Below are 121,896 nucleotides of genomic sequence, written 5' to 3'. Positions count from 1 at the left end.
TTGTTGTTGGAGTTCTGTTGTTGTTTTACTGTAGCAATAACTAGTATCAAACAGCAGCCTTGTGGTCAGGAAAATAACCAAGGGGAAAGGCTGAGCAAACAGACCCCCTGTTTTAAGTAAATGCTGATGTGTTCAGTACTCACAATCTACAAAGTAACACAGAAAATGTGTTGCTGGGCCCCATCAGATGTTCTCCTGGCTTGTAAAAGTTCCACTTTTTATGTAAAAAATTACATTCTGAAGGATTAGGCAAGCAAGGGAAAGTGTATGACTTGTGTGTTTTCCCCCTTCTCTTGCATAGGAGCTGCCAAAGTCTGATTTAAACATTGATGCATGAGTTTATAAGAAACCATGAGTTCATTCCTGGGGAATCTAATGGCATGAAGGACCAGACTGAACCAGCTCAAACGTGATTTCCATGATGCCCTGTTAACAATGGGCCAGACCCAGAGCTCCCTGCAGGTTTTCTGTTTGCTCCAGTGCATCATCCCTTAGATGTATCTCTAAGGGGGTCCGAAGAGATGCTTAATTTCTTATTAGTGAGAGAAATGTAAAAGCTGATTATTGTATTATTATTATGGAAACATGAGCAAGTCTTGTTGGGCAGATGCTCAAGTCTCACATTCTCTCAGGGCACACTATTTGGGAAAGTTCTAGCCTGAAAAACGTCTCTGTGGGTTTTGCGCACACCAGCAGGCTGATGTAAAGCTCTCACCTACGTGCTTATCTTGACCTGCATCCTGACCATGTAGAAGGGACAGCAGCTCTATCTCCACTAGGATTTCTACCTGCTTTGAAAGACACTTCTTTGAACAAGAAAGTAATGTCAATGAAAGACAGCCCCCCATGCAAGCAGCGTTACCTAAACAGAAAAGGCGGCAAAAGAGCAGGAAGGAGACTAATTGTGAGGGCAGGGAGGAGCTGTGTCTGAGGTTCCTCCAAAGGAATAGTGGTGACAGGGCTGGGAAAGCTGCCTTCTGTTCATTACCATGGTCATGACAGCACTGTGCTTCAGCTGTGTTAGGCCAGATGTCTGCTCAGTTCAAGTGTGTTTGGTGGAATTTCAGTTTTTTCATGAAGGCTCTTTGGTTTTGTATGAAAGGTGCCTCAGAAAACTGCCCTTGCATCCTACATCGTACTGTGTGTGAGAAGGGAAATGTTTACCTGAATCCCTGCTATGGGACTCTTCACCTGTCTCTGAGACAGCTATCTTAGTGAAAGTTGCAAACACCCCTGTGCTCATTTTGCTTCTGTTCTTGCCTTTAGTTTACTAAACAACAGTAAAGACAAAATGTTTTTTTGCCTTCTTGTTCTTGCCTTTAGTTTACTAAACAACAGTAAAGACAAAATGGTTTTATGCTCCTTCCTGTCTGGGAATGGGACAAAATGGCAAGTGCTCTTGAAACAGCTCCACTTCCAAAGTCTGCACTTCCCTAAAGACAAAGCATGAAATCCTTGAACACTGAAGTGAAATTAGAACTTTCGCCTGACTTCAGTGGAGCCAGAGCTCTGCTGCTGAGGACTTGAACTTCTGTTCTGCCTCCAAAGGAGGGTATTTAAGCTGCTGTGATCACTTGATTTAGATGAATATTCTTAATAGCCACTAACTGATTTGTTTCCTGGAAGGTACAACAGATACAAGTTGTTCAGCATGAAAAGGGAAACCAGGCATGTTTATTTTAGATGCTGCCTTGTCTACGTGTAGTTGACTCTGCTGTTGGGCAGTGATGTCATTCACAGAGCAAGTGCTTGGTGAAGGATCTGCTGTTAAAGCAGGCTGTGTGATGGGAGTGGTCATTTCTTACAAACAGCATTTTAAAATGACATCAATCAAGGCTGAGAAATGTTAAGCTTCTGTCTGCCTACAGGCAGAGCAGGCAGGGAACTTGCTTTCCCGAGCTGGAAAACCTGTTTTATGGGGCTTATCCTTTTTGGTTGTTCTTCCCTGTTCCAACTGGTGCTTTGTTGCTGTCTGTGTTGTCTAAGGAACAGTCTTTCTGACTGTATTGACTCTAGTAACTCCCCTGCAAGCAGGTCAAAGCCTTTAGGCCACTGCAGAGAGTGAACAGCTGTACAGCAAGCTAAAGGTATTGCCTGTACACCCACGAAAAGTTGGAGTTACAGGATAATTCCCAAGTGAGCCATTCAGCATTGGGTAGTGCAGCTTTCCAGAAATGCCCAAAAAGCGATTTGACCTTCAGCTAGCAGGAGTTTCTCTCTGTTGGAACTGACGATTTCATCCTTCTGCAGGCCCACAGGACTGTATCGTTTCAGAGCCAGACTGGCAAAGCACGTGGTTCTCCCTGCCTTTGTCTAATACTCACCTTACTTTGTGTATAAGTGAGGGGATTGGTGCACCTGCTTCAGGGAAACCCTCAGAAATGTGTAGCTAAGCCAGATTACAGTGCCATGCAGCAGTAGGGAATATGTGACTGCTAAATTTACCCACCATGTCACTTGCTGGGTATTTTTGCATCACCTTGGAAATACCCTTGGTGCCTGGAGCTTGTCACTAACAACTAAGGCCTTACCCTCGCGATCTGATTAGAAAAGGCAGATTGTTCCCAGTTACATTTTTAAAACCACTCAGAGCTGGTGTTGAGTTTTAGGATATTTTCTTTGTTATAAAATAGGGACTGTTAGTTTCGGGGTTTTTTGTTTTTTTTTTTTACTTTACTGAGAATTTCTATCCTTTGAGACTACAGACTTGGTAGTACTGTCTCCAAAATCCCCTCTGACAGAACAAATCCCTCCCAGCAAACCTTTTCACCTTGCCTGCCTTGTGACTGAGACCTAGTTCAAAAACAGGGAGAAGGGCACTACTGAAAACAAAATGCAGCAGCTGATCCTGGCTCCAAACACCCTGGGTGCTTGAACTGCCTGTTGGCAGCAGGACATCAGATGCTACTGGACGTCAGCTGCCTCTCCTCTTAAGAAATGTTTTGGCCATTTTTCTTTCTGTTTAGATACAGCCTGAATTGGTGTGCTAGCCCATTAACTCTTCACATGCTGCCTTCGCTCCAGAAAAAACGCTATGTTTCTAGAGAGCTAGAGGAGCGTGTTCTGTGGTATTGTGTGAAACCCAGCATGACCCGGATCCTGGGATCCTCGCTGGTTATGGGAGGGCATTTGCATAGGAACAGCTGCTGTGAGGGCAACATCCTGACTTTTTTCTATTTTATGAACCAAACCCCAGACACCAGCATGCCACTCTGAGGGATGCTCTCCACAGACCAGGGCATTTGGTAATAAGAAATGTGTGTTATGTGCGTTACATTGTCTCTTCCCAGAGCCCTCCTTTGTGCTTGCTAAAACTGATGTTTGGATCAGGTCAGCCGCACCCCAGTGGCTTTTGTGCCAAGAGCACCACTAGGACATGTAAACTGTTGCGGGTGTGCAGCAGGCAGACCCTGTGCAGCCTCCAAAGCCTGGCACTCTGCCCCTCCGGGCAGGTGGGCAGCACAGTCCTCAGCCTTCATTCTCTGCTTCTGGAGCACCTGTGCCAGCCTGGCTGCTGCTAACAAGCCCTGATTGCCACCACCTGGGTGGCCCTGAGAGCACTCCAGAAGTTTCTCTGTGGTTGAACTGGATGCTGGCGGAGCATGTGGTGGCTGTGGGCTCGGGGATGGCTAGAGGTAGGACTGGAGGAGTGAGGGGGGAGAGTTGGCTGTGCGGTGGAGGTGTACTGGGGGGAGGAAGGAGCCCTCTGGCTGGAGCGGGGAGGGCAGGGCAGCTGCAGCGTGGCTAGGGGCTCCAAAGGCACAGAAAGGAGCTCTGCTGATTGACGCAGGCCACTGCCTGACAGGATTGAGGGCTGGTGCGTTGGCAGGGCAATGAGAGCTGCACCTCTGGGTGCAGGGAATCTTGTTTATTCTGGGTCTGTGTAGAGCACGTGCTGTGTGAGATGCGGCTGTGCTTGGTAACGGGATAGTGGCTCTGCAGCACCGGTGACGCCTTATAACCACAACCTGTGATGCTGCTGCTGCTGCTGTGTTTCTGTATCCTGTTTGTAACGTGTCTTCGTTGGGCACTGTACAAACTGCAGAGTCCCTGCCCTGCGTGGCTTCTAGTCTTTCCTGGGAGGTGATTCTTGGAAACCTACAGTCAGATACCAATAGCCACTGCTCTCTGGTCAGGGAAAATAGCATGCCCTGTTTATGTAGATTACTTGATTTCAGGGGTGAGGGTTGCTGCGGAAAAGTAGCCACTAAGTGTGGGTCTTTTTGGTTACCAGGTGAACTGAGTGTTTCCAGTTGTTGCTTTATAATGGAATGTCTCTGAGTTGCTCAGTGACTACAGGAGGTCTCCTGGCCTGTAAAGTAGGTTTCCCCCATCCCCCAGTGACCCAGCTAGGAACAATGGAGGCCACACAGTACAAACAGTGCTGTAATAAAGCTGCCAGAAGCTGACGTTGCTTTCCCCTCTGAGTTTTTCCAGGCTTATTTTTAGGCAGTTTACAATTAACTCTTTTGGGGGGGGGGGGGGGGGAAGATTCCCATTGTGGCTTCTAAGAACTGTTGATATAAAAATCAGCCCTTTTAAAGACTGGTATTGTGAGATGCATACCCCAGGGAAAGATGAAAATCTGGATGTGTCATGCCAGGGCTCTAGGCAACATGTTCAAAATAAAGCAAAAATGCATGGGTATTTCTTGCACTTTGTACTTTTTACTCAGGCTCCAGTTCTGAGTCAAAGGTAATACATGTATGGGCTACTTAGGAAGTCTTGTTTTTTTGCTGTTGCTGTGTTTGTTTATCTTGATCAAATCATGTCATCTGAGGAGGGTCAGAAGGGAGTCACCAGGGCTTCTTGGAGCTCAGGAAATGCTTGCTCAGGGAGCAGACTGTCTTTGTAGGCTCTTTGAAGTAGGTTGTGTGAGCTTTCCTGATGGTGACTTTAGAAAGCCTTCCCCAAAATTCCTGTTGTCATTGTTACTGCTGAAATAGAGTGAATGGCACTCAAAGTGTTTGCTTTCCAAGTCCAACTTGCTCTATGGAGTATTAAATGCACCAGTTAATTGTCATTTGTCAATACTTAGGCTAAATCATTCTGGGGAACTGAGAAACATCTGATCTTTTTAGACTGGCAGTACTGAATCAGAGCTCTGGCCTCTCTTCAAATATGTGATTACTTTAAATAAACATTAATAAAACAAAGTGAAGTGCTTGGGGCCACAAGAGTGTCTTTGGAGCTAGAGGTTAAGGGCCTGGGTTAAACTAGAAAGGTAAAGGTTAAAGCCATGTGGTTCGAGGAGGAGGTCAGGGTCTTGCTTATTTAATTGGAGTTTGGCATCAGGTTTAGAGTAGGATGTGCAGAGTGTGCCTTCCTTGAGCCTGCCGCCTGTGCTCAGTGGGAACCACTTGCTGCTGGGCACAAGGCTGTCTGGTGTGTGCCTCAGTGACTCAGACTCTAGGCAGCTGCTGCCGGACCAGCGCTCCTAGTATAGAGCTGTTGATTTTTTGGGGGTTTTGTGTGTGCATGCTTTTGTTGTTTGTTTTTTGGGAGTTTAGGTTTGGGGTTGTTTTGGTTTGGGGTTTTTTTGGGGTTTTTTTGTTTGTTTGGGCTTGGTTTTTTTGTTGTTGTTGCTTTTAACCTTACTGCATCCAGAGGAGTTGGTGGATTCCTTGGCAGGGGAAATTTGGCAGCTATTTTTATTTCCATCAGCAGCTCTGCAAACTCTCGCTGGCTCGCCACTGCTCCAGCCATCTTCCTGGGGAAGAGCTTGCTCACTGCACGAAAAGGGTTAAAGCACTTCAGAACCTTCCTTGGCTTTCTGTGCTAAATTGTCTTAAACTTTTGACAAGTAGGATGGCCTAGACAGATGTGTTGACATGGCAACCGCTCCAAGGAGATGCTTGTCAAGAAAGGAGAGTAGCTGGCCTCCAGTCATGACAAGGTACTGTAAGCAGGAAGCTGCAGCCACTGCCCTGGCTGTGCCTCCAGATCTTGCTGTCAGTGCCCTGATTAGTGTGAATAATTTATCTGTCTCTCTAACAGCCTTTAATGCAGCTGCAGTGATGTGAGCAGTGGTAACAGGACTCAACCACAGATTTGCTGCATTAATAATAATGTCCTCCTGCTTTTGCTAATAGCAAATATATCCAGGGAAGGTGGGTAAAGCCAAGTTTTCTGCATGCTGGTTCCAGTTGTTGTTCCCCTCTTCACCTCAGACAGACTGATACGCTTGGAGCTTACAGTCCGCAAGGCTGGGAACCTGGGGTGCGAGTGCATGTCTGAACTCCGACAGGCTGGGCCACTGGCTTTAGCTCCTTTTCTGCCTGCTCTGAAGGCAGCAGACCCAGCTTGCTGGAGAAACAGTGTGGCCTAGTGGCTAGGGGGCTGGGCTGGGTTTTGAGAGATGGCGTGCCCTCACTTTCCACCTTTGGCACTGTTTTTCTGAGTGGAGGTACGGAGGGATTCTGCCTTTACAGGTATTTAAAGAGGTACTCGACTGCAGTATCTGCTGTTACGGTACCTACTGCTTTCTGGGTACTGTTGGCTGAGACACTGACAGTATTTGCTGGCCAGCACTGCTGTACAGTTCCTCATGCAGACCAGACTCAGTGGGCTGGCTTGTTGAAGGAGAGGACCCCAGGTCTCGCAGAGCCTTAAAAAGGAGCTGTGCTGCCTTTGTGGACATGTAAGCCCCCGGTTCCCCAGACCAGCAGCAAAGTGGCCTCTCCAAGTGACTAAGATGTAAGCTGTTATTGGCAAACAGAACAGCCTGTCCTGGAATAGGGAAAAGTTGCTTTTTCCTCTCTTCTGAGAGGTTTTGCCATTTGGCATCCATGTATCACAGTACCCGGCTCTTGGTACGTGAACCAAGCAATGGTTCTGCGTACTGTGGTCTCGAAGGAAGAGATAACCCTGTGCCCTGAGAAGCTCACTGTATTTATTTTTTTCGGGGGGGGGGGGGGGGGGGGGGGGCAGGGGGGGAGGTGGTGGTCCTGAAGAATATTTCCTTGATCTGATGTAGCATTTTCCATGCAAGTAGACACCTGGGCTTCCCAGGCTGCTTTGCAGCACAGTGTGCTCAGCAGGCTCTGTGGAAAGGGTAATGCATACCCGGGTGATTTCAGTACATGGTATCATTTACCCTATTGACGTCAGCAGCTGCACCCTCTCAGCTTCTCTCCGCTATAGCAGTCTGCAGGAGACAAGCTGCAAAGAGCTTATGAACTCCCTAAATGCACCTAACCTTTCCAGAACTCAGCATATAATTCTCAGCTAAGTAAATGTCCATTTGTGAGTATTTTGGGAACAAACCTCCTAGTAGCTTTCTGTGTGCAACTCATTTTGCTCCTATTCTGCAAACCAACACCACATGGATTCTTATCAAAACACTGTAGCCTTTATTTGCTGATAAGTCAGTTCAGCAGGGACTGCTACATAAAACCACATTATGGCATTTTCCTGGCAGAAAATTACCGCATTTAAGTACCTTTTTGAGCAAAGAGATCTCTTCTCAAACCACCATATTTAAACTCTTTCCTAACACTGAGTGATAGCTCTATGGGAAATGGAGCCTTCCCATTAGGGATATTGTACTGAATCCCTGCTGGAAAGCCCTGGAAAGTGGAGGGAGAGAACTTCAGAAGTAAACTGGAAGGATAAGATCTAGCGTATGAGTCTCCTTTCCCTGAATAGCCTTTTATTGGTATCAGTGCTTGTAGAGGAACAAAGGGAAATCAGTGTGTCTCACAGCATAATTCCATTTTCTTTTTAGCAACAGACTGGACTTGGACAGAGTGTTTTGGGCATCCTGGTATTATCACGCGGCGCTGCTGTTGTGTGCTTCGGTCTCGGCTTTGATTAAAAAGCATGGCTCCAGCAGTTTGGGTTAGAAAAAGCTGCTTCGATGTGAGCTGAGTGTAGCTGGAGCAGAGCAGCCCACCTGGATTTGCAGACAGCTTTTGAAACAAGCCACTGTGAGCCATACGCTGAACTGCCCCTCTCATCTCTGTAGCTTCGTGAGGCTTGGGTGGGAGGTGACGAAGGTTCCTGTTGCATACTGCTGCAGTCTTTGGCTGGTGGAGAGGGAAGATCCCACACATAAGGCTATATTGTTTAGAAACAGTTGCGGATAATAATGTTGTGGCAATATAGCAAACCACAGTGTGAAGTCTTATAGGAGGGGAAGGTGATTTTATTTTAAAAGGAGCCTGACTGAATTGTTTACACCCTTGTACCCGCATGCTCGTAAGCATGTTGCCATGATGCGTATATATATCCGCGTGGTCTGTCTGGGATTCCCTGCAAGGATGCTGAGGACGGGGATGCTGCCTTAGGCCACCCTACTTGCGCCTCTGTAGTTATTCTTAGATCGGTGGTGATGTGTGGGTTTAGCATATTCCTTGTGACCCCTTTAGGTGCTGGCAAGGTTCAGTTTCTCAATCTTTACTCCCCTCCTGGCCCCTGCCCTTTATTCTGTGAGCCTCCAGGATTAACTTCTCATCCTATGTACTATTTGTTGGTTTTCTAACATCATACGCAGTTTTGCTGTTCGATGTCAGCTTGTGAATAATAAACTATTGGCCCTGAATGGTATTCTCTGTTGCTGAAACTGTAGGTTTGAATTTTCATTAGGGGCCTTTCCTTTTACATTAGAGGATACTGTAAGCTAGACATGTCTCTTCCCTGGTTTCAGTTTCCGTTGTCTTGGGATTTTACACTCAGATTAACCTAAAATTTCTTAGTCTGTCTGGATGTCTATGCTCTGTTATAATTACTCTTTGTTCTGCTAATTTTCAACCACTGAGAATCAGAATAACCTGTCCAAATCAGGTTAATATCGTGTTTAGTCCACACAGAGTAATATTCCATTAGACTTGGAAACCTTAGTCAATGGCACAGTGTTATTCTCTGTATTTTGAGGTGTAAGCAATAGACAGATGCTTTGCAATCACCTCCTATAATCCTTAAAGCAGTGAAGGCAAAAACATTCATTATTTTGCAATTCCCATTAACAGTAAGAGGCATGTACATCCCCACTGAGAGAGCAAGCTTCCCTTCATTGGTGAAGCTTTCAAATGGGATTTCCTCCCCACCCCCCATATTTTTACCTCCTTGCTGATTGTCCTGCTCCAGTTTCTTTCTTGTGTCTTCCTTCACCTGTGGCATTTGTTTATAAGGAGGGTCATTTGTATTAAATGCCAGAGGCTGGTCTGTTTCTTTACAAAAGGGCCTTCCCATTTAGCCTGTGGATTGGGGGGTTTGGGGTGTCAGTTTCAAACACGCTCCAGAGTCTCCTACTTCTCACGTATGAACGCTGGAAGGCTCTGTAACCCCTCTGAACAAGGAATTGCTACCAGACAATGTTCATTGCACTGGGCTGCTTTTGTCCACTTACATATAAAATGTACTCATAAGTGTGCACGCAGTCTGACAGCCTGCTGGGGTGGCACAGGGAGGCGACTTGACTTTGTCTTGCCTCTTTTTCTGCACATTTCAATTTTGGATCCAGTCTCTTGGCACCTGTTTCTACCTATGCTATTCCACACTACTACTTGTCTTTTTCTAGTTATCATGTAAAATGTTATGACTTCAGTTTATCAACTCCTCCTTTTCCTATCTGCCTTAGTCTTGTTTCTGTTCTGCCAAAATAACAGCCATTACTAGTTGTTCCATGTGCCCTAGACTGCTTTAGCAGCTAAATCTGCCTTATTTCTCTATTCATTTTCCTGATTCTTATTCCTTTGAGATTTTGTGTACAAATCACAGTTGATTCCCTGTGAGATTCACCCAATTAGAATTTCATCATATTTAAAATGAGCTTTCTGCCATCTGACCTCCACTCCAAGCATGCAATATAATATTCCCATCAGAAAATAATCTGAATCGGCAGAAATTGCAATGCTTTTGTTGTCTCAACTTGCAATTCTCTACGCTCGATTGACCTGCTTGGCAATGTTCCTTGTATTTTGTCCTCATCAGGGTGAGGGCTACAGAATGTATGCGCCATTTTCCAGTTTTGCAACTTGAATGTCCGGTAGTGGAGGAAGGGGTGAACTAATTTCTGCTATAATTTTATATTCAGTCTTAAATCTTCTTCAATTTCATGTGTAGGGTGTTCTTATAAATGATTAAATAGTCATGCTCTACTCCCTCATTAGAAAATACAAATTAAGTGATTAAGTTCTAAATATACTTGCAAGTCTCATCTTACATTGTATTCCCTGCTTCAGTATTTGTGAAGTCTGATTGTCATCAGTCTGTTGCTGTTGTGCCTTTTTGTTTTAACTCTCTGCTTCTGAGAATATTCTCCTCTGTGTCATGACCCTTTTAGGAGGGCATCCCATCGAAGACACCAAGAGGATGCCCTTTCTCTCCAGTTACTTTATTTAAAGTAAAGATTTTACACTTTTGTGTCTGCGTAGAACAGTATTTACTAGACTACGCCTCATTGTCAGACAGGTTTGCACGTCTGAAACTGCTTCAGCAATAAGTCCTTCTCTTGGATCAGCTCCTTCAGAAACATCTTCTAAGATCCTTTAAACAGTTGACCCACTCTGCCCGTCTTGGCGATAAATTATCTGAATCCTTGCTTATTTTTGTGTGTGGGACGTAAACTTGTTTGAGCCTTTTCCAATCTACTAGATAACTGCCAAAATGCAGCCCTCTCTGCCTTTCAGGATGTGCACATCTGACTTGACTGCCAACTCTTTATTTAAGCAGTTCCAGTTTAAGTAGATCCAGGTGCTATTTGATGTGGTGATTAATTGCAAAATACATCCACAATATTTTTTTTTGTATGTAATGCAGCCCTCTATCCATCAGCTCCATTCACATTAGGAAATAACAGTCATTAGGAAAAGACCGGTGGGTTGGTTTGTTTTTCTTATATCTCCTAAACCAGCCATAGCATAAAGCCTAGCATACGTGTTTCCCTTTTGTGTTGTCTAGCAATTAAGTCTATCCACATTCCACCTGCACCTTGTGTTCTTTTTCAGGTGATGTGGAAAATAGTGTTGCAACAATGTGAGCTCTTACAAGAGGGGAAAATGTCATTTAAATTCAAAATGAACTTGATCTTGCTTGCACTCTCGTGCCCACGTGCTCACAAGCACCAATGTGTGTGTATCCATGTGATCTGGTCAGGATTCTTTGCAATGATGGAGATGGAAGACAGGGGTGATGCATATGGTATCCTCCTTATGTCTCCTGGGTTCTTAGATTGGCAGTGAGATGCTGGTTTTGGAAATACCTTTTGACCCCTTAGGAGCTCACAGGGATCAGTCTCTCAATCTGCTTCGCTCCTCTACTCCTCACTTATCCTGTGAGCTGTGAGGATTAACTTGCCGTGTGCTGGGATCCGAATGTCCTGTTAGTCTAGATGCCATCTACAGCTTCTATTGTCAAAGCCCTTCTCCCACGCTTTGTTCCTTTCAGTGCTTTCACACCTGGATGGTCCCATTCATTCTCCATTCCCTTCAGCCTTCATGTTTATATCACGTTTCTCTAGACAGCAGGCAGCAGGAGGGGAACAGTCCCCTCATCTCCAGGAGGCTGAGTTGAGAAGGGGCAAAGAAGAACTGAACCTAAAACGCATGCGGTCCAGTGAAAATGGGAGAGTTCATCAGGAGATAAAACCTCCAGAGTCTCTGTCGTGGCCTGAGACAGTGCTTTGCCTCGCTTGTGTACTGCTCTTCAACTTCAAGCTCTGTTCTGTTGATTGCATTTGCCACCTCACAAGGGCTAGGTGAAGGTATGCTCAGCGGTAGGCATGAAATAAACTGGTCCTTGTTTGTGCTGCAGGGTGTTGGGGCTGTCAAGAACAGGTGCTGGCGAAGCGTTTGTTATTCTGGTGCTTGCTTTTATGGGCCTGATGTTTTGCTGTGGGAGAAAGTCTGCCTCTTGGGAGGAGCTGTAGGAAGGAAACTAGATTGTATTTGCAGGCAAACAGTCCTGCCCTGGCTGTCACTGTAAAGCAGATGACTCCTGTCAGTGCTGTGTTTGGCTCCAGCCATCACAATTCCCTGACATGTATGTAGCTGGTGGAGGGCTTGACACAAACTGGGAAGAAGCATGGCTGTAATGTGGATTATTCCTCTGGGCTGCCCAGGACTGGGCAATGCTGTTTATCTGAGAACTCTGCTGTGAGCTTTGCAGCTTGCCTATGATGTTTCAGATAATCCTGAGTTAGTACCTCAGCAAGCAGAGCTGGGGAGGGAGACTTCATCTTCAGCCGACAAACCTGGTCTTACCTTGTTTCAGGAAACTGGCCAACTCTGTCTTGCAGCTGGGTAGGTGCATCCTTGCAGTGCCCAAGTCAGTATAGCTCCAGGTAAATGCATGCAGCCTTGTTGCTGTTTGGTGCTCTTCACCTGTCCAAGTATCTGCCTGTACTAGGAGGAACAGTGTCTAGATTTGGCTGAAGCCTTGTAAGACTAAAGCTTACAGCTGTTGGCTGTATCGCTGTTGGAGCTTTTCTGGCCATATGTCTGCATTCTGGTCTGCAGAAGTCCTTCCTGCTCTGTACGTGCAGAGCATCAGGTTTTTGCAGTGCATGTGTGGGTGGGGGTTTGTGTCTTTTTGAGCTATCACTGAGACTATCTGGGGCTATCTACTCCTGCAGCCCTCTCCTAGACACTCATCCTTTCCCTCTTTCTAATGCAGCAGTTCATGGGCTTTCTCTCCACTCTTCCTTCAACTAACACACCCCCCCACTCCCCCCCCAACCCCTTTGCTTTGCTGTATACCAAAAGGACTTGGGGATGAAGCTTTTCAAGGCTTATCCCAAATGTGTTTAGGATTCTGGTGCAAGGTGAACAGAGGCCAAAGCTCATGACCATAGAGACGTTATGCACTGAATTCAGACACAGTTTTAAAGCTACACTGAAACTGTAAAAGCCTAATCAGCAGAAGAGATGTGCATGCATTCTGCTTTCACCTCATGCATAAACCGTGCTGATAGTTGGCTGCTACCTCGTGTATTGTGTTCCTGTGACAGCCTCGGTGCTGATCCATCTGCCAGGGACTTAAATGAGCACTGTCAGCCAGATAACGCTGAAAAGGAAAGCTCTGCTGGCCTCAGGCCCAGCAGAGAAATGCTGTGCTCTGCAACTCTGCAAGGGATTTAAAGGCTCTGACCTAGTCTGTAAGTCAGAACTTACTCCAGTGAGGGGGAGGGCTTTCTCCTGGCTCCACTGGGATAAGGAGGGCTTAGCCTTTGCATTTTGTGGGGGGACGGGAGCGTCATGTCTTCCAGACAGCTTATAAGGTTAGTTGAGGTAACCCCTTAAGGCGTGACCTTCTCTGGTTTTGCTTTGACTGCTAGCAGTGATAGACTATATCTGTATTGGAAAGTGCATCTGCATTCTTTTTTCCTGTCCTGTATGTAGCCCGTTTGTGCTGCTGTTGGGGAAGGAGTGAGTAAGAGTCCCTGTCCCTGCGCAGCTAGAGTCATCCTGTGTTCTCTGCTTAAGTGGGGCATGCAGGCAGACAACGGCACTTCACCCTTATTGCTTGGATCATTGCCCAGGACTGTATGAGGAGTTTTAGGAGTCAGCGGAGAAGCGGGGTATGTGGGAAAGCAGCCATGAGACCTATGTCGAATGTGTCGAGCTTGGCGTAGAGTTAAGGCACAGCATTAGTGGTATTCTGTCCGGGTGCATAGTCTGAAGGCTTCTTGGCACTTCTGATTCATGAGAATGTGGAAGATGGTCAGTTGGTTAGTACTGTTACAAACCAAGCTGTTAATTCTGTTGCAAAGTGTTTTGTGTCCCGGTGCGTCATACTGACTGCTCTGCTGCGGCTGTTCATGGCCAGTTGCACAAATGCAATAGGGACGGCAGTTTCAGATAGGTGAATCTGCTGGGTACTAAGCTAATTTTTGCTTGACATCTCTGAGCATCACACTTTTCTTCCTATTGGAAGGGTTTCCTCAATAAATCCTGAGGGTCACAAGTGTTGCTAGCGCTGTTGAGATTTCCCCTCCCTGCCCCATGTACACACGCATCATGACCTTTTGTGTCATGTAACTGTTGTTGCAGTCCTATGGAAGAACTGTAACATTTTCCCTATGTTAGTTATCTTCTGGTCTCTGATGCTTCCTCTGTGAAGAGCATGATATTTTGCTTTTCCACAGAGCCTCTTCTGGATTTGCCCATTCTCTCTGTGAATGTAAACTTTCTGCCTAAATTGCCAGAGAACAGGTATGGTTCACTTTCAGTTTTCATTCTCAACAGGACAGTGGTATAGTGCTTCAAGCAACAGGGTGAGATGAATTTTTCACTGCTGTTGCTAATAGTTCTAGAGTAAAGAAGCCTTTCCTAAGAGTAAAGTCCTAGATGGTCTTAGCCAAAGTAAGCCTATTACACCCCAGATCAGAATAAAAGGTTTTAAGGAAAGTAGTTAACAGGATGCAATTTATGAGTATCTATGTCGTCTTGTATTCTTGAGAATGGGACTTTTCTTCTCAGGAGGTCTCTTACAGGCCAATTCAAACTTGCTGTCTGAGCAGAGGAGGAGGCGAGCAGAAAACATGGGTAATCCTGTTACTGATTCCACAGAAAAAAATTTTTCCCCAACTTTGCCTACTGTTCCTTGATGTCATCTTAAGTCATTTTGAATGAGTCTTCTATTAAGGAAAGTACTGTAACAATCTTGTGGCATTCATTTTTCCAGTCTCCACAACAGACTGCAGCGTCCCATGCACTGCCTTGATTCTTTGGTCTGCCTTAAACTCTGTGTGTATGTATGTGGATTGCAGAAATACAGCCTCTTGGCAACTGGTAGCATAACTAGCTCAGTAGAACCTAGTTGTAACTTGCTGTTGCATGAGTAGTTTTCCAAAATTCTCTTTATTTAGGAGAGTCAGTAAAATCCCCATGTGATACTGACACCTATGGAAATACAACCATTGCAAGTGATGCTGCATGGTATAGCCATAGCTATAGCATCAGATTGTCCTTATCCAATTGCCTTTTTTATGAAAAAATAAATCAATGGAAAGTAAGTTTAAAAAAAAAAAAAATCTGCTCTCAGTTCCCTAATAACTGCTCCTATGCTATCCAGAATGGCTGTAACAGGGACCTATCTTCCCCCCCCCCCCGCCCCAACCTTTTTCTCAACAGAGAAAAGAGATTTAAGTTAAAGAGTTTAGGCCAGTGTTTTTATTTGGGTCTGTTTCTTTTAGTGAGAAATGGAGGAGCTTTGTTTTTTCCCAGCAAAGAGTTGATCTAATCTTTTGAGGTTACAGGATCATGAAATCATTTTGGTTGGAAAAGGCCTTTTAGATCATTGAGTCCAACCATTAACTTAGCACTGCCAACCCCCCCCATGGAGGTTCCCCTATCCTGTCCTAAACTGCTTTGCATTGCAGAGCTGCTAAAACAAATATTGTAGAGGATGTACAGAGAAGGAATGTTTTTACAGGTAAATGTAGAAAATAGAAAAGCAGGTAAGGAGATCTTTCTTGTGGACACAATCTTTCTTTTTAATTGCACTCGATGTAACAGGAAACAGACAAAAAAAAATCTAAGCTCAAGAAATTGCACAGTAACTTTGGAGTCTTGAGGAAACTGTTCTACTATGATGTCTAAAAGAAAAATCTTGATTCTTTCTGTGAGGTAATAATTCTGATCCTAAGCAGCTCCTTCTGCAAGTGCTTTTTCTGGTCGAACCCAGTCTGGTACTTCTCAGTGGAGCATGGGATGACATGGTGGGATGCTGTGATGATGGTACTAGGGACCCAGTCCCCCCATCCCCTTCACACAGTACTCCTAGGGTTTAGCATTATATGGCCAGCATTAAACTGCTTTTGGATAGTGTATACTGATTAATGTTGAGAAATGTCAAAACTAATACTGTATATAGTGTGTATATGTAGTATAGAATAACCTTCCTCTTTGAAAGTCAAGGTGATACACCACTGACCGGTAATCTTGCCTGTGTTGGAGGCGTGCCCCTGAAGTGTTTGACATTCCATGGCATAGCAGGCAGTAAAGAAATGCAGCTTTTTTTGTTGAAGTTATTAAAATGCTTTGTCCATTCATATTTGCCTTCAAAAGTCAGTGGTATCTACCCCAAGTACATCAAAATGATAGGAACCAAACTTCAGTCTAGAAAACTCAGCCTTTGCAGCAGACATTCCTTTTCTTGTCATTTGTAGTTTGGTACCTCAGAGAGAAAATGACCTCAATATAATACATAAAGAGGCTGCTAAGAACACAAGAGTGGCAGGGGCTGCTCTAGCTCACTAGATATTTAAAAATGAAATGCACGTATTCTTTATTTTGTATTAATACACTGTAATTGCTTTACAGAGTCCAGCATATCAGTTGCATGTAAATACTACAGATGAATTTGCTAAACTGGAGCTCACAAAACTAGTGCATTTATCCCAAAGCAGAGACTAAACCCTCTAACTCATTAAAAAAATACATTAAAGAACGTACCACACACACATATTGCACTTTTCTCCATATGAAATTTTTACCCCATATACATCACACCAAAGTCTCTTCAAAGGAGTCTGTAATACAAGATAATAAAGCTAATAATTACTCTAACAGTAGTGTACACAGTTCTCTAATGTTAGACATAACAGATTTGAACAAAAAAGCCACTTCAAAGTAGTACGAAGTGGTGCCCAATGGATACTCTGCCCTATTAGAAGGCACTAGAAGCCTTTTATTCTAATTGGCTTAAAGGAAATTACATGAAAAGTTAAATATGCTTTTGGTTGAGGGGAAGTGTCAGTCTAAACTACATTAAAAAACACTGTAGCTTCCCCTTTACCAGCACTGCAAAGCTCAAATGAGCTTAGACTAGTTGGCACATCCTGATAAATGAATCGCAAAACTCAAAACCAGTATTATTTTTATCTTTGAGTCCTGAAGTGTACAGTATCCTGGAGTTGGATGGGGAAGGAAGTGGTTATAGCAGTAACCCAGCTTCTGGAGCAGAACTGAGCCTGTCTCCATAGGTCCATAGGTGGTGTGCGCCCTGTTAGCAATTTTCACCACGTAGTTCCTTGAGTGCCTGGTCAGATATTAAAATTCCAGAAAGTGTTTATTATGCTGTGGGGTAGGGAAGAAGGAATGAAAGGCCAGGACTCTTTGTTGCCCCTCTCTCTCTTCTTTTTTATTTTTTTTTTTTTTCAGTAGTGAAATGCCTGGTCTGCTATACCGCAGTACTTGTCAAGCCATTTCCCTTCCCTTTGCTAGTCACTTAAGGTGTTTCTGTGTTCCATAGCTATTTACTGTGTCAGATGAGTTTCCTTTTGAAGGAAAAGGACACAATAAAAACCTTTTTTATACCAGCTATTTAAAGTAGAGCTTTCTAGCCCTCTCTATCTTGCATCACATAAGTAGTGTATGGATGTGATCCCTGTTCTTTAAACTCCCTTTTGCTGATGCCTTGAGAATCACTGTGATATCAGAGGTAGAAGCTGAGCACTAATGAATTGAGTCCAGCTGCACAACTGGACTGATATCAGAGCAGGCTACATAGCAACAGGAGTTGCCTCTCTAATCGTAGTATACAAGAAACAAGGTGCCTTCTCTCAGTTATTAAACCCTTTCCTCCTTCACACAGCCTACAACGCAGTGACTAAAGTCTTACTATTCCATATGTAAATGCGGTCTTATTGCTGTAAATGCTGGCTGATTATCCACCTTTCTAGTGAAGGAAAAAAGAGCAGCTTTGAGAACTCCTTTTTCTAGCTTGGTTGGATCTGTGATGTGACAAACACAGATGAACCAACATACCAGAAGTATGTTGTTCGTTTCATCCTTCTATTACATCTTCAACTCATTCCATTTTTAAGTGACCACATGCCCTGAATAATACCCAAACTTTGAGTTTGGTGACTACACCCTCATTATTTGTAGTATCAAAGACCTTAGCTCACCAAACTTTTCGGCAAACAGTGGTGTGTTCTACATATGCAATCAGCACAGTTTCTCTGCCATTCTTTGTGCTTTAATGAATCTGCAATTGTGCTTAATCTTTGCTCAGAAAAGGGCCGAACGGTCTAGCTGTGAACCTCATTTGTCTATCATCCCGTAATGTCTCACAATACTTAAAGGCTAGAGACAAAACCCAAACTAAAGATCTAAACTTTCTGCAGATTCCTAAACAATTTTCCTATGACTTGCATTTCATGACTGGAAAGTTTTGGAGATAAAACTGCTTGTTGAGTTTAGTATTTCTTGAAACAGTTGATACATCAACAGTTTGTGATGCTAAATATTGCTGTAATACTTTCAATGTTATATATACATGAGCAATCAAAACACTAAGAAAGTTAAACATTATGTTCCACATGGTGGAACGTGTGCTCTGAAGGGACTTTGGCTACAGCAAGGATATAAATGGGGTATTGTCTACTTTCTTCAGAAAAAAGCATATAGGCTGATAAAGAACTGAAAAAGGCACAGCACTATCACTTCACAGGGGTTTTTTTAAGCTCATTGTTTTTATCCTTAACTTCTAAAACCCTAAATAATTGTCCAAATATACAAAGCTCAATAAACCACCAGCAACACATACTGCAAATTTAAAACACAGTTTGTTTGCTTGTTTTTAAAATGCAACAGAACGACAGATGGATCCTTTCCAGTGATTGGAACTTCTCCAAGACAGAGCCCTCCACAAAGGCCTGCCTGCAAAAAGGGTTGATTTCAAAAGCCATCCAGGTAGCTGCTTTTTTTTTTTTTTTTTTAAAATGCCATTGGCTGCAGCTCTTGGTTGTGTGTGTTTCCCCCCCCCCCCCCGCCCCTGGTACTTCTTACCTTCTCTCTCTCTGTTAGCTTATCTTTTAGTATCTCATCCCCACCCAGAGGCCTCTACAAATAACTGTGGTGCCCTGTGTCAGTGTCAGATATCTTTTGACAAAGTCAAGGTGTCACTTAGCAGAGATCCAGAAGGTTCCCTTAGTGGGCAATTAAGAGTTCCTTGGGAAGCTTGGGAAATACAGTTTACTTGCTAGCAGGAGGAAGTGGAGGCTGCCTGAGATGTCTGGTGATCTTGGAGACTTACCATGGAGTAGTTCCAGATCAGTAGCTTAACCAGCAATGGGATTCCAAAGTGCAACTTTCCTTTAATTCCACCTCACACTACTGTTGTAAGAGTATTACAGTTGCCATCAGTGCAGACCCAAATCTACCCTGAATTTCAATGAAAACTATTGCTTTTATTGCCAAGAAGTACAATACAATGTGCACTCATTCTCGTTTCTCCAAGTGAATGTTAGATGAATGCTGACAAATTCCTCAATTTTTTTAGAAGGGGTTATTTCCTTCCTCTAAAATTCACTTTTTTTGCCTTCTTCTATGCAAACTAGTTCTTTGTGGGATGAAACTGCACTATCTTTCTCTAGCCCCTGCCACCAGCAAGACACTTCTTGCCACCTCCTGCTTTTTTTTTTCCAGTCAGGTGGATTTTTAGCTCCCCTGTTAATTCAAGGATTGAAAAATTGCTGTGAACTTTGGGGTAGGAACAAAAAACAAAAATTCACATGCTTCTCCGCTTGTCCTGTCTTCCACTCCCATGTTAGTCACCCCATGATATTAATTCACCAGGACATAGCCACTGTGCTGGGGATCTACAGTCTCCATCATTTCACAATCAAAGAGTCCAGGCAATTCTGAGAGGGTTAATGCGTCATAGTTTGACTGGGACTCGTGAGACGCTGAGCTGCTCTGGCTGTCAGGCAATGCTACACTGCTCTGTTGTGCTGGGTCCATGGAATACTGGCATTGGTCTGGGTAGTCTGGCTCAGAAGAGGTGACAACAGGCAATTCACAAGTCTGATATGAATATTGTAGGGACTGTGGCGGCTGCTGCACCTGAACTGGTGATGACAACCGTGATGAGCTGGTGATCTGGGAGGGCGGCAGTGGATCCAGCTGTACCTTCTGGTATTGACTGAGAAAGGGGTCGTATTGCATTTGTTCTGAGGAAGGCTCCATCACAGGGCTCAGAGGCTGCTGCAAGCTGAACTGGGTTGGTTGCTGCTGCTGCTGTTGCTCCTCCTGGCATGAAATTGGCAGTTGACTTGACCTTGGGTATGAGCTCTCAGCTATTTGCATCTGGTTAAAATAGGCCTGCAGCTGGGACTGCTTCTGGAGAAAGAGTCGCTTCTGATGCAGCCTGAATCAAGGACATAAACAGCAATTATTTTTGCCTTTTGAAGTGTTAAGGTGCTAGCATGAATCCTGCATGCAAGTCACTCCCAACAGTTCCAGCAGGGAGTGAAGCACAGAATTGGAAAATTCCTGGGCAATTTCATTTATTAAATTTTACAGCAGACGGGAATCTTCACCTTCCAGCAAATGTGCATAGGGTAGCTTTCTCCTATGCTTCTATACATCCATTACTACCCTGGAATGTGAGTTTGTAAACCTCCTTTTGACAACCTTTTTAATCACCTGGTGATTTCTTCTTCCTCTGCAGTTAAGTTAACCCTATGCATTGTTTAATTTTGTTTGTTAAGAATCAGATGCATTGTATTTATGTTTTAAGCCTGCTATTCACTGCTCTGTGGAACTTAGGAGCTGAAGACTTGCATATCACTGGCTACTAATCCTAGGAGTGGTTTGGGTTGCAAGCCCATTTACTTCCAACCCCCCTGCCATGGGCAGGAGACACCCTGCACTAGCCCAGGTTGCCCAAAGCCCCATCCAGCCTGGCCTGGAACACTGCCAGGGATGGAAATGAACAAAGTCCCCCCAACCCCCCTATTCTTTTTCTCTGAACTTTCATAAAACTCCATGTTTTTGACTCTTTACAAACAGTAAGAATGTACAACACAATGCAAGGTTATAGCTACCTTTGACAAATTCCTGTGATACGACAAAGTGAAGGTCTCCTGCCAGCCAATTCCCAAAGCATGCAGAAATAGGAAACCTACTACTGACACAAGCCAACAGCGTTCAGAAAATAAATCTATTGCTTCTCAGCATATTTCTCTATGCAGACCTCCTATTCTTAAAGAAGTACACCAACCTGCTCTCAATACTGTTAGCTAAGTTCTTGATTAGGATTAATCAACTCTACAGTTGTCAGGAGTGGCCATAAGCTAAAAAGCAATCACAGATTGCATGCTTTCTTGAAATCTGGTAGTATTTTTATACCTCTGTTCCTCAGGTTTTTTTGTTCTAGACAGCATGTAGCTAGGTTGTTATTTTTCCTTTCTCCTTCTGTGATTCTTTTGAAAACTCAGGGATAGTAACTGTTTAGTATCTATCTTGCTTACTTGTTCGACAATTACCAAATGATGAGCTCGTAAAGAGCTTACAGCCCTTTAACTTGGCAATTAGAATCTTGTCTGCTATAATATGTACAGTTATAAGGGGTCACTTCAAATCTATTCAGTCTTTTCTGTAGCTTTTTCAGAGCAGTGTCACTTCTAAACTGATCCAATATGACAAGAAAAAGTTGATTTACTTTACTGTGGAATTATTGGGTCATGGGAATGAGACAGGAAATACCTAAATGACCGCATGGCTTCCCAGCAGGCAGAAATACACAATTCACTTTCTGACTTATGATAAATACTGCAATATGTAGGTTATAAACAGTGGGTGGTTGGGAGGATGAGGGTGAAATTAAGTACAACAATGTAAGTAGTAGGGGAGCTTCCTCCTATGCTTCTATATGCCCATTAGTACTATATGAAGCATACAGATATTTGCAGTTTATCTGCACCTAGTAGTGTTAGCTGACAAAGAGCTCACAGCACAGAAATTTGTAAACATGTGGCAGGACTGTTGTCCCCCTTTTAAAAGAAGGGCTGTGTCCTTACAAATTTTAAAGTGAAGCTTTCCTTCTTCAAAGAATTTCTAAGTGGACAAGGATTGTTCCAGTTCTTTTATTACTCTTGAGAGTAAGAATGAGTAACTTACCTGCATGAAAGCTTCTTACCTGTGTTCCTGTAACTGCTGTTCCAGACTCCGGGGCAATTCTTTGCCGTATAGCTGGCAAGTATTCTGAGTCTTTGATAGTAGACTGGGTTTCTGCAAGAGAAAGTGCTGTTTTAAATTGCATTTGATTTAATGCATTTGTCCAGAAAGCAAGTGAAAGAAGATCGTCTGCCCTTGTGACAGTGTAACTGCCCAGCTCCATTTTCAGAAGCTGTCAATAGAGCTCATCTCTAAAACCACAGCCCCTACTGCTTATTGCTTTCTAACCCTTAGACAAAGAATATCTTTGCATGATAGATTGTAGCATAAAAATCCACAGAAAGGTTTCTTCCCAAGTGAAAGAGAAGCTGCAAGCTGGAAAAAAAGTTTTTTTTATAAACTAAAGCTATATGAAAATTGGTTTTTTTAAAAAAAAAAAAAGGTGGGGGGGAACAGTAAGCCCCAGAGGGTCAGAAGTGGCTCCTCAGATGCTGATGCATATCCTTTACAGAGTGCAATGCAGATAACAGGTATTAACTAGCAGTTACTTTAAATTGCTTTAATAACTCTATACAGTAACTGAGTAGAAAAACAGCAGTAATATAGTTTACTTTTTGCATAATTAGGGTCAGTATCTGACAAAAGAAAAATACAGCATAATTTTGAATTCAGCTGTTCTCTGCTAATTTAGCCTTTGATTTAGCCTAGTAAAAGGCTAGTCTGCTGTGTAGTAACAGCAGCTGGTTTAATTCAGTGGAGGGGAGGTATGGTACCTGGAGCCTGTGTTGTAAGTATTGTGTTTCTAAGCTCTGCCGTCTGGATAACAATGGGGGATGTGCACCATTAGGGAAAGCAGATGCAGCTTCCTGCTGCTGCTGAGATGCTTCCTCCTGCAGAGAGAAGAGGAACAAGTTTCATCCCCAGAAAAGGCTTTTCTGCCTCAACCTTTTCTTTAAAGATTTCCCCTGACAGAGGTTTCACAGTTGCTATATGGACTGGTCTCTGGTGTCACTCACCACTTTCACTGCATGGTGAGGAGCCTAAATTACAAAGCTTTGAACTATCTGTGCTGCAAAATGGCAAGGGCTTACATCTGTAACTAAAATGATATTCTATATAAGGTACTTTCTGTCTTGCCCCCTTAAATAGTAAACATACAGGGTTAGAAAACCATCCAAACTCTAAATGTGCTTTCATGCAGCTCTCACTTCACAGCTTCAAAACGGACGGTGAAAAGCTTTCAATAGCAGTGGAGAGGATATGCACGGAGTAAGCTGACATGGGAGGGGAGTGAATTGTTGTCATGAGAATAGCAGGAGCACTGCAGCATGTTTACGTGAAGCGAGAGATCCTTGTGAAAACGTTATAACACAGTGGTTGTCAAAGTGAACTTTTCCAGCAGTCAAAGTAACAGCTGGAGCTTTAAGAATCGCAGGCTTCATTGGGAACATTAGGTGCTTACAGTGCCTGTGTACTTCTCACCCATTTTATTTCTGGGGTTTAACGGAAACTTATTATTCCTGCTTGCTGTGACCTGTTCCATTTGAAACAAGTAACTAGGGGGCTGGTAGAAGCTATTTAGCATTTCACTAAGCAAATGAGGCTAACTTATCACTCTGCTTTTGCACTTGTTACAATTATACCAGACCAACTCCAACAGGGAAAGATGTTATTGGGCTTTGTTAAATCTGAAACATCCTTCAGATTAAAAGCAATAAAAAACCCATCAGATTTGGAAAGCTAACAGGGCCATCTCCCTGACACCGTGAGGATGGTAAAGGCTAACCTGCAAATACCCATTCTCTATTCTGCAGAAGACAGAAAGGAGAAGATGGAACTTGATCTCCAGAACATCTTAGCCTCTCCTTATCTGTCCCAAAGCATTAACACGTGGAAAGATAGAGCTTGATTTCTGGTTTAAGTACCTCTGGAGGACTATTAATGAGGTCCTGAAACTGGGTGGCAGTTGATGTCAGAGAGGGTTCTTCTTCTGATCCCATCTGTTCATACAGCAACTGAACTTTGTTCAGTTCCAGGATTCCTTTGGTTCGTGCCAGATTCTGGAGGTGCTGTCTAAATGCTACAATTCCTGGAGAAGAGTTGAGCAAAACCCTTGTCAGAAAATCAGTTAATTCATATCTGGTTAGCACAGCAAACGTGAGAAGCTGAGTAACAACCCAGTCACAAGGTGACCTGGTGCTTCTGTGTATGGAGTACATCTATTACTGTGTCTAGGTATACTGTGTTGTAACAATGGTTGTAATTACCTTGTGTGAGGGATGTGTCAGAAGCTCTGCGCCCCTCTCGGAAACTGACAGGAGAGCGGTTGTGGGTTTCTCGCTTTTGGGAGGCGAGTGCTTGCATGGCTGGATTAGCAGGTCTCAGACCTATGAAAGGTGTTGTCATTCTGGGTGCTTGTTGGTTAGTTAGCACCATTTCTTTCAAGGAAGGGGTGTCTTCCAGGAATTTAATATCTCTCTGAATGGATCCCATGCCGTACTCTGAATCGATACTGCCCAGAGATGCGTTTTCATCCAATGAGTAGACTTTCCCTGTGATAAAACCCAAAAGCCAGAATAAAAGGAAAGTGCCACAGTAATTTAGCAAAGCAAAGGAAGTGCTGCAAGCTCAAGTTATTCCAGCTAACAGTGACTGTCTCGGAGGAAATGAAACAAAAAAAAAATCAAGTTTCATAAAGTAACTGTAATTTAACACTTGTAGTACATGAATGGGGATTTGCTACCGGTTTTTACGTTATTGCAGTGATAAGACACTATGCAGATGATGTTCACTGGCTTAGACAGCATTCAGTGTTTGTTGGGTTTTTTTCTGTAGATAATCCTGACAAGACGGTAGCCTGAGGTGAAAGGTTTGGTCAACTTGCTGGTTTTAGAATACCTGAGAATCCAGAGGTCTTTTTTTCCCTGCTGTCCTCCTCTGCCAGCACATCTTTAGGGGATGAATGAGTTGGGGACATCTAGGTATGTGAAAAAGAACAAGCCAACTTGCCAGACTTTACCAGCGGCTATTGGCATTGTACATGACTGTAGCCACCTGTATATTTGCTGCTTTGGTTTTATACTGTCTGTACAGCAGGTTTTGGGGTGTTTTGTTGTGGCTTTTTTTTTCCCCCTTTGGCCTTCATAGCAAATGCTAAGTAACAAAATCAAGAAACTGTCTTGCGCTCGTTGCTCATAAAACGTAGTCTTTTTTATCCTGGGCTTATTGGATTGAGTGCTAAGAGCAGGAAATGAGCTTTGAGATGTCCGTGCTAACTTCTGTACCTGTGCCTGGCATCATCACCAGCTGATTGGTAACTTCTGCCAGAGTGTGACGTCGCTTCCCACAGCGAGCTGCTTGGAGGGCTGCAAATGCCTGTGCAGGGTCATCTTCTGACTCCCCTTCTGTCTCTATTCCTTCATCAATTGAAGTTTCCATCATGCTAGTAGGTAGTGATTGGCATCCTTTCCTAATCACCACAGGAGGTACAGGATCTAGCAGGCAGCCATTTATCTAAATGGCAGAAGGAGAAGATGGACAGCTTTCAGTTATGTGCACAGAGCATCACCCCAAAGCGCAAGAAATCTCTGCCTATCGTGTAGGCTGAAGGCAGCCTGTATATTTAAAATGCATGAACTTCCCTATAATCTACTGAGGTAAGAAAGACTTGTAAGGAATTGTACGTGACAAATCCCTCAAGGTAGGATCACCACTGACATGCTCTTAGTGCTCAGCTCCCTAAATCTAAATACTCTTTATTTCCACAGTATTATGTTCTCCAGGGCTGCTTTCTTTTTTTAAGGAGTTATTAAAAACCTTTGCCAGCTTAGTCACAAATATAAAATATTTATGGAATGTACAGTATCATTGTTTCTCCTTACTATACCTACCGTGCTCATTTATCGTGTTCAGGTAAGCACTATGAAAAAACGGTCTTGTATTTAATTCTGCAGCATTCTTGCAGAGATGTGGTCAGAATAATACAATAAATGCACCCTTTCCAGCAAAAGTCCATTTGATTCATGGTGCTCCTCTGCAAACAAAGATTGCCTACAGAGGCTGTGGAATCCCCCTCCTAGAGTTCACTCAACTTGATAAAGCCCTGAGCAACCTCATCTAGCTTTGAAATTAGACCTTCTTTTAGCAGGAGGTTGGACTAAAGGGCCTTTAGAGGTTCCTTTCCAACCTAAAATACTCCTAGGATTTTAATTCTGTTTTTATTCTCCAATTCAACAGAATCCTTCTGTACCCCAACTAATTTCCGTATGCAACTACTTGGGTTTTGAGGACAATAGCCTGCATGTCATGCAGTTTTGGGGTGGATATTCTGTTCTGTAATACCGTAGAAGCTCTAATTAGTGTCCTGTCGCACAAGTCACTCCTATTGTTCTGGTAGGATGAGGTTGGATAAAATATGGATGAAACAACACATTCATTTAGCATAAAACCTGGCACTGCTACAGGTGATTTCATGTAAAACTGTCAATGAACCATTCCTGAATTTTCTTCAAAGGTCTTTGGTATTTTGAAAACAAGTGTGTTTGGAAAAGAAGCTTCGCTGCATTAACAGTAGCTGTTAACAAATGGTCTTGCAAGCAGACTGTATGGTAGTACTCTAGGAAAATATTTAAAGCAATATCAAGAAAAATCTGTAAATATTTTGAGCATCGGAAAAATGATGATGCTTGCACATGAAAATTCTGGATCTGCTCCTTCTATTTTAATGGATTGTATCTGTAAGCTTAATTTCTTACACACCTTACTTTCCATTTGTGACTTTCCCATTCAAATGCCTTCTACTGATCTGGTAGCAAAGGCACTGGAAAGACTACTTAGTGAACTGCTGGAAAAGAAAAAGAGATCCAATACCATGTGGGCAGTTGGCTCTCTGCAGTTTACCATGGCACACAGATCAGAGCTTGGAAGTTTTTAGCAGGCATGTTCTATAATATTTAAGACACTGAATATTCCCAAGTCAATTGTGATTTGACATCTTACTGCAGTCACCATTTGTTGATCTACTCTGGCCAAACTGCATCTATAAAAGCAAAGGGGGATGCAAAATAAATGTTAATTTCCAAATGCCTTTGAATTGCTTTTTGCTTTCCAGCTGTAAGAGACCACACAAGGAGTTACTTAAAAAAACAGTGATGAGAACTAGGGCCATACTCTTAGCGTTGGTAACTAACCAGTAAGTGAACAATAAAAACATAAAAATGGCAAGCATGAAATCAAACCCCTAGCTGGCACCAGGCAAAATACAATATGCTGAAGTTAAAGTTATGATGTGATGTGATATGAGAGAGAAAAACAAGTTTCATGAGAATAATAATATACTTCATAAATGTAATTCTTTTAAGCTATTTTGCCTTCCTCACAAAAACTCTAACTGCTACCTCCTGTGTATTTCACTTATACTTTGCTACCCTGCAGAGTATTGACACAGACCTCAAAGCTGCATGGCAAAATGGCTCAGACTGTAGCTCCCTTCAGAGAGTTAAGCTGTAACCATACGTTTGTAAGGCTGTGGAGCTGTCCCATCCGATTAGTTGAGTTCAGTTAAGTCTGTTAACTGTGGAGGTGTGGAGAGCCTACAAAAAAGTCCTCCAGTCTGATTACAGGAAACAAAACCCATTAGCTGGAGCTGCATTTTTACATGGTCTCCAGTGAAGATTTTACAGGCATTCCTAGTTACGGAAATGGCGTAGTTGAGAACTGCTACAACCTATTTGAGATGCTGCAGTTTTAATAGGTTTTTGACAGTCAGAAGGTCCTCCTGGCTAGCTACCATGCAAAGAAAAATTAACAAAAATGTTACTCTCTTGGCTGGCTTCTTATGAAATTGGCAGAGATACGGAATTTAAGTGCATGGTATTTTAATTGCTTTAGCTGGCAATGGAAGCTTATGCTTAAGGTTCTGTTATACCTTCCTGTTCTCATTTGTCTGAGTTTTTGGACAAGTAGCTAGGTAGGTTACTCTAGCTATTCAGCAGTGAACCCTTTGTGTTAGAAGCTACATATGAGGAGTCTTCAGGGCTCTTAAAAATATATTTGAGAAGAAGAAAAAACCCCCACATTTGTAGGTTGATTTTTCTTTTACCAATGACAGTGTGGTAAGATTGGAATGCAAGCAAAGAACACAAGAGGCAGATTAGTGATCAAAAAAGACACAGCTGTTGAAAATTATATGTTGAAAAAGAGAGAAGTAGAAAAAAGAATCTGGAATAAGTAGAACTGTGATGCTCAGAGGAAATTTAAATTTAGGGAAACAGGCACAATGTGTTTTTGTCCAGATAGTACAAGAAATGCACAAATCGAGCGTTTAGGTACTAAAGGTCTTTGCATTTGACTTGCTGTCTATCCTGAGATGTTACCCAGGAATGAGAATTTGCCAGAGACCAGACTTTTGGGAACAGCCTATGCTTATGAGTAAGTGCTTGGAAGCAGGTTGAGAACATTTGAGTCTTTGAGGAAAAGGCTACTGAAAGCAGGGAGAAGCAGCAGGGTTCTCCAGCTCAGCTACTTGCAAGTGTCAAGACACAGGAGGTGTACTAAGGTCAATGAAGTGACATTAGTTTGGATTAGCAAATGCTCTGGCCCTGACTCCACAGTGCTTTGTGCTAGGATGATGAATTCTACCCTATCAGAAGGAACTGATCTTCAGTTAACTATTGAAGAGCTACAGCTACTACCACTATCAGTGTTCTTACTAGGCACTAATTAAAAAGGCAACAATCTTTTGTAGCCTTAATGATTTTTTGACACAACACTAGGGTGATTTTAAGCCGTACCTTTGGTGTCTCAACTCTTTCTTCCTCCATAAATGCTGTCTCTCCCTGGCAGCTGGATGGAGGGAATGAAAAGGCGTCTGCTCCTGAAGCTGAGGGAAGACCCGGAGACTGCAACAACCTTGCATTTTGTGAATGCAAGGTAACTGAGGGTACCGCAGCTTGTGTCTAAAAAAGATTGTAAGAACTCCAAAACCAGAATAATTTTAAGAAGAAAACAAAGTCACAAATTAAAAATAAACAACACCTAGCCCATTTCCAAAGCAGGAGAAGTATGATATTTCCTCATTCTTGATGAATTACATTCTTAGTCTTTAGACTTTAAAAAAAGCACCACCAAACCCCAAATGTCATTAAGCTAGCTACTTATTGAAGCTGAGCACTTACTAGCAGTAAAGACAGTGTTTGGTACCCTTTGGTACCCTCCAACTTCTGAGATGCTAGAATTCCTTTTTATATTCAGTACAAACCCGCTTAATATTACCATGAGACACAGGGCTAGTTTCAATTACTTTTCTAGCATGCACTGATTGCTGCAGGAAAAAGCATGAGAAAGAATAGAGCAACCTGGACCTGAAAGAAGATATTTTAACAGAGGGAGCACTGTTGAAGGGTGAGGTGTGCCTCAGGGAAGGCAAGCATGGCACAATTAGGAAAACAGTGGTTTTTACTGTTTCTTAACGTTCATTTCCTGAAGTGCAGTATCTACACAACTTGCCTGTCCAAAAGGAAACAAACAGTCTTATACAGGAGCCTGTGGTGCCACCATGTGTGAAAACAAATTATCTCATTACTCAGGGTAACTGCAAGATGGCTTGCAGTCCTGAGGAAAAAGTGGTAATATGGCTATAAAGTACAGGAATTTAGTACAGTAAGGAACTACCTTCTAGGAGTTTTTTCTTCCTACTTGTTAGTCTGCCAAAACCTGCTTTTAATACATCTTATAAGTAATAATCTGCTTTTGAATACTGTGTCTTTCTATCATTAGAACTACTATCTAAGAAAATAGCTGGTTTTAATTTTTGTCAGCCATATTGTTCCTGGACCTATATTTTCATAGCTGAAGTGATTTGGCTTTCATTTCAACAGAATCCAAAACCAAACAGTGTCTTGCTGCCTCAAGCAAAAAAAGGAGCAGCACGGTTGTGGTATCTCCTGGACGTGGACTCTGGGCACTTGTTCTATACAGCAGCAATACAGTACCTAGGAGGCTGTGAACTTGAGAGTGTATTTACTTGAGACCACAATAAATCTGAGTCATCTTAGGCCAAGTCTTTCACGTTTGCAGTTATGTATTAATAGAAATCAAAAGCTGTACAACATCTGTTTACCTTAATAAAACAACATGTAAAAAAACCCCAAAACCAACCTGAGAATTATTGGAATAAGACAAGGTAAACTGTACGTGACCTTTCTTTCTGAACAAAATTACTAGGGAAGAAGCAGACTGAATAGCCTTAGAGCCTGTGCTGAATCAGTCAGTATAATTAGAGAGAATACTAAGTGGACAGCCTTCTGCAATGGAAGGGCTGGCACCAGATGTAAGAAGCACCCAGAATTGCTCTTGATAAAATACACGTGACATCCTTAAGACTTAAGTCAATTAGTCATCACATTGGCTCTACGGACATAGAGGTTTTGCAGCCATGCTGCGAAATCTCCCATGAAATTGTACTCTTGCTGGGTCAAGAGGAAAAAGTGGTGCAAATCTTAAAAGAAATGACATTATTTAGGAACAAATCTCTGAATCTTGAGCCATTAAGAGTCTCATGACAGTGATATTTTTATTGGGTACTTAAGATATCACAGTGAATTGGCATCTTAACCTGTTAGGTTGATCTTACTATTTTCTTTTGGGTACCTCTCTACTATTCTCTGCCATACTTCATTTCATGGGAGACAGAAAGTGTATCTTAGAGAACAGCAGGGAAAAAAGTAATTTTATTTTCAACAGGTCCCTTTAGAGTAACTATGTTTATGACACTAAGTACAGCCTGCATGCTTTTAGCCCCCATGCTAGCACAGCTCTCCATAAATTCAACAGCTTGTTTGTCAATCACATTAAAGATACTCCAAGTGTTGCACAGTCTCCAGAAACAGTATTTTCCTAACATTTTAACCCAGGACTTCCTAGCAAAAGGTTTGAAAGTCTCAAAAATGGAAGTGTTCCAATTAGAAGCACAAGCACAGTGCTTCCCTTTAACTGGGAAATAAACTGGGAGTTAAGGGTAAACCACACAGATACCTATTAAAGCCAAAACCATTGTTTGCATTTTGGCCTTCAGAATGCAGTCAACTTCCCTTTCTCATTTAAAACATTTTTCTTTTTGGGAGGTGGGGAGGAGGCAGCAGGAGCAGTTGTAGGAGGTATGCCAGACAACTAATTTGTCATCATACAGTTCTGACAGGAGGCAAATCCAAAAAAGTCTTTCCAAAATGATGCTGCAAGTCTACATACTATAGAAATCAGAAAATAGCAATGGATTCTAAATGAATCTATGTAGAAACACCATTTTTAAAGAGAAGAATGTCTTGCACAGACTTAAGCCCACCTCTGCTAGGAATGAGACCTTACCTTGGCTACTGTCTGCTCAGCGATGGTGCTTGGCCGACGCTGGCGAGCATCAAGTCTCTGTTCCACGGGGAAGCTACTCCGATGTGACTTGAGTCTTTCCACTAACAAGTAATAGATAGCAGCAAAGTGGTTATAACTCTTGTTCTGCAGAGACTGAAAAAGAGAAGCACAAAAGTGTGGGTGCAGCCAAATATGCATTATCTTTTATGTTCTAAGAGACCAAGAAGAAGAAAGTATTGCCATCTAGGGTAAGAAAAAAAAAAACTGGAGAAGGCTGAATATATTGGCCATTGCAAGTCACTACAAACAATGGGGAACTGAGCCTCTGCAAAGTAGAGAAACTAGCCTCTTTTAGCAGAAAGTCCTCAAACTGCCAACCTCCACAATGGCTTAAAGTTATCAACCATCCTAAAGGAAATGATTGTGTTAACTCCACAGGGACTCTTGGCATTTATGTTTGCTAAAAAGCATGATTTGGGATTGGACAGAGACATTCAACTGCTTACTGCTTTTATGCTCCTTTTTGGATTTCATTTTCAACCCTCTTAGAAGTTCACAATGAATTTACTTTCAATTCTGATTTCCCCTCCTCTCTCTGCATTTGAGAAGTAATGATTTATCCAACTCCGCCCAGGAAATCTAACAGTGTGGAACCGAATATGGCTCCTTTATTTTACTTCTGTGCATAAGAGTTGGCTTAGCTAAGAAACAAATCTCTAGAAATAACCCATTTTAAGCAGCAGCAAGTATCACCATTGTAACAGGCAGCCCTAGTGGGCTACCATTTTTTACACAGTGCATGCTATATTTCTATGCATCCTCTAGCTTAAAGCAACTGCAGCATCAAATGTTTTGAAATGTGTCCTTGTTTAAAGTAAATAGTTAATACACTGAAAGAACAGTACCTAGTCCTGGAATACGTGACCAGAACATGTTATTCTTTTCCATGGGTTCTCATTTGGATTCCGGACAGAGGAGTATCCTTTCTCTCACAGTGCTGCCTTTTCATTCACAAGTTTTCCTCTACGGGCAAAGGATGCCTTGGACTGGAATAGCTGGGTGTTGCCAGCCAGCAGAAGGCACACAGGTGAAGTTGTCCGTGGGCCTACTGCACGATGTTTTGCCTGCAGTTTGCATAACACAGACACCTTATCTCTGCTAGGGATGATCTCTAGGAAACTTTCTGAAGGGATGTCTCTCCTCTTCCTGATCAGTCTGCTGGCACAGACTGAGAACATTGGAAGGACCCGGACGCAGCAACACAGCATGTTTAAAATGTTTGCCCTTGCTAGGGTCTGACCAGGTAAAATATACCATCAGTTTTTTTTGTTCCCCCCCCAACTGTTGAAATAAAGAATGTTGCAAGCAACTCAGGTAGTAAGTTCTAGTCATAAAAACAAAACAGGAGACCTTTCCCCTAGGGACAAATATCCGTATGAGTCTATTTTACCTCAATAGTTTTCTGTTGGTCTATTCCAAGGCTGTGCATTAGCCGTAAGACCTGTTCATTATACTCTCCAATGGAAGGCTCATTCTCCTCTCCTGGTGGATAAAGAATAGGTCTCTGTACAGGAACTTCTATAAGCATCCACTTATGCTCCTTAATCTGAGCAATAGTTAACCGTTTGGATGGGTCTAGGACCAACATTCTTCTAATCAGATGTTCACACTCTGTTGGGAAAAAAAAAAATTACCAACCTGCTAAGTGGTACTTGCATATATTCACCCGAGACATACCAATACAGAGCATGACAACAGGAAACTGCCTTACTACTACCTAACTTCTGTGCTAAATACACTTCCTGAAGGCTAAAACAATCTCTCAAAACAAGATTAAATGTCACATTAAGGAGGACAAAACACCAACGTCTTTAAACGCATGGTATGGCTATCAGTGCCATTCCTTCTACACAGCTCCCACATGAGGGTAATAGCAATATTTAATACCTCTTTGAAGCTGCTTGCGCTAACATTAACTGATAAAGCTTTAAACAACCTCTGTGAAGTGTGGTGGGGAGGAATTAGTATCCTTCTCCAGCACAGTTTGAAATCACTTGTCCAGGATCATAGAACAAGGGATTGGCAAAACTAGGGTTAATGTCTGGATTTTTTTTTTTTTTAAACTTATTTTTACCCTAGAGGTCACAAAAAAGAAAGGTAAAAATAACGTATCTGTGACTGTGAATAGTAGCCAGTGGGTCTGCAGGTTTATCCGTTTTAATTCCAGGACCAAAGCACAATCGGTAGCTTTAGGTGTCAGAATAATTCTGAACACATCAAACCATTGCTGCTTTCTGACTACTACATACTGGACAGCATTAAAACCATCACCTTTTTTCAGATCTTGGTTTTTGGAAGATGAAAGCACAAGAGATAAATGTGCAGTTTGTATGTGATAGGAAGTCAATGCAAGTTCCTTTAAGTAAGCTTATCAATCTGACATGTATTTCTAGCTGACCATGATATGGCTACAGTACAGTTATTACAAGTCAGTCCATTTAGGTAGCTATGACAAACAACAGAGAGATTTCTGGCTATTTATTCCTATTTCTCTCTTTTGTTTTCACAGTTTTGCTAAGAGGCACACCCTTCCCCACTCCCTGCATCACCATGTGATCAGCAAGGGGACCAGCAAATAGCCTGTGAAAACAGCTGATCTGCACTGCAGTTACAGCAATGCTTGCACCTCACACAGAGGTACCTGGATCTAGGTCACGTACCTATGTCAGCAAAGTCACAGAAAACAATACAATTCAGTGTCGGCAGCAAAACGTGCCTAGGAAGCTGAGGGGTTGCTGTGGTGCCATAATGGCATTGCTAAAAGCAACCAAGTGTGCTATAGCTACACTGTGGCGGCTATTTTCAGAGGCGGTGTGCAGGAGTACATGCCACCAGAAAGAAAAAGGGGAAGACCAGAATGTTTTACACCACAGAACCCTTAACGGCAGGGCTGAAAACCCTTTTTTTTAAACTCCCTTTAAAAAGAAGCACAGAAGGGAGTATATCGAAAGAGGATTTGATTCAGGAAGGTTGTTTTGAAGTAATCTGGTTTAGAGACCCTTTAATATAGGGAAGCTGAAGCACACCATCAAGCCCTGCGTAAAAATGGCCCCATTTCTTGTTTGAACAGGCATGAGGGACAGTGAAACCCAACAGATGGGGCAATTAAGTGAGGGAGAGGTCTCATAGTTGCATGTGGGAGTGCCAGATACATGACAATTGAGAACCTGGCATAGGAACTGGTTGTGTACTTTTTTACTTTTGTTTAGCAGATGCTGTCAAAACCAGGAAACACCCAATCCACATCTTAGGTTTGACAGCAATATTGCTCTCAGCATATTTTCTTTCCACATTAAAATGTATATGGCCTTGCAGGATGAAAGCTAATTGCTACACAAATGTGCCTCTCCCCCTGCATCCCCATATTTCTGTTCACAGTAGCACGAGAGATCCTTCAGCTTCCATTTCGACTCTCTCCCTGCCCATGGGCACAGCCACACTGCAATCTCCATGCATTGCGCAGGGAAAAATGGGTTAGTTTGCTAGCAGCAGCCTAACTGCAAAGGCATACAGCTCACCTAGGCTTATTTGTGTTTCTTTGCAAAAAGAATAGTCTGCCATACCATAATCTAGTGTGCAGATGCACTACCCTTTGCTGTATTTGCGGCAGAGATTATTCTAGAATTTACTCAAGGTTTACCACACCAAGAGCGTAAGAGGACACGTTGTTACCTTCTGACATAAAATAAGGGATCCTGAACCTTCCTTCAAGAACTCGCTGCCTCAGTATGGGGAGAGTTGGTCCATCAAAAGGTAATGCTCCACAGACCAAAACATAAAGAACTACACCCATGCTCTGTAAGAAAGAGAATATTAATTTCATTTTTCAAGCTACAAGCAAAGTCTCTGAGGTTGGCTAGCCAAATCCTGTCACAGAAAAAAAATAAAATTATGTTCTGCAGAAACAGGAAATTTATACAAAAAGGAGTTAGATTTCTGAAGATCCCTAAACATTAAGAACACTCAGCTAACCCAAAATAGCTAGGCTTGCAGTACCTTGTGCTGATAAGCAGGTAAGCTGAAGTGTAATGGGTTAGAGACTCTGTCTGCTAGCAGGAAGCTCCACGCAGATGACTGAATGATACCTGAAAAGTGAGCCCCAACTTCAGGTGAGAATTAGAGATACTTTTTATTAATCTCAATGTTGTTCAAACAAAAACAAACCTCAAACAGCTGCCATTCAAAATAAGAAACTGTAACCTTTTACATTTACCAATTTGCAAAAGCCTGGGTAAGAGGCACACTGGTAACTTCATGAACAGTCAGCTTCAGGGGAACACTAACCAGTAATTCTGCACTGCTGTGCGCAGTGCTGAGCATGAGAGATTATTTAAACACGAGCAAAAGGAGACAATCTGGGAAAGAGCTCTCCTCCAACTGCCAGACTCCTTTTTGAAAGTATGCAAGTTAATTGCCACTGCAAGCGAAAATAGTCTTGCAGTATAGGCCAAAAAAATACAGTGCCATGCCAGATGAAATAACCACACCAGACCCTCGTGCCAATCAGATGGCATAGATAGCCACAGCACTGGATTTCTCAAGGGGAAAAAGCAGGCATTCAACATTCACCTTAAAACTTTGTAAGTACACAGAGATTTTAAAATTAAATATATATATTTAAAAGTCACTTCCTTCCTTGACCTGCCAAAAACTGAGCTGTGGATTGTTGCATTCCTCCTGCAAGCTTAGCACTTTCAGGAGACCTATTCTGTGACTGGGTGTTGCAAAGAGATACAGAATCCTTAACTCATCTCAGAAGATAAGTGAAGATGCTGATTTTATCTTAAATATAAACACACGTGCATTTCTCTTTGTGAGCAAGCAGATTCTGTTAACAATTTAGGATCTTATATATTTAAAGAATATTTACCAAAGTTCAGAGATTCACTCCTGACATTCAAACAGTGCCTGTGCTACTTGAAACAGTAAGTTTAGCTGAGGTCTGCTGGATGTTTATTAGTTACTAAGGATTCAGAAAGGCTGTAGCCTTTTTTTAAAAAAATCTAATGAGCTACGTATATATGTGTACATATATAAATACATGCATACACACAAATATGTTTTCAAAAATCACAGGTTTTATTTGTTGAAGCAATTAGATTAAATTAGATTAGCAGCTGAAAGGTAACTTTCCATGAACTGCCCTGTTTGTGTAACAGGCTCTGACCAAAATGTCAGTGCCCGTGTTGTTACGCTATGTGCAATATTATCACTGCAAACCTGATGCCAGAGCAGAGACTGCCAAATTGTACTGCCCCTGGTTGCTTTAGGATGTGAATCCATCATTATGAGTACCAGAATACTAAAATTAAAAAACAAACAAGAAACCTCAGACAAAACCAAATTAAGAATGAAAAGCAGTCTCTTACAACGTGTGAGGGGCGCACAAACTTTTTCAGTTCATTTTAGTCCCTTTTCCATTGCATAAGAATGTGGGTTGCACTCTCTATCCTCTTCCGCAAGAGTAGTATGCGTGGAGACAGACTGATACAAAAACATGCAGCTGCCTGCAGTAGAAATGTTTGTGGCACAAACGTGCTTGTTTCCAGCTCAACGAGCAAAGCAGTCATCATCTCTCCTGTGTTTCTGTGGCTCAGAATCCCTTTAACCGCATCAAGAACTTACAGCCTTACAAGTTCAATTCCCACTTAATACTGAAGATACTAAATGCACTGAAAAAAGCAGAGTTCATGCATTCAGTCAGGAGAGTTTTTGGAGGAGCTACAGTTTTTCCTCTAGTGGGCTAACATACACCTACAGCATACATTTAATAGCTATCTGGATAGGTAACTTCAATGTTAACAGGCATTTTATGACACTCAAGAAAAAAAGCTGAAGAGGAACAGCTTGTATACAGCTTAAGAAAAATCAAAGAGGATTCCTTTGTTCCAGCTTCCTAAAAGTTTACTTGAATCTAGTTTGAAAAAGAATAGTGATACCCAGATATCCAGCTGGGGTCCCTCGTATTGCTGTCCTTCAAAGACTTCTGGGGCTGCATATGGTGGGCTTCCACACCATGTCGTCAGAGGCTCACCACTCTTATAGAAATTTCCAAATCCAAAATCTGTTGAGAAATTAAGGGGAAAGTCACTCCAAACTCCAGTTGCATGACAAAGAATAATTATATGCATGGACTAGGCCTGAAAGCTCACCTTCATTCATGAAAGGCTCTATAACAAATCCTTTTATCAGTACTCCCACTGAAAATATTTATTGGGATGCTGAATGTCCTATACTGCTATTTTCATGACAGCTATGTAATTATTAAAACACTGCAAAACTTCACAACCTGTAGGAGTTTTAAGTAAACTTCTACTAGTTTTCAAAATTCAAGTTTATAAACAGCTATCACTAAAATTCAACAAACTGACATTCATGCATACATATGAGCTTATTTACTTGCCAAGAGTCATCTGAGATTCAGTACTGGATCTGAGATTTCCCAATTTTTCTTTAGGTGCTCTCTAGCCTTGAATACACAACAAACTTTGACAACAAAAGCATCAACTTCGGAGATGGGAGGAAGGAACTCTGCCAAAAGCAACAAGCATGGGAAAACACAAAGCCTTTGCCTAAGAGGAAAACTCTGCTACTGGGATTGTCTAAAGCCCTTTCAGTCAACAACTGAATTTTACCATTCCACAACTAAGCAGTTATTTTAAATGTCTTTTTTTTTTTTTAATGGCTTAATATGGGAGCAGATGTGGGTCCCATGGGACTTCAGTATTAGTCACGATTCGTAATAATTCAATACTGAAAAGCAAAATGACAACCACAATTGCATAGAGACAAGAAGTCAGGTAGAGTCTGATGCAACTTCTTTTTAGCTTCCCCTGTTGCTGCTCTCCCAGGTTGTTTTTTGGGTGTTTTGTTTTGTTTTTCCTAGAACAATACAGCAAACAACATTAATATTGAGGAAGCTGACTTGATGACTGAACTGAAACTGATTATTTTCAAAAATGTAGAATTTCAGGTGGCTGCTACCACTCCCTGGTGCTCTGATCTGTAGCAATTTTGCCTTCCACTCCACTCTTAACCAGTGTCTTCAGAGCTCTTCACAGCCCAGATCCTCCAGTTCCTCTTATACCCTGCCATCACTCTTGCTCCCTTTGCTTAGTTCATACATCATTTGCTTTAGTATTCTTTACTCTTCCTGCCAGAATCCTAGTAGTACCTCCTACATCCACTGCAGATACCCACTCAGAATACACTCCGTCCATGATACTCCTCAGTATTAATACACAAGGCTTATATTCATCAGGCTTTTAATAACAGCTGTTGCAGCACAGTGTTTGGATACGACTGTTCACACCATGAATCAAAATACTCGCTCCACTGAAGTCTAATGGAGTTTTCTCATGGAATTCAATGAAGCCAACGTTTCTCCCTGTTGCTCCCAATATTACCATTCTGTACTTCTTAGTCGTCTACTCCACTTGCGTTGCAGGCCACCCCTTACATTCTCTGTGACAACAAATGCTGTTAATACTAAAGCAAAGAAGGAGAAGTTCTCAAGGAGACAAAGCTGACAACAGGGACAAATATTCTTTGGATTTAAGGCTTTCAGGCAAACTGGCTTCAATTCACTAACTGGTCAGCTATATCTCCAAAGGGAATACAGAATGGAGCATTGGCAAGTGACATGCAAAGACTGTCAAGCACAGCAACATTGTTTATGTTCGTCACTGGTCCACTCCTGTGTGAACAATGATTTAACTGTTCTCTGCCACTTTTTCCACACTGGAGCAAACTATGCAGTAGAAGGTTACAGAAGGTGTTTCTTAAGGTGATAATGCTTTTACCGTTGTAGCTAACCAGGCTCCTGCAGAGTAATACTGCGTGCCGGTGTGACTGGAGGAATCCTGTGAAAGTCAACAGTGTTGATAAACAGTAATCAGGCTGTTGATTTAGTACTATCGAGCGCTGAATACCTCAGAGGTATGTTAATACAATATGGCACTGGTCAGCAGATAGCAAAACTGATAAACACTGTGGTTAGCAGACACAGTACAGGCACTGCTGGTACCACTTCATTTACTTCTGTTTGTATAGGTTGTGTTACTCAGAGGCAAGAGCTTGGCTCTTTCGTCATCATGAGCTACAAAACCACAAGAGAACCCTCAGAATCAAAGCAATACAAAGATATTAAACAAAAACTTACCAGGCTTAGATAAATTTAACCTGGAGTTGTTTTAGAGAAGCGATATAGAAATTGAACCAGACTACTTACACTGAGCTTAACAGTAAAGGTATTTGGTTGCTTTCCTAATAGAAGGACACAAGAGCTCCAGCAATTCTTTTAATAGAACTCTTCCTGCAACACACATATAAAATGAACATAGGCAGAAGCAGCAGTTTCAGGAACACCAGAACTGAAGAGGCTTTTAGAGCATTTTTTTTCTTCTGTCTTCCAAGATTTTCCTTAGTGTGTAATAAGGTATAGAATCAAAGAATAGTTTGGGTTGGAAGAGACCTTTAAAGGTCATCTAGTCTCACCCCTCCTGCAGTGAGCAAGGACGTCTTCAGCTAGATCAGGTTGCTCAGAGCCCCATCCAACCTGACCTTGAATGTTTCCAGGGATGGGGCATCTACCACCTCTATGGGCAACCTGTGCCAGTGTTTTAACACCTTCATTGTAAAAAAAAAAAAAAAAAATCTTTATAGCTAGTCTAAATCTACCCTCTTTTAGTTTAAAACCATTACCCCTTGTCCTGTCGCAACAGGCTCTGCTAAAAAGTTTCTCCCCATCTTTCTTAAAAGCCCCCTTTAAGTATTGAAAGGCCACAATAAGGTCTCCGCAGAGCCTTCTCTTCCCTGGCTGAACAACCTCAACTCTCTCAGCCTGTCCTCATCGGAGAAGTGTTCCATCCCTCTGATCATTTTTGTGGCTCCTTCTGCAACTGTTGCCACAGGTAAGACATACCACCCACTGCTTTAACACCTATATGTGAACCTGCAGGAACGTTTTTGTCTTTTGAGGTTCCTGCTCGCTGTCAAATTTGGTTATAGGCAAGCAAGAGGTTCAAAAGTTATATGGGAAACATACACAAACAGCATGATCTCACGGGCCTTTTGGCTGTTTTCATTAATTCTTTTAACTACAAGGTCACTAAAGATTTCAGCAAGAAATCTAGAAGACTTAGAAAGAGATTCCATGTTTTTGTATACAACTGGTTAATTCTTACTAAGACTACCTCTTTATTACCTTCCTCACCTCTGCTTCCTTACTGCATCGCACTGCTGACTCTCCATTGTGTTAAACAGTACCATTAACATAAGCAGATATTTTTAGCTGCCTTTAATGAAATGCACTGATTAGGAATAATAGAGAATCAAGACTATGCAACCATCCAGCTCTCAGTATGGAACTCTATACAGTGGGTAACATGCACTGTAAGGTAATAAAAACCATCACTATTCCATTTAGCAGTAATATTACTGGAGGCATTCATAATGTAAACTGGCCTTTTTCACCTATCTTGTGTTGGTGATCCATTTGATTCAGCTAAGCAACTGGTAACTGTAGATCAGCCACAATTATACACACACAATCAATGTCATCCTGTCCTCATTTTATCTTTCCTTTTTCTGAAGCTCACTTGTGGTAATCTTGAAGGAACAGCTAGATAAAGCAATATAAATGTCTAACCTCGCTTAAACCAGTTCTCAGTGGAGTTCTTCCACAAAAACCCACATCTTTAAAAATATTTTGCAACATACGTAAAGCAGCTCTTTGTATTTAGGAATTTCAATGTATTGATTATGGAATTTGTCTCTCATCAGGGGGTTTTGGGTGTGAAACAGCACCACCAGTTTTACAGGTGAGGACACCAGAACAGAGAAGTTAATAGACTAGCCCAAATTCAAGTAACAAATCGGTGACTGACCCAGGCCAGGGCCAAGCGTAACTGAAATGCCTGGTCATTCTCTAAACAGCAAATAGAAACCAGTCACTCTCTGCCGAAAACTTTTGCCTCAACATTTCCACAGCCTGATCAATGTACATCATGTGCTCTGGGCACATCTCAGTCCGTGACCCAAATACACAGGGTATAAGGGGAAGCGCTATGTCTCATTTCCTTATGTAAACATTGGCCTTGCGTGTTTTTCCCTCAGCTCTAACTATACAGTCCAATACTCTGCACTTGATTCATCACTAAACAACTGATCAGAAATGGCCTTTTATTTTAAATAAACTAATAATTCTGTGAAATCTTATTACAGAGATTTCTGAATTTGCTATCATAAGAGATCCAAGTCTAAAAATAAGCAGGATACTCCTATCAGGCTAGTCCATGATTGGATGATAAAGATACTGGCTTAATTATCATCAACAAGGTCATGTTGAAAACATAGGAAAATGGGCTGCATCTACTTTGAACTACCTGACCACACACCTGAAACTTCTAGGTCTAACCAAAAGGTGCCAAAAGACTGCTCTTTAATTGTCTAGACCCTTTAAAGAAACTAGGCCAGGGGCTGAGCCCATTACAGGCAATTCCATACTGGGCCATCAAAAACTTTTCCCAAGTTGCACTAACCCTGCAATTATCCACCCAGGAAAACCTCTAATTTGGATCTGCAGGTACTCTGAAAACTCAGTCTTGCTTCACAGACAGATGGGCAGGTAACTGCTCTGGCTTCTTGTACACTCCAGTAAAGTCCAGTAATTCTGCTGCAATGACAAGAGGTAAACCTCTCTGGTGCCAACAGCACTCAAGCCATTCTTGCAATTCCTTTTGCAGAAAAAGGCATCCAATTAATACCTGTCCTGGAAGTGATCCCAAAGTGCCTCGGTGCAGCTACATAGGACATATTCCCAGAGACAGCTGACAATTGCATGAATGCTAACTGCACCCTTTGCTGCAGGAACCCCTGTGTGCAGATAAAGCCTAATCATGGCAGTAATTTTGGGACACCCATTTCCAATATGCAGCAGAGAGAGTACGGAATAGAATATTCCTGCTCTTTTGCAGAAAGTTCAAAACACCTGTGGGATGGGATTTGCAAGGTTATTATAAAGGGCTACCAATAATAGCAACATATTAAAGTCAATAGAAACTTGGCATGCCAATTCCTCTACAACAAAAATTCTGCAAAGATTCAGGTCCTTAACGCTCCATGAACAAGACCTGCTTACGGTAATTCAATCCATGGAGCTCTTCAGTGTCACCCACAGTTGTAGGATTAATCCTTTTCACTTCTCATCTCAAACTAACCATACCCATTATTTGCATTCACACAAAGCAGGAATAGATAAATCTCTTATATCCTTGCAGTTTTACGTTTTTTTTCTTCCTCCACAAAATGCTTTTGTTCCGAACAAGTAGACGTCTGTTCTAGGAAAGCTGATTTGGTTATTAGATGCCTTGTCATCCTCCCTTCAAGACTAGAACTACAGGACTTATCTGATATTGAATCTACTAAAGTGATCCTAGTGACAAATAAGGAGCTGCAGCCCATGGTTTCAGTTTGGAAGAAACAATTCATGAGAATCCGCTGAAGAAAGATTATGATCAGAGCCTTTGGACTTAAGCAAACTGCTGGGTAAAGGGGGTCTAGGGCATAAATAACTTCAAAACAATTATATGTCATGATTTATCTTAACATATTGGATTTAGAATAATTTTATGGGGAGCATAGTAGTATTTGGTGGATTGATTACTTTAAAAATCTGACTAGAAATTTGAGGACTTTTAAAAAAGATAAACTCTATTTCAAATAAAATCATAGACTGGTTTTGGTTGGAAGGGACCTCAAAGCCCATCTAGTTCCAACCCCCCTGCCATGGGCAGGGACACCCTCCACCAGCCCAGGTTGCCCAAAGCCCCATCCAGCCTGGCCTTGAACACTGCCAGGGAGCCAGGGGCAGCCACAGCTTCTCTGGGCAACCTGTGCCAGGGCCTCAGCACCCTCACAGGGAAGAATTTCTTCCTCAGATCTAATCTAAATCTCCCCTCCTTCAGCTTAAGGCCATCGACCCTCATCCTATCACTCCCTGCCCTTGTAAACAGTCTCTCTCCAGCTTTCTTGCAGGCCCCTTTAGGAACTGGAAGGCTGCTATGAGGTCTCCCCGGAGCCTTCTCTTCTCCAGGCTGACCCACCTCAGCTCTCTCAGCCTGTCTTCATAGCAGAGGTGCTCCAGCCCTCGGATTGTCTTTGTGGCCTCCTCTGGAATTGCTCCAACAGGTCCATGTCTTTCTTGTACTGGGGACCCCAGTGCTGGACGCAGTACTGCAGGTGGGGTCTCACAAGAATGGAGTAGAGGGGGAGAATCACCTCCCTTGACCTGCTGGTCACACTTCTTTTGATGTGGCCAAGGATACAGTTGGCTTTCTGGGCTGCAAGTGCCCACTGCCGGCTCATGTTGAGCTTCTCATCCTCCAACACCCCCAAGTCCTTCTCCTCAGGGCTGCTCTCAATCCATTCTCCGCCCAGCCTGTAGCTGTGCTTGGCGTTGCCCTGACCGATGTGCAGGACCTTGCACTTGGCCTTGTTAAACTTCATGAGGTAGGTTCGCATGGGCCCACCTCTCAAGCCCGTCACGGTCCCTCTGGATGGCCTCCTGTCCCTCAGGCATGCTGACCGCACCACACAGCTTGGTGTCATCGGCTAACTTGCCGAGGGTGCACTCGATCCCACTGTCCACGTCACCAATGAAGATGTTAAACCAGACTCAGTACTGACCCCTGAGGAACGCCACTCGTCACTGGTCTCCACTTGGACATCGAGCTGTTGTCCGCAACTCTTTGAGTGGGACCATCCAGCCAATTCCTCATCCACCAAGTGGTCCATCCGACAAATCCACGTCTCTCCAATTTAGAGACAAGGACGTTGTGCGGGACAGTGTCAAATGCTTTACACAAGTCCAGGTAGATGACGTCAGTTGCTCTTCCCTTATCAAATACGAACAATTGAGTTTGCTGGAAACAGTGATTGATTAAATCAGCTCTACAATCACTCTAGCTCCTTAGAGATTTATATATCTGTGTGCTGACTGCTAATGATAAGCTGTTATTTTTGTAATGACACATGATACTCTTATCCCTCATCTATTTTTGCATTGTAAGACTGAAAACAAAGACAAATATTTAAGCTTCATTCTACCCTTTTAACCCAATGTCCCTAAATTAATATTGTATTCCAGATAATTAACATACTTTGTTACAAGAAAACATCTTACACTACTGTAAATATCTGGTACAGGTAGAACCCTCAAGAGGTTAAATCTCCAACATCAGTCCAAGGTCACTGTATTAGCTCAAAGTCAGAAAAATCAGATACCCAGTCTCACAGCAATGAACTTTTCGGACTTGTCCATAATCAAAGAGCCTCACTGCCTATCAGTAAGAAGGCTACAATGCCAGAAAGACTATTTGAAGGTCAGACCACATGAGAGATCCGTAACAGTGTCATGCTCTGCAAGCACACAGAACAGCCGACAGTTGCATCAACAGTTACGCAATGGCATCCTGGCATGTCACCATACTCTGGAGGTACAAACGGCCAAGGTCAGTTCAGATTCCAAGTCTACATAGGAAACAGTGAGTATAACATTCGTGCTGTCCTTCCTTTTATGTCCTTCTTCAATTCTGAAGCAACTGCAACTTCAGCTGTAGTAGCACATGGGGAAACAACAAAATCTTCTACCAAAAAATCCCCCAATTGCTGTACGTCACCTGCCTTTTTCCTATCACAGCTAGATTTTTGTCATGAATTTTTTTTTTCTCTTTTCTTCACACATAACTGGCTTGGCAACCTTGACAATACTTGAGGAGACATGAAACAATTTCTTCTCAGAAGCATTTTGCCATCTGTGTAGGTGTCATTAAATCTGATATCTCCCTTCACCTAGCTTGAATTTGTCAGATTTTCAACATCCTCTTAGTACTGCAGATAAATATCAATCTTTATGTCTGAATTGCAGCTCCTACTCAGGTGCCACCCTCATAAATCTTTGTATCAGATTCCCAAGTATATATATGTATATACAAGTATGTATATTTGTAAGCACAGCTACAGAAAGCATGACCCGCTTGGAAATACACAAGATTTCCATTCCTAAGAAAGTGAAACTCTTTGCCTATCCAGACTGGATTTAAATTAGCTATTTGGTGAATGTGAACACATGGAAGCCACTTCAAAAAGAAACATGGACAAATTGAACAGCAAAAGACAGAACAGAGTCTGATCAATATATGACTGATTAATATAAGAGAAGCTTCAGGTTTACATTACAATTAGGATTTTTGGGTTTTTTACTATTATCTTTACATGATTAATTTTATAACACATAATAGTTTTATTTATGCTTACCAAAAGTAGCTCAAGAGCAAGAACACCTAGAACTGAATGGCACGATCCTTGCAAGGCTGTTACCTTTGCTCCCTATCCGAGCAATAGAATTACAGAATTTACGCTGTCAAGGTAGTGCTTGACTGGGTGGAACAGCAGCAATTGTCTTGCATCTGATGGTCTTGTCACAGCATAGATGATTACATTTTATTAGGCAAATCCATGAATGAAAGGTCTATAAACTGATACTAGAAGGAGTAGCCAAGGATGCACTCTGTATAAGGACTAATATAGCAATACTGGCTGCTAGGGTTTGGGGGTAGGCATGAGCACAAGGGGAACAGACCTCAGAAAATGGCCAGCATGGTATACTCTCCCTGTCACTGCTAGATGGATCTGACCTGGTACGAAATTCTGTGTGCCTTGTCTAGGAGTATGTGTCTTATAAACCTGGAAAATGATTCCTTCGTTCTGTCTTTGATCCACAGTTCTAAAACTTCAATTTCTTCCCTTTTTCGTCGGCAAGGAACAATAGTATCCTTCAGTTACGAATTTCTGCTAAAAAATAGCATGCATTGACAATATGAAGCACAGTAAGAGCCAGATACCTACTAATTCATACTGGACTTTTTCATGGAACATAGTACTTAAAAACAGCATTGCATATTTCAGCAATCTCCTCTTATCTTTAGAAATCCAAATATATTCTACTGTTGGACAAAATAATTACCTGTGCAGGGAGATCAGCATTATTTGTTAGGGTACATAAATTATTAAGATCACTTCTTTTTGTTTCCATTATGCTTTCTGCACTTATGTCTTTAAATGATGTTAAAACATTTCTTAAGAACTCAAGAATTAATAGCATCCTTGAAAACCATTTCAAAGAAAAAGTTCAGGATTTAGATAGGATACTGGATACTTGGTCCATTTGGCTTCTATTTTTAATTATCACACTGTCAGTTTAGATGTCCCACTTTTTGGAGTTAGAATAGCCAGGATTCAATTATACACAAAACAATCACTAGTCTTTCATTGTCTCTCTTCCCCCCTCCACCTTGTTTCTACTTCACAATTGCTAATCTACCATAATCATTCTGGATCAAAGGTAATTGTTTTTAACCTAAGAACATTGTTAAGATCTCTCATTCCAGAGAAAGGGATTTTAAGAACATTACTGATATTTAAGGGAAAAATGTGCCAACCGTCAAAAAAACATATGCCAGCCATAGAATTCTAAAAGGACTGAAATTGGACTCATTACCAGAGGACTGAGATTATATAAAGGAGTGATCTTTATCTTCTTAACATTTGCCTGAATCTGCACATTAAAAAAATACAATCATTTGCAGCATTGTGTTAAGTTGAATAAACTCTGTGTTTGTGCAATCTGCAAATACTGGCTCTCAATTTGGTTTCGCAATCTCATTACCCCCTTTAGAATAATCTTGAATTTAGAAGGTATAATTTTTTCAACATACATCATCTGTTTTCCTGTTAAAAATGGAAACAGACTAAGATTTCAGACCCATTTGCAATTTGAGAAATGGAAGCTCCCTGCCAGAGCCACTGTAACTTCTGCTGTGCATCTAGCAATGAGGTAGTCTCTAATTTGTACCTCTGAAAATCCTTTAGAAGAGATACTAGCTTCAAAGCGATAATTAATCCATTCTTCTAAAATTGCCAACAGAATTTAATCTGCCTGACTTCATAGAGCCACGTGCATCTTTTGTTATAACAGTAATACGAGCAAAGGAGATAATCGGGAGAGAGGTACTGATAACAGAAAGGTATGAGTGTGTTAGAAACAAACCTGACCCACTTCATGAACTGAATGCTGATCAGCCAGTTCTGACGTCAATGCATATTTTACTGTCCACCAGCAAGACAAACCAGCACTACGACCTCCTTCAAAATAACAGTCTCTCCTACCTGATCTGGTTCAAACACAGTAGCTTTACCGTCAAGATGACATGATTTCTGCACACATCTATAAGGCATCTTAATCTGGCAGTTTTGTGGGGCTGGAAGTATTCAGAGAGAAGCTCACTATTCCGTCCTCAATTCAAAGCTCTATTTGATTTTCACAAATGCACAGATGTTTCACTGTACAGACAACAAGCAAGTTTTATTTGATGAGAGCACAGCGTATCAGTGATCAGTAACTGAAATCCAGTTCCTGTGATCCCTTCAAAAGCCAGCAAAACATAAAGGGTACATGAACAATCCAGCTATCTACAGGCAATAAATTGAGAACAACAAAGGTGGTTATCCTTGCTAGCGCTAAAAACAAATTTTATGTCAAACCTGATGGAGACTGCCTGGTATGGCATTCTTCAGCTGCAACCTTCTCAGTGGACACTTTATCTGACTAATACCTTCTTTTATCTTACTTATGCTAAAATTTAAGTTTGAGGCTTTTGCTCCCAACTACCTAGTATCCTCTAGAAAATAATAGTCTATCAAAGCTCTCACCTCAAGATCTTTATGCATCCTGTTTCTTGTCCAGTTACTCAGACTGAAAAGAAAGATCCTTTGAATTCTATCTATCTCTTCCTTTTAGAGCTCTCCTTTTTTAGTCCTCTCCTATGAGGACAGGCTGAGAGAGTTGGGGCTGTTCAGCCTGGAGAAAAGGCAGCTCCAGGGAGATCTAATTGCGGCCTTCCAGTACCTGAAGGGGCCTACAGGGAAGATGGTGAGGGACTGTTTATCAGGGAGTGGAGTGACAGGACAAGGGGAATGGGTTTAAGCTGAAGGAGGGTCGATTTAGATTAGATGTTAGAAAGAAATTCTTCCCTGTGAGGGTGGTGAGGCACTGGAACAGGTTGCCCAGAGAGGCTGTGGAGGCCCCATCCCTGGAAGTGGTTAAGACCAGGTTGGATGGGGCTTTGGGCAACCTGGGCTGGTGGAGGGTGTCCCTGCCCATGGCAGGGGGGTTGGAACTAGATGATCTTTAAGGTCCCTTCCAACCCAAACCAGTCTATGATTCTATGATATTAACACAAAACTACTACATTTCAGTCCAGCCTCCTTGTTTAAACACAAAAGGTCTCAGTCTTATCAGCTCACAGTTCTAGCAACACTGATTTTTGAATCTTAGTTTATTCTCCTGGTAGCTGAAATACAGAGGTAACTTTATGGACATTTCTGTACTTGACTAAAAAATGTATTCTTAAGGAGTAAAAGCTTCAATAAAAATCTCAGAAGCATCAGAATGAATCGAGAGGTCCACTGGAAGTTAGGAAGAACCTGGAATGGCCATGACTATATATGTGGATTTCATAGCTGCTTGGAGTGATCAGCAAGGGACAGCCCTGTGCATAGTGCTGGGGCCCAATGCAAACACTGCCACTGCAGAGCTTTATCAAAATAATTCATCAGTTACTGTGTTGCTTTTCAATCGCTAGATTAATTCAAATTAGAGAGTAATTCTAGCTATCAGAGTTGCAATCCTGGCTGCCCTTTTTTCTTCCACAGTTTGATGAATGAACCATGAAGAATATGAAACGCTGGAAGAGACTGTTCTCGGGGACTGGCACAGCACCAGATAACTCCAAAATCACAGATCAGCCATTCTGTGGAATTCATCGTCTATGTCCTTTACAGAGAAAAATAAAACAACTGACTCAGCACAAATCACTAGAAAGTTTCTAGCAGTCATAACTTTCCTCCAGCTACTTTGTCACCAAAGCTGGACACAGGATTGCTATCAATCTGATGAAGGTTGACAAAGATACGTGAAAGAATCAGAGCATATGAATCACCACCAGTTAATGTGATCATTTACATACAGACCACCTGTAATTAACTTTCTGTAATACAGAGGTAGAGCAGAAGAGCAGCTAAGAGGAGGAAAGAGACAGCAGCAGCTGATAGAATCTAGTAACTACCATTTATCAATGCTTTTATTTGAGTCCCTCGAGAACCTATGCACTGAAATTCCCTGCAACCAAACAGTTCATGTCTCTAACCTTTCTTCGGTTAACCGGTCTCCTGAGATGCCCCTGAGGAGTTCTGAAAAGCCATGCCAGGCTGAACGTGACGAGCTACAGTGCAGAACACTGATGTGGAGGAAAAGAAATTAGACAGGATAGAATGTGGTAGTGAAAATGGGGAGAAGAGTGGCATATCAGAAGGTGAGGAAAGAAAGCATAGATGAACAATAACACAAAAATTCCCTTATATTTAGTTCAGTTACTCATAGTAAGTGGGGTCCATGTGACTTGCAGCCCTTAGGCACCTTATTTACTGAAGCTGTACAACTGTATGCAAGTCATAAATTTCCAGGTGCTATGACTGTCAGTAGGTGTTAGGAATAAATGCAAGTTTGAAATCAGAAAAGAGAAAAGTAAAAATACTCTCCAAATGGGACTGCTGACAAACCTACCAGACTAAAGCTCATAGTACCAAAACCCTCTCACTGTCAAATTCACAGCCTTATTACCAACAGCTGTGAGCAAACAGTGCAGGTGACCCTATTAGTTTTCAGAATTTTGAGACATCACCAGCAATTCAATCTCAATGTTATTAGTTATTATACTTGGGCCACTTCATTATAAAGCCCAGACATCATCTCCATCCCAAACTGTTTCTTTAGCTTTCTTCAGGTATCAAATGCCCTAAATAAGAACTTACACCGGAACTGCATCTTCCTGCTACAGCAGTTGCAAAACCCTTTTACTTCATCTGATGGTAGCTTTTAAAATTTTTACAGTTCAACATTAATACGAAAGCTCACAATAGAGTATAGAGCAAATTAAAAGATAACCATAAACAGTTTAATATCAAATGAAATGAAAAAGAGGCTACTGCAAAGACTCTGCTATTAATTTACATAAAACCTTAAATAACAATTTTTACAGCTTTTATGAACCTGCTGTAAAAATCCCACTCTGAGATGCTAAAGATCCATGAAACACAGAGAACATGCCAAAGAGCAGATTAATAGGCTTCCCTCTCTAGTTTCAGAGAATCTGTTTTCCATACTGTTCCTTCTGCCAAAAATCCCCACCTTACATTCAGATTTGATAACAAACAGTAGCCTAATACTCTATGAAAATCATGGTTCTGGAACTCACATAGCTGTATGTTACTTTTCCTCAATTTTAATTCATCTGTTACTTACCCTTTCAGTAAACTCTTAAATCATGTGAACAAGATGCTAGAGGTGGAAAGGTGGTGGTAAAGGAATGAAGAAATGAATGTTTTAAATGTACAGACAAATCCAAAGGTCAATACAAAAGCAACAAACATATCTGGGAAAGCTACTCCATTGACACATACATTGGTAAGAAATCCTTCTTAGTCCATCAGTAAAATCCTGTTTCATGGGCAAAGAGAACCTATGGGGGTTTTTTGTTTGTTTTGGTTTGGTTTTTTTATGGCAATGACTATGGGTTCCTTTTCTCTATGTTTAAAAGGATAAAATTCTTTCTCGAGAAATAGTTTTCATCTCAAAGGTGAGTGCTCATTTTAAAAGATTATATAGATTTCCCATTCTGATAAAGATGATTTGAAAGGATTTGAAAGATTTTTCCTAAAAGTGAAGTTAATCCCCAGAATTAATTGCCTAGTCTTCCCAATGTTTGCTGTAGTATTGCAGAAAAAGGGCGGAATCTTTGTGACACAGATGCTAACTAGTTAAATGGGTGTAACTTTTCCTTTGAAATCTTTAAGGACACTGTCTTCATGTTCTGTAGACAAAAAGCAGCGCATCTTTTAGAGAGCTGCTGGCACATTTAACGCTTTGCTGCAGTTTAAAGAATTAGAGATCAAGATACATTTTTGGTTCATCCATTTCAGAAATGCCAGAGAGGAAATTCAAGGGTGAAATAATCCAGCAGTGACCGACAACTCAGAAATGTTTTATCGCTTCACGCTTCTTAGCCTGATTGGGTGGCTCTTCACACTTCCTTCTCAGAACTAGCAAGCTTACTCCTATACAAACCAGCTTCTTACAGCAGTTAGTCTTCCCTTCCTGCTCCCGTATTATTGATGACTGAAATTCAACAGTCCTCCAAATCAAGATGTTATCTAGCTTTCCCATTTCAAGTGTCGCTGGGCTAAAGTCAGTATGGAAGGATTTGTGGAACTGTAATGAGTTGACAAGCGACAAAATGATTTCCATTGCTAGCAACATCTGCCATATCTAAATTTATAATTAAAATGAAATCATGCATGCAAAAGAAGAAAAAAAATCAATAAGCTTCCATTTTGAGTTTTTCTACTGTTGAAAGAAGTTATTTGATTAACTCTGTTTTAACCTGAACATCTGGCAGCGTTATAGACATGTTATGACACCCACAAAAAATCTAACTCTAAAAATTATTTCCTTTTTCCTGAAAGTATAATAAAGCTAATCTAGGAATTATTTTAGCCTCATGTACTGTGATATCCATAATGCAAAACCATTACACATATTACCGCTCTGATTTTTTGTACCTTAAGAACAGCAGGATATCTTGGGCAGCAGCAACTGAATTACTAGAATGGCCTTCATAAAAATAGGGTGTTACTGAATATCATCTACATTCTGAGTACCTGCTATTTTGATGTTCATGTTGTTGTCAAGCAAAAGATTTTCAGCCTTCAGGTCACGGTGAACAATCTTTCGACCATGGCAATACTCTACTGCTGAGAGGATCTGCCAGAATTTGCGCCTGGCCTCAGACTCACTTAGACGGCCATGGCTGGCAAGGTAATCTGGTAAAACAAAGCAGGTTTCAATGGATTAGACAGCAAGCAACAACCCTGAAACTAAATGATTTCTCTCAAACAATTAGCACTAGGAAATGCAAAAAGTATTTCAGCCAATCCCAGTTTCCAAGCTGTTATTCTCACACCCTCCCCTTCAAAAGAATAGAAAAAAAGAGTAAGACAAAGCTGCTGTAATGAAACTATACTCTCTGTTCCTTCTTTTATAGTTACCTGACTATATTGATAAATATTTTCATATAACGCAACTCCTGTGGAATGGGAAATACTTGGAATAACTGGCTTCACCATCATGAGGTACTTTTAAGCTTTAGCCTCTTATCAGTTCATGCAAGCTTCACACCACACTTTTCCCTCCAAAGCCTCAACAGAGGCTCTGTGGTAGATAAAAGTATTTTTTTTTCCTCTGGAAATAAAACAAGTACCCATAAAGTACCCATCCTGACCTCTTGATTGTCTTCACTGCATCACAAGCAGAAAGAACATTTTGTTTTCATATTTAATTATGTTGTAAAAACTAACATTAGCCCTGAAACAAATGACAGCTCTGAAACCAAAGAGTTTATCCTCAGGAACAAAAACAAGTGAAGAAGCAGTTTTGAGAGTCTTGACAGAAACAGCTTCTATAGCCAATTCTATTCTCTCAAGCCCGTCACGGTCCCTCTGGATGGCCTCCTGTCCCTCAGGCATGCTGACCGCACCACACAGCTTGGTGTCATCGGCTAACTTGCCGAGGGTGCACTCGATCCCACTGTCCACATCACCAACGAAGATGTTAAACCAGACTCAGTACTGACCCCTGAGGAACGCCACTCGTCACTGGTCTCCACTTGGACATCGAGCTGTTGTCCGCAACTCTTTGAGTGGGACCATCCAGCCAATTCCTCATCCACCAAGTGGTCCATCCGACAAATCCACGTCTCTCCAATTTAGAGACAAGGACGTTGTGCGGGACAGTGTCAAATGCTTTACACAAGTCCAGGTAGATGATGTCAGTTGCTCTTCCCCATATCCACCAACGCTGTAACCCCATCGTAGAAGCCCACCAGATTTGTCAGGCACGATTTGCCCTTAGTGAAGCCACGCTGGCTGACACTGGTCACCTCTTCTTCCATGTGCCTTAGTGTGGAGTTTCCAGGAGTATCTGCTCCATGATCTTGCCAGGCACAGAGGTGAGACTGACTAGCCTGCAGTTCCATGCATCTTCCTTTTTCCCCCCCCTTTTAAAAATGGGGGTTACGTTTCCCCTTTTCCTGGCTGCTTGGACAATTTTGCTGTATTCCTCCCAGGCTACCTGCCCTTGCTTCCACACCCTCTGTAGGCTTCCCTTTTGCGTTTGAGTTTGTCCAGGAGCTCCTGGTTCATCCATACAGGCCTCCTGGCATTTCTGCCTGACTTCCTCTTTGCTGGGATGCATTGCTCCTGAGCTTGGAGGAGGTGATCCTTGAATACTAACCAGCTTTCTTGGGTCCCCCTTCCTTCCAGGGCTTTGTCCCATGGTACTCTACCGAGCAGGTCCCCAAAGAGGCCAAAGTCTGCTCTGCTGAAGTCCAGGGTAGTGAGCTTGCTGTGTGCCCTCCTCACTGCCCTAAGGATCTTGAACTCCACCGTTTCGTGGTCACTGCAGCCAAAGCTGCCCTTGAGCTTCACATTCCCCACCAGCCTCTCCTTGTTAGTGAGAACAAGGTCCAGCATAGCACCTTTCCTCTTTGAGTCCTCTTTCACTTGGAGCAGGAAGTTATCATCAACACATTCCAGGAACCTCCCGGATTGATTATGCCCTGCTGTCTTGTCCCTCCAACAGATATTGGGTTGACTGAAATCCCCCATGAGGACCAGGGCTTGTGAACGTGAGGCTACTCCTATCTGTCTATAGAGGTCCTCATCCGCTCAGTCTTCCCGGTCAGCTGGCCTGTAGCAGACCCCCACCATAGTGTCCCCTGTCCCTGCCCTGAATCCTGCCCCACAAGCTCTCAGTCAGCTCCTCATCCATCCCCAGGCAGAACTCCATGCATTCCAGCTGTCACTGACAGAGGGCGACACCTCTGCCTAGTCTCCCCTGCCTGTCCTTCCTAAAAAGCCTGTATCCTTCCATTCCAACACTCCAGTCATAGGAGCCATCCCACCGCATCTCCATGGTGCCAATAAGATCACAGCCCTGCAGGCATGCACGCATCTAACTCCTCTTGTTTATTCCCCAGGCTACATGCATTTATATAGAGGCATCATCTTGCCCAACACAATGCCAAAGGAGAATACCCGACTTTGTTAGGTTGTGTTTGTAGGCTTTATAGGTGCTTGCAACATTTTCATTTATGCTTTTCTGCTTTCTTTATGGTAAGCAGAGAAGGCTTGAGCAGCTCACGCTAAGCACATTCTAAAACCTGAAAATACATTTCTAGTAAAACTTCACCAATGGTGCACTACTGCTTCAATTTTTACTACAGATAAGGACAAAGAAATGTGTTGTTCAGAAAGAGGGGGCACAGATCCATCCACAAACCATGAGAATTTTTGCAAATATTCACAAAAACATGAAAAAGAAATTATTTGCTGTTGGATCACGTAAAACCAACCACTTCACTGACCTTGCCATTCTTATACATCACGAGTTCTCTACTGCCACTTGGGTCACTAGACTACACGGCCATTAAGCGTTCCAGCCAGCGTCATACTGATTATCAAAGTGACTTCTGAATTATTTTTCACTCATACTGTTTAAATAAAGAAGTGCAATCATTAATACACTATATTCTTAACGTGCTCAGTAAAAAGACTTGTTTCAAAGATATTTTATAGGGGGATCATTTAGGAAAAACTTCTGTACTCCATTACGGAGGTAACTTAACTTTGTTTTACTTGTGGTAGGATTGAAAAGATTTCATGCACTGCTGCTACTGTCTCCCAAGCACATTCTACAAGCACAGCGGTGGCTGCTCCTGAACCATTTAAAGTGGCAAACTGGAGACCTCAGTTGCAGTGTACTCATTTCAGCATCCCTTAGAAAAAAACCCCATTTTTAGGCAAGGCACATTAGATCTCATCTCTGGAACCTGCACATCTGAAAACTTTCCTCAGAGCTTCTAACCTACCTAAGTCTTACTACACTTTCAGTTGGTTTAACTTGGCAAAGCACAAGAACAAACAAAAGGCTGGCAGTAAAGGGAGATCGTAATATTTGCAAGCTAAATATCATTCAGTCACAAAGTGACTGACAAATCATATGATATCAAGGTGAAGTCAGATATCAAAGGCAGAAACTAAATTACACTGAATGCAAGCCAGCCCTTCAAGCTGTTAATCCATCATTTGTTAGCAATGCAGCTAATAAGTTAATGAATCCCAGCTGTCATTTGCTTTTATGGCTTTAGCCTGTCAGGACTTATTTAAAGATTCCAAGCCACCTTGGCCTTAAGTGTTCCACCAAGTCCAGTAGTCTGCACAGAATAGGTCATTTATTCTGAAATCCACCACTTTCCCTCCTGGCAAAGTGGAACATACCACAGTCTATCTAAACAGGGGATGGTACGTGCAAGGATACTGTTTGTGCATTAACTAGCGTGCAAATAGGAAAGGCTGGGATACAGGCAGTGTGCCAGCCCCTGCGTTACAGAAACCACTTTAAGACAGCTGAAACTTGCTAGAGACATTCTGCCACAATAGGTAGAATCTGGACACCGTTTGAATATGTGTGTGTATACCTCTGGAGCTAAGAAGCATGACTCTAGTTTTTACTCAGCTAAAGCAAAGCACCCTGTTGTACCTTGCAAAGACTGAAATATCAAAGCTACCCATGCTTTCATAAACATATCCTTTGACAAATCTTACCCTCGCGTTATACTCTCTGGCTGCATGTTTCTATGGTAGATTTTTTTCATTTTTCTATAATAAAATAGAAACCAGAAGCTATCTTAGATTCAGCCAGATCCACAGCAGAACTTTTGTCACAAGGCAGCTTCCTGTTCAGCCTTTTCAGAAGTCTGAAGTACATTTGTTTACTGGATAATTGAAAGATTAAGATGGTATTTAGTTCAAAATACGACTCAGACACTGTCTGGCAAACCCAGTAGTCAACGCTTTTCATTTAAAATACAGTCCTTCATTTAGGTGGACAAATGTATACATTTTAAATTTGGTATGTTAAGGCTATGTTAACGAGGCACACACACCCCAAAGCAAGTACAGTGAAGGATAACAAAGATGATTAAGGGACTGGAGTGCTTGTCATACAAGGGGAAGCTGAGAGAACTGCGGGCATTGGGCCTGGGGAAGACAAGGTACAGAGGGGAATCTTATTGTGTGCATAAATACTTGACAGGAGGAAGATGACAAAGCCAGACTTCTCAGCAAAAGTACCCAGCAAAAGAACAAAAGGCAGGGGGAACCAACTGTAACACAGGAAATTTGATTTAAACCTAAGAAAAAGAGGTTTTTTTCTGTGCAGGTGGTCAAATGCTGGAACAGGTTGGCTGGAGATTGTAGTCTCCATCCATGGTCCTGAGCGGTCTGCTCTGGTTGACCCTGCTCTGAGCCGCAGGGCTGGACTAGACATTCTCTACAAATCCCTTCCACCCTCAATTCTTCTGTGATATGGGTTCAGCGTAAGGCAGTTAAGACATCACTCATCCAGTTCAAGCTTAGTAAGGAACAAATAATCCCATATTAAGGGACACACACCATATTTCTAGTCTTTGGAAGACCTAATAACAGAATTAGTAATAACCGGTTAGAATTTCAGCTAAGGAAATGTTCATTAAAGATTAGACAAAATCTTTATAATTATAAAAACTCAGATCCTGAATAGCTTTGTCTAGGAAGGTTACTAAATCTCTCTCTCTAGGAAGATTTCCAAGAATGGTGAAGGTGATCCTGTGCCAAGGCTGGGACAGAGCAGATAACTGCTCAAGCCCATTCCAGTCCAGTTTTCTGCACCTCATCTCAAAACATATATGAAATTGTCCAGGACAAACTGCTAGGTAAAACTAGGTTCTTACAGGTACAGACATAATTAAATACCAATACTCTAAGAAATCAAAGAGATGCCTGAATGTCTCCTTCATGTGGAAGCAGTTCTGGAGATGCCTCAAGTTTATTCTTCACTTAAACAGGCACAAGATGCTGAGAAGTTGACATTGTAAGTGCAAAGATTTATACTATCAAACATGTCTCCTTAAGGCTTGGTATTTATTCTGAAATACTCTAGAAAACTTCTAAGACTGTCTTCAATATCGACTGAGCCAGGATTCTGCAATATATCAAAGGACTAGTTATGAAGGAAGTCTCGTTCTTGGCAAAGTTTGGTTTGAAAACAAAAAGAACACTACTTCAGCTTCCCTATCAAGTAGAACAAAATCCAGAAGAGAATTTAGGCCACTTTAGTTAAACTGTGCATCAGTTACTGCATGTTTCCAAGAGAAACACTCAGAAAATTGCAAATAAAACTGTAATAGCACTTATTTTTTCATTTGCACAACCATAGCACGCTTTGCATGGCTAGTTACTGTACGTATTTAATGTAGGAGTGTTTTCACATCTAGCTGCTGTTTTGTTTAAGAAATGTTTTTCCAAATATTTGCCAGCTGCTCTGCAAGCGCAGTGCTTTGTTATTCCAAAATCAGATTTACTTCAAGATCCACTTTTCAGGCATGATTGATTTGGTGTGTGTAGAAGATGAGATCCACTAGACTGCCTAGGCTGATCTATTTTCCCATACAACCATTGGGCACACACTCTGAATGCACAAAAGGTTCTTGCAAAAACAGGTTTCAGTCCCTTTGGGACAAGAGAGGCAGAGCATAAACCCGACTGACTAAAGGAGCTTATTTTGCATTTCTGTGCATTACTAACATTCCCCCAAAGTAATTTTTTTTTCAATGGGGTGGTGGATACCCTGGCTGGCACCTGGCAAGATTAAGAAATAAACATTTTGTTTCTGTTGTGAACACTTTTGAAAATCTCAGAATAATCTTATGGTTCTTCACAGTAAAGCAGAGAGATGCCTGTGTAAGAGTATTAGCACAGTAATATAGCCTGACAGTATCCCATTATTTCCTGTAGGTTCTCTAAAAGGCAGCAAGGTCCTCACAACCTACTGTCCAATTGCAAAAAAGACTCAAGGTTGTAAGGAACACCTAAAGTCAGGAAAGTCAACTATGAGATGTAAGATAACAGAGTGAGTATGCAAATGCAGTTAAGCTGTTCTTCCCAGGCACTGTGTACAGCAGTTCAAGTATTTGCCTCAACTATTCCTTAGTCTTTCCCTCCTCATTTCTTGCATGAAGTAGAAAAAGTAAATACCAGAAAAGTACATGCATAGGTACAGTCACCCTGTCGCATGTAAAATGCTGCACTGGAGCTCTAGATGAAGAGGTTGTGCTGTTATCACTTGTTTGGTAGTTTCATGCTAAAACCCCGTGGGAGGCCACATGAGGAAATTGAAGGACAAGATCAAAATAACTGCTCCTAAACTTCAGCCAAAAGCAGCACATTCCTTTAGTTACAATTGTTAAGCTAGACATAAATCTCATAAGCTGGTAGTTTGGTCATGTTTACTGCTTTTAAAATGTACATGTATGTCAGACAGCAAGCAAAAGGGGGTAGAAACAACTGTAACAAAGCTTGGATATTCTCTTTCCCCTTGCTAAACAGTTACATTGGTTTTAGGCTTAATAATCAGCTTCCCCCTCCACAGTCTAGATTCCTGTAATACAGACAGTCGCTGATGAGAAGCTAGAGAATTAACCCTTCAGAACAGGTTCATTGTAATTCGTTTAGCTAACAGATAATCCACATCTCAGCTGTTTTAGAGACTTCAGGTCAGAGATGCTGACGGTTACAAGATGGTGGCTGTAAAGATACTTCTAAAACCAGCAGAAACAGCTAGTTAAAGACTTCATAGATCTGTAGAGTATTAAGCACAACTGAAACCTTTTTAATTCAAATGTTTTATTAAGTCTGAAGACTTTTCTAAAAAACAAATCTAAAATATAACAGCATTTAAACTGTCTAGGCTAAACACATTTACTGCAATGACATTAAGTGGCAAAAGGCAAATTCAAAACTGCTGTTGAATATAGAAAATTTCACTGAAGCTATGAAGACAGTGAAGAACGTTAGTACAGGGGTTGAAAATAATCCTGTCCATGAACTACCAGTCGGCACTATGACATGATGGTTTAACAGAGTTGAACAGACTCAATGAGGTTTAATACCAGGCTACTGACAGTGAACTTGAAAGCCTGACATGGTATTAAGAGAACATTTACCAGTTACCAACTACCAACAACCATCTTGAGGAGCATGCTATGTTCTTTAAAGTATCTTATTCAAGAGGAAGATAGAAAAAGGTATTCTATAAATTTTCATAAATTTTGTACATCACTGAGTAGCAAAGTTACTCAGAAGAACTATCACAAACACTAACTTCAACCTGGGGAGGATGATCTCTCTCTCAGCTCCTCCTGTACTCAGAGAAGAAAGGGAGGCTCCTCTGGAGGGCAAGTCAAAGCTCTGAACCAGCCCTCAGAAGGAACATACAGGAAGATCAGCCCCCATCGACTGAAGTTTGTCTCTCATTATACTTCTCCCACCTCACTAGCTTTTGAGTAAAAATTTAAGTAAACTGCTCTTGCCACAAGAGTTTTTGTTTGTTTTTCGATTGTTTTGTCATTTAAGCCCCCTTTCAAGTGAAATCAAAGGTTAGTCAGAAAACAAAATACAGCATGAGATTGATTAAAGAAATAGCAGGTTCCACAGGTTTCTAACCATCTTGCTTTGCAAGAGAAAACAAAGTAAAATCCCCCCAAAAGCAGGATCATGCATGGCAAAGTGTTAGAAACTTTGAAGACCCTTGTGTACAGGACTCCAGAAGAGCATCCCACTGTTTGTACCGTTTGAAAACTGTTCTTTCACACATTGTTAGACTTGACATGGTAAATTCAATACACCCAAAGAAAGATCAGGACAGAAAGGAGAAAAAGCTCATGTAGTTTGAATCATCTTTCTACTTTTTTTTTTTTTTTAAAATACTGCCCTGCTTTTCTCTACTTTCCACTTACATCAAAGTTGCCCTGGACATGCTATCCTGCTTATGACACAAGCAGTCCAATGATAAGGACTTAAAAGGTGGGAAAAAAAAAAAGATAACCCAGACAACAAGAAGGTACTTTGAACATGTGAGTTCGGTTTCATGAAATTTATCCCCCTGTTCCCCAGTGTAAAAAAATAAAGATCAGCCAGGCTCCACCTCTTCTGCACTCCAATTACCAGGGCCCCCTACCTGCTGAACTCTACTCCATTGCCCTACGAGTTCATTCTGTCTGGTGATGTTGACTGACAGTTTTGGAGAAACTTTCTCAGGAATTCCAATTTTGTTATTGCCACTAAAATGCATGTAAAAACTTTAAGTGCCTGGGTATCAAGCATAAAACTCACGAAACTAGCTTTTATTAAGCAAGAAAGGTTGTGACTTTAACACTTTGGTCCAATTTCTAAACAAAGCAACAGTACCTACGATATGTCTGAACTGTGTCCAAAACATACATTAAAGGATCTGCAAACAGGACAAGTCTCAGAGCCAAAAAGTCTTTGCTTCTTCAGAATGAAGTAAGAGTTTAAGTCAAAGTTTTACAGCAAGTGATACACATTAGAGCCGAGACAAATAAGAAGGAAAAAAGAGTGACCATACAAGTTACTTCTAGAATATTTAACCATGCTGATTAAGGATGTATATTTTTTCCTTCTGTTAATTTCTTTTTCCCTGTGACTCCCTCACTTTCTCACACAGAGCAGGAGCAAAAAAACTTCTGGTCATGTAATGTAACTTAATAATTATAGAATCTGAGACTAAATACTGAGAATGCCTCATATATAAACCTTAAAACTCCATAAAATACATAAAAATTACCTTTGTACCTGCATCAGGTTAAGATAGATTTTTGGCTTATACTAATCCCATATGCAAGTCAGGGATGATACAAATCAGAACAGTTAGGTTGGAAGGGACCTTAAAGCCCATCTAGTTCCAACCCCCCTGCCATGGGGCAGGGACACCCTCCACTAGCCCAGGTTGCCCAAAGCCCCATCCAACCTGGCCTTGAACACTGCCAGGGAGCCAGGGCCTCACCGCCCTCACAGGGAAGAATTGTCTTCCTTAGATCTAATCTAAATCTCCCCTCCTTCAGCTTAAGGCCATCGACCCTCATCCTATCACTCCCTGCCCTTGTAAACAGTCTCTCTCCAGCTTTCTTGCAGGCCCCTTTAGGAACTGGAAGGCTGCTATGAGGTCTCCCCGGAGCCTTCTCTTCTCCAGGCTGACCCACCTCAGCTCTCTCAGCCTGTCTTCATAGCAGAGGTGCTCCAGCCCTCGGATTGTCTTTGTGGCCTCCTCTGGAATTGCTCCAACAGGTCCATGTCTTTCTTGTACTGGGGACCCCAGTGCTGGACGCAGTACTGCAGGTGGGGTCTCACAAGAATGGAGTAGAGGGGGAGAATCACCTCCCTTGACCTGCTGGTCACACTTCTTTTGATGTGGCCAAGGATACAGTTGGCTTTCTGGGCTGCAAGTGCCCACTGCCGGCTCATGTTGAGCTTCTCATCCTCCAACACCCCCAAGTCCTTCTCCTCAGGGCTGCTCTCAATCCATTCTCCGCCCAGCCTGTAGCTGTGCTTGGCGTTGCCCTGACCGATGTGCAGGACCTTGCACTTGGCCTTGTTAAACTTCATGAGGTAGGTTCGCATGGGCCCACCTCTCAAGCCCGTCACGGTCCCTCTGGATGGCCTCCTGTCCCTCAGGCATGCTGACCGCACCACACAGCTTGGTGTCATCGGCTAACTTGCCGAGGGCGCACTCGATCCCACTGGCCACGTCACCAACGAAGATGTTAAACCAGACTCAGTACTGACCCCTGAGGAACGCCACTCGTCACTGGTCTCCACTTGGACATCGAGCTGTTGTCCGCAACTCTTTGAGTGGGACCATCCAGCCAATTCCTCATCCACCAAGTGGTCCATCCGACAAATCCACATCTCTCCAATTTAGAGACAAGGATGTTGTGCGGGACAGTGTCAAATGCTTTACACAAGTCCAGGTAGATGATGTCAGTTGCTCTTCCCCATATCCACCAACGCTGTAACCCCATCGTAGAAGCCCACCAGATTTGTCAGGCACGATTTGCCCTTAGTGAAGCCACGCTGGCTGACACTGGTCACCTCTTCTTCCATGTGCCTTAGTGTGGAGTTTCCAGGAGTATCTGCTCCATGATCTTGCCAGGCACAGAGGTGAGACTGACTAGCCTGCAGTTCCATGCATCTTCCTTTTTCCCCCCCCTTTTAAAAATGGGGTTTACATTTCCCCTTTTCCTGGCTGCCCGGACAATTTTGCTGTATTCCTCCCAGGCTACCTGCCCTTGCTTCCACCCTCTGTAGGCTTCCCTTTTGCGTTTGAGTTTGTCCAGGAGCTCCTGGTTCATCCATACAGGCCTCCTGGCATTTCTGCCTGACTTCCTCTTTGCTGGCATGCATTGCCCCTGAGCTTGGAGGAGGTGATCCTTGAATACTAACCAGTCTTCTTGGGTCCCTCTTCCTTCCAGGGCTTTGTCCCATGGTACTCTACCGAGCAGGTCCCCAAAGAGGCCAAAGTCTGCTCTGCTGAAGTCCAGGGTAGTGAGCTTGCTGTGTGCCCTCCTCACTGCCCTAAGGATCTTGAACTCCACCATTTTGTGGTCACTGCAAATCTTGCAAGATAAACAACGTCCAATGTTGTAGTTCCCAAGGCTAGTAATAAGATGAATGGAAGGATTTCAAGAGGGAGAAAAACCACAGTTTTAGGCCAACCTGCAACTCATGGCAAGGCTTCAAGATTAGCACTGGTTTGAGAACAGTAGCTTACAAGGCGAGAAAAAACAGAATCCCCCTTTCTTGTTATTGTTTGGTAATTAGTGTAAACCAATATCATGCTGTTCCTTCAGAGAAAAAAAACAAAACACAACACAAAACCAAACCAAAATAACCAAACCCACATTCCTGAGAAATGCACAAGATACTCAAAGGTTACCAGACCCCAGAACAGACTTATGCTAGCATGCTGCATACAGACATCTGAGTAACACTCTTGGTATTTTATCATCCCAACCTTATTAGAACATTGTCTTGCTATTCTGCAGGTTGTTGACCATTTCAAACAAGTTTATAAATAGCAAGCTCATCTTTGGTGAGAGGAACACAGGCTCACCCAAATTTTGTCACGTGTGGGAGCTGAAAAAAAGCACTTTTACTTTGATCACTAATGCACATTTTAAAGTTAAAGGCACTAACCCAGGTCAAAATTAAATGCATTTAAATACTTAGTGTCACATTTCACTTTTCTTTGTGGTCTAAAAAAGGAGCACTGCTATAGATAGCTAGTTCTGGGAAAAAACTCAGCCTGTCCTCCCCTTGAGAGGACTTCACTGCTACCCTAGCCTCAATAGCTTAGAAAAATCTCAAACAATAACATGGGACATGTATGCACAGTACAATCACTGAAGACAAAGTGCCCTAGAGATAACTGATAATGGCACAGCAGATGCCGTAAGCCTGACTGTTTAGAATTATGACAGTTCTTCAAGCTATACTGAAGGAGAGCTTAAAGGCTACAACCTGGCTGCCATAACCAGGTCTGTATTACATATGTGTAGGAGATTTCTTTTACTGTGCCCATTACCACAATCAAGAAGGGAGAGAGTGTGCAGGAACTGCCTTCAATACTAGAATACAAGCCTCAGGAGCATGTAATCACTTTTACTATTCACTCCATAGCCCTTGGGAAGGGTAAAGGTTGATGCACAGCCACTTCAAATTCTCTTTTACATAATCATCAGCAGAAAATTTTAAAGTTTAGTAAGCTTCCTCAGTTCCTCTGGTCCTTCAAAATACTGAAGGATTCTTTACTCTTCTGCACTTTGAACAATCATGTACACTAAAAAAGGGCTGAACAAGTGTGAAGTGTTATCTGCTTGGAATATTTATATACTATGATTGTACTGCACTGATTTAAGTAACAACATTTTCCAAAGGAATGAGATCTCTATTGTAGTCCAAGCTGAGCATTAAAAAAACCCAAAAAAGTTGTATTGTGAAGTACTACAACTAAAAAACCAAAAGACTCTGTTTCACATAAACTTAACGCTCAAATCCTGCTTCAGCGATGAGTTTGAGCCAAAGAATTAATGTGAAGTTGACTATGCAGGTCAACACAGACAACCTAAAATTATTATTATGAGCGCTACACGATGTCACCCTGACATCCCCTCCTGTCCTCCACGTTCTTCCTGAAAACATATTAAAAAATCATGTCTGATAAATCAGTACATAACTGCACAAGAAACAGATTCTTCAGTTTACCTGAAATACTGTTTGGGCCACTGTTCATTATCAGGATGAACATTTATAGCTTTCATCTCAACTCAATGCTGAAAGCCTGGCAATTCTGTCAACTGTGATGAGTTTATCCTGCGCTGGTTTGTTTAACAAGCTGTCTTCTGCTAAAGGAACATCAGTAGTTTAACTTTTTTCTTTTTTCTCATGCTACTGTACATTTTAGAGCTAAGAACTTTAGGGAAAAAAATATTACAATGAGAAGCAGTGACAGTTATCAAACTGATAAACTTGAAAAATAAAGTGACACACTACAGTCAAAGGGATCCTTGGGCAAGATAATGCAATTGGCAAACTTCAGAAGTCAACATTAAAATATTCTCTTGCTTACCGAAAATTTCTCCATTTTTGGCAAATTCTGTCACAAGGTACAACATGCTTTTAGTCTCCATCACCTGTTGACAGAGAAATCACATGTGAGATTGTTTGCAGGAAGAGTAAAAAGCAAGCAAACACCCAAATGGATACTTAGTCTCAGAATTGTTCTCTTCTGGTAAAGATGTGAAAGCCTTCCCCTTGCACATACAGCTATCACCATCTTTCACATTGTTTTTTCAAGTTACTTCAACAATTTCACAGGGAGCATCTGCATGCCAAGCACAAGGATAAGCTTTAAATACTTCATAAAGCCAGTGTACAGCGAAGGTGGTAGATAGGACTCTCAGCCACAAGCGACTAACACAAAGTGATGGCATACGCAGCAGCTAGTTTAAAGACTTTCCTTTAAGGAATCGGCCTAAAGTAATTCCCTTGCTCGAACAGAAAGATTTCACCCAACAGTTCAAAATTCCATACTTCCATGATATAAGTTGGGAAAATGCTGCCCAGTCAGTTATTCTTGCAACTTTCTTCCTAATGATCTACTCCTCAACTGCTTAAACAGTTACGCAGGAATGCACTGTACAAGCAGCATAATCAAAAGATAAACTGAAAGTGAAAAATCCTCTACTTCAAGTAAGAGAGTCAGTTCAGGACTTCCCTTCAGTACAATACAACAATTTCAACATCTGACACATTTTGGGGCTATTTCAATAGTCACAGCAAAACAGTTCAGCCTGAGCTGTCTATGGACAAAACCTTCTTGAATTTGATTTTTGCATTTTATTTCTGCACCAGCTTGAAAGTACTAGAAGACTGCTCACAAATAAACTTTTTTAGAGGAATGCTAAAAAAAAGGCAAAATCCTGAAAGATATATATAGACAGCAGAATTACCAAAAACTTGACAAGACAGCAGACAGAACAAGGTGGTAGTTCTTCAGTCTTTCCTGCACTCTTGTTTAATTCTACAACAGCTGAGCATATTATGACTGAAATGTCTGTATCTGGAAGGCAAAACAGTTTCAAAAGACTGTTTTAAACCAACATTTGGAGACAGGAAGCTGCAACAGCCTGTGGATTACATATATATGGAACCGTTCTTAATCAAGCCAAGATTGCTACCTTCATTACCCAACTTTGACAATCCTCAATGGTTCCTTGACACGAGACAATTCAGGAACTCTTAGTGTGGACACAGTACAGTGATGGGCACACTATACAAATAAACTAGTGAGACTATTTGATTGAAGGCTATTTTAAAAAATAAACTCACCTATCTACCAAATGCATTTCTAACAAGCCAATCCCTTAACAGAAAAGCGGTAAGCACTACATAAGTTAGCATCCTCTTCAAGTGATCTTGCTCATCTCCAGACTATAATTAAATTATTCTCAGATGCTCCTCTGCCATTTTTGTGTTTTGTCATTCATTCAGAAGAAACTGTAGTACAAATTTCTAACAAGCTTGAGTAATATAACTCCTTCAGGTCCACCTCTACTCAGTGAATCAAGATTTTAAAAAGGAAGTGCCATTCTCTTTCCCCATAAGATGAAATTGAAGCAAAACAAGTCTAAACTAGGATCTTCATCTTTCTTTAGTAGAACTCCAGCACCATAGATCCAAGTCCTTGTGCTCACATTGCCTTTATAGATGTCAGATGAACTTAAATTCCAAGTTTGCTTTTAGCATGCATAAATCTTCATTTGTTTGTTGAGCTGGGTTTATTTGAAACAAGCAAGAGAGCATCTCAGAAACACCATGTGATTTTTTAAAACACTAACAAACAGACCCCAAACGGATTATTCTCGGGAAAGCCTTAAAAGCAAGAGTTAGCTAAAGCAGAAATGCCAGCAGCCTCAAACGTTTTAGCATGCTAGCAGGAACAGAAAATGAAACAGAAGAGAAACAATAGAAAAGAAACCTATATTTTACTACACAAACTATGCACACTAAGTCACAAGTAAAAACCTTCAAAGGTTTTCATTGTATGAATTATCACAAGTGCAGGTTTATCTCTTATAATCTATGTAATATATATTGTTGCACCATAATTATTCATCCTTTATGCTGTAAAGGGATGCATTCAATTCCACAACATACATAATTCACTTCAGGATAAACATCAATTTGTCCATATCTACAACAGAAGTGAAATGCAAGACTTCAACAAAAATAAATCCGAAAACTAGTTATCTGTCTCCTACTAAATGCACTTCAAGATAAAGTGCTTAGGAAGCTGTTGCTTGGTGCATGCATTTACATCACAAGCACATCTACAGAATCTGGATTTACATATCCTCATGTCTTATCTTTGGACAAGAAAAAAAGGCTGCAAGTACTCCTCAATCTACACTCTGAGCCAAGACTCAGCTAAACAAAACCACTATATCCATGCAGATCCTCCCAGCTAGTACTCACTGTAGATGCATTATGCTGCATATTCCTACCCTGCTCTAGCTTACATAGTACGTCATTTACTAACAGACAGCAAAGTCTCATCACCAGGTATTTCCAACTCAGCTCTTCCACCAACATAAAATTTACAACCTTCTGTGCACTTTAAGCAGATTTCAGGTGCACTTGAGCATCTAACACAGCCAGCCTAATTGGTATCACAGATGGAAAGGACCACAACTGATACACTTTCAAAAAAATTAAACACTTATCCCATGCAAACCAATTCCAGAAAAGCAGAGTTTGTCATGGACTGGTGATCTGCTAGAAGTCACTGGTGTCAAGTGAACTCTTCATACAGGAGCAAAAGAGAGGGGAGAAGGAAAAAAAGACACCACTAACTATACCTGGTAGAGCTTTATAATGTGTGGGTGATCAAGCATTTTCATTATCTGTACTTCTCGGTAGATCTTCTCCAGATTTACAGCATCCAGCTGAGATTTGTCAATGATTTTTATTGCCACCTGTAGACAAATAGCAAAAGTGAGATTAAAACTCTCCAACATTTTCCTAATTAGTTTACCCCGTTATAAAGGGAATAATGCAACCCCAGATAACTGGGGGCTTTCTTCTAGCTCAGAAATATACATCCTACACTTAAAAATACAGCAGCACAACATTAAATATGTCAGTAGTCGCACTAAGTGGCTGCAGGACTATCACCTACATCGGCATGTAAGAAAAAGAAAGCTTTACAAGAAATGGAAGACACAGAACAAGTGATGGAGGCCACTGCTCTAATGAGCCCAGGTGCAGAATGCTCTTATATCAGTAGCAAGTGGGAACAACTTAAGGACCCTTCATGGCTCAGCATTGTAAAGACAGAAATCTTCTTAAAAAGCATGCAAAAAGCATGCAAAGGACAACAATACTAAAGAGTACTGAATATATAAATGGTGTTTATTCACCCTGAATATCACATTATTAATACTTAAACAAGAACAAACAATATAAGTGACACAAATGCTTCCAATTTAACTGCCTTTCACAAGCTATTGAACTATAGGAGACAGCTGCTATGCAGGAGACAAAGATCCATAGGAGGTGAACCTCATTATCTCCAGTAAGGCTGATTATGGACCCCCTTGAGTTCAGAATTAACTATTTATTGACTTCATTTCAGTTTTGCTTGATAACCTCTTCAAAAGTCACTTGTCTTCCTCAACCACCAGAAGAATAAGATTCTGCTATGAGTGAATAAACTGATCTAGCCTTGATTATCAGTGAAAAGCTGTTTTTGTTTTAAGATGCAGGATGCACTCTCACATAGCTGAAGCAGAACAAAACTATTTTCCAAAGCAAACTTTTTTAAAAACTTCTTTCCAAAATATAGGTGTTTGTTTGTGTTTTTTTTAACTAATGTCTGATTAACGTAGAACTCACTGAAACTAGATTTATCAGAGACCAATACACATTTATAAGAATAACGATATATACAGCCATCAGACAGGAAACAAGAAAAATAAAGGTTCACATCCCACATTTTCACCATTAATCATCAGTTACTCCATAACCTTTATTATTCAACACGTAATAGCGGACACTTTGGAAGAAGTGGTACCTAAAATAGTATTCAACCACTCCACACTGCCCTCCTCCTCCCCAGCTCTCTGCACCTTTCTTCTATCCTAGTATAACATACAGCAGTTAAGGGGATCCTGATATCTGATCTCTTCAAAACATGCCTCCTCCAGTTGTCTTCTGCTAGCTATTTGTATTTACAGTGCTCTCCATAAAGCATCTACTCTGCCCTCTTTCACGTTACAGTACACTGCACACCAAAACGCATACAGGAACAGTGATGCTCAAGATGGCAGGTCCTAAAAGATTACACATCTCCCTTTCAAAGTTTCTGTCCTTTGACTATGAAGACACTATCTCTAAACCATGCAAATAAAACGTGTGGATCACCTCCTTCTGCTCCTATTGGTTACCCCCTCATCTTATTCCCATTCCTTCCAACTACAATATTATTTGCTGTCTTACACTTGGTATATGTATAAAACCAGATGATAATAAAGGCCTGGCTTCACACACGCAAAGAAGAACGGTTACATGCATGGACTGGACTACCCAAATGCATACTTCCCACTTGGTCTTGCTGGATTTGCACTCCCTTTGACGACTCCCTACTGCAATTGCTCATTCTCTCAGCAGGTCCCCTTCCACTCACGTAAAGGCAGAACAGCAAGCTGCTTCCTTATTTGGTCTGATTATATGCCATGAGGCAGCAGAGGACGCAAACAATCATTCATGTAGCTTAAAAACACCACACAAAAACCATACCTTTAAGTCTCCCTGGTCTTAATTTAAGATCACACCTAATAAAATGACTTCTGGTTATTGCTTGTTTTTTGCAGGCCCCATTTATTAGCCTAAGAAAAAAAAATCACTTCACTAGAAAGTTAAAAAATGTCAAAGCAATCAAACCAAACCACTAAAGCCAGGCCAAATTCTTAAACATACATCAGGAAATATTTATTAAAAACAACCCACGTGTCACATTTCTCCACTTCCTCTAATTTATTTTAAACTGTCTCTCTGGAATCAACCAGAGACGCAAGCTGGTTTCTCCTTCATTCTCCATATCTATCCCAGTTTATATCTGGTATTTGGGTGACCTCCAGACTTAAGAGGAATGGAGCCCACTATTTCTTATTTACAAACCAATGAAAAGATTAATCTGGAACAATCTTGCATTCCTATCACAAAACAGTAATACATCTTTCAGTCACGCAACAAGGTATCTCCAATCTTGGACAGATCAGGTGTTCAGGAAAGACTAAGGAAGGAAGCTTCCTTCATCGATCTAGACTAATGCAAAAAATCCTGCTGCATTTTTTTTGGTATTTGAAGTTTAATGGCAATCTAATTAGAATAGCAATTTACACAGACAGCATCAGTATCTCAGTAACTTGAGGTATTTACAGTTGCTTCTTTCTTCATCACGTAGACACCACAGTGTAGAAGCTTCACCTAAAACTTACATCACTTGCAACTTTTAAGACTGCCTCCTTCCCTGGCTCTGATTCATTTAATTTCACCTTCCAATCACTGCATTTTCTCCCCATAGTCAGGTGTTTTACAAAGCTCTCTTCAAATACAAGCAAAAAAATACAGTAACCTTTTCCCGTTTACTCTTCTTGCACACAGGAAATGTGTGCAGTACAGAAAAGCTAATAAAAGCAAAGCTATACAGGATTTCAAAATAAAAAATGTTAGGTGTGGTATAGTAGAGGCGGGGGGGGGGGGGGAAGCAAGTGAAACTGCAACAAAGCAATAAAGGGATTTGGACATTTTGAAAGAAACCCACAACAAACAAAGCCCAACACCCCAAAACACAAACCAGAAACCAACCAAAAACCCAACAGCAGCCTGCTCTCTGGGGCTCATGCCTAACCTCTGTTTATCTATCCATCACACTACCAGTTTGATTAGCACAAATATTTATACTTCCATCTCCTGTACTTCTCACCTCCCCTTAGTGGGGAGGGGAAGAATTCTGCAACTGTATGGCTTGCTACTGCTACTTTTTCCAATGAAACTTGACTCCCATCAACTTACCCTAGTGAAAAAATCTAACTTTACAAGTGCACTGACTATTGATGTTTGGGGTTTTTTCCAGTATAGTTTGGCATTCCCACAGTTTGCCCTTAAATTTTGAGAATTCCTTTTACTGAAAGTAAAAGTATTTCAAATACAGCCTGTTACCACTTCCAAGCCTATCTAAAAGCATCTATGTTGCCAGCTTTCTCCAGAGGTATCAGGCATTACCCTGAACACTGCAGTTCCTAGCTTCTAATATTTGCAAAGAGTTCCAACACAAAATTATTATTAATTTTTCCCCAGATAAAAAAGTATCCATTTCCCTAGAAAAATCTAGATAAGTCATTTCTCCTTCTTCAGTTTTAAAGATTAAATATTTCCATTTCCACTTCAATTTCTTAATCAGTGCCTACTCTAGTTTTATGTTTTCCAAGATTAATTAGATTACGCAACTATATAGTCACTTCACTTACTAAAAACTAAGTAATTTATATAAAATCATAGTGTGCAGAAGACATTTTTTATTTTTACATAGTTAAAATCCTTGAGCAGATCTTACTTCCTGAGCAACAACCGGTAAAATTTCATTAGAGGAAAGAAGCATTTACAAAAAGACTAATAAAAAAAGGAATGGGTCTCAAATTTGGGAAACGTTGCTACAAATCCTGCTATAACCTTCTCTACACCTTCTGCCCAAGAACAGCGCTTGATGTTCAAATGTTTCCTACTTTCGTCCTTTTCCAGAAGTTTCCTATGCTATCTCCTTGCTGCACACATTTAGAAATACAACAATTCCCAAAGACTGTTGAAAGACTGAAACCTAATCCTTCTTGTGAAAGTGTGGGAGCAAGAAGACAAGTCTTCAGGTCACACATTTCTTGGGGCAGAATGGCTCCAGAAAAATCCACTTTCAATAGTTTTGAAACATTTCCTTACCTCTCCATATCACAAGCAAAAAGTGATCATAGATTTGTAACAAGTCACACAGGATTAACACTCCACAGCAGCACACAGTAACATTCTATACTGTCTACACAATCATCTACCTACTCCCAAAATTACAACACTAACACGTATCACCGAGTCAAGTATTCTGCATTTATAGCCTTTGAGTCTGAGAAGATCCATTTTGTTTACACACAGGGCATTCAGGCACAGCAATGCATCAAGGACTTGGATGAATAATTCCACAAAAATGATTTTATGAAGATAGGGCTAGATAATGACAGCATTAATAAAATGCTCTTTATTAAGTCAGTTAATACTGAAATCCTGCAGGCAATCATGGAGCTAGGAAAAATATGTTCTATATGACTTTGCAAATGTTGGAAAACCAGTTGTTTTGGAGCACTACAGAATGAACCACTGTCTCAGCAGGCTACTCGCTACCTCTGTCAACATGTTAAGAGATGCATTTTGTGCTGCTACATCCATAATCTGTTCAAAAAGAGACAAACAAGACTTCTTTAGCTAGATCATTCAATCAACAGCTATCACTAATATATTCATAAGTATGTGTTGTGTAACCATTATTTTGGTCTCTCATATCTGAAATAATTCTAAGTATAGTTCTCCACTAATTTAGAATATCTTATCTGAGATGCAAACTAATGAAGAACAAGCTATATTTCCAGTTTAAATAGGTTTTTAGTTTAAAAACCCCACCACATTACATCAAACCATATTTTGTGTTACAATGTGGAGTTATTTGGTACTATTAAGCAGCTGTTTTTGAAGAGAAATTAAAAGTGTGTGCCTACTTGAAGGAAAAAATCTTGCTTTTGCAATCCTTGTACAACTTTCAATGTGTATATTATATACATGCGCACAGTGGCAGGCTTCTATAGGAGAAGCAGCATAGTAGCAGCTGGGCTTCTACAGTCAAATGCAGATTAGGCATCTCAGTCTATTCTGAATCTTCAGTTTTCATGCATCTTGCCAGGGCCATAGAAGAGTTAGAGAAAAACCACTTGGAAATACTTAAATTCCAGCAACTTCTTCATAACAATGTGAGAACAGTGCATTCAACAGCAACATCTCACTTTCGTCCATAATCTCAGCTGTGCCACGATGACAGGAAAAAGGGAAGTAATTCTTAGAGGTGGAGAAGCTGCTTCAAGATGGGGAACAGTTTCCTATCTGTAAAGTGTGTTTTGCTCGTGAACATACAGCTTGCTAACAGCTACTAGCATTGTGCAGAGATGCTGGAACATCACTTTAATCTTTTGAAGACAGTGCAGAGAGACTGACTGCACACAGAAATGAATTCTTATTTCTCTAGTATGGTCAGTCATTGCCATAGTACAAGCAAACTGACTCTAATTTAGCACGTACCAAATTAAGGACAATTACACAAGTTTTGCAACTCTAGTTTTGGCTTTTTTTTTTTTTTTAAGTAGTTATCACTCCTCCCAAGGAAAATAAAAGACAACAACCAAAAAAATCCTAACCAGACATCAATATATAGTATTAGTATATACTTCAAATGACAAAGAGGGAATCCTGTTCTTTCCCTTATCTTCCCCCATCATCAGTTTTTGCTGCTTAAAGAATTATATTCTAAAAGATCTTTGCAACTTTCAGGATTTCTTTTGATTTAAAAATATTAGGAATAGCACCCATTTCCTTCCCTCTTTTACTAAAGGCCTAGAGAACTGGAGTTTGCTCAATCCTCATCTGACATCTGGGAACTGAAACTGTCAAGCAGTGAAGGTGAAATGCTTGTCAAAAAAGATGAAAGTTTTCTATCCTTCAGCTACTCCAGCTTTCAATTTTCATTGTTTTAATATTATTCATTTAAATCCCCAACTAGTCTCTAAAAAACCCCAACCCCCCCCCCCCCCCCCCCCCAACAACCAACCCACGACACACCCCCAACACGGCCTAACAAGTTAACATGTCCATGTCAGTGCAAGCTTTAAGTTTTCATGCAGGTTACAGAAATTCAGAATTGACTTAAACCAATACATCCTAAAACTAGATAAACTGCATTAAAATGAACACAACTTCCTGCAATCTAGAACAACTCCAATCTGCAACAGCAAAGTGTGTGGATATCACAGATTTATAGAAGTATTAACCTCCCTTAGGCTGCAGCACATTATGCTCAACCTGATCTACAGGTGAGCTCCCACTGTCTGCCTCCAGATACGTGCTCCTCCCTTGCAGGAGATCTAGAGAGCCCACAGCTGCAAACAGTTAAACCAGCACCCTGAGTCTTTGGGGGATTTTTGCAATAGCATCTTTTTCCCACTGAATTACTCCACTAATGCAAACTGTGTGCTACATAGCACAGGAGCTGCTGCCTCCACTCGTATCATTCAGTTTTACATGTACCTAAGCACACGCAATCAGGCACTCACATCTAAACGAGCATCAACATCTTTGTATCGGGAGCTGGTAATTTTCAGAGAAAAGTGCAAACCACCTGTAACATACCAGAGAGCTAAAAGCATAACTGTGACCCGTAAGGACATACTAGTCAAAAGGGTTTCATTTTCATCTGAGGAGCAATGGCTAGTGTTCTTCTGTAGATGGCCAACCTTAGGGGATACTAGTTACAGAGTTTGGGGGGGGGGGGGGGGGGGGGGCACGGAACACAACTCTCTCATGCATAGCCTATTCACGAAGGTTTTCCTTCATCCTTAAAGAGCATGCTTTTTTCCAAGCAGTACCTTCATCTGTTCTGAGAGCTTTTCATTACTGTCGTCACATTTCACTAGAAGCAAATATCCATCTTCTTGATTTTTATGCTTCTGATTACTTTTGTTCTCCTTTCTTAAGTCTCCTCCTTCTGAGGAAAAATTTTGCTTATTTGTGCATGCCTCATTAACAAAAGTTACCCTGAGATCACAGGATTTCTCCGCAACAGGATAAATTAGCATGGCAGGAAAGCACGTGTCATTAACTTAAATGGCAACAAACACACAAACAACAAGCAAAGCAAAGGTCACATCCAACCACGTAGCCCCCTCTGGGGCACCCTGTAGAACTGTGGTTAAAGAGGGTCATGCACTACCTCTATTACTACAAATATATATCAATCCCCCATTTTTCTCAGCTTTTGCACTTCTTTTGGTTTGACTATTTAGTCGCACAATTTTAGTGTTGCATTAATACAGGATTCAAGTTACGATTTCTGAGTTTGTTTGCATATGCATAAGACAAGGTAATAGATCATGTATCTTCTCCTTAGTGCCTAGTTTCATTTTATTTTCACCTAAACTTTGCTAATAGTTTACGACAACTATATTTACTATTTCCAGTTCAAGTTACCATTTTATATTCCGATATGTAGGTTTTCCATAAAAGGAAGGATTCTGTACATAATCCATTAAGTGCTGACCTTTCAAGGTAATAAGATCCCATCGTTTTTTAATTTGACAGTTACTGGCTAGTCAGAGTTATGTAAAAAAACCCAGAAAAATATTTTTATAGGTCAAAGCCATATAAAATACAATTTCAAAGTACCGATGCTAAAAGAAGCCCAACATAAACAGGTACCAAATTTAAAGGGTTCAAATAGGGAGATTCAGGAGAAACTCAAACAAGTAAATAGTCCTTTTTATAAGGGCTTTCCAAACAAGTTTCAACAGATCTGATGGTACACAGGTACAGCCTTTCCAGAATCTAACAAGCTGAATATTCTTCCACTGGAAGTTTAATAAAGGCACAGATGAATGTGAGAAATTAGCAAGTCAAGAAATTTAAGTAACAGCTTAGAACTTGAAATATGAACAGCCTTTCATCTAGAAACATTAATAAGCAGGTCTTCCACTTTACATGCATAGTGAACTAACACTAAATCAAGTGAGGGGGTCCAAACTTGAAGTGCTTATTCAGGGTAGTATTTGGCTAGAATTAATTTCCCCTGACATCACTAAAAGTGATCTTAATAGGGTTCCTCTTCCTCAAAGACTATATAAATACTTCCAGCAACTAACTCAGCAGTTAAGTTTCAGATAAACATTCTTGCATCTCTCACTGGATAAGGTCAATGTAGCTGTACTGAAAAATGAAAGACCTTGACACAAATCCCCAACACAGGCAAATCTGCTGTAAAAATCATGCAGAAGATAAAAAGGCTTTGGACTGGACACAACGTGCCTCAGAAAAGGAAAGCTGGTTAAAAAAATTCAAGACTATTAGAATGCATTGTAATTCAGCTATTTCCTAGGACACAGATGGAAAAATCATAAAGCTGGGGAGCTGTTAAGCCCTAATTTTTCTGTAACCTTTGTTATTTTGAACAATACTAAACCAATATACTTTCTAAAAGGACAAAGACTAAAGTTTTCATCCCCATCACAAAGTCTGCCAAAGAAACGAGGACTAGAAAATAGTAACTTGTCATTTACTTTTAAGTGAAGCATTTAGAAGTTTGGCATGTAGCATCAAACTTGGGAACAGAACAATAATAATGCAAGGTCTTTGCTTGGCTCTTCAGTAATAGCAAGGAAGGGTTTAAAAAGAATTAACAGTTTATTATGAAGCTTGAGAAGTAAGACAATAAGAGAAATTTATTTTTATACTTGTGATGCAAAGCCCATCTATCACTGCATGACCAGAACAACGTTACCCTTGCAGGTTTGTTTTTCTTAACTGTAAAGTCCAAACTTAAGGCATTTTTCACTCCTGTAAGGAATGATTTTACCACACAAGAACACAGTAACTGAATAACTGCAGGTCTTTTCAGTTTTTTTACCTTGCACTTCGGACAATATTTTATTTACTCTTGCCTGGTACAGAGCAGCACAGCAAGCTCTTTCTCAGTAAACAATGAAAGCGACCATAACAGAGCCTTACAAAAAGCTTACCTCTAGGTGTAGCAACTAAAACTACCTAAGAATGATACGTAAGAGGAAGCTGATCTTTCAAAGCCATTACTCTCATCAGGTACCTGTTTTAAAAAGTGAATACGACTACATTTTATCCAGACACACTTACAATCATTTTTGGTTTAGGTAAAGCACAAGATATTAACAATCTACAGGCTAGTAATCACCGGGTAACATGGGGGGGGGGGGGTGTGCGCTTAAACAAAGAGGCTAAAAATGGTTGAATTTGGTTAACTGGCAGGATGATACATTGAAGAATTCAGGACACGCACACATACAAAAGTTCCTTTGCCAAAACAGATTACTGAGGTAGGACGACCGCTCATCTGCAAGTATCGGCCAGGTCAGGAAACTGTCAAATATTCAGGACATGAAAGCAGGCACAACACAAGGGCTGACCCTTCCCTATTAACAGAAAGTTATAGCTGTGCCATGGCTACGCTCACGAACTAAGCCCACAGCTGCCCGCCCCCTGCGCCATCCCAAGCCGAGCATCCTTACTGTGACAACACACCGCCTGTGGCCTGAGGCACAGGGGCACCCCGCTACAGCCGGACTCGGAGTCATTATCACCGCCCTTGCCAGGAAGATGAAAGCAAGAAAACAAACAACAGCGGCGGCCAGGGCTGCTGCTCCGAAGCCTGCCCACAGCCGAACGCCTCAAGCAAATAAAAATACCCCCCACCCTCCCCCCAGGAGGCGGCTCCGGTGCTGGAAGGGACAAAAGGAGCAAGCAGCCTGCAAGGGCGCTGTTGCACGCCCCCGCCGAGCCACCGAAGCCACCCCCCGATACCCCCCCCAGCTCCTGAGCAGAGCCCCACAGCCCTGAGGCCAGCCGCCCGCCCCCGACTCCACACCCCGGAGCGGAGCCCCGTAACCCCAAGGCCAGCCGCCCCTCCACGCCCCGCTGAGCGGAGCCCCTCCGGCCAGCCCCCCCCCCCAGCCTGCAGCAGCGGCGGCCCCCAGCACCGCGGCCGCCGCCCCCCGCCCTGCGCGCACCCCCGAACCCCGAGGGCTCCCGCGCCTTGCGGGCACCCGAGCCCTGCCGCCCAACGCCCGGCCGGGCGAGGCCCAAGGGCCGCGGGAAAGGCCCGGCGGCGCGGCCGGGCTAGGCCGGGGCAGGGGGCGACCGCGGCCCCCGTCGCCGCGTCTCGCCTCGCCTCACCTCGCTGCGCGTGATGCGGTGCCGCGCCAGCTTGACCACGGCGAAGTTGCCTTTGCCCAGCGTGCCCTCGATGTCGTAGAAGCCGACGCGGACGGGCCCGAGCCCGCGAGGCAGCAGCGGGGGGGGCCGCCGGGGCTCGGCCATTACCATGCTGGGCGCGGGGGGCGGCGGCAGTGGCGGCTCCGGCGCGAGCGGCGGCTCGAGTCTGTCTGCGGCGCCCTGGAGCCGCGCCGCCCCGCCCCCTCCGCCCTCCTCCACCAACCGCGCGTCACAGCGCGCGTCAGCGGGGGGCGGGGCCTCGCCATAGCAACCGCAGCCACCGCGGCGCAGCGGCCGCCCGCCCGGGCTTCCCCTTCCTTCCCCTTCTCCTTCCCCTTCCCCCCCCCTTCCCCTTCCTTCCCCTTCCTTCCCCTTCCTTCCCCTTCCTTCCCCTTCCTTCCCCTTCCTTCCCCTTCCCCTTGGCCCCGGTGGACGCGGGGGTCTTCGCCGCGGCACGGCGGCGAGTCCGCGTGGCGCCCGCTGATGCACCGGGCCCCTCTGCGCCTGCCCTGCGCTGCTGCGTGCCCCCTCCTCGCTCTAGGGCCCTCCTGCGCACCCGTCCTCGGCGCCGCTTTAGGCCCCTCCGTGTCGTTGCGGGGATCCCCTCCCCAGCTGAGTTCCCCCCCCAGCTCCGCCTCTGCACTGCGGCCAGGGGGAAGCTCCCCGTCGTGCTCTCAGCGTGGCTGTTGGAGAGGGGGTGAGGCCGCCGGGAGCTCCTCGTTGGCAGGAGGAGAAACAACGAGTCTGCCCCAGGCGTCTCTGCGGCCCTGAATCAGCGTCTCCATGGCCCCAAGTGAGAGCTTGGGCTGCTGCGTCTGGGTCAGAGACTCCGTGGGTGCTCTATATAGATTCCTGGCAGAAATACCCTCTCCCTGGCAGCGAGCAGCATTTCCAGTGGGCCGAGTTATTCCAGATCGGAAAGATGTCTTCGCTTGGTACATCAGCCTCCCGAAATCCCCGTGAGCAGTACGCAATGCTCACAGCGATACTGTGTGCGGTTCTGGGCCCCACCATTTAAGATGCATCCAGAGGAAGGCAACAAAGCTGAGGAAAGGGCTGGAAGGAATGTCCTGTGCAGAGCAGCTGAGGACTTTGTGTTTGTCTCGTTTGGAGAAAAGGAGGCTGAGGGACGACCTCATGGCTCTCTACAGTGTCCTGAAGGAGAGCGCATAGAGAGGGAGGTGCTGACCTCTTCTCCCTGGGATCCAGTGATGGGAATGGCTCAAAGCTGAGTTAGGGGAGGTTCAGACTTAACGTTAGGAAACGTTTTACAGAGAAGGTGGTCAAGCACTGGAACAGGCTTCCTAGAGAGGTGGTCAATGCCCCACACTTGTCAGTGTTTAAGAGGCATTTGGACAATGCCCTTAATAACGTGCTTTAACTTTTAGCCCTGAAGTGGTCAGGCAGTTGGACTAGACAATTATCGTAGGTCCCTTCCAACTGAACTATTCTATTCTGTTCTGTTCTATTCTATTCTATCCTATCCATTTCCTACACACCTGGAAAGACAGATTTGGAAGCTTTGTTAAGCCTTCTGACATAAAATGGTTAGATGCCCTGCAGAGTTGACAATGTAGGTGTGAAAAAAGTTAGGGCCTTTTATGCTAAATTTCCTTTTCAGTACTAAGTCCACCTAGTCTGCTTTATGATTGCACTAACACATTAGCTTGCTTTCCTTTTAAAAAAGCCATGCTCATTTCAACGCTGCAGCAATCTTTCCTCTCCCAGTTCATGCCTGTCCCTCTCCAATCACTCCCTCTCCCCTGACCCATCTCACACTGGAGGACTGGTACCTTCTCACATTTGGATACAAGGCATCACTCCTGGAGGCTTTGCTCGTTTCCACTGACTAAACAAGGCATGTCCAAAAGCTGATGGTACAAGAGCACATGTGTCTGTTGAATGAGCTGCATGTTCAGTGCCAGTCACAGACCTTTTATGAACACAGTGTGCAGTGGATGCAAACACAGCTCAAACCAGAGTGTGGCCACGAAAAGTGAATGGAAGAATGCAGGAGACAGACTTCTGTCTCTTGCTTTCCCTTTGTATATGTCTTAAATGTAAAGCTACCTCATACTTGTGGAAAGTTGGTTAAATTTATTACGTGTCAAGCAGCAATGACTGCTCTGCAAAGGGAACTGAAGACCTTCATGAAACGTTAATGCTTGTCCTTCACTGCACTTGCAGTTCATGAGATTCCTCTAAGGATTGACAGTTTGAGATGAAGCTGCTGACTTAGACTGCTATGGATAATAACCGTGCTGTTACTGTTCTATTTATCCCCTTAAGAAGTTCTGGCAATGACTAACTGGTGACTCGAGTTAGTCAGACATCCACTCTTTTAAATGATTGATAGGTGCATGAGCAAGCTTACCATAATCCTACTTGAACAGAAGATGGTGTCATCCTGAGCTGTTACTTGTGAAATTTCACTCCTGTTTCACCTTATAGGATGCTTAATTTTTTTTTTTTTTGGAAATCTGAAACACTGACCAAAGAATAATTCTAGCATGATGCAAGCTTGGCGTGTTAAAAGTAACTTTTTCTACGTTGCGCAAAATATTGCCTAGTATTCATTCTCAGTCATTTTATTAGAAATAAAAATTTTAGTAATAAAATACTTATTTGCTTCCTGCCCGTTTTCATCCACGTAAAATCTCACCAGACTGGTGCAAAATTAATTATGCAGTCAGATTTTGTGTTTGCAATAGAAAACTTTTGCAGAAACTTTCTTGTGTTGCACACCACTGCCATTTTTGGCCTGAAAGTTCAGGTTACAAAAACATTTCTTAATAACGCTGCTAGAGGAACTGCAGCCACAAAAGCATTCTTTGTACGCCAGCCTTTAATGGCCATTGATAGCTTTTGCTGTGCTTCAAGGAAAGGGATTCGAGCGCTTCTCCCGAGCAGCGGTCCGAGGAGCTCTTCCAGGCCATTGCCAACAGTCGGCTGCGCGACACAAAGTGTGGAGCACACATGCCCTCTTGCGGCCAATGTCCTTGCACAGCTGCGATGCTCGCCTAAACGGAGGTGTCAAAGAAAAGCAGTTGTAAAATTACCTCGCCTTCCAATAACTTCCAGAGCTGCTGAGCACATGCAGCTGACTTTGCCCGAGTTCGATAAGCCAGCAGCTCAAAAGATCAGGGCACACACTTAGTTACCAAAATATGGCTTTACGTGTTTACACACCTAAGCTCCAACATCTTGGCTTGAGCTTTTTCCTCTCGTTTCCTGTTTTTCAGTGCCTAAAAGATGCTTAGTGCCTGGCACCAAAAAAAAAAAAAAAAAAAAAAAAAAGATACGAGACCAAGGATACAAGAGTAAAAGTGGATAGACACACAATTGCTTCATAAAAGAACACTAGTTACTGCATCAGAAACCCCGGACATTGCAAGTGCCCAGCAATGACTACTCTCCTATGCCAAGATTTTCCTTTTCAGGAGAAACGGTTGCTAACTAAATAACGGATGTCATTTTCACAGCAGAATTTTTTTTTTTTTAAGGGATTACTTCTTTCAGGGCTTCATCTTGCACCACTGTGTGGTGGAGGAACAGTGTGAGATTGGCAGACACTCTGTGATACTGCAGATACGCAGGACGGAGCCATTGTGCACATCAACCTCACATATAACATTCAGGAAGTGGGAGAAGCAGCTGTGGCAACTGACCAAAATATTTCCATGTTTGCAATAGACAGCAATAGCACACAGATCCAGAAAGGTCTTCTTGCATATTTACATTGGCAGAGTGCACTCATGGCCATGTCGTTGCATTCATTTCTGTTGTTTCAGTCCCACATAAAACACCTTCTGCCAAAGCCTTTGGGACACCTTTGTTTCCTGGTGGCTTATGCAAATTGGTTTTGATTCATTTTCCTGTTTCTTTACTTCCATGCGATGGAGAAGAGCAAGCTTTTAGGGAGCCCTGTCAAGAGCTAGATTCATTTCAGACGTTTCATAGACAGATTTGTTTGGCAGCAATATGTTGCTCTCCTGGAGCCAGAAATACTCACCTGCAGAGCAATAGGTGAGTAATATTTGTGTTCCTGCTTGTGATGCTCTATTTGCTTGGTCATTCTCCCTCCATTATCTCGTCTCTGACCAAGGAAGAAAAAAATAAAAACAAACCCCAGATGGATCCAAAACCTGGAGTTTAGCAGATCCCTAGTGTCGAGCCAAAGCAGGTAGAATTCTTTGTGATTTTAACAATGTATTCTGAAGAGTTCTGCCTTCGGTAAGCATTTCACAGTGTCAAGATTGTCTGAACCTGCACCTTTCTTTTAGCTCTGCGTTACGTCTTGTATGCCTTCAGGCAAAACTCATCCAGCAGAAAACTGGCACTTCACTACCACATCACATTTCTGTCCATCACAGTGTACACAAGGTATCCTAAACAAAGGAAATACTCTTAATGAAAATGTTCAACCAAGGAAAGGAGATGAACAGAAATCTTTCCTTGCCACAATACTGCAGGCTATTAAACAGGGGTGTTTGGCTGAGAAACGACATGGCAATCTTCAAGATTGCTTAAGACTCAACTAAGTAAATCTGAACTAAGGATATGAGAAGTATAAACAGGCTTATAAAGCTTAAAAATTTCCCTTGGCTGTCTAAATCATAACACTGAGGACTAACTTCAGTGACCAGTAGTTCTTGCATTCTCGCAGCAAGTACTCCTGTGTTCTGAAGTCCTGTGCTTGACTGCAATCCATGGACAAAAGCTGTGTTGAAAAGTTGATATAATCGCAACAATACAGAATGGCAAAACTCGGGGTGTTGTGGGTTGGTGGTTTTGGTTTTTTTTCATACACAGACAGATAAACAGGCATTTACTATTTTTATTTGGCTCATGAAGAGGTCGAATGTGATCTGACAGAATAAGTAAAAAAGATTACTTGCTACACACAGGGCCAGGTACAAGAACTGCTTGACCAAACTGTATCTTTAATCAAATAAATTTTTATACATAATGACTTAGTATAGACATGCTTCAAAGATGCTGCATAGATCTGCTGGACAAGAAAATTAAAATTTTGTCAATTACAAGGCCTCATTATTGTAGTCTCAAAATCACTTCAGAGTCACTCATTTTTAGATTCCAGGCATCCCTGGAAGCCTGTGAAATGCTGTTATTTCTGTTTGTCACATGGGACCGAGACACTCAGTAGTTAAGATCAGACTGAGACAGAGTACAGAGCTGAATCAAATGGCCCCACATATGTGGTAATGTCCCAAGTGCTTTCTTTTCTTCAGCGCAGATATGCGGCTTCCCCATGTTCAGCATACTTGGTTCCCTATGCGGCACACCCACTGCTTTCTCAGTTCAATGGGAGACAATCAAACAAAACTCCAGTTTTAAGGAACAGCTCCATTGCTGGAATAATTGAAAACAGAGTTAAGTGCAGACAAAGGAAAATATGCTGGTTTACTCAAAGCTGAACATATTTGCCTTGAGAATATATAAACCAATGTATGAAACAGCTGAGATATCAGATCAGACAGGACAGATAAATTTTAATGGCCTAATTCGCAGTGTTTTCTACACATACACAGCTACGAACATGCAAAGATCCCTAGCAAGAAACTGTAGAGCTCTGAATGCAAACCTCTAAGCATATTCATGACTTCAGTATTAACAGCTGGAATCAATTCACATAAGAAACCCAGACTAGCTCTGTACTGAAAAAATTCCAGAGGCCACACTGCTGCTATCAGTATTTCATAGCCACTGACTTTGCCTTTAGAATCTACGACTTGCTGCAGAACTTGTGCTCCAGAATCCGCATGTCCATTTAGCACCAGTGTGTTCAGGTAAGGACAAACACCTTTCAAAAGCAGAAAGTGCACAACTGCTGTGTCGCCCATCTATAGCCTGAAGCAGCTGGGGAGCACAGGAATGGATTGTGCCTGTTCATTTCACTGGGGGGAAATCTTGTCTTTGTAAATGTATTTTCAATTTTGCAGATCTCAGTATTAACATCAAACATTGTACAGAACGTAGTCCTTTACGGACCCAGACCATGTGCTTATTTGATAAATCTGATTCCCTTCCTATTCCTTTCCAAAGGCTTTGGCAATTGCAAGTACCTCCAACTTCCTGTGAACTTTTACAACGGAATTCAGCTAAAGCAAGCACATATCCAGCAGCACATGGGATTTTGCCCTGAGCGTATTCAAGTCAATATGAAGTCTTTATCCAAACTCCTGTAACACTTAGCTGCACTGACAAATGTGACCACGCAGAGACCTTGCCATAGAAGTTAGCTCCAAGCTCCTATGAAGGTTGTTGAGTCCTTGTAACTGTGAGACAAACATCGATCTGATCTGACTCATGAAAAAAATGTGTATCAGAAAGCCCTCGCAAAAACCAAGTTAATCACGATCCCAGGTTGTCAGCACTGCTCCCGAGTCCTCTTTGCTGTGTTTCTTCTCAGCAAACAAATACAGTGATGCTCTCTGTACTAAATGGCACAGGAAATTACGTTCACCTACCTTGCCATAAATTCCATCTCTACGGAGATTAACATCAGGATGTCAGTCTTCATGGAATTCAGTACATGTCACAAGTCCAAGGAGAAAAAAGATCTAGAATAAAACTGCAACTGGATATTCCTTCTACAACAATGGAATTGGTATGCGATTTGTAATTTAGGCCAAATTAGCACATCTCTGGACAGCTAACCAGGCTGCTGTAATTCCTGGGACCAACTGGAATGCTTTGGAGTAGGCCATTCCCTTCCTTCAGCAAAGTCCCTTGTTCCTTGCTTTGCAATTCCTTTTGCCAGAGGATAACTGAGGGAACACAGTTAGCCTCATGACACCAAAGCCCTTACTGGGATTCTTTAAAAACTGACCTAATGGCATAAGTAACACGCAGTTACGTGCTGTGACTCACGTACACCGCCTTGGCAGTAAGAACTAGGAGGGAGGGAAAGAGGCAGAAACCACACTACTCCCCTCGTGAAGTGTCTGTCAGTGTCACGGGCAGAAGGTGAGGAAGGCCAGCACAGCTGGGATACGGGCTGGCAAGGAAACGACAACCAACCTGTGACCATGGCAGCTTTCCTGGGGACACCAGTGAGACTCCGAGTGTGACCAGTGATTGACTTTTGACTTTTTAACACCTTTGAAGATAAGTAGGTCAGTTAAATAAAGAGGGATTTCGGGCTGTCCTTTAGTTTCAAAGGCCTATGTCTGGAGTACAAAAAAGACTCAAGAGTAGTAACGAGACATTCCTGGGGCAAAAGGGGGCTCGACGCAAAGCAAAATACATACATTCTTTTCAGTTTGGACCTTTAAAAACCCATATTCTTTCAAAAAGGAGAAGACAGGGGCAACGCAAAACCAGGAAGAACATCACGTATACTATTATTAAAACAAGTGCATAGGGAGGGCAAGTTAACTTGTATTGCTATTCACTCTGTCATCCACATTCCAGGCCATCCCTTAATATCCATAAATCTCATTCTCCACCCAGGTTGATTCCTTGCTCCTTCCCACACGATCTCCACACAGCTCATAGATATCATTGGTCACAAAGCCACTTTCAGTACTGGCCAATGTCACAAAGCCACTCGTTGATGTATTAATTGCCGCATCATCATAATCCCTGGAGAGGCTGTCAAGCGCTTTATCTTCCTGTGTACGGAAGGAAGAATTCTTAGTCTCAGGCCTGGTTCCTGCCAGATCTGCTTCTGATTGCTTCTTGATCACTTTGTAAATATCCAGATTTGGACTGCTCCTCCTGGGGTTAGACAGCCATGCATCTTCCTCCTTTGGACTTGCATCTATTCGCTCCTGTCTCCTTAGGGATGGAGCAAAGAGGACTAGTCATAATATGCTTTTTTACAGAGGCAAATACAAAACAATATCACACCTCTTACACTAATTTAATGATGACCCTTGAGGAAAGCCGACACTCAGAGTTTGGACTCAGCATGACATTCGTTATTACTTGCCATTCCAGATGTGTGGCAGCAGGCTGCACACCTGGGGTAGTCCCATGGCAGGACCTGCTGAAGTACCACTTGCGCCCTGCTGCCAGCTGAGATGCTAAGGCAGCAAAACTTGACACTGACACTCCCAAAACCACAGCCAGCATCCCCAGCAGAGGTACTGTGCACACAGGGAAAGCAAGGAGAGGAAATTGGTTAACGTTATTTGCCCCAAACTTTTATCCTTTTATTTCTATTACTATGTTTTTCACTTTTGAAGGGGATCTTCTGATAATTCAAATCTTTAATACGAAAACTTAAATGCTAACACTTCAAAATCATCATCTGGTTTTATACTATTCCCTCACTACTATGTGTCTCTGAACATAATAAAATGGCATAATGTGATTTACCTAGTAAAATTTTACTTCACAAGTAGCGCAGCCTGGAGCATCCATGACACTTTTTAAACATTTATTTGGCTTAAAACAATCCTCCCCAGAGCATCTTACAGGATCCTGAAGCTAGCTGTAAAATGATTGCCAGGACAAGATACCACAGGTTCACTTGTAACACAAAAATGTCACTTACCTCTTAGCAAAAAGCCAAAACCAGAAGATGGCTGTAACGACCATCAGGAGAAGCAGCACGGGAATGCTGGGAATAAGGATGTAGGCAAGACTCTGAACAGGTTCTAGGGGTAAAAACGAGATTCCAGTTTTTATTCACTTCCAGTTGCATTTGATATGCATAACAGTTGCAAAAGGCAGCATCATCACACCTCAATGGGCTTCTAGTCTTGTTCATAATCTAGCAGTATCTACTTCTCAAAGGCAGCAAGTCTAACAGAGACCAATCATCTAGTTAAGCAGGTTCAAGTAAAATAAGCTCAAATCTCCAACATGAGGAACCAACAAGCCTCACTATGTCACTGTAAGAAGGCAACAGTAGTGCAAGTTAATGAGAGATGCTCTCTTTTAAAAGCTTAGGAACACCCAGCCAAAAGATTTCAGAGAGCAAAATGTCTTTTATGATCTGTGAATTTGTGGGGGGAAGTCAGCGTGGTAAGAAGAAATTTAAAGTTTTTCATAGTTAATAATAGATTTACAAACAAAACATTAACAATTTAGAAATTCAAAAGTGATAGAATAAATTTTTCGGACTCAAAATACTTTGCACAGCTTTAGATTTAGAACATTTTGGTAGTCAAAGCAATCAGTTTAGGTTTGTACTGGCAAAGATTTGAGGGAAGGTTTCTTTTTTCAGATGCGCTTGTCTAAATTCAGTCTTCCACATTTAGGGTCAAACACTTCAAACTGAAATGTTGACTGTTCCCAGCCACATGTGAGAAATGTGGGCCTGCGCAGTTAGAGCGAGAACAGACCAGCTGTTGAAGGCACAACATACCTTTGGCTTCTACAGCTGTTACATTAGCGTCTTTCGTGTGGCGTTCTTCTGGGAATACTGGGTTCAAGGGCTCTGTTGCAACATCTGGAAAGAAGCAGCTTAATTAATATTGCAGATGTTATCTGAAAGAGTTCAAGAATCGTAAAAAGTGAGGGTGAGAGGAGATTGAAGAGACTGGCAGCTGCAAAGATGCGTAATGTGTGCTGGTACTCTTTTGCTTTGATTTCTGCAGCATGACCAGTGGTCCCAGATACTGCATCGACAACAGGAAGACTGTGTTTCTACGGAATGGATTACCGAATAGCACCAGGAAAGTGCAAACTGCAGGGAAGCTTCCTGCTCAGTAAGCTTTCAGTCTGAGTGTCCATGACAATGAACATAACAGAGTGTTTCTGCTGAAAGTTAGCATATCATGAAAAAAAAGCCTCAAATAAATATCTGTAACTCACCTCTTTGAGAATTCTCTACTGGAGCATTCGTTGGCTTCTCTGAAAGAAAAAAGATATGCACAATTTCCTCATAAGCTTGAGTAGGGAGACCAAGCGTACTGAATATAGTCTAATAACGTGTGCACCCTCCTTTAGTGTTCTCTCTCCCTCACGCCCCATTTGAGATCTCGAATACTTTACAGAAATCCTCTGAGAATTCATATAAGTCACAAGGCAAGTAGCTACAGATATTAGATACTGAGATGGTTTTCCCCAGACTTGCATAAATTTAAAGATATCTGTCTCCCACCCGATCTTTCCAGTGAAGCTCAGAAAGGGTTTCCCTATCTGTCACTGCAATCTCCTCATACCTCCTCTCGGGGACTGGGAGCAGGTTGGTTTTTAAAGCTACAGAAAGACTCATTACCAAGAGAATATTTGCAAATGAAGTTATTTTTCATGTTGCATCTGTCATCGTTCCATTGAAATGTGTAAGGACCTCCGACACCTGGTGGGGCAGATGGCTGGTGGTACATCACAACACAGATTTCACTCCCACAGGATGGCTCATCTACATACCAATTCCTAAGAAAATACAACAAACACGTCAAGTAAGACTTGACGTCGCCTTCCATGGCACTGCAGGAGCTCACATGGGAACACAGCATACAGGGCACCACAGAGGGCAGAACCAAAGAGGATTACAGCTCAGCACCCCCACCCCATCCCACCCTCACTCCCCGCTTCCACTGTTTAAAAGTAGGATCAATAACGATACGATTATTTACAGTGTATATATTGTCTTTTTGGAATTCTTACTTTTCAAAGAAAACTCAGCGAGCAAGGTGTTCAAGAAGTATTAGAGAGTGAAGGGCTGAGTATCTCACTGCCTGAAACTCCTCCATGAGGCTGAGTAAAAGCTCAGGACAACTTTGACTTTCTCTACACGATTTTAGACCTGTGCAAAATCACCTATCGAAATTATTTTTGCTCTCTGGCCTCAGTGCCCAATGCCTGCAGAATTTTCACACCTATTTAATATCAAAATGAAAAAGCTAAAGCAGATCTGTTTTTCTCCATCTAGAAAAACACTAAGATGAAAAAAACCGTGTCTTGCAGATAATATATTTTTTTTAATAATAAACTTCACCAGTAGAAACGTGTGTAGGCCTTCCCAAGTAGTACACAGGAAGCAGGCTTCACTACTTAGCACTCTGTAATACAGTCATTACTGAAGAGGCATGTTATGCATCTCAGAGAAACAGTTTTAAGACTGTCCTGATTTTGAAAAAATGGTCAATACCTACTGATTTTGGAACAACTAATGTTCTGCATGCCAAGCACTTTCTGAAAGCTGATCCACACCATATAAATAATTGCAGATATACCAAGTTATTCAACATGGGAAAAACCCCACACGCTTTAAAGCAGTATTTTTTCAGTCATTACGATGCTGTATTCCTCCCTCCCTCCCTTCATGCCCTAGTGCCCCCACCCCCACCACACCCCTGATTTTTCCTTGGCGTTATCATTTAGCATAAAGGCAGGCTTGTCATGCATATGACATGTTGCCATAAAATATTTATGAACGTTTGGGTTATTTCAAGAATTTTTCAGTTCAATCACTGTAAATGCAGCAAGAAGTTCAGGATAATGAGTGAACATTGTGTAGTTTGATTTTTTAAAATTACTTTAATCACAGGTTCAATAGTAAACATCTACCAGGCAAAACTCTCTCGAACCTGAAGTTCGCTGTAGAGCTGGCACCTCGTTGCTAAGGCTTTCATCAACCTGGCAATGTTTAGAGCAGATTTGCTACTTCTATACCACAGAAAGGCAGACCTTGTAGGCCTGGATCTAAAACTATCTTTTGTCTAGAAAACTGTAACTCATGCTTGAAATCAAAGTATAATTTAGCAGAACTTTTGAGGCTAAGCACATTTTGGTTCTACACTGAACAGACATATGAAAGTAGTGAAAACAACTCCAGAAAACTTGTATTGGTTGCAAATGTTGTTGCCTTTATATTTCAATTACAGCAAATGCTGTGGTTCCACTTGCCTTAAAACATGGAGGCAGAAATCTAAAAAGTGTTGTGAAAATTTTAATTTTTCATGTCTACACTAAATACTGCAGCTCTCCAATTTTACTGTCTCACAGGAAAAACAAATGCTATCTCCTCAGCAAGTAGAAGGAGAAGGGCCCACCACTGAGGACATCAGGGACAAAACTTCAGGGGATCTGAAATGCAGGAACCGTCAAGGCAAAGCACGTATTTTGTACATGCCTAATCGGAGATTTTTAAGACTAGATCACTTGTTCTTCCACCTCCTTTTAGCAATCAAAAATTATCAATCTAGCTCTAGGTGCCTTATATAGACCAAAAAAGAGAGGGCAGCATCTCTACAGGGTAATTTGTCTACCCTTGACGTCTGGATGGGATGAATCGCTCTCTGGAGATACTACCACTCTTCAGTGACTGCAGAAGGAACACAGATGACAGCTGGGACAAGACTGCTTGATTCTTTTGAAAGAACCCTTTCTGACTGCTAACAGCAGGTGACAGTCTCTGACCAGGTTGCTTCCCAGTCTCACTCATGGGTACCTACCGGAACTTGGATGAGCTGCCATCTGACCAGGAGTAGAGGTTCTGACACTCTGTACTATTGTCTACCTCCTCCTTTTTTCTCCTAAGCCCTATCCAAAAATCTCCATCAGAAGCCAAGAGACTCTCAATAAATTTTTCAATCAGTCTTTGCTCTGCTTCTGTTTCAATACTGACTAGATGTCCGCCATCAGCTCTGCAGGCAAGGTGCGCTTCTTCATAGCTGATCCTGCGTGAAGTATCGTGAAAATAAACTATTTTGTAGCACGGTTGCTGTGTTCCACTGCGGCAAACTGCCTGTCCTGCAGAAATGGAAAGAAACCTGTTACAGAAACTGTGCCTGTTAGTACCAAAGGTGAATGCTAATACTTCCATTTGGTTGCATTTTGCACTGTACGATAGTTTATATGGAAAACACAAACCAGGTAAAAAGCCTCTTGTATTACTGGACTGGCAAATGGCATCTCCAAACTTTTCTTACTGCACGTAACAGTTTAGGTTGATCTGCACAGCACTGGTTTTTTATGTCCTGCACTTCTCAGCTCCCTCGAGAATTTTCTGTGATTTGATGACCCTAGGAGCTCCTTACAAAGAAGCAACGCTGTGCCAGAGAGCGAGCTGACGCGTGCAACCTTTTAAAAAGAGAGTTCCTTTACAAGGGTTCAAGGAGGCTTTTAAAATGATGATGATGATGATAATAATGATAATAATAGTAAATTATTATTATTGAACTTAAATGTCTAAAATTAGCCATCACCTTACACAAGCAGAGATAACAATCATTTATCTTCTGGGGTATATGTAATAGTTTCATGGAGTATATACTGCAGCGTGTCAAGATGTGTTCACACAGCCCAATTGTAAGCATTGCTCTGCACCATAATGTTACCACGTAACTATGATTCTAGGACTGCCCAGGAAATAAACAATGCCTGTTTTCAGACTGTCATAAGCGAAGGACTTTCTCATGCATGAAGCAGCATGGCTTATTTCGATTAGAAGGAAAGTAAAGGTCAAAGTGAAAAAATACACAATCCAAAAATATGCTCTTGTACGTTTCTCAGCAGAAGAGTCCCAATATTTAGACTGTGGAAACAAACAGTTTTGTTTTACTCAGTAATTATTTCTTTTCAAACACACCACAGACACGATCTGCTAACCTACATGTTTTTGCAGAAGAAAAGCATTTAGCAACATTTGTAATGTACTCGGAACAAATGGGATGTGAGGACAGGTCATTATAAACCCCTCCATGGCATATATGCCGGCTTTTCTTTATTCTTACATGTTCCTGCACAGCCACTCGAAGAGTGGGAATTTAAACACCTTTCATACTGGCATTTTTGAATAGTTAAGCACTTAGAATCACAGAATCTGCTAACCTTTTACACAGAAATTAAAACTGGCTGTACTGCAAAAGCAGTATTTAAAAATATATCTCTAGGCATAACCTGTGTTTCTCCTGGTAACTTAACACTCATGCAGACTTGGTGAAAAAGGCAAAAAACCTTACCTCTTCTGAGGGATATGTCCACTGCTATTGTGGAAGACATAAGAAAAACACACATGGCACATCGTTATTAAAAAAACTGCCGCAACTGCTTAGAAATAGTGTCACAAACTGCCCTTGGGTTCTTTTCTGATACACAAATACTTTTTTTCCCCATTAACTGGCAGAAAATCTCTGTCTTACCAGCCAAACTTGCCATTGCATTCAGCTAAGGAAAAAAATATTGTAGTTGATTACTGTCTAGACTTCATTGCTAGTTAGGTTTCCAAATATAGTTTAGGTAACAGAGGACAATTGGATATGCAGCTCTAACCAATGCTAAAAGGGTTCCTTGTGTTTTCCCTTTATCTCCTCATTGCCTACGTGGGATCTGCCTCAAAGCCTGCTGACTTCAGTGAGCCTTGGTAACGCGGGACTAGGGGCGAGTCAATTATACCGAGAAGTAAAAAATTCCTGAAAAGAAGTACATCTCCAACCCCACAGCTGGCAGCTAAGCCCTCTCACTCACTCCCACACAAGTCCTACTGCAGACAAGAGCATGGCAGAATTCAAAAGGTATTTATAGATATAACAAAACTATTTGCCTTATGACGGAGTAACATCAACATTTCACAGATGACAGCGTTCAGGCTTTCTGCTGAATATACCAACCTATCAAGTCAGGCAGAAACTTGCCCCAGACTGGCTATCCTGTGCCCTAAAACAAGACTAGACTACCTGGCTTGGGTAGGACATCCAAAACCACTGCCGGTCCAACCTTGAGCTGCCGTATACCTGTTCCTACGAAAGGCATCTAAATAGGCAACATTCCTTTGCAGAGAACCAGGAGAGCTGAATGATAATCAAAAGAGACTTTGTAGAGGAAGAGTAAGACAACCTAGTGTTGGCCGAAAACTCAGCCAGGCTGGGAACTACCACTGAGGGTCGGATGGCAAGAGCAGTGCTAGCCAGAGCAGCATTTAAACCGCTAGAGCCGAGGCAGAAACGCAGCAGAGAGAGGAGGAGGGTTTCTCGTTGGAAGAGGAAAGTGAAACTGGACTTTCGGCATGCCCCCTTCACACCCCGAGCGCAGGGGTGCTCCCGCCCAAGGCGGAGGACGCGAAGGTCTCCCCAGGGCAGGGCCAGCCCCCGCCGGGGAGTTAGGAGGGAAAAATTACCGCAGGCGGTAGCGCACACGCGTCCTTGCCTGCGTCGCGACGGCTGCCCCAGGCAGCCAAACCCCGCAGCGGCCGGCGGAGCTGGCACGCTCGCTTCGGGCCAGGGGACGAGCCCCGGCCGGGCTGCCAGCCCCGCCTCCGGCACCCCCAGCGCCGACCCCGCTCCGCAGAGCCGGGAGAGCGGAGGGGCCGCCGCCCCGTACCGCCTTACCGCTGAGCAGCCGTGCCCCCGCGGCCCACCCCAGCGCGGCGGCGCACAGGGCCGCGGCCGCCAGCATCGTCTCCGGCTCCGTCGGCGTGCGCTGGGCGCCCGGCTCGCCGCACCGCCCGGCCCCATGCGAGTGGCCCGCGTCCCTGCTGCCGGGCGAGAAGGGAGGGAGCGGGGAGGAGCCGTCGCCTCCTCCCTCCCCGGGCTCCGGGCCAGCGGGCCGGGCCCGGCCCGGCTCAGCCCCTACGCGGATAGGAGGCGGCAGCGGCGAAGACCCCAGCCACAGCCCGGGGACGGGGCCCGCCTCCCCCGCTGCGAACATCTCCTCCGGAGGCATCTGCCTCTCCCGCTCCGGGGCGCACGCTAAGCCCGCGGTTCTTCCTGCTGCCCCCGTTCTCCGCTGCTCCCGGTGCCACCCTTCGGCGTGTTTCCCCCCGCTGCAGCTCTATGACTGCCCTGTCGCACACATAAACGACGCCTCCGTCCACCGCAACGTATGAGGGATAGAAGCCACAGCTGCAGTCCCTGAGGCCAAGGGCTGACCCTCCCCATACTGACGTGCAGCTGCCCTTGAGAAGCTGCCTCAAGACTGAAAACAGAACACGGGAACTTTGGTTCAAACATTAATAAATGCTGAGCCTGGTGGCTGGGAAGCTGGCCTGCACCTGTTTCCGGGAACACCAGCTCTCCAGCTAAGGGGTTAATGGCTCGGCCTCTAAGAGCTTTTTGCGGTTGCAGGAAGGGGCAGAGCACCAACATGAACGAATACAGGAGCCTGAAGAGCTACGGTTTCTGCTCAGACAGATACTAGCTGGGGAGGATACTTTAAAATAGGAGATTAATGATTTTATGAAAGATTGAAAACCTAGACCAACTCTTTGGAGTCCAGTTGAAGAAACTATTTCTGAAATCAGTATCTTAAATAGAGTAAGATCCTTTAAAATATCGTTAAGACATTCCACTCCAGGTCACCAGAAGTGAGGAATCGGAGAGTTAGGTGATGGAGCTGAACTAAAGCTATGGCTTTGCAGCTTGTGTCATGTCTGCGAAACGCATACATCAGTGGTATTCTAGAACTGAACTTTTACTTTTCCTAACTCCTTGGTGATCAAGGTTTGGATTTAGTAAATAACTAGGCACTTGAGCAACTTTACAGACATGGACAATTTAACTGGTTCCATGAACTTGGAGGAGGACTAATATTTTGGTGAGACAGTTTGGCATTTAGTTTCATCTATTTTAAAAGACAAAACAACTCAAAGTGAGGTATTTCCATGAAGGTGACATATGCATTAAACTATTTCCAAACTGTTAGGTAATATAATTGGAAATGCCTCAAATACAGGGAAGAAACGAGCATCTGAACTGGCTAGCCTGAGCTGTAAGACTGGTCAAGCCTTTATCAAGCCAATCTTCATTATCTTGAAGCTCCCCTAGCACATTCGCATTTGTTCTTTGGAGAACTTTTGACAAAGGAAATCTTCTTTGCGGAGATTTTTTTCTTGTTTTGCAGACCAAAGTAACCAAAATAATGACAATGTTTCTAGAAATTAAACAAAACCTCACCTTCTTTACAGCTGTAGGTATTTTTGTCACACAGCTTAACGCCCCCACTCCCACTAATCATTTTAGCAGTCTATCCTTTTTTCAGCGGGTTTGTATTCTAAATCCGTTGGAAAACATTTCCTCTGAAGAAAATAAATAAATAATATCCATGGCAAGTTGTAGCAGCATTCTTGAATTACCAGAGAATAAATATTCTGCCTCTTGCATTTTACAGCCTCTCCCATACTAAAAGCACGACTGAGGAATACGCTGTCATATGACAGCAGCAGTGATTACCAAAGATTTTGCTAACTTCAACAGGAAAATGGCAGTAGCTGACAGAAGCCTTTGTTGATCTATTTTTAACAAAGGTCAACTGCAAGCATTCAAACACTACGTATAACATTTGATAACAAAACTTAGTGTCTTTATTGTGCAACCTTACTTAATATTACTAGCTATGGGCTCTTCTGTTTCATCTCATTTCTACTTTTGCAAAGAAATTTCCTAACGTAGCCAAAGCAATTGCTCTCCATTTATAATTTTGGTAAATTTAGCACACATGAAATGCATATATTCAGCTTAACAGCCCCTTCAGATCAGAGAAGTGTGCCATTTGAAAGCTGTCTAGTAAGTTCAGAAGATTTCAAATCCTCCAAGTCAAAAATCCCAGGACCACAGATGTCCACAGAATACAAGTCTACAACTGCCCAGGTACATATTTTGGCTCTCAAATATTTCAGCATGTGTATTTCAAAAGCCAGCTTTGATCATAAAGATGTATGTCGATGTCAGCCAGGCAAAACTGGTACTGAGGTAGAGGGGTGCACATGTGTGAGAGAGCACATGAGAGCACCAGACAGAAAATGTGTTTTCCTGAAGCAAATTATGTCAATAGATGATATCTGGAACAAACCTGAAGAAAATATATAGTCTATCTTCTTGTAGAAAGATGTAAGCATATGTTTTTCCAGTTCTAGAATTCCTAGCATCCCAAATAAACTTTTGCAGTTTATTGCCCTTTTCCTTTCATGCTGACAACTTCAAAAAACCCATAAATGAAACAAGCATTTTAATTTCCTGCACACTGAGAAGGCAGTAAGCTGAGCCCCCCACTTTGTCTCACAGTACATTGGTGTAAGATGCCAATAAAGAACAGAATTCAGAGTGATTTTGAGCCGCGATAAGCAGCTATTAGCAGACATTGTTCACTGCTGTAGTGCCAAGACAACAGGAAAGCAAAAGGACAGTAAAAAACTTAGTGTTTCCAAGATCAACAGCAGCACGTTAGGAACTAACGGTTTACTAAGTAAATAAATTACATCATTTAAAATGTTTCTGAATTGAGCATTTATTTTAACTTAACAAAGAAATTTATGGATAGGCTGACAAGTTGCTGCAAGCCTACCCACAGCCTTTGTCACATTCATTCCGTGCCTCAGTAAGAGCAACTAGATACACAGTCACATTAGGACTGTACATGGTTTGAAGTCCAAAGCAGCATGGTTCTGACAGCAGTATATTTTTTCTGGGACAAAGAAACACTTTATTCTCTCCACCAGACAATTTAGCCGAACTATTTAAGTGCCTTTACTGCTTCTTGATCCATAAGGTCAGACACCTTCTGCCTGCTTGAAATAACAGAACTATATCAGATAACGTAAATTGTTGATGAGGCAGCTGCAACTAATCTACATGAAACATCAATTGGTTACAGGCACACTAATGTCCTGAAAACAGTGTGGGTTTTGACTTTTTGGCCAGTTCCACAGAGAAGAGTCAGTGTGAAATAGCTGCCGCAGCGTAGAGTCCTTTAGCTCAGTCTATGTCATCACGTCAGGTACTTATATGTGCATCTACAGGCAGAGATGCCTTGTAAGTGCCTAGCTATGTGTAGAAAGCAAAAATCACAGAATGCTAGTTCGGAGAATCCACACAAAAGGATGCCCATACAAGTATCAGAAGTTACAGAAAAGTTCACTGAGAAAAACTTTGAAGGCAACGTACGAGCTAACAGAGAGCGCAGATTTCATCAAGTGAAGTACTGCACAGCATTCATTTTCCAAATTCCTCAGTGAGTTCTACACACAGGCACAAAGCAGTTGGATGAAACCCTTTCAACACGCACATATTGCATTCGTGTAATTATACTGCGAAAGGTACGCAGCTTATTGAGAGGTTTTTTGGAAAGCTATTCTGATATAATTCCCAATAGGGCTGCAGTTATAGGTCAGTACAGAAGTGCTTTATACTAGCTTAATGCCTTGCTCTAAGGAAATGTTTTTTTCTCTTTATCAGTACACACAACTTTACATTAATAGATCTGTATCGATTTATAGATTTAAGGCAATACAAATTCATTACAAAAGCCCCAAGCTGCTAGTTAAACAAAGCTAAAAACCCCAAAGCACTGAACTATTTAAGCTATTTCCCCTGAATACTGGTAAGGAAGAAATTATTATTTCTATTTTTAAACACTTGGAAAGTGAAGGCCTATGAAAATCTTGAGTCTGCTAAAATCAGGAAAAAGATGAGCAACAAGAAAATAGAGGACCTACTGAAGGAAACGAGAATCAGGAAGACAGTGTATTCTGTCCATGGAAAATATTTTGACAAGTGTAGCTCTTCTCAAAATATGAAGTATTTTCTCCACCATTCATCAGAGTTGCCACGTGGAAACAGGGATCAACTTGGTCAATACAGACTATAAATATTTTATGAGACATTAGTGAAATGGGTATATTTCCTAGTAATGAGTGCTAGCAGGCAGTTACGAAAATACAATTGTTCAAATTAATACAGCAGTAATCAATATCTTTTTCTCTGGGTCAGTTTGCTTCCGTCAATACAGTGATGCGTATTTTTCAGATTAAAATGTTTAAAATAAAAAAGTAATATTTTGATAAACTGGACTACAGTTTTCTTCACAGGCCATAAGCTGCTACATAAAGCATGAATCTTAACTCTCCCCACGCAATTAACTGTCATTTCAGGTACAGCGCTCCACCAGTTGTCCTTGGCACAGCTTCAAGACAGCTTAAGCTTTCCTTCCGTAAGTATCTGACGATGGAAGGAAGGATTCTGTAGATTGTTCCCTTATACCTACTCCTGCAGCTGCTCACCTCAGGACGCATTACACCTTCAGCCTTTTCACTTGTTCCAGGTACTCCTATTTTTCTTTTATAGCTAACTTTGGAGGTAATAGTCATACTAGAAATTAGTTCCACCTGATGCCCAGTATTTTCCCAATATATTTGCTTTCAAAACATGTCATTGTCAGTCATTTCTCAGCTTTCATATCCGTATGTTAAGTTGGAAGGAAGATTTAAGTTGCAGATTCATTGCTTAGTCTTTAAGTTGTGGATATTCAATGACACCATCTTGCTTAAACTGGTGCCAGTATGAGAAAAATGACCTCACTTAAATAATTTAAATGGCATTCATTAAAAGGAAGAAATTGCTGAATCAAGGGCTGTGAGGCACCTTGTCAGCATTTTCAAAGATGAGGTGGTTTTAGGAATGAAGAATAACTTCATAATAAATGTAGCTATTCTCTTTAACTCTTCACGCTGTAGCTTAGCCCATGGCCCAAATGCACCTTTAGGACTACCCTCATAGCTCCCATTTGACTGGCACAACTATGTCTGAGATCCAGGTTTTGGGATAGACAGGGCAGTGCTGATGTACTTTAAGGGCAAAAGCAACTGCCTCAACTTCACAGGACAGAGTGGAAAGTCTTAGCAATAAATATGAAAAGAATCAGCTAGCCACTAGTGAAAAATAAAATCCTGTCTATCCTGAATTGAAAAATGAGAATTCAGAATTCAGAATTGAGAAATGACTGACTTATACAAGGCCAGTTAAATAAACTGCCTTTTAATCTAAAAAAAAAAAAAAAAAAAAAAAAAAAAAAAAAAAGAGAATCCCTTTGGCAAAGACCACATAAAGGGAAAGCAAGCCTAATACCACGTGTAGCCAAAACATGCTGTTGTAGTTCCAGTGGGGCAGTTTTCCAATTCTTCTCAATCCCAGACTAACGGTAACAGTGGATGACCTTAAACTTGTGTTTCTGCTTGCATAGTCCTTACCTGACAGTTGCGGGAATCCTGTTTGTTTCAAGAGACTCCTATTGACACTGGAAAATCACAGCACTTACGTCATTCCAGTGGGCACAGACATATGCCAGAAAGGAAACTGCCTGACATCCCATAACCAGATGGTCAGCAGTCTCAGGCCTCATGTTTGTTACAAATCAAGGAATCCTTCACTTCCTGGTGGAGCAACTGTGCCTGTGTCACTGGCCTAAACTTGAGGGAAGTCTACTTCAGGTGATTTCATCCCATGCATTTCCAAAGTCTTCAGGTTTTCCTAAAGGCTCAGTTTAACCTTACAGACCTGTGTGTGATGACAGCCGAATTCACCAGGACTCCGTAAGAATGCTGCAGTACATCCCGGCAGAATAATCTTCAGGATCAAACCCTTGCTCTGGATTTGTGTGTCAGTATTTGTAAGGCTAACTTTCCAAAGAATTTGAATGAGTCATCTCATGCAACATGACATAATGACGTAACATGCTATTTGGTGATCTATTTTTGGATCTGTTGCAGGGCAGTAAACTTGGAAACTTCTTAAAATTTTGAAAAATACAACACAAGAAAGCATCCACACAGGGTGATACTACTGACAAGGTCGCACTGATGCTTCTTCCCTCGTTCAGCCAAGACATGCTGACAAAAAAGGAACAAGCTTTCTGATATTTCCTTGCCCTTTCAGAAATACGGAAACACTTCGACAATTGGTCTTTTTCCCGAATTTCTGAATTCCAAGCGGAATAGCAAAATTAAAGTCTTCATAACTTTTGAAAAATGCCTACGCCTCCACTTCCTTCCCTTAACCACTATATAGAAATAAGTAGAACATATATAGAAAGTAAAGGACTAAAGTACAGACCATTATTATTTTATAATAATAGGTATTAATATAGGATAAACCTGAGTATCATCATCATCATCATCATCGAACATCTTTCCCCTGGCCTGACTATTTAGACAGAGGGGAAAAAAAGCAAACCCAAACTTCTTTTAAGTATTGTCTTTACCTTACTTGATCAGTTTTGAACTTTGGTTTATGTGGATGAGCAATCAGCTCTTTCTAAAAAGAGAGAAAGACATTAATAATCACTAGTTCATTCTAAACTTACTGTTTATCCTAGAAGACAGCTTTATACAAACACTGAAACAAAAGCCTACAGTAGCAATAGTAAAGAGTTTAGGGGGTTTTTATGTGCTAATATGGTACCTGAGTAGTTCAGAGTGTAAAACTCATACGAGTTATTGTGTCAGAAGGAAGGAGACTCACGCTTTGTTTCAGACCTAGCTTTAATGCACAGAATTTGGACAAAGCAGGTATACTTGGTTCAGCATTTTAATAAACTTTGAGAAGAGGAAGTACTTAATATGAACCAACTTAAAAGCTTAAGCAAAGAGGAAGAAAAAAGGAGGCTTTTATGTCTAAAATGAATACGTCATTTCTGAAAGTATCCTTTGAAATCTTGTTTTCCAAGTTCTCAAATTACTACACTTATCAGCTTTAAAATTCCAGTTCTACTCTCTACTACTGTGTAATGAAATCAGGATATGTAGTTCTTCAGAAGGAAAGCTGTTTAACCTTATATGGGGTAAGACCTCATCTATCTCTGCTTTGTATCTTGTGAATTACAACTGAAGGAAAGAAGTGCCTTAATATAATACAGGCCTCTTATTCTTGAATTTTCTTCTCCTGATAAACATCCGGCCAGGCCAAGCAAAACCATTACAAATCAGTAAATCTACAGTTCACTACTGATAATAAAAATCTCTAAATGGAGTTCTTCCTTTTATTGCTCAAATTTAATTTATGAAAGCTTTCTAGGGAGCAGAGCATGTGAAACCTGCAGCCAGTTTAATAACTTTGTTATAATCTGAGTTTTAGTGTTTCAGTGGAAAAAACCCCAGAGACAACAATGAAAAAAATCAAAGCAACTAACAATGGACAGGCTGGAAAGATTCCTTTGGCATATTAAATGGAGAAATTTAGACACTTACACATAGTTGTATTAAAATTGGTTTAATTTAAACGACTGCGGTCCTTTCATTAGGTATCTCTGTATAGAGTACAGAGCCTTCAGCAAAGTGCTGCCACAGTCCTCACTGCCATTCTGACAGCACTGTACTCACTGCTTGTGCGATATTTCCCTCCTCAGTCTCAAGTTGTTCTAGTTTTCAAGATTCCACACTTTTTCATATTTGCCCTGTTCCCTATCTGCCTCCACCAGTGAGGTCAGCTTCAGTTCGTGTCTGCTTCTTCCTTCCACAAGCATGTCCACATTTTCTGTGAAAATTTTGATGTACTGAGTCATCCTTTTGAGATATTTTGCAAGAAGACACACAATCCATTCTCGACGACTCTTCTGTTCTGTTGTCTTGGAGAAAGTAATCAAGGCCAGTGTGTTGTAGCTGACTACATTATAGATATACCCATGCAAAAATAAAATGCAGCATCAAGAAACAGTCAGCTGTACCTTCAAACACTTTAACATATTTGTAATAGCACTGTATTTATAATATCACTCCTTGTGGTTTTCAGATTGGATATTGTCCAATAACTATATTTAGCTTGCTTAAATTTCATTAAGCTTCTATGCCTATTGCTTCCTACTGTCAGGCCTGAGACTTTCGGAATCACACAGCCTACAGGATCCTCTTTGCTTAGGGAATTTGTTGAATAAAGCCAACTTTTCTGCGTGCTTACTCAGTTCAAACTCAGGTGCTTTTGCTATGCAAGACACACTATGGCCTGAAAAGAAATATATTTACCACAGTAAGCTCAGAAAAATGAATTTAAAGCATGTAATACCTAAGTTGTTTGTAAACTTAAAATTCTTCATTGAAGCTGAGAACTAGAGTGAACACACAGCAGAAACGGGCATAACGGGTTACTGGATAAAGTACTTCGATTTCTCTGTCTTCCTGAGATCCTGCAAGCACACCACTTGGGAGAGCGACCTTCTCTTCCTAGATTTACATGAGGTCTGAAATAATCATACTTTCCTCAAATCAGAAGGAATCACTCCAAATGTCAAGATGAATATACATACTAGAATTATCAAATACTGTTCTGTAGCATCTTGAGATTATAAAATTGGGGTAATTCAGGATTTACGTATGAATAATGACTCATTACAAAACCCGTTCATCTGAGAGATGCAACCAGAGATAACTTTTGTCTTCAGTATGCATCTTTGGATGAAGCCAGTCTCTGCTACTGTGTAGAAGTGATTTAAAACTGTGATAATTCCAAAGATGATAGAATTTAGTCCAGTTTTGAACTACGGAACATTTAATGACTCTTTTCAATCAATAGTCCAGGTTCTTCTCTCTACAAGAAGAGAAGTATGCATCCTAGAACTTGTTAAAGCTCCTCTCTTTATACAGTTGGAAGAAAAAATAATTTCCTAGGGAGAATAAAATCCTACTGAGAATTTTTTATAATTCTGATTCCCAGACATCTGAGCACATCTGTATATTTTTGCCTTATGGAAATAAATAGCTTTCAGCTAGAGTGAGACATCATTGTTTAAGCTGAGTAAAAACATACTAAATTGTTTTCATAAATTCCTAGCAATTTGTTATGAAACAGACATTCCAGGAAGTATTTTGGGAAAACCCTCAACCAATGCCAGAAAGGAGCACATCTCAGCATATGAATAATTAAAAAAAAAAACCAAGAAAAAATTTCCTTATTTGTTCTTTTCCATCCAGAAGTGGTTAAGAAAAGGTGATGTAAAATTGATGGAGAAACCCCCTGGTTTTTAATGCAGTAGACTCTTTTGTCTGATGACAGTTTCCTCCGTGCAATTTGATTTTAGGAATTAAGCAATCTTCATCATTTAAAGTGGTTTCTTCAACAACTCTTTCCAAGTTTTAATCAATTTTAAACCTAATAAAAAAAATTGCCAATATTTTTTTCCCCAACAGATTAATGTAAATGACAGCATAAAAGAGAAAGCCCAAGCTCTAGATGTTTAGGAGTCTTGATATTGAAAAGTAACACGCACCCAATATTCTAGAATTTGAATTCTTGTCCTTTACTGTTGTTCTCCCTTCACAAAAGGAAAGTAAAATAACTGAGCTGATAAAAAGAAAACCAAACCTGAGCCCCATCTTAGACCACAATAGGAAGCTGTATTTTTATTCACTAGTATGGGGAGTTAATGTAAACATTATACCAAAGTAAGGCCAGCAGGGCATGCCCAGGAGTGGGAACCAGGGTCAGCCGAGACACCAGGTCATCGGGCAAGTTTGTGGTGATGAGGCAGTACACGCTGCGGTCAGGGAGGCAGTCCCCAGGTCAGGCTCAGTGATGGTGCCTTAGAACTTACTAACTGAAGATAGCTAAATAGACCAAGATCGAAAGAAAAAGTGGCCAGATTCGAAAATTTTAGATGTATTAAACTGATTACTCAGATTTGCAGTGTTTATAATTTTGAAATTTCTTTGTTAATCATAAACTATATGTAAAGCCTGTGGGAATTGATACATTCCTGAATAGTCCAGTGAAACAGACATCCTAAAGACAACAGCTTTTTTGCCATGTGCCTCACTACTATTTCATATGAAATTAGCTAACTAATTAAAATAAGCATTTATAATAAATGAATTCACTGTCGGTTTGTGAAAGAACAGTGTTAATGCAGCTAAGCTTTCTTTCTAAAAAACCCCTGTCCCTGTACCACATTCACTTCCCAGATCTACACAACAGGGCTTGCGGGTTTTGCTCTCCCAGGGCACACGCTGAAGGAAGAGAATGTCTCAATCAAGTCCAAAATCTGGATTTGAACAGTAAATGACACCTGTGACTAATAATAATGTGAACATTATTCTTATTTCATTCAGTGCATTAATTTTAATTTTCTTAGACCTAAGTGAGGCTTATAGCATGTCCTATAGTTGTATAAAGTAATTGACTCACTGAAATTAATCAGTCATCTTTATGGCTGCCACATGCCCAACGCTACAAAACCTTGCTGTCATCTATTGTTACTGAATTTGTAAAAAATTAACGGAACATTCAGGGAACTGTTGCTAGCTTCATCCAGAATTGAGAAGGAAGGCTAATTGATGATAATGGATGAGATGCATTTTGAAATTATTAATTGGAAAAGGAGGACTGCTGACTTGCAGGAAAGACTTGCAGACCTCAGCACCTTTCTGCACCTCATGCAGATTGCTTTCATCTGGCCTGCTTCCCAAATATAGGCTAGAGGATTTTCAGTAAAAATGTGGAACATTTTACTAAAATGGGAAGAAAATTATAATTACAGAGTCAGGCCGAAAATGTTATTATAGTATTTAATACTAGTTGTCTTCATTTCCATTATTTGTGTGAATTGTATTCATGGTATGTACGTGGAACACTGGTTCACCAGTTAGATGGATAGGGGCTTCAGCAGAAGTTTGTATCGGTATCTCTACAGCAAGTACAACTGTTGTCTGCATCTTCTTTTTCTTGGCAAAGCAGCAGGAGAAACCCCAAGTGTCCAATTGGTTCAATCCCACTGTTTTGCAGGAGGTGAACCTCAGTGACCATGTCATTTAATTTGCTTCTTTTCATGGCCAGTTTCATGCTTGAGTCACTGCATAAACATGAGTACACATACCTCATAGCGTGCTAAATTTTATTGATCCTGTCCACCAACTACAGACTACAGGGACCGTTAACTAAAGTGCTGAGTGGGTGGCTGCAGGCCAGATTGGCGTTAGCTTTTGTAAAACTCCATTAAGTCAGAAGGCTCTGCGCAGTCTGGAAGGATCCAACCTGAAAGGCACTACAATATCCCAGTTACACCTTCCTTTGGAAAGACAGCATCATCTATAAACTGAGTTTTGACGTTGTTTACTAAAATCTACAGCTTGTTCTGCAGCTAAGTAGTTTCTACAAAATTTGAAATGGCTTGGTCTAGCAGTTCTTGAATTATACCTCTAAAAATATCACGTAAACCTGTCCTTGAGTGACAGGCTAAGGCAGAAGCATTTCTACAGAAGTTGATTTAATAACCGCCCACTACCAAATTTCCCGCATCTCTCGCTCAATAAACTCCTGGCACTAGCTGCTGCTGGGCACAGGCTAATGGGGAAGATCTATTAATAGCTGAGACAAGTAAGACATAAGCTTATGCTTTGAGCTGTTCTTCAACGTCTCTATGCCCGTATTTTGTGTGTGAAAGTGCATGCAGCACTGGTGGGTTCCCCCCCCCCCCCAAATTATTCACTTTTGAATGTGGGCACTCCCAGTTGTCTACTTTTAGATACTAAATCAAAACAGACATTATGTGCTTACTGTGAAGAAATTAAGTACGCAGCCCACTACTTTCAGCCCTGCCCCAAGCCACCACGACCCAATTGGGAGTAAGTTTAAGCTAACCATCAAGAAATGGGCTGCGTCGTGCGAACGACAGAGTGGGCCAGGTCCAGGCGATTTTCATTCCTGTTCATCACATCATTTCTGAAGTTCCAGTATTCCACCAAATGACACATGGCGAATGGAAATATTAATAAAAAAAGAGTCGGGATCAGTGGTTCTTACCTGCTGAAGATATTACCCTTGTACTTTAGTTTTCTCCATGCTTTGAGCTTCCAAGAGTCTCCCTTTCTCACTGTGACCCAGGCAGGGTCTCCTTCTCTTTGGGCAGGGTCCCCTCATGTCCCAGGGTGGCTGGGCCTAGACAGGACTCGAGCAGCGGTGGGAGCACAGCTGAGGTCCAGAAGGTGCAGGTGAAGCCCACGTTGGCTGGGCTCGAGCCAGCGAAGACAAGGGGCCCATCGGGCGCTGTCAGGTGCTGTTCTGGCTCTGTCCCCGTGGCGCTGCATTGGGCTGCATCCCAGTGTCCCCTCTCCCTGACGTGGGCCTGCCCAGCTCAGCCTGTCTGCTCTTGCCCCATGGCCGTGAGGAAGCAAGAGGATGGCAGCACCCTGGTGCTGCCTCTGCCACTGATACGCCCCTGCCACTGCCACCTGCTGCGGTAGGTACCCCTGACCTCTCTGCCTGGGCTCTTCCCTGTTCCCTGCCATCATTGGCATCTGGGTGCCAGGGGAGAGGACTGTAGTGAAAGTGTGAAGCCATCTCAGAGGGCATCTCAGCAGCACAGACGTGCCTGGGGAGCCTGCACCCAGCTGCATGTTAAGGGACACACTGCCTGTCACGGTAAACATGGAAGACCAGAAGGCTGACCACATTGTACACCTCATTTCAAGTGTCTTCAGGCCATTTTCCCTCAAGCGTAGCCTCAGGCCTCTCTCTGAACAGGAAATGCCTGCCACCACAGGCCTCCATTTTATTTATTCGACAAGAGTCAACGGAGGTAGGTGTGAAACCAGTGGCCTTAGACAAATGTAAGGCTGAGACGAACACAATAAGAAAGGGAGCTGATGTCTGCAAATTTTGGGAAGAAAAAACCTTTCAATTTGTTCGCATGTTTTTTAGTGTCCTGTATGTAACACAGTTATGAATGAAGTGTATCACACAGTAAGGTGCAGTTAAACTGGCTTGACAAATGCACTGATGTCTTTTGCATGTGTGGCAGGCAACCCAGTATATTTCTCTTGATTTATTTCACTGTCTTGCCTGTCTATTCGATGCTTCTGCACAGAGGTTAGTCTATCTGCCTTCTGTTGTCAAAATTCCCGTGCATCTGATTTCCATTGAGGTATCTTCCAAACCTTTTTACCTGGCTGTGTGGCTAGTGATTGTTACTTTTGGCAATCAGCTAACAACACTGCCTAGTAACTAGGCTGATGTAAGAGAAGGTTGCCTTTCAACTCCTGCTTCGATGAAGACTGGGATTTTGATTAATAAACCTCTTAGAGCAGGTTCTAGCACCATTAAGTATTTTCTCCATTATTAAAATTCTTGAATGTTGTTAAGCAAACTGGTCAGAGTGAAAAATGTTTATAGCATACGGTGAGTTTAACATATAATCATTGCTCAGAACTCCCTTCACTTAATAGCTTCTTAAATAAGACATGAAAATTATTTTCCCAATACCTGGCAGATAAACTGAAGGATACAACCAAAAAATTTCTTAATCCAGTCTTGGTGCATAAACAATTAAGTATACAATAAGTCTTCACGTGGCTAAACAATTTAAACGCAACAGACAGCATTCTTGCTCCAGGAAAGTTCCTAAGTATTTTAGCACCACATTCAAGAAATCTAAGATTTCACTTGATATTGCCAACATATACCATATGCTTCTGTTGGACAGCTAAAATTCTGGAAATAAAGCTGTAAATTAATAAACATTGTTAATAATTTTGCACTAGGAAAAAGGATGTCGTAAGGAAGTTTTGTAGTGCAGTTTCTGTACTGAGGTTGTAGCAAGGAATCCTGTGCCTTGTTTTGATGGCAGTGAAGTTAGTGATTGCAAAGCAATGGATACAATCAGCTAACTACACTGCCTACAAACCAAGCACTACTCTTGTGATGGGGTCATGGCATTCAAACCTAGAAAAAAAGAAAGCACTTCCAACAATTATATTAACATACTCTATCTCCTCAAATGCTCTTATAACAAGCAATTGACAAAAATGGAAAACATTGGTCATATCACCCTTAGTGTTATTCTACTAAATCCAAAGTCTTTATATCACAAATTAATTGCTCTTAATAATTAAATCCATCACAACGATCATTTCAGGAGTGCAAAGAGAAAGCAATGAAATACTGAAATTTAAATTATTATAATACACCACAATGGAAATGGGAAATGAGAAAAGCCTTGGCGTGCAGTCCTTGCTGCATGAATGCAGACTGAGTGGTAGCTCTATTCAGAGCTGGAAGTGCAAATACAGCTGCAAATTTGGGCCGAGACAAAATGTTCAACATGAATAACATTCTGCCTGATTTACAGCATGTCAGCTGCCAGTGCTTATGTCACAGTAATCCTACTTATCCTTGTTCGCTCGTTGGGGCATTTGAATTAATGTCCTACAGGATGGGTTTCATGCAGTTACCATTTAAAAGTTTTCAGAAGAAACTGCATGTAGCTACAGTAGCAGTAAGAATGGTAGAATTTCACTAGTACCCTGAACTTCAGAAAGCTTTTTTTCCCAAATATAGGAACACAGATCATGCTGGTAGTCAGATGTCAGGCTCCTCAAACCTTTTGTGGTAGCTAAAGGAATTAGCAAATCGGTTGTGCAGAACAAAACTGAGTATGTTAGTAGTAGTAGTTATACTCGATAGTAGTTATAATCAATTGTGCCTTGTGTCTAATACGTGTGTATGCTATTAATAATGTGATAAAAATATTTTATATAGATCTATCAGGCTATTCCTAAATCAGGCATGAATCATAGAATCATGGAATCACAGAATGGTTTGGGTTGGAAGGGACCTCAAAGATCATGTAGTTCCAACCCCCTGCTGCGGGCAGGGACACCCTCCACTAGCCCACATATGAGACAGAGTCTGTGAGGTTACTAGGATAAGTTTGTCTGAAAATTAAACAATTTTGCTAGCTTTTGCCCATAAATGTCTCACTGTTAAAATGCATAAAAAGAATTCAGGACTTACCCTCAAGAAGCTTACCTCGTAATAATCCTGATAAGGACTGCATTTATAATAAAACGCTTAAAAAGATTTAATGGAAAGGGAAATACAGCTAGCTTCTTCACTCTTCATTTCCTTCCCTTTTCCGTGGCTAGCACAGCAACTATTCACTGCGCACTCAGCAGTGTTTCGCTGGCAGACGTGCCTCTGGGGACGGTTCCTTAGGTGCCCCGTCTCTTCCCCGGGACTCCTGGGTTGGAGTGTCCCCAGCCTGGGCCGTGGGTCAGCCCCACGCCTGTAACCTTTGTGTACACTCTGTTGTCATGGTCACTCAGTTGGGGCTTGCGCATGGAGACTGGAGTGTTGCTTTGAAACGTGCACATGGTTTTTGCCATAGGAAGCTTTGTTGCAGAAGAGGTTTCTATGGGCAAAGCCAATATGGAGCACGCACGGAGTTTCCGTCCTGCTCCTGTGGACAAATGGCTACAGGCCGATCCAGGCTTTAGTGTCACGTGTGGCAGTCCAGGCACACGCCTCTGGGCTGATATCTGGATACTGTGGCTTCAGCCTGGTTTTATTCATGCCAGGACCCTAGCTGCCATGGTAGGAGGCCCCGGAAAAGACAGACTAGCAGCTCAAAAGAGTGAATGTCTTGTGGCTCTGAGACTGGGCTGCAGTGGGAGCCCCACTGCAAATCTTCACCCAGTGGTGACTCACACCACCCCTCTCCCTATTTCTTGGGGGCCTAGCCAGCCATTTCTGTGTGCTTGCTCTTGACCTGTTCAGCTCACTGGAGTCCTCTCACTCCCTTGCACTTCAGTTCTTGTTTCTCTAAGTAACCCTTTGCTCTTTTCTTCCCCACAATCAGCACCAACACAACCCCATCCTGCTACCACTTATGTTTGGAGGGACAGAAGGCAGATAGATAATAGATAAGCCAGTATGGCTTATGTACAGTACAATGCTGACTGCCCCACTTTAGGCTGTCCTTTGCTCCATGCTAGCCACACTGGCAACCGAGGTAGAGCCAGAGAAAAGATGTTTTGTTCTCTGCATTGCCCCTTTTTGTGTAGGAGAAGGAATTGCAAGACAAAACCAACGTGCTCTTCCCTCCTATGTTAGCAACAGTGACAAGATGTAATCCTTAGCTGGTGATGTGATCCACAAACACTGTAAGAATAAGACTTTCAAGAGTGTCCAGTGATCTGGGGTATCTAATTGACTTGAGATGCTTTTGAAGGGCTTGTCCTTTAGCAAATTCTGGGCGTCCCACCCTCTTTGAGAACTGCATACCTCTATAAGACCCATGTAAATTGTGTCCAGCTGGATGGCTCAAATCTCTTGTCATTTCTGAAAATCATGGCATGCAAACAGGGAGGAAGAAAAAAACTGACAAAAGTAATCAACACTTGATTACATTAGCAGAAAAATTTACAAGGCTACAGCAATAGCTCTTAGACTGCACAAAATAAGTCCAGATAGCTTTGCAGTTATTCCTTTGCTATTTAATTTTAGAACATGCTAGTCCAGCACCAATCTTTTTTTTTAAAGTTTATTTTATTGCTTTAGTCACTGAAGACTGATGATCTTAAATTAAATTCTAGCAATATGTGGTGCTCAAACACTTGGGATCCTCTTCAAGGAAATTTAAGCTTTTCTCAATTTCTATACTGTAATATGAATTGAATTAAAAGAATTAGAAGGTGCTAAACATTGCCCCATGAACTGCAGAGGTTTTCTCTTCTGCAAAGGAAGATGACAGTTCACAGAATGAGGGTAAAAGCAGGTCCTGAAGTCAACTGTTACAGATGGAGTTGCGAGCCAGAACATCTTCTATAGTTGTGGAATATACCTCCTTAGCAGTTACATCTTTTCTCCTGCATCTGCCCTGTATGACACTGTTTTGTCATACCATTGTGGTTTGCCTGCTTACCTGCACTGTATGGGTGTTCTCACAGACCTTGGTTCAAAGACCTTTTACACTGGTGAGAGTTTTCCTTGGGCAGGAAGCTCTTCCTGATTAGTGTAATTAGCGTGGTCATACTGTTATGGGTGCTTTGCATCGTAAAATACAGTACTCATGGTAAAATAGTTACCCAGAAGAATTATCTTTAAGTACCTATCACTTAGGTTTTTACAGAGCACCCACCGAGTAACTAAGTAATCAAGGAAAGATGAAAACCCTCATTGAAACATGGTTCATTTATGAAATACCTATTCTTAAACCCTTTCATCAGGCCCAGAAAGTGTCTACTTATAAAAGCTGAAAGGGGAAAATTTGTGAGCAATCAACATATTAAAGTTTTAGCTTGTGGCTTTGATCGGAATGAGTTGCTGTCTTCTATCAGTCAAAAACAATTCTTTGCACAGAGACTGCAGTATTTAAATAAAGATGTCAGTTTTTAACATCCAGATATGAGGTTTCTTCTGCCCTCTGACATAATGGCATAGTCAATTAAATTGGTGCTGGGTTCATGCAGCGTTACTTTTGTTTGTACATTGCTGTTACATGATACTTTTAAATGCGATCAGGACAGTATATAGCCTGACAAAGCAAATGCAAAGTGCTTTTCTCTAAGATTGTCACCTAGCATGTTTTCTCATTTGGAAATACCTTAGGCTTACTGATTTTTATATCAATAGTTATGAACTTCAGCTGCTTACCTGGAGAAATTGTCTGTCTTCCATCACCCACAAAAATCAAATGGCTTGTAAAAGGAAGATTGCTACTAGCAAGCTGCACTTTGTTTTGTAAGTTCCATGTACTCAATCCTTTAAAACAAGAAAACTGTAAAAAATTCTGCAGGGATGACTCTTGCCAGTAGTGTTTTTAGGGAAACAGTGTTTGCTCTTGGTTTGGCCTGCAGTTACTAGAGAAACTATGCCTGACTCTTTCCCTTTGTAGTTCATGCCTAGGCTTGCCTGGTGGCCCAGGAGACCCATAATTTAATCTGGCTAAGAATGCTTGTGCTGAGTTAGGGGCCTGATCTGAATCCCACTGAAGTCTTTGGACAGAGTTCCATTGATTTCAGTGAGCTCTGGATCAGTCCCATGAATGTCCAGGCACTGTAATGCAGTGGGTTTTAGCAGTTTGGGGTTTTTTTCTTCCTAATAAGGATTAAAAACCGACAGCACCATTTAACAAAAGGCGGAAATGTCTACTCATTTATCTCATGCATCATGTCAATCAGAACACTTGGATATTTGTCACGTTTTTTGCAAAATCTGCTGGAATGCTAAGAGTTTCTGTTTGGAGGCAACTGGGAATGGGTGGGAGTGCAATTGGTTGACTGTTACTTGGTGGATCTCACATTGGGATGGACTGTTCAAATTTTGGTTTTGACGTTTTGTTTCTTAGCTGCTTATTATCCAAATAAAGTACCCAGGGCTACGTTTTCTTCAAGCCAGTGACAACTGACAGCATGATGAAGGATTTGAGTTCAATAAATCTACCTAATCAAAAGAACTAGCTTTTCTTGTCACTGAAATGGGAAGCCAGAAATATTCTCTGCTATTCTGGTTTCTGTACCATTAACAGAAATACTTTTGAACTCCTGCATGATTTTAAAAATGCCTAGTTAAAAAGTTCTCAGAGCCTCACTTCTGTATTGATGACAACCTTAATAATTAGAGCCAACTGGATGAATTGCCAGAATTTTGCTTAATTTTTCCTGCGTTTGTCATTATAAATGTGTGCAGTTTGGCTTGGGTTTTGCCTCCTAACATCCAAGATACAGCACATTATTGCATGACTGATTGCACTGCTGTCATCTGGTTTCTCAGGTGAGGAAGTTTGTTTACTGCTGACTTGCAGTTTATATGTTAACTATGGGAACAAGTAACTCAACAAAAGGAGGTGCTGTAGGGATTCAGACTTCTCTTTAATTGTCCTTTGTGGAATCTAGTCACTTCACTCTTTTGTCACAGAATTTCCTGACTCACAGGGCCTGCCTGGACAAGTTGGAGAAAATAGGAGGGCAGGAGACAGTTCAAAGTCCCACAACTGATGTGTCCCACTGATCCAAACCAGCTTGGCATTTATTGAGGAAAAGACACTACTGGATAATTCCTGAGACTGGACTGTGTCAGTCAGATTCCACATGGAAACGATGATCAAATTATGGACTCCACGGCAGGGAGGGGATTGCCTATGATGCCTGCTGCTGTTTTGCAGCGGGAATGTTATTTTAGCCTTGATAGTTCAAGATTAAAAGGAAAACAAGTTTTATAAGAAGAATTCATATCTTTTATTAGATTATAATATGATATTGTGAAAAAATTACAGGAAGGCAAAGAAACCAGACTAAGTAGCAACTTCCTAAGCTTTGGCAAAAAAGACAGCATCGTCCCTAGAGGAGTCACAATCTGTACGTCTGTGATTGTGCATGAAACCTGGAGTTGACTAAAGTGTTATTCAGAAGAACTTCAAAAACTATAATTATGTGCATTATCCGTCATTTTTAGGTGGCAAATCTTGCTCTTGTTCGATATTTTCCTGGACACCAATTTTGTCAGCAGAATTAAAAAAACCAGATCTGTGGTAGTTGCTCCCAGCTACATCATCTTAGAAGCAGAGACACTAGAAAAGGGACCAGTTCATTGCATTTGCCTCATACTTTGTGTGTATCCTAGCTTTTTCCTCTGCAAAGCCTTGGGATACTTGCTTATGACTCCAGTAGAAAATTCTTATTTAAGATACCTCATTAAGTGACACCTCTTGGGGAAATAATATGTGGGGACCTCAGGGGTGGCTAGATGAGAATGCTGGAATGCTTTTCAGGAGTGTGTAGCTCTGGCAGAGCTGTAAGTAAATCCTGGAGGGTTAGAATGTTACAAGACATTGCCTCTCAGGATTGAAGATGGTTCCGGTACTGTTCAGAGGCATATAGCGAGTCAAGACTGAGTCTGTGAAGACCTGCTTATAGGAGATCTGTATAGGATAGCTGTATCTGTTAGTCTAACCTCCTTCATCAATGGACTCACTCTGAAAATGAGAAACAAAGCCTCATTTTTTTATAATATCCACTTCTTACGCATCCACTTCAGCTACACTCTGTAGCAAAATCTATGTGACCAAAAGTTTCAAGTCACTTGAGAAGTTTTGTTTTTTTTCTTTTGATATGTCACCATGCAACAGATGTTTAAAAGGAAAGAAAACTTGACGTGGCTGTAAACATGGTCTTCAGTATTTACAAGAGAATCCATTCAGATCGGAAAATGACCCAGCGATTGCCTGACATTTTTAAAGCAAGTTTAATCTCTGGAATAAAATTCAGGCCTCAGGCATGAAAATCCAGTTTGCCTGTTCAAGAATGCTCATCTGTTGCGCAGAGCTAATTTTGGTGTGCTGGATGCAGACAGTCCGCAGCGAGTAAAAATCCTCACAGGCTGCATAGAAAGAGGCTAACCAACTCCTAAACAACTTTGTGTGGAAATTCTCCCTGGCAATGCATAGCAGTGGTTTCCTGTTGTCCTACATCATTCTCCAAAAAGCATAGAACAGGCTACCATGGCCCTCTTATGCTATATGTGAAAGGGAAGGAATGACTCATGGCCTGTGTATGGAACAAAATCCTTATGTGGCATCACAATTAGCCAAGTTCAGTGTAGAGCACATGATAAGGATACTTTTGTGGTCAAAACACTGGTGTACTATATTAAAGCTCAACTCCTGACACTGGTGAATGCTTTTTCTGAAAATTCATTATCTGTCTCAGACTTTGATTTATCTCTCATTTGAGGAGTTATTGAAAGGTCCCCATTTGTTAAGCAAGTGTTTTGATATGTGAGAAAAAGAAAGGGAAGACATCTCTTTTTTTTGTAATTTATTACACATTCCTTAAAACCAGAGTTTCTACTGAATACCTTGGTAAGTCTTTTTTTGCAATGCAGAAAGAAAGTGTAAAGAGCAAGGAACTAACTTTGTGAGCAGGAGAGAAAAGAAATTCAGAAATAGCCAGAAATTCATGGTTTAGGGTACACTTCTGCAAAGATGTGTACTTCTGTAAATTCGTGCCTTCATGCTTTATTTTTCTTATCCCCTGTCTTGTATTTATTCACAAAACTGAAATGTAAGGGCTTGAATTGCTTGGCTGCAACAGCCACAGTCAAATTAAGAGCCAGTTGAAATAGCTCTTTTTACCTCAATTTGTTCTTTTGTCTTGACAGTTCCTGATATCTGACACTGGAGGCACAACTTCTGAGACAGCAAAGGGAAAAAAACCCACATCAGCTATTCTCTGAATGTGCCCCAGCTAATTATTGCCTGAAGTTTTAAACAATGAAGCACTCACATTTGAGAAACTGACTGTCTATGAACTCTTTAACAGAGCCATTAACACACTCTATGAAATGCTTCAAAAATAAAATAAAGCTATACTAATAATGTGAAAATTTATTTAGATCACTAGGAAGATTAATGTCGTGATAAATGCAGTCATGCAATTTTCAAAATAAAGAATACCAAATGTGAGGGCTTCGTAAGGAAAGTAACTGTGTTGTGTAAGGTCTGCTAGAAGCAGTCAAGTGCCATTTTAATAATTAATTAATAAGCCCAGTACTATTTTTCTCATGCTGAATATTTCACTTAAATATTTCAGAAATGTTTATGAGATAGACTGATGGGCACAACAAAATACAGTACTGAATCAATTAAATATACCCTAAAGGAAGGAGCTGATGTTGGACTAAAACCAAATGGGTTGGAAGTAGCTTTGAAACCAGCACGTTAGTACAATGGTGCACACCTGAATTTTGTTACATTCCTCAGAGCCACCTGGTTTCCTGTTCTATATAAACCCCAAGCAAGTGGTCCTAGAGGGAGAGTAAGGGAGGATTTTGGTGTGGTTTCCCTTCTCCTGTATGGGTCATATAGGTTCTTGGGCATTTGGTCTGTTTGCTTGGTGACTATTTGAACCTGTTTATGAATCAGGTTTTCAATAACTCTGGTTTGAGAAGGTAATATTTGTGGTCTTCACTGTATATAAAAGAACTAGGTAATAGTAAGAACTGCTGGTTGTTGGCTGTAATATATGTGATATAATAAGGAGTACTGTCTTTTAAGCTCTATTTTAATATTTTGTTAACTTGCTTGGTGTGAGTGTCTTCTAGTAATACATTAAAAGGGTTTCACTACCCAGGACTAAAGTCATCAGTTGTTTGGCAATTGGGCCTATCTAGGCTCTATCTGTCGTGGCTTATGCAGGTTTTGCAATAGAACTTGATAGTACCTTAATGTTATTAAGTCTCTCTAGTGTAGTGTCTCATCTCTACTGATGACTATCCAACAGCTAAAGCACCCTGTGTGCTTCAACTTAAAATGAAAGATGAAATTGCTGCCACGGTCTTCTTCATCACAAGGCTAGTGAAAAGAGAAGATAAGCTGAGCAAGCATAAAATGGAGAAATTTGCGGCTAAGCTAACAACAATACTGTTTGAAAAGTATAAGAATCACTGGTACTTGGACAATCCATCCAGAGGACAAGCCTTCAGGTAAGAGGATCTTTAGTAGAAGGGGAATGGAGCCTTTGTGTGATGTTCCAAATGCAGTGAGAACCCTTTCAGTGCCTGGAGTCCTTAAATTGAAATAGCACTTAATTATCCCTTAAGCTTGAGTGAGGAAGTGTTATTAACTGGTAAAGATGCATGTATTTTGAAAGTGGGGGCACAGTGTGTGCCTGTGTAGATATGACTAGAGAGTTGATGTGGAAATGTGCACAAAAGCATCTTGAGTAACCCTCTAGCTTGAATTCTTGAATGCAGAATTCAAGTGGCCTTAAATTGACTTGTAGAATTGTTGTAACTGCTTTTAAATCTTTTAAATTGCTGAAGTGAGTTGCTGCATTATGTGTTTAAAACAAAGCCTTGTTTGGTTATAAATCAGCTTGTTAGGCTAACTTGCTGTTTGAGGCTACAGGTGAGAACTTGCATCAACAGGCTAGATGTCTTGAAAATAAATAGTGAACTTAAGTGTACTTCTGTTTGAGCAGAACTTGCAAAGTTGAAGTCCTAAATCCACCTGCACTTTCTCCTTAACTAGGTGTATAAGGATAAACAAACATCAGACAAGAGATCCACTGCTGGAGCAAGCTTGTATGGAGAGTAATGTGGACTTTAATAAGCTTGGTTTGCCAAAAGAGATGACACTATGGGTTGATCCATTTGAGGTGTGTTGCAGGTGAGTTGAGAATCTGTGACCAACACTCGTCAGTAGCCTGTACAAACTTGATCAACTCCAAGTCTGTTAGCAAAGACTTAGTGTCTGAGCGCGTACTTAGTAGTGTCAGCTGACCACTGACAAATGTCCATATTGCCAGTGCAGAGCTGCGTTATACAAATAGTCACTTTCAGATACGGTGAGAAGAACAGGCCCTTCACAATTGCCCACTTTGAAGGGGAGGAGAACCCAGAGCTTCCTCAGCAGATCAGCTATGCTGTTGACAGAGCAGCACTAGACTATCATTCTGGCATTTCTTCAGATGAGGAGAGCTTCAACAAGGAGCCGAAAGCTATCCCTACTGTCAGCAATCCTAACAGTGTCTACCAGGTAAGCATGTGGTAATGGTGTGTGGCTTTCGGTAAGAGCTAGCATCTGTGCTCTAGGCTCCCTCATGAAGGAATGTAATAGACTTAACAATTGATGGTCAGACTAATCTCCACTCTTTGCCAAACACATTTTAATATTATCTCATTTCTTGCTGTTTAGTTTGACTACTGCAAGGCACCCATACAGCCCTGGCCTCAGTATCTTCATAGGAAGACCTATATGACTGATGGCACATACTATGCCCAGCACAGGGGTTACAAAGTCTACAGGCCAACAGCTGCTTTCACAGGACCGCGTGTTGATAGATACCACTGGATCAATACCAAGCGGTAGATCTGTGTCTGCACCTGTTATAAAACACTGAGCTATGGTACGGGATGAAGGCTGGCACTACAAAGTTTCATAAAAACAGAAAGCACTTACTGTCTAATCCCTGTCTCTTACTTTGTACAACTGAAACTTTGGGGTTTTATTATATAACCTTTTAATGTTTTATTAATGTTAACATAAGCTTGAAAATTAGTGTGAGATTCTACTTGTAAGTTAAAAAGGAAATGCATATATCAATAAATCTACTCATGTGTTTTTTAAAAGCTGTCTGCGCTGCTATCAGTGCCCTGAAGGGAGTTAAAGATTTTGGTGGAAAACACAAGCAAGTCAAGGAAAATAAAAACATCCTTCACGTTGCTTTGAATGATAGTCTGCTTCCTTCTGGTAAGAGTAGTGAGGGCAGCTGCATTGTGAGCAAAACACTACACCTCACAAGCAGGATCGCCTCTGTGCTCCCCCTCGAGTGAAGCTTTGGTATATGCAGCTGTGAAAGACTGCCTTGTGGCTCCAGCTGGGCTTCTGCCTCTACACTCTAGCTTACCTGTCAGAAGAACACAGCCTCATGAGCAGGAGAGGGGCAAATACATGGTACTGTAGCTTTTCGCAGCAGTAAGCTAACATATCACCTTATAGAATGATGGAGCTGTTGCGTCTAAGGATGTCTACCCTGCCAGTTTGCAATACTGTGGCCCGTAGGAAGCTTTTCTCATAGCTCTGGGCAACCAGAGTCAAACTGTCTTCTAGCTAGTCTGGAACTCCAGATAGATTCCCCCTTCAGCGAAAAGGACTCGCTGGAATACTACTAGTTTTCAAAACTATGCTCTGGGATATTGCTTCCAGTATTGAGTAAAAAATGTGGTCTCAAACAATCAGAATCAACCTAACTTTGTTCTGTGTACTTGTAGTGTGTCTTCCTACTGGACTCATCACCTACTCCGTGCCTGCTGATTAAACTGTGGGGCATAAGGGTTACAGAAGTGATGTCAGTAGCTTCTGTCTTGCTGCTTAATCTAGTCAAAATGCTAAACAAACTAGTTTGGAAAAACTTAATAGCTTATGTAAATATGTTTGTCACTTGCTGCAGTCCAACTGTGGAGAAAAAAGCCTACTAAAAAGTAGTCCTGGAGGGGAAGCAGCTTTTATCCTGTAAAAGCTAGCTCAAGATTTGAGGGCTAATTATATAAGTGAATCCAAAGAGAAAGAATTGAAACTAATTTAGCTAAAATCTCATAGTAAGTGTGAAAAGCTAACACCTGCTGTGTCAAGCCATAGGTGCTCAATAAACTGTATCCTAGCTTACTGTCCAAATATGATGTGGATGGGAACAATCAGAAGGAAGCCATGGGCTGCGATCAACTATTCTTACAGTTATGTCTCAGCCATGCTTCACTGACTTTGTCCATATTTCTTCAGAACAAACCCACATCAGTCACATGTACTTTTGCACAAGAATTTTGCATTGAACTTAGTATTAATAGGATTTGGTAAGATCACTCATGCAAAAAGTAAAAATCCTACCCTTCCTCTAACTAGAGATAATTTCCTTTATCAAAGACTTCATTTTAAATTCTGGGTTTTATGTATGAATATTGCAATCTGGGAAGTAGTGATTAAACTGAGTAAAAAAGATGTGAGGAGAGGTTTCTTCATTACTATAAGTTAAAAGCAGCATTTCCAACTAATTCTTACAGCTGTGATAATAGAACTTGTACTCTAGCAGCTTAATCCCTTTATTGTAATCAGTAGGTGTTTTTTTCCTAGCAAGATCAAAATAAGCATCTGTGTATGGGATAGAAGTGTGAACAATTGGCTCAGCAGTTCTGAGAATGGAATGGATACGTAACTTGTGAAGTTATAATAATCCAGTCACTTCTTGGTGTTGAATATTTGAGGCAACAGAATTAGTGTTGAAGGTATTCAGTGACTCTCAAAATAATTTGAATCTTGTCCTGTGTCTTTGTGAATTCTTCTACTGGTGGGGAAGGAAGCATCTTAGGCAACTCTGCTCTTTCCTCGCTTGCTTTTTACTTAAACCAAAGGCTGTGGTGGACAAAGAGGTGATGTTTCATTGATCAGCGAATACTGAATATCTTGTGTTTCAGGGTTTGGCTCTTGAATTTAGGAGGAAGAAAGACTGTCTCTCCAACCTTAAGAGCTGGGCTAGTCTTTGACAGTGCAGGACCTCCATTCCTGTATAGGTGGTACTACAGAGCAGCTGAAAGATGGTGACTTCAGAACAAGTAAAGGTTGTCTGGGATGGGCAAGTTGCTTTTGGTGGTAGAGATGGTATCTCTTGTTCTTGGTGTGTAATTGTGGAGACACAGTTACTTGGGTTGATTATAGCTTTTGCCATCTCAAAGTCAGAAGAAAAGTGTAGCAACTATCAGCTGATGTCCGCGGAGATTCAGAACATGTAGTGGAGTGATACATTAGCTTAAAATTTTTTTTTTAGCACTAAGTAGCTCTATGAGTATTCTATTTTGCTTCTGTTCCTGGAAACTCAGAGTCTGAGCTTTTGTAGCAATGTTTCTTTTCACCACTTGGATATAGCCAGAAATGTCAGGCTAAAATCTTGTCATTTAAATTACTACATTGTTTTCACTCCTAATTTAATAAGCCTTTAGTAAGAAAGGGGAAAATATGGTTAAGCAAAATTACAAGATTTACTTTGTCTTAAAGCCTAAGAACAAATACAGAGGACCAAATTAGAACCAAACCACCAAGTCCTCTTTTGAGTACTATTACAACTTTCTGCCTAAGGCTATTTTTTCTTCTAATGCATTTATTTGCTTTACTAAACAGTCTTTCTCCAAACTAGTTATTTCAAGGTAGTAAAAAAGCAAGTCTTCATTGCCTTTACTGTTTAAAAACTGGTGTTCATCCTCTATGATATGCACCAGCTCTTCAGTTAACACATCCACTTTATCCTCAAGTTCTGAAGGGGACAAGTAAGTGCAGGTTTCTTCTTCAAAGCTAAAAAAAAAAAAAAAGAAATACTTTAAATCAGAGAGTAGAAATGTCACTGTTAAAGCTATATCTGTAGACTCTTCACAAGAGCAAACCAGAAAGACAAATTTCACTGGAACTTAACTTCTCTGTTACCGAGACAGTGATGGTAGCTTACAGAGAAGTAATCAGTCTTTCTGTGGCATACCCTGGCATCAAATCTGATCTGTCCTTTATATAATGTGCTTAGGTGTAGAATGTTATGGACATTGGCTTTGTAGTATAAGGTGAAGTCATAATGAAGAGGTGTCATGATTTGCAGTGTATCAACTCCCCCCAATTGTTCAGTTGTTGCTGTCTTAATAAACAGTTAATAATACCTCCTGTCAAATCATTCTTACCATGGCCTCCATCCAAAGCTGCCCTTTTCATAGCTGCCTGAGGCATGAAGGAAATGCTCTTTTTTCTTCACAAGCAACTCGTCATTTAGTGGTTCCTCAAATTTTGTATGGAGCGAGAGGTTGTTCTTCATGTGTTATGCAATAAGCGCAGAAGTGGAGAAAGCAGTTCAGGGTTAATTTTAAAAGCCTTTTTACAGACTCTTTAAATACATTTTTCATGGTACTGTTTTTTATGCAGTCTTAAAGCCAAATAATTTTTCCTCGTATGAAGTTTTTCAGATGAAAATGACAGCTGCTTGTGTAGCTTTTATATTTGAACACAGTTATATTTGCTGGGTATCTATAGCTGAGGATATGGGAGCCCACTTCAACTCTTGCACGCTTTTCAGGATGTGTGCTTTTAAAATATTAAAGCAAGAAAAAGGTATCTTAGCATTGTACTTAAAGCAGTGGCTATGGCCTCCCACAGACACAGAATGGTTGAGTGTGGAGACCCCTCTGGAGGTTATTTTGTCCAACCACCCTGCTTAAGCAGAGCTGCCTAGAGCCTGTTCCTCAGGACTCTGTCTAGATCGCTTTTGCATGTCTCTGAGGAGGGAGGCTATATGACCTCTCTGGGCAGCCTGTTCCTGTGCTTTTTTACCCTCACAGTAAAAAAGTGTGTTCAGACCAAATATCCTGTGTTTCAGTTTGTGCCCGTTGCCTCTTGTCCTGTCACTGGGAACTACTGAAAAGAGCCTAGCTCCATCTTCTTTATGCTCACCCTGCAGGTGTTTATATACTTTGATAGGATTCCCCTGAGTCTTCTCTAGATTAAACAGTCCCAGCTCTCTCAGCCTTTCCTCACAGGGGAGATGGTTACTCCCTTAATCATCTTTGTGGTGCTTTGGAGTCTCTCCTGTATGTCCATTTTTCTTTCGTACTGGGGAGCCCAGAACTGGACACAGTACTCCAGGTCTGGCCTCATCAGTGCTGAGTGGAAGGATAACCTCCCTCGACCTTCTGGCAATAACTTGCCCAATGCAGCCCAGGATACTGTTAGTCATCACTTTTTCTGCAAGGGCACGTTGTTGGCTCATGATCCACTTTGTGTCCACCAGGACCCTCAGATCCTTTCCTACAGATCTACTTTCCAGCTGGGTGGCCTCCAGCATCAACTGGTGCATGGGATTGTTCCTTCTGAGGTGCAGGACTCTGCACTTCCCCTTGTTGATCTTCATGAGGCTGCTGTCAGCCCA

General features: G+C 41.8%; 3 protein-coding genes across 10 annotated transcripts; 1 reads left to right on the top strand and 2 right to left on the bottom strand.

The window, feature by feature from the left end:
- Positions 1-6,916: 6,916 nt before the first annotated feature.
- On the bottom strand, positions 6,917-78,352 carry SIK2 (salt inducible kinase 2). Of its 5 annotated transcripts, none has more exons than XM_054803353.1 (15): positions 78,018-78,352; positions 67,817-67,933; positions 65,026-65,089; positions 52,107-52,268; positions 37,211-37,335; positions 34,944-35,067; positions 32,662-32,882; positions 31,212-31,364; positions 28,640-28,804; positions 25,133-25,361; positions 24,116-24,400; positions 23,774-23,937; positions 22,622-22,738; positions 21,871-21,962; positions 6,917-20,097 (listed from the first exon to the last, which is right to left on the bottom strand). In XM_054803353.1, the coding sequence occupies exons 1-15, from the start codon at positions 78,165-78,167 to the stop codon at positions 19,515-19,517; spliced, it is 2,751 nt and encodes a 916-aa protein (XP_054659328.1). In that variant the 5' UTR covers positions 78,168-78,352; the 3' UTR covers positions 6,917-19,514. The 5 variants fall into 5 exon arrangements, with proteins under 5 accessions (XP_054659328.1, XP_054659330.1, XP_054659329.1 ...); XM_054803355.1 differs by having other exon boundaries at positions 24,116-24,235; XM_054803356.1 differs by having other exon boundaries at positions 19,963-20,097; positions 21,852-21,962; positions 78,018-78,346.
- A 4,627-nt stretch (positions 78,353-82,979) lies between these two features.
- LAYN (layilin) lies at positions 82,980-93,731 on the bottom strand. 4 transcript variants are annotated; one of them, XM_054803242.1, is made up of 9 exons: positions 93,308-93,731; positions 91,943-91,966; positions 90,434-90,731; positions 88,252-88,409; positions 87,846-87,884; positions 87,397-87,480; positions 86,581-86,683; positions 86,014-86,170; positions 85,657-85,859 (listed from the first exon to the last, which is right to left on the bottom strand). In XM_054803242.1, exons 1-9 carry the CDS (start codon positions 93,639-93,641, stop codon positions 85,806-85,808), a joined length of 1,251 nt encoding a protein of 416 aa, XP_054659217.1. In that variant the 5' UTR covers positions 93,642-93,731; the 3' UTR covers positions 85,657-85,805. The 4 variants fall into 4 exon arrangements, 3 of the variants coding, with proteins under 3 accessions (XP_054659215.1, XP_054659216.1, XP_054659217.1); XR_008574095.1 differs by lacking the exons at positions 86,014-86,170; positions 91,943-91,966 and adding an exon at positions 82,980-83,429 and having other exon boundaries at positions 84,548-85,859; XM_054803240.1 differs by lacking the exon at positions 86,014-86,170 and having other exon boundaries at positions 82,980-85,859.
- A 22,023-nt stretch (positions 93,732-115,754) lies between these two features.
- On the top strand, positions 115,755-117,314 carry BTG4 (BTG anti-proliferation factor 4). The gene is made up of 4 exons (XM_054803161.1): positions 115,755-115,927; positions 116,475-116,612; positions 116,786-116,981; positions 117,141-117,314. Exons 1-4 carry the CDS (start codon positions 115,755-115,757, stop codon positions 117,312-117,314), a joined length of 681 nt encoding a protein of 226 aa, XP_054659136.1.
- Positions 117,315-121,896: the final 4,582 nt, after the last annotated feature.

This window comes from Grus americana, chromosome 24, assembly GCF_028858705.1.
Source record: "Grus americana isolate bGruAme1 chromosome 24, bGruAme1.mat, whole genome shotgun sequence".
In the NCBI taxonomy this organism is placed as follows: Eukaryota; Metazoa; Chordata; class Aves; order Gruiformes; family Gruidae; genus Grus; species Grus americana.
The sequence above is the reverse complement of the archived record's forward strand: the minus strand, read 5'-3'. Positions and strand labels throughout refer to the sequence as shown.

Bases quoted from the DNA above. Each gene is read 5' to 3' on its own strand.
- LAYN (XM_054803240.1), bottom strand. From the start codon at position 93,641: ATGCCTCCGGAGGAGATGTTCGCAGCGGGGGAGGCGGGCCCCGTCCCC. The intron at 91,967-93,307 runs GTAAGGCGGTAC...CTTCCACAATAG, and splicing joins GGGGGCACGGCTGCTCAGCG to CAGTGGACATATCCCTCAGA. The intron at 88,410-90,433 runs GTAGGTACCCAT...GTATTTTCTTAG, and splicing joins GGCAGCTCATCCAAGTTCCG to GAATTGGTATGTAGATGAGC.
- BTG4 (XM_054803161.1), top strand. From the start codon at position 115,755: ATGAAAGATGAAATTGCTGCCACGGTCTTCTTCATCACAAGGCTAGTG. The intron at 116,613-116,785 runs GTGAGTTGAGAA...AGTCACTTTCAG, and splicing joins CCATTTGAGGTGTGTTGCAG to ATACGGTGAGAAGAACAGGC. The intron at 116,982-117,140 runs GTAAGCATGTGG...CTTGCTGTTTAG, and splicing joins ATCCTAACAGTGTCTACCAG to TTTGACTACTGCAAGGCACC.
- SIK2 (XM_054803353.1), bottom strand. From the start codon at position 78,167: ATGGTAATGGCCGAGCCCCGGCGGCCCCCCCCGCTGCTGCCTCGCGGG. The intron at 37,336-52,106 runs GTACTCAGAATG...ATTTCTCAACAG, and splicing joins CATGAACATCAAAATAGCAG to ATTTTGGATTTGGAAATTTC. The intron at 35,068-37,210 runs GTATCACTATTC...TCTTTCTTACAG, and splicing joins GACCCCAGCTGGATATCTGG to AGCATGGGTGTAGTTCTTTA.